At 29.3% G+C, this 144,179-nt stretch overlaps 1 protein-coding gene across 1 annotated transcript; it reads right to left on the reverse strand.

Moving 5' to 3' along the window:
* Positions 1-13,313: 13,313 nt before the first annotated feature.
* skd (mediator complex subunit skuld) lies at positions 13,314-118,849 on the reverse strand. The gene is made up of 26 exons (XM_075365145.1): positions 118,779-118,849; positions 117,238-117,318; positions 114,081-114,235; positions 110,036-110,194; positions 105,096-105,242; positions 97,295-97,685; positions 76,872-77,169; positions 75,765-76,012; positions 72,437-72,590; positions 70,924-71,064; positions 69,162-69,320; positions 64,451-64,747; positions 62,876-63,057; positions 56,342-57,143; positions 50,709-50,967; positions 39,842-40,065; positions 38,554-38,718; positions 37,798-37,969; positions 35,111-35,403; positions 34,141-34,332; positions 32,433-32,680; positions 27,871-28,013; positions 23,611-23,888; positions 22,735-23,004; positions 21,502-21,767; positions 13,314-13,781 (listed from the first exon to the last, which is right to left on the reverse strand). Exons 2-26 carry the CDS (start codon positions 117,249-117,251, stop codon positions 13,649-13,651), a joined length of 5,790 nt encoding a protein of 1,929 aa, XP_075221260.1. The 5' UTR covers positions 117,252-117,318; positions 118,779-118,849; the 3' UTR covers positions 13,314-13,648.
* Positions 118,850-144,179: the final 25,330 nt, after the last annotated feature.

The raw sequence follows: 144,179 nt of genomic DNA on the forward strand, positions 1-144,179 counted from the left end.
TATTGAATTTATAATAATCTCACTACTATGAAGAATAATATTATAAAATAAATACAGTCAAGGTACCATAAACAATTCATTCTCTAATCATCTTCTGAAATAGGATGTCTCTCAACACAGACAAATTTTAGATTTATCTTGATACAACTTTGCACAGTATGACTTTAAAAAAAAACCTTACATAAAACTAACAAAATTCACCTAAATAACAATAATTATACATTTTCAATTCAAGTAAGACTGACAAGAGTTATAAAAATAAATCTAATTCACACACTGCTATTTGTTAACAGCAAGTGCTTTATAATTTAGAGGGGCAACTTTTGCTATTAATCCTTCAACATAGTATTTTTTTCAAACGATTTACTTTCAGGCATTGGTGGTTTTCATTAAAAATATGTTTTTCTCGTACCATCAAATCAACTTACTACCTGATGAGATAATTTTAATAAACAAAAATTATTATTAATAATAAACTGGATAATAAAAAATATGCTTATATAAAAAGGTTCAACTGAAGAAAACAATAATCATATCTAACAACTAAAAAAGCCAAATAATATCATTAAAACATATTCTCAACAACCTATACACAAAATTTTAACATCTAAAGCTCAACTTTAATGATTAAATTTATAGTTACAAAAAGAAAAAAATTAATATAATACACAAGCAAAACAAAAAATGGAGCATGGAAAGAACTATGCAAAATCCATAATAAACAACTAGTTTTTCATGATCAAATTGACACATACTGAAATCTGAAAACAATACTTACAACACAGTTAAATAATTAAGATAGAATAATATTAGGTATATACAAAAAATGGCTTAACTGATGAAAAACAGATCATGAAGAACAGCATTTCTACCAATTTCTACAGAAAACCTGGTGCATTAGACAAACATGACATGACTGTCATTATGTATTTTGTGCTTCAAACCAACCTGAATATGTCTTTCTGCAGAATTAAAATCAATACAATATTCCATCAATCTTGTACATGATAACCTGCACAATAGTTCTCTCCTATTACAAATAACCAGTTCTATCCATTGAATTCAGACTGCTAACACACCATTATAGACAGCGTAAAATGTTATGAATATTGAAATAGATCACTTCTTTCTATTATGTACATCATCTCATAAGTTATCAATCGAAATACAAAGATTTGTGACAATGATGATTAGGTTCATGCTATAATGAAATTGTGCTTAACACTTTGAAGCATTAGTCTGAATATAGCTTGGAACACGCATTTTATTCCAACATTACAATCTACTTGGCTTATTCTCATTATTCAGGTTTTAGATTGCTCTACCTAAAAATAGTTAATACTCTGTTTAGTTTAAATTGTTTCTTAGGCAATGTAATATATTTTATTGAAACAAAACAAAAAAATATAAAGATGTCATTATTCAGTAATTATATTTACATTTCAATATTTTTGGCTTAATGATGATATCACCACATAAGCTTGAAGTTTGTGCATGGGATATGGAAATGGAATTTTGTAGTATGTGAAAACTGGCATGCCTGACTGGGATTCAAACCCGAGACCTCTGGAATTTTGCTTTTCTATAATTATTGTTTCTAACATTAATATTATATATATATATATATATATATAAATTTTATAAAAATGTTTGAAATTCATGGTCCAAAAACCAAACAGTGAGATTATTGAAATGAATTTCTAATTTTCAGTGCAACTTTCTGGTAAATAAAACAGCTATATAAAATTTTAATTAATATAAACTTAATTTTGCTTTTTTCAGGTAAGATATAAATTAATCTCTTTCAATGGAAATGAAATTTATTAAAATATTTCTTACATACCTCAAAATGCACATGTAGGCTTTCTGGATTGTATCTAGCATCAAAGTTTCTAGGTTCCAAAGCACTACTAACAGAGGTAAAATAGTCAATAAATTTTTTTTACAAATCTACGCTACATAAATTATAATCAAGAATTTGAACAAAAATGAAAGTATCAACATAAAATATAGCGTGGAGGGTATAAATCACCATATTACAACAGGCCATATATAATGTCTCTCTTGGTATTTTTTGTTTTAATGGAAAACCAATAGCATGAGTCCAAAAGTACAAAGATGTAGTTACTAATCACTTTTTTCAGATGCTAAGTGTAGAAAAGCTTTTTCTAGTAGAGAGATATAACTGGTATAGTTTTTATTCACAGATACAGTAGGTTAATACCTAAATGTTCTCATCAAATGATTTTTAATAATAAAAAAAGTAATTAGAGATTAAGATTATGAAACATAAACACAGACTGATAGCAAAACTACTTCTATTAATGAATTTTAACAATATTACGAGTGAAACCATTTATTTATAATGTCCCATAAATTTCAATACACAGAAAAATTATATTTTTTTTATGAAAACCATTTTTATTTTTATAATATGCTGTACCTAACTAACACTGTTTCGAAAACACTTTTCAATGCGTGTCCTCTAATGCTGAAGACCATGTAAACCCATAAGTTTCCTATGTATTGAAACTTATGGGACACCTGTATTAGAGTAGGGTTAATAAGCTAATCAAGGGATAGAAATAATATTAGAGAGCAGATATCAAAAGAAAAAAGACTATTTTTTTTCTTATTAAAAAAAAATTATTGTATAATTTATATAATATGTTCATGAAAAACTAAATAAATAATTAACTCATTATCATAACTTTTACAAAGCCAATTTACACACTTTTAAGTCAATCATATTTATGATTTATATTTAAATATAAAAAAAAGAATAAGTACACTTTCCCCTCTGACAGGTAAATTAAAGGTACTATGAATCGACAATAAAAAGAAACAGATTTCTAATATAAAAAAAAAATTATAAGAAATAAACCAAAAATAAAACATGTAGTAATATCGTTGGCCCCCTGCTTATACACATATGTTAATTATTATATAAGTAATAATAATATATTAATATGTAAATATTTACAAACAAATAACATAATTTTTTCTAAAAATTGCAACCGTCCGTGTCCTAAAAAAATAAATAACATAAAAAAACAATAATATATGTTATTAAAAAGAATATAAATTCTACTCATTATTATATTACATTTTCATAATAATATAACCACTGGGGAGAAAAGTATTCACAATGATTGTTTATTTTTAAATATTACAAGAGTATAATTATAATAATAAACTTTAAATAATGTGTACATACAATTAACATTATGTTAACTTTATTTAAAAATGTGTACTAAATATTTTATATATATATATAGAGAAATGTGGAACAAATACCCATCTAAAACCATTTTACTATTAAACTATCTTTATACTAATTGATTCTAATGCAATATAAATATATATATGCATTAAAATATGTTTTTTCCAATATTATTTATTATATAATTACTTAAATAAATATGTAATATGAATTCATATAATCAATTCCATTACTTTTTTATTACTTTATTTTTTATTTATTTAATAATCTTATAATGTCCTTTGGCTGATTGGTGCATAGACAAGTCCCAGAGTAGTTATATATAATATATTTATAATAAGATGTACTATTATTATACACTGATTATTCTTCTTTTTTTTTTTTTTCATTTTTTAGCAACAAATATTCACAGTTTTCTTATTGGTTTTATTTTTTTTTTACAACATATTATACAGTTATTACATAACTATTTAAGCACAAACTTAATCATAACAATTACATTATAAATTGTAGTAAGCAAAAATAATAATAAGCAAATATGAAAATGTTTTTGAATTAAAATGATTAAATCAATCTACAATAATTTTAATTTTGGTGGATATTAATTTCTATTTAAAATTTTATAATTAAAAAAATAATAATCAATTTTATTATTATAATACTAGAAGCCAATGTTTTGGCAGTTTTTTAAAGGGATTAAAAAAAAGTTTTTTCCTTGGACAAAAATTGTTATAAATATATAAAAATCAACAATGTTGTTTTGTTTAAGGTAATAAAGACTACAGAAAATTTTATAAATGGCATTACAACTGGACTAAATATGTAAAGTGGTGAAGCTGTTGTATGGTGACTGTACAATACTAATATGGAAAATGAGAGGAAAAACAACAGAACTCAAGCATATAAAAAGGTGAATAAAAATAAATTGGATAGTGAAAATGGTGAATATAACTGTTATATTTTAATAATTGTTAATAAGACATAACTATTAAAAAAAAAAATTGAGTTTTGAGATGTTGAGAAAATGAAACTATTTCTAATCTATGAAATAATCAGTTCAATGTATATAAGAGAAGATAAAAAAAATGCTTCAATGCAAAAAGGAATACAGTTTAAATTAAACATATAATTTATGACTGGTATCGTGAACCACGAAAAAACATTAAATTAAAAATTCACTGATGTCATTGTATAGTAGAATAGTCTACACCCTTAAAAGTCCAATAATATGAATGCTGTAGGCTGGTATTCAGATTAAAAATGAATACTAAGAAACCAAACATTTTATTAGAAAAAAAAATATTTTAGTGCATTCTTTTAGTGGTTATGCTCCTATTCACTTGGTGTCAATATTTTAAATGAAAAGGCTGAATGCTATGTTGTTAGTTTCCAGCCCTAAGGTTATTGTAATTCTACAGCCAGTACATAGCATTTACTATTTTGTGAATGGAATCAGGAAGTATAATTGAATTTTTCAAAGCGGCTAAATTTTAATGGTCATTTGTAATTATACAGTTGCAAAAAACTGAGGGAATGCACTGAATAAGATATAGCCGGAGAAAATAAAAATGTTAAGGGTAAAAACACGTATTGCAGCTATGTGTTAATTGGTTCCTCAGTTCTAGAACTGTTTATGAAACTGTGATAAATAAGGCACTAACAAGTGGCTACAAAATAAGATAAAAATGAATGAGGTTATCGATTTTATAATGATTAGATCATAAGCATTGTTACTGATATGCCAATAATGATGGATAAATTGAAAATAACAGTGACGATTATGTTGAAGATACAGATTATTCACGTCTAGATGTTTTGCAACACAAGTGCAGTTAATACTGTTTTATTGTTAAAACATTAAAAAAAAACTAAGAAATCTTGCTCATAAAAAAAGGTTTATTAAAATTACTGCAAAAGAATACAGGCAAATACTGTAATTAATTGACTTTGGTTTTTTGTAGGTCATACATAATAATTGTTGGATTTTTTATACATTAAGTAACCCCGGCACAGTAATTTCTTTTCAATTACAGCATTCAAATTTTCTTGTTTATAATAAATAAAATATTATTTGTTTACTATACTATTTTATTTCTTACACTACCACAATTTAATGCAAAATAAATACTGGATATTCAGAACAATTCAGACACCAATTAGTTCAGACAATCTAGGTTGAACTGTACTTCAACATGAATTAAATACAGGTTAAAATAAGTCTTCAGCGATGAAATATACCAAAAAGCAAAAATATTGACAAGTTAATTTGAGATAAAATAGTAAAAAATAACAAACAAGTTTATAATGGAATTTATGCAGTAAAATTACAATAGATAAATAAAGAAAGGAAACTATGAAACACATTAAAAAAAAAAAAAAAAAAAAAAAGAGAGCTTAAATGGTGAAAAGAAGCAAATCAAAAATTCTGATACATATTTGTTTGCATAGTAGTGTTTAATCAATGTTAAATATGAAACAATAGGAAATACAGAAAGACAATAACATTTGAAATATGACGTTACAGAATATAAAAAACCTGAATATGTTAAAAGAGAAGTATGCAGCAAATTTTATAAAAATTATCTAACTAGAAAGGTGATAAGCAAACAAGATTTGGCTGTTTACACTATAAGAAAACATGTGAAAAGCATCAAAATAAATTATAAAGGATGTAAGATGCATAAACAATCTAAATATAGAAACAATAAAGTACAAATTTGTTAAAAGAATTAACAGTAATAATCATGGAAACAATGAAAATGATCTTAAGATAATTAATATAATATGGAAGAACAATAATGACCTAAGCTCAATATCATAATAAAAAGAGAGCATTTCCAGTAACACTTTCAGAAATTTTATACTTTCTAAGATAGGCAGAGGACTGAATGAAATTTTTGCAATAAATAATTAATAATGTATCAGAAAAGAATAAATAAAATTCAAAGATATTAATGCAGCAAGTCCTTTTTTAATACAGCACTATTCAACGTCATGAAAAATCCTGAAGGATAACTTAACACTTGAAAGGCATAACTTTCAGTAAAAGAGAATAATAAATAAGGATACCTACAAGGCCTACCTTTTTGCCTCACTGATGAAGCATGACACTTTTTGGTCAAAGTTGATCTTAATTAAGAATTGAACTACAGCAATAATAGTCAGAGAAAGGCTAATATGAACTTAACAAGGGAAAGTACCAATTAGACAAAACAGGAAACTTACTTAAAATTAGCTTAATAAAAACTTTTCTAGAATAATTTTTGTTAAAACAAATTTTTTGTCCTTTCTTACTGCAAAATGTAACCAATGGTTTTTATAAAGGCAAAAAACTTAAAAAGTTTAAATTTTCATTGTTTTCTGGTACATATTATAACAACAGATAAGGAGTTATTGTACCTGAAAACAGTTATAAATCAACATTTGAATAATTCTTTTTCACAAAATGAAAAAACCATTTTTTTTATAATTATAATATTTTATAAATATGATAAGGACAGACTAAATTTTTTTTTCAATCATAGTTTGGACTGTATGCTCAAAACAAACTACAACTACACCAGGGCCACTGTAGTCCTGGTTTCCGTACATTCCTAAATGAACAAATGCCAGAGATTGCTGGAATAATATATAAAACAGTTTAGATAAAATCAAACATTTTTAAGGCAACTTTTAGTCTTTTAATTTTCACACTGATACTTTAATTGAAAAAAAGAAGGAAGAAACAAATACATAAATACACGTAACCAACAAAGTTAAAAAGCTAAGACTTTTTAAAAAAATAGTAAATATAAAACAAGAATAGGTAATTATGAAAGGTATAAATAAAGTAATTTATATAATGAATTGTATTAAAAGCTTTACAGAATAAAAAAATAATTAAATAAAATGGTAAAACTGAGATTAATTAAAAAAAATTTACAGATATCTTTAACAACTGAAAATATCAATGCTACATTATGTTGATTTTATGAATGATTCTACTTTTGACTACAATTTATTTTTTACTAAATGATTTTAATTCTAAAATTGATATTTAAATTATATTAGCATTATTATATTACAACCCAAGCAGCAGAATTTAAGAGAGAAATAAAAACAAAACTTGAGAAAAACCACAAAAAGATTTATTGTACAATTAATATGTTTTACATACATACAAGCATTTTTTTTTTTTTTTTAATTAAAAGAAAGGAAAAATATTAATGACTATTACATGTAATGAAATACATATATACATAAATTTGTCCCATTAATATGATAAATCTTTTTAAATCAATTCATTTTTTAAACTTAATTTTTTTATTTTTATTTTAAACAATACACAACCATCTTATTTAATAATATCATTAATAAAAAGGACCTAAACTGCTACATGATACTGGAATTTGTTTTATTACTCTAAAAAAAAAAAAAAAAACAACTGGCCTTAATCTTTTTTCATCACTGAATGAACACAATTATTTTTATTTTTTTTAATACAACATATATTAAAAACGTGACAAGCTGTGGTACAATAATAATAATTATTATTTCTATAATTAATCTTTATTATTAAATTTATTTTCTGGAATTATCCATGAACTGAGAGATCATAATGTAAAGAATTGATTAGTTTTTATCTTTCTGGTAAGAATGAATAATTAATTCTAGGACAAGTCTCCTACATAAAAAAAAAAAAAAAAAATAGAAAAGTAAGAACACATATTATATTGGCAGTGTTACCAACAAGGTTTGTTCAGTTTTTTAAAAATTAAAAAAAAAAATTATTATATAGAACATCTTCATTCTTCCATGAAAAGAAACTTCAGGGGATTGTAAAAATATAACATAAAATTCTCTGAATCACCGCAGATGAATAAATTATAATAGTTTGACAATCATCTTATAAAAATATACCACTAATTAAGGAACACACAATTCACAAAAAACCTCTTTATTATTGTTTTAGTAATCAAATACAAAAATTTGTTGAACACAACACAATTACTTCATTGAGATAAAAATTAATAAATATTGCTACTGTTAGTCTTTAATAAATAACAAATGAATTAAAAATTAACATACACACAAATTTTTAATACAAAATCCTGTGCAAATCTTTATCAAAATTAATATAAGAATTTAATAAATGCGACTCACTAAAATTTAATTCTAATGAAATAGAATAAAACATTTAATTATACAAAAAAAAAATTCACACAAAGTAATATACACAGCTACAAAAAGGTTTGCTATCTAAAATCCAGATATGTATTAAAGATTTCCCATATTATGGACTCAAGATAAAAACTAAAATGACAGATCTTTAAGTTGTATGATCAGCCTAACTGTAAAAGAAAATTGTATCAAAAATTACAGAAATATTACCATAATTCTATAATGGAATACCATAATATTGCCATAATTTATAAAATGCCATATTCTCACAAATAAATCAAATATTATTAGATAAAAAAGGTGAATTCTACGATAAGTAAATTATCTATACAAATGCTAGAAGATAATGATTACCAATGAAATCAACTGGCATTGTTTTACATTAATGCAAATACAAATTAGATACATTTGACAATACACATGTAGGACAATATTGAAATAATTAAATAAAAATTCCAAAAATACTAACAATGAAATATTATATTGTCATACACAATTAATTTTGTACTGTTTGTTTGCGACTATAAAACAACTTTGATAATGGCTTTTTTCACCCTTTCGGACATGGGAAAAAATGTTTGGACCATCCCTAAAATTCTTGACACTGAACTAAAAGAGATCAAACATGTTAAGGGCAATCCACAACTGTTCTGAACAGATTTTGGATTCTTTTCTATGTACATTCAGATTCACAATGCAGATGGAATGCTTCCTACAATTATCCCCACCTATGTTTAAACAAAATACCATACAGTAAAAATAAACACCTCAAATAAGAAAAAAACCTTTATGGGGTTCACAAACATATCATTTTTGATAATGGTGAATTACCTTATGAAACTGTTAAGATTACAGAAACAAAGAGAAAACCTGAGAAAATTTCACAAGAAACAAAAAAGTTATAATAAAACCAATAAAATAAGCAATGGTTAAAAGATACAATTAATAACAGATTCATCAATCTGTTAAAATTTAGTTGGGTGGAGTTTTTATAAAAACAATGACTTCTTCCATTTCTTTTTAGAGGACAACTGCAACTCCTTTTAAATAATCTACTCCATTATTATAATCATGACAATTTATTATTTTCTAAACCTATCTTATACCAAACTAAGGCAAATAAATAAGCCTGAATATTTAGTATGGTCGAGAGAAATAAAAATCAATAATTTGCACAATGGGAAAAATTAAAACATATACATGTTTTCATTTTTGGAAAATATTTACAACATTCAGAATTTTTATATTTGCATCTTTATCTTGAGGTTATATTCCCTCCCAGAAGTATTTGAAGAAAAAATGTTTTTCAAATTATAATGAAAGATAAAAATTAAAAATGAAGCTAAAATTTAAAGAAAATAGTACATTTAATGAAAAAATCTTACATACATACAAATAATGAATTCAAACCTTAACCTAGCTGCCAAAACAATTACATAACACAAAAATTAATTAAAAATATAATTATTTTGAAAATATTACATAAACTTAAATTTATACTGAAAAAATCTTTATAATTTGGACCAAAATAAAGTGATAATAAAAAAAAATGCCATAAAATATTGACTGTTAAATAGTATAATTATGAAGTACGAGAAATATAAATGTTTCAAAATACGAGCTTAAAAAGCTTGCAATACTAAGTACATAATGCTTGTTACATAATGCAAACAAACACTTATTACATTTTATGTTATCAGAAGATTGTATACTAAACTATGATACTAATGAAAAGTAGAGGTCATGGTGAAGAAATCTCTCACTAAGTAAACTAAAATGAAGGAGGGATATATGATTTATTATTTTAAACTAAATCACTAGTGACTTGTATCTTTCAAGACTCAGAAAACCGAAAGAATTCTGTATGCTGTGCTGATAAATTATTATTAAAATATACAAGTTACAATACAAAGAAACAGTAGGTTTGTTGAAAAAGATTACTGTTATTTTTCTAATTTTTTATTTTATGGAAAAGCCTAATTAATAATAATCAGAGCACAAACACAAAATATGAAATCAAATTTGAAAGATATGTAATATTTTCATTTTTTATCTTGGCTGCACACATACAACCAACCCTTACACATTTCATACAAGGCACTATAACATTTAATTTCATCAGCTAATCAAGAGGACATGTTGGAGCAGTACAATTGCAAAAAAATTGATGGGCCAATAAGAAAAATATACACAACTCTATTAATTTTTCACTGACTTTGCGAAGTAAAAATATATTGTGATAAGAACAAATTTGTAAAAGATGACTATTTTAAAATAGTTAGTTTATTCATTATTTCACATAATAGCAGATACATTTTAGTCCAACTTTCTTGTATGTTTATAATACATATTTAAACGTTGTAGAAAATAAGTATAGATTTGAAGCTCAATCAAATTTATAATCGGCCTTTAAAATAAATGTTAATTTTATTGGGTAAAAACAATAAAAAAAATTAAAATAACTTATATAAATTGAATATCTATGATTAGTGATGTGAAAGTAAAAAATAACTGAAGAAGCATTTACTCGTAAAATAAATAAATAATTATAACTTTTAGACGAAAAAGACCATGATTAGGTAAGTCTATACTCCACTTTACTAAGTTCATAAAATAAGAAGTTATATTAAAAAAAAAAGGTTTCAGGAATGTCACAGTATATTTAGAATTATAAACTGATTTTTTAAAAAATATTTATGTTTTTTTAAAAAATGAACTATATATGTTCTGTAATATATACAAAAAGGAATAAATGGCTTAACTAAGAATTATTAGTATCAATTATATGATGCATAATTAAAAAATAACTGAACTTATTAAATAGTATAGTATTTTTCTACCTGATCAAACTGACATCTTTCATGAATTATGTTCTAAAACACAATAATTCTACGTGCTTAATCGTGTGGATTTCTTTAGTTAACATAAAGTGCTATCCATAATGTTTAACAGATTTAAATTTTACTAACACCTTACCATAAATATTAAATTTGGTTTTCAACTCAAGAAAAAAAAATTTGTAAGATTCATGAAAGATTCAAATATAAATATGTTTTTAATAACGGTTAGCAATTATAAATGTCTGGGATAGCTCACAAAGTCAACAAGTATTATTCCTATTAATAAAAAGTGTAGTGAACATATCCTATTAACATTACAGTTACGACCAGAGCTATTCATTAGCTGAATGGTCAGCTGCAATGCCCAAATTTACAGCTATTAAATTAATTTCTATTGAATCATAAAAACAGATACAAACACATCTTGACTGCTTTCATCTAAAAAATACATATATGACAGTAATTTTAGTTTTACAAAGAGCTACTAAAATTTGTCATTACAGATGAAACAATGTTTTAAATGATTTTGTATTTGTTCTTTCATATGAAAACTTTTTTTAAAATCCCTCCGTACTTCTAAGAAAGAGAACTATAATTTTTGTCTAGAAAGTTTGCCCAGAAGGAAACACAGAACAGCTGTAGGAAATTTGATTGTAGGGACATAACAGACAAATCTAAGAAAATATTAAGAAATTATTTGAGCAGAAGTGAAATCTGCACCACACAGCTTCACCAAGATGAAAAATGTCATTTACACTGAATGGAATGCATACCGACAATTTTGAAATGAGATTTGAAAAACAAAAATGCAAATTAATTTTTAGATACGGTTATTTAAACTTTATAAAAGTTTAAATAACCATTAAACATTACCAAAACTGAAAAACATCTACAGGCCACCTACCTGAAAGTAATGAACCGTACAATTTATACAGTTAATGGATGTTCAATTATTTTTTAAACATACTTCATATATAATAAATGTCAATTTTTAAATAACATTTTAATAAATTTACAAGTAAAATGTTGTAAAGGAACTAATAATCATTTAACAATATATACGATTAATAACCAATTATCCATCCAATACCATAATTAAATAATTATAACATAAATAATACCTAATTTAATAACTTTTTTTAAAAATTATTGTTACTATTATTAATAATTTAAAAAAAAAGTAATTCTACTCTAATATATACTAAAATTAATCCCAAATTATATTTGAGATAAATTGAATTTACGCATAATTCATCCAACCAGTTGATAATTACAGTTGTTTATACATATAATTAACATAAAACTAAATGTAGCATAGAAGAAATATATATATAAATATATATTTTTAATACATAGAGAGTACGAATACAAAATAATGAATTTTAAAATCCTTTTTTTCCATATTTTTTTTTTAATAATAATAATAACAATAACAAATATAACATGTACTAATAATTAAACATACTTATCATTATCGTCATCGTTACCACATCCCTTTGCTACAAAAGTCTGTCAGTCATTATCCAATAAATATTTATATTTTATTAAATCAAAAATAAAATCATTTGATAAAGTGTTAATTATTAATAATTCATCATATTAAAATTTACAAATGTTTAAAAAAATATTATTTACTTACACTGTTACAAAAAATTTCAACAACTTAGAATAAAACTTATATTTTATTTTTGTTAATAAATCAATCAATTAATCCATTAAAAACAATCAAGTTACTTTTTTTTATAAATATTACACACATTATAAATATTTACATTAAAAAGAAACTATATAGATAATAATAATCAATCATTAAAGTGAAACAACAACAATAACAATAATAATTAATAATAGTAGTAATAATAATAATAATAATAATGTTATCACGTTAAATTATCTTGTATCATTTTAATAATAAATAAATAAACATAAATGATGTATTATTATTTATATAATATATCATTACATGTTAAATTATAACAAACAAATAAGTAAATAAACAAATAAATAAATAAATAAATAAATAAATACTGTCATGTATTCTAAGAAACTTGGGTTAATAAATATATCCTAACAAAACAAAAAAAAAGAAGAAAAACAAAGAAAAACATACTAGTTGGTATATATAAATTAGGGTCTCTTTCTTGTTTAATAGAATATAAAAAAAAGAAAAAAAAAAAAAATAGGAGCGTTATTCTATTAACAATATTAATTATTAGATGGTCTTAACTGATATTTACAACAGTAATTATTTGGTGGTAGTTGTAATAGAAGTAACAATAGTATTAGCAGCAGACATAGTAATTTTACTAGTTGAAGTAACTGTGATCAAATCGCTGTCATTAGGTACCGCAGTTATAACTGTAGCTGTATTATCACCATTATTATTAAGATTACATGACATAGGAGGAACTAAATGGTACGCTGGTCAAACAAAGGCAGATGTCATATGATATAATTGCATAAGAACTTGCATATGAACCGGTAGACATGACAATCGATCGTGCGTGTTTGAGTCTAATGCGAGCCAAGACAGAGCATTGTAGCCTTCAAGTACATACCTTAAAAAAGAAACAGAAAACAATTAAAAAATATTTCATATTACTTTATTTAACAAATAAAATAAACATTTAATTTAGTCTAATAAACATTTTATTAGACTAAACTGTATTAACAAGACTCATCACTGAAGAAGGTAGATTCAAGTAGAGTAATCTCATTGGCCACTCTCTGAAAAGTTGAGGAGAGTTTTAAGAAACTGCAGGTTCAATTACTGTCTGCTGTACTGATAAAGTTCACAAATTTAGGGTCTGTATTCAATTAACTAAACACTTTCAATGTGGAATGATAATTGATCTTGCATAACAAACAGAAATTAGTTTGTTTTCTGAAATTTATAAATGTCTGTATAATTAGTAAATTAAATTGTATTTGTTCAGTTAGATATTAGTTCTTAAACTGTGAAAATTTATTATGTGGTGTGATTTTCTCTTAGCATCCACATGGCTCTAAGAAAAAACTATATTTTTGTAATCTACTACATAAATATTGCACACAGCTTGTTAAAGAGGAAATTGTACAAAAATTATAAAAACCAAATAGAAATAAATGATAACCATTTTTGCATATAAATGATTTATAATGTAACAGTATGGGATTAAACAAAGTTACTGACTTACTTCTGTTACCACATCCATTAGTGGAGTTTGCCTAATAACATCCTCAACAACATATGCAACGTATGTATGTATTTCGATCATGTACCACTCTCTCTTTCTCTCTCTTTTTTTTTTTTTTAGCATCCTCCCTACAGTTCATCAGTAATGTTCGGCTTTGAAGCCTGGTCACAGTTGGCATCTTTCATATCTTACAAAATTAATGTTTTATCCTTCATAAAAAAAATCCTTCTGGCCGTTAGCCAGTTGTAGCTATATAAATAAATATATTGCAGTTATCTCTTTATTTATCTTGTGATAATCCCTGGTATCGATCCAGAGAAGAAAGGTGGGGTGTTGAGGAGATAAAGTACTGATTGTAAATGCTGTTAGCATAATGCAACAAAAGTAAAGATGGTGTGAAGATAGTTTGCTTAACAAACAGTCATAGGACAGGAAAGTTCAGAATTAAACTTTCAACTTGTTCGGCAATATTTTGGTTTATTAACTATCTACCAGAATTTTACTACTATGTCAGGCTGTTGTTGCCACTGTTTTTATCAACATTTTTTTCTTTGTGCATTCCCAAAAGAATCATAAGCAAAATGCTAGCTGAATCTTTCAAACAATCTAAGTTTGGATATTACGGAGCTTTTAGCAAAACTTGATAAAGTGCTTGTTTGGTTTAAAATCAGACACTCAGCGCTGCCTATGAGCAGCTTTAGTACTAAGAACATTCTGTATACTATTCAGTCGGAGTTGGACTGTGATAGAGTAAGCATGCACGCCAGTACGGCCTCTGCATCATAGTACATAGTATTAACAATATTTAACTATCAATCAGTGTGTAATTATTTTATGTATACTACAGTCCATTATTCTGCTACAACGTACAGCCCGTAACATTGGTCCTCCGAGCCCGATATTTATCATTGGTCCTTTCGGACCGGATCTTTTACAATGGGTGTCCGAACCAGATATTTTTTGTGTGTGCAGAACATAGTTTGCGTATAATATAGTTGCGTAATAATATCGATAAGAAGTGCGGTTAATATCCATGTATAATACAGTAATTACAATTCGACTTGGAATGCAGACCTTGGTGCTAAGTAAACAGCCATTTCGTCGTGACCTTCAAGTCAGGCTACCTGCTGCCAGTGGCTTATCTTATTTGTTTCAGATAAGTAATAACAAATTGGGAATTATCAGTTCCTTATTTACGTTCCTATCTATGATATAGACTTACATTTGTATTCCTTCATTTGATTCCTTTATCATTCACATTATTATTTCTTACTGATTAATTCCATCCATATTTCCGATATTTTTAATAATTTCTTATTTTCCTATAAATCTTTAATTTACGTTGATAGTTATATCTATAAGTATTTTATAAAAATTATCATTATGTCTCCTGAAGTAGAAATTACAACTTTGAAAAAACAACTAGGAGTATGTAAGGCTCAATTATCACGCACAAAAACATTTCTCGATAAATGTAATAATGAGACACCAAAAAGTAATATTAAAGTTTGATATGATGCAATGCCAAATATTTTAGATAATTTTAATAAAACACAGAGTTTGCTAGAAGTACAGGACGAGAAAGATTACGATACGCATTTAGAAGATAGGTTAGATTTTGAAGACAATTATTATGAAATTAGGACGCAAATGGAAGAATATTTAAAGGAAACATCAGTTTCAGAAACCCAGCACGTTAACTCACATCAATGTTGCATTAACGAAAATAAAACTTCAGTAAAATTACCAACTATCAATTTACCTCGTTTTAACAGTACGTACGAAAATTGGATGCCTTATGCAGATGCATTCAAGGTATTGGTTCATGACAATAAAGACGTTAGTCCAATTCAGAAATTCTACTATCTGAATTCTACACTGACACATGAAGCAGCTCAATTAATAAAAAACTTAGCTGTTACTGATGCTAATTACCCGGTTGCTTGGAAATTGTTACAAGACCGATATGAAAACAAGAGATTGGTTGCATCGGCTCATGTTAGAGAAATAATTAATATTAAGTTAGTTAGTAAGGAAGACGCCAACGAATTGCGTCAGTTTATCAATACGGTGATTAGTAATTTTAATGCTCTCAATGTTCTAAATATTCAAACACCAGTTCATGAAGTAATTTTAAGTCAACTGTATATAGATAGATTAGATGCCAAAACCGGACGAGAATGGGAATTAAAAAATTCTACACAAGATTTTCCATCTCTCATAGATCTTTTTGAATTTTTGGAAAATAAATGTCAAGCCTTGGAGGCTTTAACCTCTTCAAGCAGTAATAAACAAAAAACAGTGTATGAACGGCAAAAATATAAACCTGTTCGACATTCTAGCTCATATGTTGCTACTAATTCCAAAGTATGTGAATGTTGCAATCAACCTCACACTTTATACAAGTGTTAGAAGTTTAGTAATTTAAGTGTTTCTGATAAATCTAAGTTTGTTAAGGATAAGAAGTTCTGTTACAATTGTCTTAGATTAGGTCATTTAGTAAGGAATTGTTCCTCTGGAGGCTGCCGAATTTGCAAGGGCAAACATCACACCTCATTACATATAAGTTCACAAAATAATTCGTTTAAATCTAATAGCAATAATGATTCAGATTTAAACCAGAGGACTTGAGGACTTGAACATCATAGCTCTTTTAACACATATTGTTCGCTCAAATCAAGAGTGCAATCGAATATTCTTCTTTCTACAGCGATTGTTAAGGTCCAAGATAGTCAAGGAAGATTACAACCATGTAGATTGCTATTAGATTCAGCTAGCCAATCAAACTTCATTACTGAAAACTGTGTTGAATGTTTAGGTTTAAGAAAAATTTGTCAGTCGGTTCCAATTATGGGTATAAATAATACTCCTACTAAAATAAATTATAGTGTGGACGTACAATTATTTTCTACTTATAACGATTTTAGTATAAATATTTCTTGTTTAATGTTACCACAAATATGCAATATGCCATGCAATGTTATCAACTACAAATCATGGAATCTGCCTTCGAATTTAAAATTATCTGATCCAGAATTTTATAAACCAGGAAATATTGACATGTTAATAGGCGCTGAGCTATATTTCGAAATTATGAAATGTGATAAAAGGGTAAGACCAGGTGGGTTTCCAGTTATCTTTGAAACTGAATTAGGATGGATTCTATCAGGAAAATATCCATCAGAAAATACCTCTTCAAGTCCTCAAACCACATGTTTAACATTAACAAATGATCAACTTCAACAACAGCTCAAACAATTTTGGGATTCAGAAGAGTTGGTTGTTCTACCCACGGCTAAGGAACAAGACGAGTGTGAACAGTATTATTGGAACACAACAACCCGAGATTCTTCAGGTCGTCTTATCGTCAGACTTCCTCTAAAGCCAGATCATTTACCTTTAGGAGACTCGTTCGATCAAGCAACTTTGCGATTTCAAGCGTTAGAGAAAAGACTTCAAAGGAATCATTCACTTCGTCTGGAATACTCAAAATTTCTTCAAGAATATAAGGAACTCGGTCACATGAAGCCAGTGCCTCTTCAAGGTAATGATTGTAAACAACAGTTCTTTATTCCTCATCATGCCGTTTTTAAGCAAAATAGTACCACAACTAAACTTCGGGTAGTTTTTGATAGTTCAGCTAAAACATCCACAGGAACTTCTCTTAATGACATCCTAATGGTTGGTCCTACTATACAGCAAGACTTATTTTCGATTATGGTAAGATTTAGAACCCATGCCGTTGCGTTTACAGCAGACATTGAGAAAATGTACCGCCAAATTAAAATTCATCCAGACGATTGCAGCTTACAACGCATTCTTTGGCGGAATTCGCCAACTGATCAAATTCAATGCTATGAGCTTCAAACGGTTACTTATGGCACTGCCTCAGGTCCATTCTTGGCTACAAGGTCCCTACAACATCTAGCAGGAGAAGAAAAACACACGTACCCAAACTGCAGCCAGAATTTTATGTCGTGATTTCTACATGGATGATTTAGTTTCTGGAACTAATGACATCAACCCAGCTCTGGCAATCCAATCAGAGTTAATAGAGTTATTAAGGTCTGGTGGATTTCAACTGAGAAAATGGAGTTCTAATCATAAATCACTTTTAAATTCATTACCTCAAGAACTTGTAAATACAAAAACATCAATTCAGCTTGAGAAAAAAGATAGCATTCAAACTTTAGGCTTTAAGTGGTTTCCTCAACCAGATGTGTTTTCTGTTCCCTTCCAAAATTCCACCATTTAAGGACATAGTAACAAAAAGAGAAGTAGCGTCTACAGTAGCTTCCATTTATGATCCAATTGGTTTAATCAGTCCTATTGTAATCTCTTACAAAATATTTTTGGAATGATTGTGGCTTAGTGGTATTGGTTGGGATGATAACTTACCATCATCATTGCTCCAGAAATGGCATGTTTTGGTGTTACAACTTTCTTTAATTCATGATATTAAAATAAATAGAAGAGTTATTATCAATAATCCTATAGATATTGAAGTTCACGGTTTCTGCGATGCATCACAACATGCATTTGGTGCTTGTCTGTATTTGCGTTCTGTCTGAGGGAGAGATTTTAGTTCAACTACTTTGCTCGAAATCTCGTGTCGCACCAGTTAAAACTGTCAGCATACCACGGTTAGAGTTGTGTGGCGCTTTACTGTTGTCAAAATTGTTACAAAAAACATTACCAATCCTGAATTTGTCTATTGAAAGGGTTCATCTTTGGATGGACTCCAAAATCTGCTTGGCATGGATCTCAGCTCCTGCATCGAAGTGGAAAACGTTCGTTGCGAATCAAGTTTCACAGATTCAAGATCTAACAGACATCAATGACTGGAAACATGTCGCTTCGTCAGACAATCCTGCTGATCTCATTTCCAGAAGTTCCAATCCAGAGAGTTTAGATAAAGGCATCTGGTGGTGTGGACCAATCTGGTTGTATTTACCCTCCAGTTCTTGGCCTAATTCAGACAGTTATGATGTTCAAGATACTCCAGAAGTACGACAAACGGAAACTAGTTTGACATGTGTTTTTCCACCAAATGACGATTTAGTTTGTAAGTTTTCAAGTATTTCTAGATTAACACGAGTAGTTGCCCTATGCAAGAGATTTATTAATAATTGTCATAATAAAAAGAAGAAAACAGGAAATCTTAATACTGTAGACATTCAAGATTCATTACAACATGCATCTGGATGGTACAGCAACAAGTATATTGTCAAGAAATTAATGATCTTTGATCAACTTCTACTGTTCCTAAAAAAAGTGAGCTTCTTAATCTTCATCCTTTTCTCGACGATCGTAACATAATTCGAGTTGGAGGAAGGTTGAATAATGCTGATATTGCGTATGATATTAAACATCAGATTATTTTGCCACCAAAACATCTTACGATGTTGATCATCAAGGCTGAACATTTGAGGTTATTGCACGCTGCACCTCAATTATTGTTAGCTTCACTAAGACTCAAATATTGGATACCACGAGCTCGAAAGGTAATTAGAAGTGTTATTCATAACTGTGTAACATGTTTTCAATTTAAGGCATCTTCGGCTAATCAATTAATGGGTCAGCTGCCCAAACACAGAGTAGAGTTTAGTCGTCCTTTTCTTAACTCAGGAGTAGACTATGCGTGACCATTTCAAATCAAGTATGGAATCCGAGAAGTAAAATAACAACCAAATGTTATGTTGCAATTTTTGTAAGTCTTGCAACTCATGCTATTCACATAGAGCTAGTCAGTAATTTTACATCACAAGCCTTCCTCGCAGCCTTAAGACGTTTCACTGCAAGAAGAGGTCACGTTGCCAACTTGTATAGTGACAACGGCACCAATTTTGTTGGAGCCAACAGCGAGTTAAATTCATTGAGGAAACTCTTTCACGACAAAGAATTTAATACAGACATTGAAAATTACGCTGCCAAGTCACAGCTCAAATGGCACTTCATACCAGCTAATTCACCTCATTTTGGGGGCCTGTGGGAAGCAGCTGTGAAGTCAATGAAATACCACCTCAAAAGAGTCATAGGTAAAACTTATCTAACTTTCGAAATATTTTCTACCCTTTTATCCGATATAGAAGCTATCCTCAATTCTAGACCTATTTCTACTTTATCCGATGACCCTAGCGATCCATCTTACTTGATACCTGGACATTTTCTTATTGGTAACCCTTTAATAGCACTACCTGAACCCAATTTGTTAGATATAAAATATAACAAGCTTCAGAAGATACGACAGAGTCTTTGGTCACGATGGTCTCACGATTATCTCCATGGTTTGCAGCAGCGCAGCAAGTGGAAGTCACCCTCCGAAAATCTTCGACCAGGTCTAGTAGTGCTAGTGAAAGAAGAGAAGACAACTTACTATCTCAATTTTGGTAAATGGCTGTAATAGACAGTGTTTTCCCAGGTAAAGATGGTCTAGTACGCGTAGCTCAGTTGAAGGTAGGCAGCACGATTTCAAGAGACCTATTACTAAACTTGTGCCATTGCGAATAAACTGAGACAATGTAATTAATATTGATCAAAGATCAACGTGCGGGGAGTATGTTTGGTTTAAAATCAGACACTCAGCGCTGCTTATAGGCAGCTTTAGTACTAAGAACATTCTGTATACTATTCAGTCAGAGTTGGACTGTGATAGAGTAAGCATGCACGCCAGTACGGCCTCTGCATCATAGTAACATAGTTAAATATTGTTAATCTTATAAATATAGTATATTTAGTTATCAATCAGTGTGTAATTATGTTATGTAAACTACAGTCCATTATTCTGCTACAACGTACAGCCCATTGTATTGCTGTTCATTGTATTTCAATATTACCCACAAAATATGACAGTCATTTAATATGATTGTACCCAAACAAAGTGTCAAAGTTGCCAGTCGATATAAAACTGATTGTCAATTTGTAAACCCCAATTTTAGTTATATAATTTCAATTTTTGTCTAAATCTTTTTACAGTGTAGTATCATAACAAACTAAACCGTGAATTTATAAGATGCATGCCTCAGGAGAATGAGTAAAGAAAACACACTAAATAAAGATATAGTATTTTAAAAAGATGAAACTCAAAGAAATAATAAAATACCTTAGGACATCAGTAGTATATTGTGAATCTAATGGATGTCCAGCCGAAGCTGACTGTTGTTGAAGAAGTTCATCAGAATTCTGTTGAATGGCAGTGCTATGTAGATGTAATGCATTCTTTAAGAAAGCTGGGCAAACTGTTTCAAGATGTGGACAAGCTGACCAGAACCAACGTGGCATTCTTCCTGTAGGTGCTGTTGATACAAGGTAACCAAGAGCTAATGGCTGTTGTAACAATGTTCCAACTTCCTCTAGAATGTCACCACCCTTAAACAAAAAATAAAATGAAAGCTATACACACATTAGACAAATACTGGATAAAAATGATAACTTCTGTTCTGAAATATAAATTAATTTATGTGCTTCTGCACATCTTAGACCATTTTTACGAGACAGAACCATAAAAATATGCTATATCATAATTTACCAAAATTAAATTTATTCTATGCACATGGAATTCATGAAAGTAAAAATTCATGTAATGTCACAAACATAATGAATGGAGTATGCGGACTTATGTACTTCATTTTGGTCTTGGGGATCTTACATGAACAGAAAGATTCATGAATGATTCTTTTTCAAGAGAAAAACAAATAATTTCCAGAACTGTGTTCACAAGTAGGACATGTTAAAAATAGTTAAATAAAAATTCCGAGAACTCTAACTGATGCCAACTGTGGCCAGGTCTTTGAAACCTGGCCACAGTTGGCATCTTTCACATCCTACAAAGTTAATTTTTTATACTTCATAAAAAAAAATCCTTCTGGCTATTAGCTTTTTGTAGCTATCTAAATAAATATGATGCAGCTATCTCTTTATTTATCCTGTGATAATCCCATAGTATCAATTCACAGAAGAAAGGTGTGATGTTGAGGACGACCTCCCCCCTCCTTCAAGACCAACATATTCTTTGTCTTGGGGAGGGAGTCTTAACTAAACTAAGGCTCAATTTAATTAAAAAAAGATTGAAAACATATCATGAACAAGTAAATATAGCTATTCCATCAAAATATTCAAAGAGATAGACTATTTATAATTACAAAATTAACTTGTTTAATAATGTACAATTACTAATTGTTTTTAATAAATAAAAATTTAACATTACTGAAAAGTAATCAAATTTAAGAATAAAAAAACATTTTACAAAAAAAAAAAAAAGGTTATTTTAAAAAGTTAGTAGCTGTTTTAAGTAATATACGTGATGACAAATTAGTAATAAAAGAAAATGAAATACCCTAGAAGGTCCATTGCAAGGAAATGGGCTATGATGATCATCTTGTCCGGGCATACAAGATGGTGAACCAGGATGCGATGAGTCACCGCCTCTTGCTCGTGGACTACCAGTAGGACTACGAACACCACCAGCTTCTGTGTCTGGCCATGTGAATATGTCATTAAAATCACCCATACCATCTGGCATATCATCATTCAGGGCTTTAAACAACTCTTCATCTCCTAATTCTGGACCATTAATATGCTGTTCTTGAAATGCTGTCTGCGATGACTGTAAAGAAAAGTGTCATTAAAAACCATAGAGGTACAAGCAAAATTAAAAATATATAGACATCATTTTTTATCTCACCTTTAAACTTTTGTCCATTTTTTAAACTCAATCTGGAATTATTTATCTAACAGGAATATGTTTTGCTATATCAACAAAACTGCTTCAATTCAGTAACAGAAATCAATGTTCCATTATCACAAATCATTTATAATCAAAAAGTAAAAAACAAAAATTTGTTTTATATTTAATTTTGAAATTTATAAAATTTCTTAAAACATGAATGTAGCCTACAACAAAAGTATGAATTTATGCATTCTCTGCTTAATGGAAACTAGTGTGTCTTAACTTTAGTGATTTAATAGAAATGATTTTTCACACCTTCTTCAACAAATCTTTACAATAAATCAATAAATTGTATTTTTTCACATTTGTTTAAAAACAATCCTATCAAAATCTGTATGAAGTTCTCTTGAACTTTTTTGAACCGATAAAGCATGCCCCCACATAAAGTAAATGTAGGCACAAGAGTGCCAAAATAACTTAGATGTACTGAATATAAAAAATATAAACAACAAAAACAGGCTCTTGATAAAATAAATATATTACCTGTGTTGTAGCAGATGTAGGGAAGACTAGTATATGCGTACAAGTAACATCTTGAGGTGTTGACAGTTGACTTTTAATAGATGTTTGACTGAACCTCTCATCGGGTGTAAATTGATCTGGCATCATACGAAGAGCAGAATCAGGTTCCATCGAAACAAGACAGGCACTGAGAATGCAGGGCATGTCATGCGGATAAAGGAGTGAGCACTGACCACAAATTTCTTTTAAATGCTTTGATGCTTTTAGTAGTGATTTACGACTTAACAGCCAACTCCATCCTGTGAAAAATCATGCTTTACAAAAATCTGAATAAGATAAACACAACAATCAAACCACTAATCATAATAAAAAGATATTCTTTACAATAATGAATTTTCTACATTTAAGAATAGGAATACAACTTTGAAAAACAATTTCTTTCAATAATTATTTATAGATCAAAATTAAAATAAAATATTTTCATTTAAACTTCCACAGTACAAATTTTTATTTGTAATATGTACTGAAGTAACTCGATCAATAATAATATCCTGGCAAATATAGTTTACAAAAAAAAATCTATTTAAAACAGAATATTACAAAGTGATTTAATAAATTACTAATATTTGATAGCAAGAATATAAGTTTTATAAAACCAGCATCATTTATCTGTACAAGTTTTATCTATTTTATACAGAATTATTTTGTTTAATTATGAGAATTAAGGTACTTTTCTCTGATAACAGAAAAGTACATAAAAGTGCTACTGATTGAACAAATGAAGGTCTCTGAAATTCTTGTACAAATATAATTATTATAAAGTTACATTAACTTACATAGAAGGGGAAGAACAATAAAGTTCATTCTATAAAACATTATCTTCTATTTTCTATGTACATGAAATTAACATGTTATTCCATTTATGAATGGTGGGATCACACAAGAGAATGTTCAATAGGACCTTATAAGAGAAGGTCCAGTAAACATAGGAGTATGTTCATACTTTTTTAATCTTTTTCTTTCAGATCAATTTTTAATTGGCGAAAATTAAAATAAAAACTTCTACTCTAAACTGCGTGAGAATGTTTCCCATTTCTTCTGTGTGACAATGTTTCCCATTTCTTTAAGTATTTAACAACTGGCTTTTGGACTGGTTGGGGGTTCAAGGTTTGATTCTCGGCAATGTTCAATGACCATTTTTTATCTACCAGCTCTTTCTCACTGAAAAATATATATAAAGATATGTACAAGGTAGTAATAATAAGTTACTTAAAACGAATCTTAACATTGGAAATATACTTCTGGAATATCTCAAGAGCTTATAATCTGATCCTTTTCTCAGTGTTATTGAGGATAGTGCTAATGTTAATGATACTGGTCCTAATGTTAAAATGGTTTAGTATGTGACCAAATAAAATGTTTGATCTGTTTTCTGTTTGTTCATTTTTTTTTGTTTTTATAAGTTAGCACTTGCAAATTTTATATATTACTGAAGTAAGTTGAGTTCAAACGATTTACATGCAGAAATTTAACATTGTATTAAGTTCATTTTATTAAAGCACATAAAAACATCAACTCAACATACTTAAAACAATACAAAATTCGCAGAATTTGATAAAAACAACAAATTAAATAATCAAACATGAAAGAGGTTGAGTATGTTATTTAATCAAAACTAATGGGGGTATCCTAATCATTTTAAGACATGCATCATTAATAGCATCATCTCAATACAAATGAGGAAAAAACTGGATTATAGTTCTGAAAAACTGGTAATAAGTAATTTTATTAAATAAAAGTTTTTTATATTTCATAATGAAGAATGTGACGATGTGCACATTATTCATATATATTAAATATCAATATTGATATTGTCAATATTGGCTGATAACCCAACAGTAGGTAATTATTTATTTAAGAACCTGTTTTTGTTGTTTATATTTTTTATATTCAGTAAATCAAAAGCCAATATTGATAATGTCAATAGCGAAATAATGTATTAATCTACATATTGATATATTCATGCTTGGATGTGGTTCATATGTAAATTATTAAATAACAGTATTACAGAAAAGGATATAATAAAGGTTTAAATAATAAATATTAATATGTTTTTTATTCTGCATCTGTATAAACTAATCTCTATTTTGTTTGTTCAGGACATTTACATTCATTAAACAGCACTGTAAGTACCAATAGATATATATTAATTGGACAGAAGGCAACCCTCCTCCACAGCATAGCCCGACCTATCTTCTTACACATATACGTAAAAAAAACCCTGTTAAATCCAGTTCACTTCAATCTTCATTAGCTAATCTATAAAAACAAACATTCTATTTTTTTTTATTGAAACTATTCTATTGCTTATGAACAGACAATTCTCCAGTAATTAAATTCTTGGGCAAAAATCATGGAAAATATGAATGAAGAAAATATTTCAAAATTTCTTGTTTTATTGTATAAGATTAGCAACAAAATGTTCTTAGCCGATTAGACATGAGAAAATAATTTATGTTTTGGTAATACTCTTTTTTTCATTTTTTTCAGGGTGAAAAACACTTTTGTGTTATCATCCCCCAAAAACGATATTTGTTCTTCAAAAACTGAACAGTTAAAGATTAATTAAAAACTAAGACCCCAACATGCAAAAATACATCTTCAAAGTAAAATGCCTGTACCGCATGCTAAAAGAGAAATAACAACATAAAGATATATCTCGAGAAATAAAGTCGCAATCTGCATTACAGCAACTGGCATGAATATTTGGAACGCACTACCGTAATTTATATATTTGAATATAAATGGGCAGCTAATATAAATTGTTTGCACGTTAGCCGCTAGTTAAACTTGTGACGCAATGCCACATAACAGGTACAATCCGTAAGGATGTGGTGCACTGTGAGTCTGAAGTCACAGCAAGCACAAATTGTTGCATCTATTTGAGTCATCAGATATCAATGAGTGAGCCTAGCGTGTCCTATTCGCAAATGGCAGATAATAACCTACTCCTGACAGTTACTTCTGCATGAGGAGCTCCACAGTGAAACACTGTTTTTAACCGGGTGAAGTTTATTTCTCAGAGTAGCATTCACTCACTTTGTCACTAATCATGAACTACCCTCTTCAGGAAACAGACATGATCATTAGAAGCAACACAACTGGTAAAAGGCGGCCGAAAACAGTCCTCTTTTGCCACACTGTCTGCGTGAAATTCCTATATGGCTGGGGATCCTCCAGCCATATAACAGTGAGCAGAAGCTCACTGTTGTATTACGACTAATCATTTTAGAAGTAACACACTGAATCTCACAAACAACAGGGTGTCTGGAGTATATGTCTCTAATTGCCTGTAAGGCACTCATGGAATCTGAGCAAACAAGAACACTTCAAAATTTTGGGCTAACCATATTAAGGCCTAATTAACGACATACAGTTCTGCAATGAAAATACTGGTGTTGCTGGGAAGGCCAAACACGTGTTCTGTTGCCAACCACAACACCACAACCAACCGAATTAACGTTTATAGAACCATCTGTATTAACTCTTTTAACATCAGGATTCACGCTTTCTAATATTTTAAAATTTGTTTTGTACGATAACTGGTTTTGTGTTCTTTTTATTACATTGACAAAGATAAATGCAGTAATTAATGAGAGAAGGCTGCCAAGTGGGGCGATAACATGGACCAACATTAAGGTACTTTAAATACCTTTTCGATTTAATTTAATGAAAATATATTTCATCATAATAAAGTTTCTAACAATTTCAATTTAAAAATTTTACTCATACACAAAATCCATATATTTATATTATTCTCCGGAACCTGGGAGGTTCCAGAGGTCATTCAATCATCAGCCCATAATATAAAGCTTAATGTTTTTTATTATTCCTCAATGTGAAGAAGTTCCTTGCCAGTCAGTCAGTATCAGGTAGGAAACAATGACAATATCATGAGCTTTGCAAAACCAACTTTCTTCATATGTTGCATCACTTTAGGAGAAGCGTATTTGACTCTACAATATGTCAAAATATTGGGGTTATGCTGAAAAATAATTAATGGGTGGTCTTTCTTGTAATAACATCATTTTAAAATACAATGTCATTACTTTTAAGTAGCCCAACTTACTTTCTAAATGAGCCTTGAACGTAAATTATTAATTACAAATGTAGAATTTCTGATAAATAAGCAAATAAAACTATTATCATACGTGAAATGAAAAATACATTTAACTGAATAACGGCATTATATAATTTATGTTTTAAATATAGTAGAATTACCTTTCAATTCTCCATGCCCTATTCGCCCAACACGACCGACAACCAGTCTCCATGGTGTTACACTCTTTGACATCACACCCAAAATGAAATCCATCAGCTTTTGTAGTCCAACACGCCTCGCTGACGCCTTTCTTCTACGGGTTCTTCAAAACACATTGATATACCCACTTTAATTTCACACAATGTTTTCCTAATATTCAAGATAATGCAAAAAAACCAGAAATACGTTGACTAGTTTTATAAAAAAATATTTGAAATTAGGACTTTTCACAATAAAGAAGACTAATAAATTAATTTTGTTAATTTCTTCTTATTTTTTGTAGAATTTACTCAACTCCCTACATGTCAATCTTAAAACCTCCTGTATCATTAACATTAACTATAACTCAACATAGGAAATATGATAAAAGAAAAAAGATTATGAGAGGATAATTGTTTTATTTCACACAAAATATTTATGATTAAGAAAAATTATATTTCATAACAAAATTTTACATTAAAAAAAAATTAAGAGAAATTCTGCATTAAAAAATAAATATTTTAACCCTTTGGTACTAGTTTTGATGCAAACAAGCCAACCAGGAGAGGTCTCCTGGCTATGTTATGTTGCCTTTTAAAACAGTTGAATTTATCTAATAATTAAATTGAATCGGCTTCTGTTAAAGTTAAGTGTAAACTTAACTAAATTACTGTGTGCAATTCTAAAGCATGTACACATACAATCACAAGCACCCAAAATCAAAGTGTTATTCACTTCCATCTTGATAACCGTTAATCATAAATTCTAAGAAATATCTTAGATACTATAAATACAAGTTAGATCAAGCATGACTGTTTAACTAACATAGAGAACAAACAAAAAATTAACAGACGTTCAATGAATGTAGAGAAACACAGAAGAATGCCTGATTTAGAGTTCTATTCTACTGCTTTTATAAAAATATGACATTAAGATGCAGTTAAAAAAATTTTCTAATACACTATATAGAAGCATATGCTTGATGCAAAGCCTAATGTGCCTCTACATCCTGTATTTAGTACAAGTGAATGAAACTACATGAGTACAGTAGTAGATCTTAGTCAACATGACACAACCTTTTACAGATATCGTTACAAAACTAAAAGGTTAATCGACTGTAGAATCTTAAAAAAAAATAAAATATATATATATATATACACTTCTCTTTATACTTTTAAAAAAACTAAATTTTTCATGAATTTCAAACACGTATTAGGATTTATGTAATCCTCGAGAAGATTACTATAGTAATCCTTGTGTAACGAAACTGTACAGCGATAAAATATGAATTCATCATGGATGAGTTATACCTCAGTAGTTTAGGCTGAATTATTCTCTGTCGCTTCGAAGTGCAAGTACAATTACTGTTTTATGCGTATAATATTGTACTGTAAGCTATCACTTGTCTAGCGCCATGGCATGCCAATAAACAATTAAAAATTTTGTTTAGTTTTTGTTATTGATGTTTATAATAACATCATTTGTAATGCTTATTATGAATATTCATTCACTGAAAGAAAGTATTTCAGTCTGTGTTATCGTGTTACTCCTTATTGTAAGATACAGTTTTATAGTTCTTTATTTAAGTTTTATTCAGGGTTATTTTCATTAATTTACCCAGTGTTTTTTTTTTGCCCATCAGGTTTTAACGAGTGGAAATGTAAACCAGTAAAACCAATCTGAAATAAAATAAAATCAGTAACAAATATATATATATAACCTTAAAACAAGATAACCCTGACACTGCAGTCAGACAGATTGCTCGGAAAGCATGAACAGCAGCAGATGTTAATGAAAGAACAATTTTTAATATAATAAAGAAACACAAAATTGATGGTAAACATGTTAGCCCAAAAAAGACTCGGCATATGAAAACAATTGAAAAGTTGGACGATTTTATTAAAACTACTATAAAAAAAAAAGTCTATTCATTTTATTTCAATGATGAGCTTCCTAACTTGAATAGAATATTAAATGCCGTTAATATTGATTCTGAACTGTCAAATTTTTCTATAGGTAAATCATATTTTAAAATCAATGAATTTTCTTTTCATGTCCAGAAAAAATAATTATTGATTGAACATGAAGATATTATTTCATGAATATCTAAGAGGAACATTTAGGAGAAATTAAGTGATTTTATGAAGAAAATAAGACAATGTATTATCTAGATGAAATTTGGGTTAATGTGGGACATGTATGGGTGGATAAACAAATAAAGAGCACAAAAACGCTTTTATGGAAGGTTTGATAGCCAAGGTGAAACTCCAGCCGGAGAAGGTAAATGATTAGTAGTAACAAACATAGCAAGTGAAAATAGATTTTTAAATGGTGGTTTATGGCTATTTGAATCCTAATCTTCTTCAGAGTATCACGATGAAATGAATGGTGACAATTTTATACAGTGGTTTAAAAACATTGTTGAAACTGTGGCTGAAGGATCCATCACAGCAATGGAAATGTGCCGTACCATTGCCTGAAAACTGAAAAGATTCCTAATGTTTTGACCTGAAAATTGGAAATTGCTGAATGGTTAAAATCAAAGAAATTCATGTACACTGAAGACATGTTAAAAATAGAACCTATATTATTAGTAAAATTAGTTACAACAAAAATATATTCATTATAAAAGGGATGAAATCGCAAAATTGAAGAAATTGTGTCGTGCTGCATCTTCTTCTATACCATTGCAATTTTAACTGGATAGAATTGATTATGGGCACAAGTCAAAGGCTACATTGAGGGTAATAACATAACATTTAAGTTAAGCGATGTAAAAAATCTACTGATAGAAGATGTTAATGGAATAGATGCATTGGAAAAATGGAAAAATTGTATTCAACATTTAATTAAAAAATAAAACACGGGAAGTGGACAGTTTATATGAAGATATTGTAATACATTTGGAAAAATATGACAATAGCTAAATAGACAGCAGCTTTTTGGGTATTGAAGAAATACACTGAGGTAACAAATATTTTTTCCAGTTTTACTTGAAAAAACTTCAATATAGCGGTAACATACTTTTAAAATTTTTATTTTTAAAATAAATATGTTTTTTTATCACAGTTTTGGAAATTACTTAATAGAACAAATTATTTTTACATCATTTTATGTTAAAAGTAAAGATAAGTGTTTTTTTCTTGGATGGATTGTGCTAAATTAAAATTAGCATCATCATACTGTTAAGTTTTCATTTTCTGCACGCTTACATGAAACAAATTTTAAATAAAACTGAATTTAAAGAACCTATAATAAAAATCTTATTCTAAGAAAAGAAATATATTTTCATGTTATTTACAATCACTGAATTTCCTTAATTTATGTAATTACACATTTACAACAAATTAGTTAAAAAGATGTTGGTAAAGAAATGAAACTGCATATAAAAAACTCCTTGCAATATGACTTTTTTTTTTCTAACTGATAATACAGAGCGATCTAGCAATAAACAATGCGAGTCCCATGTAACAGGTGGGTACAAACCAGGTGATAACTTCCATTTTTAACAGATTTAAAAAAAGGAGGTTATGTATTCTACCCTTATATATGTTTGCTTCTTCACACATAACATTTTTCCTATAAATCCGATTGAAATAAATCTTCTTGCAATCAACGCTTTTCGCGGTGATACCATAATGTTGAAAAAAATTTTTAGGCATAAAAAAACGGTTTGAAAATTGACAAATTTTTTTGCCATTTGGTGGGTATGTAAAGACAATGGGAATCCTGATAATCTATATGTGTGTCAATTTAATGATGTTTTACGATCTTATGTAGGAGAGGTAATGTGAGTTTCTGCACAAGATATGTATTACCGTTCATCAAATTCTATCTTGTCTTAAACCTGTCAGACCCAATACACATTTTATATAATACATAACATCAGTAGGGACAGTGGGAATTCTATATTTGTGTATCACATTACATACTGACAGAGTCTTGATGTCAGTTCCATTTTTTTAAAAATAGTTATTCAATATGATCTCTTAATACAATAACTTTATGCCAATATAATTTGAGTCTCTCGGGTAGAAGAAAAATGTACTGAAAATTAAATTATCTAAGTTTCTATGGTAAATTTAAAAATTGTCAATATAAGAAAAGAAATCTCTTGTTATGAATTGGAGGATGAGTTCTCATGCTGTTACTGAATCATGCATAGTGATATATGTAACAAACATAGATGATCTTCAATTAGTATTTTTCACTATACTTTATAAAGATCATTTTATTTTAAGGAGCTTTTGTGTCTGGATATTTGTTCAGCTGTAGTATCATATCAGTAGTTAATTAAAATAAATAAATAAAAGTAGTTAATATTATTATTTGCTTGGGGCTTTTATAGTTACAAAATGTATAATATAAAAATAAAAAAAAATCAGTATACAAGTATATTTTTTCATGTTAATTAAAGTTATAGAAAACAAATCTGGTTATATTTTATGAGAAAAAATTAACTCTTGACATTTAGTGATTTTTTTTTAAAAGTTTCTAAACTTAAACTTAAGAAAGAAAAATTTCTAATGTATTAAAAAAATACCTGTTAGGTATGTGTACATTAACAGTAGCCTTCTCTAGAATAACACCTTGTTCATCAGTGGCAGTGGCTAACAGCCAATGTTGATCTTCAGAAAGGCAGTAACTGACATATAAAACTGAGCATGGTGTATCACTACTTGCTGTCAATGTATCGCTGCATTCTCCACCACCACCGCCTCCCATTTTCTCACGTCCCCGAGCAAGTACATATGGTGGTGTATATACTCTGTAAGGTGCTCTATTCTTCTCCTGTTAAAGGAAAATAGAAAATATTAATAATTATAATAGAATCAATCATTTTTACATTTTTAACAAAAGAAACAAATTTTGAATGAACAAATTTTTAATTTTGCTTTAAGTGTTAAGGTTGCGGATATTGGTCACTACAAATTCTCAACAGCACGCGGTGAAGTACAGTTGAACATTTTTGATTTTGGTAAACCAATAGGAACCCGTTCATTGAACAGGCAAATTATCCTGTTTGTTCTTCTGGAAATTATTAGAGCTTTTAATTTTCAAATGATAATCCGAGATACTTCTCTTACCCAGTAAAAATATTTTTTTATGCTCTTTTTTTGTCTTTGAGTACTAATTAGTTTTTAAATTACCATTTAACATTATAAATTTAGCAGAATTTTTAATAATGACAGGGAGAATATGTAAGATTTAAACTCGGTAAAAATAAAATTCCTGACGCTTTATAAACGCAGAGTTAGTTAAGTAAATTTTTGTTTATATTTATAATTTGAAGTTAATTTTGAAGATATCTTTATTTAAAATCGATTCCAACAAAAATTATACCAATTTAAATAATTAACCCTTTCCTTTAACAATTTTTTTTCTTCTGTTTAGCCTCTGGGAATTACCACCAGGTATTACTTCAGAGGATGATATATATGAGTGTAAATGAAGTAGTCTTGTACAGTTTCAGGTGGACCGTTCTTGAGATGTGTGGTTAATTGAAAACTCAACCACCAAAGAACACCAGTATCCACAATCTAGTATTCAAATCCATATTCATATAAAAGTAACTGCCTTTATTAGGATTTGAACATTGGAACTCTCGACTTGGAAATCAGCTGATTTGTGAAGATGCGTTCAGCACTAGACCAACTCGGTGGGTTTTTCTTTAACAAATGAGTTAACATCGTGAAACTCTGCTATGTATTAAGTTAAAATCCCAATTTTCAAATGCAAGGGTATATTATACATAAATAAATTAAATATTATTTACTGCAGTATGACAACAGAGTTAAAAAGAAAACTTATAACCAGCTACCATAATGCTACCCATGTTTAACAGGTATGGAATGTGTGACCTTATTTTACTTACTAGTACCTACGGTTTACCAAATATTCAAAGAGTTTATATGTATAAATATAACAAAATAAGCAGCAGACAAACACCAGAAAAGCATATACTCTTGCATGTAGCAGTAAAACCATTTATAAAATTTTAAAATAATTTGCAATTAAAACAATCAAATTACAAATATTGCATAAAATGTTTGATAACAGCACATACTCAGAAAAAACAAAAATCTAAATAACACACATTGAGAAATTTATATACACACCGCTCATCTTAAATAATACAAGGATAAACAATTTTTAAAAAAATCTAATTTTGGTTTTCTGTCTTAACAGTTTAATTTTAATAATAAACCATTTTTTCTATTATCTGAAAAGACAAATATTTTCACACTTACATCTTTACTTTTAAGGAAGAGATCAGTGCATGCTGCTGTACCAAATCCAGTTAGAGCTTTAACATTAGAATTATGCTGCAGTTGTCTTCTACACTGTGAGAACACAGATAAAGCCAATGCTCTCATATGGTCACTCCTACGTTTACGATCACCAGATCGACCTAACTCCAAAATGCTCTCCAATGAAATTATCTACAATCAAGAAAAAAAAGATACTAACTAAATTAAGCTTTAATAATAATATTTACTTACAATTATAACTACTAACAATAATTACTTTATAGTCGTGAATATTTAAATGTTTTTTGCATTTATTTTTGCAAGTTACATAGTTACTATGCATAACTAAAACACTAACTAACAAAACTTAATTGAATGGTAAATACTATAACCACACGTATTGAATTAATATAGCGATTGATCTGACATGAGAAAAATCATTCTCAAAAAAAAAAGTAATAATAATTTCATGCCAGGTTTAGAGAGAAAAAGCTGCTTACAATCTCTTTCTTCGAGCTGAATATACCACTGCACATTAACAACAAATTCCACTGAAAATGCAGTAGAAGATTACCAAGGAAATGGCAGTATAGTAAATATAATTACTTAAAAGAGAAAAATACTTATACCACTTTACATGTGTCATTCCATAAAAAAGACAAGAACAAATAATACAAAGCAAATTAATATACCCTTGTTTCAAAGCATAGTATTGCATATACTTCCTTAACTCATTATAGTTATTTTCAATTCATAATATTTCTCAAACAACAATAAACAAACACTCTCATCTGAATATTTTATTACAAATGAATGCGATTTACTGTACAACTGGAATTTTACCGACTATTTCAGAAAATAGTAATAAACATTTTACAAAAAATAGTCTAATAGTCTAAAAATCAGTCTAAATAACTACAAAAACAACTCCACTTATTTAGTTTTAAACTATATAAAAAAAAATAATTACCTGTAATGTAATATTAGCTCTAACGTTATCTGGTAAATTGGCCTGAACAGTGTTAAAACACCTTAGTAATCCAAGACATGCCAACCGCTGTAACTCAGGACTATCACTACCAAATGTAAATGGTTCAACAAGGTAAACAACAACTGCCGGTGGTTCTGTATCTTCTTCCTCTCCGTGACCACATTCTCCAACACCACTTCCAGAACCACCGAGACCGATTGGCTCAGTACTATTGCGACCATCTTCTGGTGTATTACTGCTACTGTTGCTACTATTACTAGCCTTATCACTTCCTGTACAAACAAACAAAAAACGATAGTAAAATTCATTAAGTTAAAAAAATCCAAAGAGATTAACCAATACCTAAGGACCATTAATATTACTGAAATAAAATTTATTGATCGTAATTTGATCACTAACATTTTTCAACATCAAATTTGAAGTGTTAAAAACTTTTTATGCTAAATGCCAAATAAGAAGCATTCCCAAAACACATTGGAATATCAGAATAGTGATAGTTTACTGTTCCATGTTTCCTGTATAGTTGTCATTAATTAAAATATTTTGAAAAATACATACACAACTATCTGAAAATTCATTTTCACAAATTTTGTGGTCGTTAGGGTTTATGTTTTTGAAATTTTTATTTCTTTTTTGTTTTTGTTATTTGCTGATGTAATTAAAGAATTACATACTGACTGATGATGTGGGATCCTGCAAAAGTCGACTATTGGTATTAGCTTTTTTTAGGTTTTTCTGTTAATGCATTTGATGGTTAAATTGTTGTATTTTGATATACGGGGGACATTCAATAATTAAAGAGAGAAATTAAAGCAGAAATGAAACAGCTTGTAGGAGGAATTTTGTACTTTCATGACTTTAGGTTGGCATCACTGGGATGAGCTGAGAACAGCTGACGGATAAAAATTGTTTTGTTTATAACCTCAGTATTGCATTTAATGATGACATGTCCACATTAGTTGAACAACATTCAGTGATCAGTTTTTTGCTTTCTAAAGGTGAAAAACTGGCTAAAATCTTTTCTCGAATGATTTTCCAGCACAGTGAAAGTTGTATGAACTGTGGATATTTTGATAAGTGGGTAGAACAGTTCAAAAATGATCGAACATCAGTGACCGACGAGCAACATCCCGGCTGGCCAGTTGAAATGTCAACTCCTTCACTTGAAACCTACATTGACAACATTATTCATGAAGACTGACGTATTACAGTTGAACATTATGAAAAACAGTTGCAGTAAGTGTTGGCACATTTTATAACATCATCAGTAACAAGCTCAAGTACAGCAAAACAAGTGCAAGGTGAGTCCCGAAAGAGTTAACGCAACAACACAAGGAAACAAAACTCAAAATGTGTACAGACTTGAAAGAACGTTATGAAAGGGAAGATGACTCTTTTCTAAACAAGATTTTAATATGTGATGAAACTTGGGTTCACCATTTTGAACCAGAGTCCAAAAGACAAAGCATGGAATGGAAGCACATCAGTTCACCTGTCAGAAAGAAATTCAAAACAGAAGCACATCAGCAAGAAAAGTCATATTGACCGTCTTTTGGGATGCCCAAGGTGTTGTCTTTTGAGATTATTTGGAAAATCAGCGTACAATAAACAGTGTCTACTACTCAGACATGCTGATGAAAAAAGTAAAGCCAGCAATGAGAGAAAAACATTGTGGATCTCAAAGAAAAAAACATGATATTGTTACACAATAATGCTCACATTTACACTGCCCAGCTGATCCAAGAAACCATTGGAAAAATGGGTTGGGAGATACTACCACATCCTCCCTACAGTCCAGATTTGGCTCCCTTGAATTTTCATTTGGTCCACTCAAGGGGGCATTACATGGAAAAATGTTCAGCAATGAGGAGGTCAAAGAATTTATGGGAAAGTGGCTCAAACAACAAGACATAGACTTCTTTGGATTAGATATAAAAAAACTAGTTCATCGTTGGGACAAGTGTACTAATATTGGTGGGGATTACGTTGAGAAGCAGTAAAAGTCTCATTTTGTAAAAATACATAGGTTTTTTTCTACATCAATTTGTTTCTTTAATTACTGAATGTTGCTTATATATATATATATATATACATATACATATATTAGAATGCAATAACTCTATGGTTTTTAAAAATTAATTACAAACAAAATGCATTAAAACTGTACTCAGCAGTTTTCTATAGGAATTGGCTTATTTTACATGGCTTCAGCGTTGACATTTTATTCTCCTTTTAAATCCTTCAATTTCCATGACATTATGTGCACTGAAACTTCAGGAACATCAAGTTATAATATTAATTTCTTTCTCAGGGAAAAATTTATTAACTTACCACTTGTTTATCATCCCAATAATAAAAAAAATCAATAAAAACTATTTATTTTCTTTTTCAAAAACTTATCCTAGTAATACTTTAATAAACTTTACTTAATACTTTACTTTAATACTTTAATAAAGAAGCAATTTTCATAAGATATATGTTAAAAACTGAAACTGAAACTGAAAGAAAAAAATTATAACTTGTTACACGATACAGTGAACTAATTAAATAAAACTTTACTTTTATTTTTTACCCAATACCTTATTAACTAAATAATTTAATACTAACAAAAATATTAGAGAACTCTTATTGCACAAAACTAGTAAAGAAACTAAAAAAAAATTGACCTTGTGAATCTGTACCCTTTGGTGTACTAGGAGCTTTATCCTCTGGAGTTGAAGGAGGTGGAGGCATCGGTGAAGGTGCAGGACGAGCTGGTGTACTACCTTCAGGTGGATCAAGTAATGTCCGGTCCATTGGAACCTGTGATAGGTGAGGCGCCAAATGATGACGACATACCTAAAAAAATTTAAATCATGATAATTAAATTTAATGTTAACTAACATATAGAAACTATTTTACTTTCTTCAAAATTCCAGAAATGAGTCTGGCAAAAATGTTGCTGACTTTATTAGAATTTGCATAAAGCTAAAAAGTTTTAAATGCCAGCCCAGTGCTAAAACTTAAAATTGTTTTATCTTATAACCTTATTTATTGCCTTTTCTAAAAAAAGAAAAAAACCTTTTATGTTGTTATTCATTAATAAGTAAGTCATAAAAAAAAATAATGTTCACAAATTAAATTCTGTTCTACGGTATTCTATTAATGTGCAGAAGATATAAATAAAAATAACTTAAAACCGCAGGTGCAAATCCAGTCAGACATCAACACATGCATTACATACAAAACTTTCTAATCAAAACTTTAATATTTTTGGATCTTGAGGAGTTCAAAAAGTTGAGAAATACAAAAATTTAATGGAAGATTGTTCACTACCAAGTTATCACTTCATCTATGTTGTACATTATAACCACAGGGAAAGTAAAAGGTGATATTACAGTAGAAAAAATATAACAAAAAGTAATAAAAAGAAAAATAATTACTTGAGCGTATAGTTTGAGCATATTGGTAGTGTTATTTTCTCCGAGCATTGTAAACCATTCATCAACAGGTTCCTTAGACAATTTAACAGCAGCAGTTTTACCTACTCGAAGAATACCATCTCTTAGCACTTTGGTGATAGGGCAATGTCTTCCTAATCGACACACCTGAAATCAATTAACAATAGTAATGAATTAAAAATTTCTAAAAGTACAATTTAAAATAAATTTTACACTTTTTAAACTTGAAATTAAAAATAAAAATCTAATAATAAAATGATTCTACTTTTTAAAATGGTGAACTACAACAGTTCGAATTAGACTTACAAAAATTATATTCAGTTAAGTTCCAACAACAATACATTTTACATAATTAAATCATTGTGAACAAGACTTGTCTAGTAAGGGTATGATATAAGCTGTAGATGTATTGTCAAGTAAATATTGAGGATAATTGAAGAGGTAGGAACCAGATGCTTCAGACAGTTTTCTCATACCAATTTAACTAATTGTCTATTCCTAGTTACTCCTCGTTAGGAGTACCAGTTTTTTATTTTATTTAACTTTCTATTTATTTAGTTTTATTCTTTCTTTAAAAAAAAAGAAGAATTACAGAAGTATTAAAAACACAATGAAAACAACAAGGAACAATGAAAGTTATTATTAGTTAATGATTTAAATAATGATAAAATACAAATTGTTCATAAAGCCATTGCACCAAACTTTAAAATTTTATAAATTTACTCATATTTATCAAATAAACTCCACACTAAGGGGGAAAACTAGGAATTTTAAGAAAGAATACAATTTAATAAAATTAATCAAAATATCAACTGCAGGATCCTGAATAAATTTTCATTGTATCGGCTTTTAATATGAAAAGATCTGTAAACAAAGATATTGTAGTTCTGTTACTCTCTACTTTCACTATATTCAATCAGCCCTGCTTAAGCTATTACTTACCTGTTGGCAAAGTGTAGAACTGTGTTATCTAGATGAATGATTATTGTATATGCTCTATTTTTTCAGACAAAAACATGTATTATATATTTTTTTCTCTTTATTTTACATTTTTTTATCTATCTGAAATACTTCTACACAAATTTTTGCTAATATTGCCAATATTAAGACCTTTCATATCTAGATTTTTTATAAAAATAGTTATATTATTTACATGAAGAACTAATGCAAGAATTTATTATTGTATTTATAAAAATATTCAGATTAAGTGAATTAAAAACAATAAAATAAAACCTTTTCATTTTGAATCAAATGTTAAAATATAATATACCTCATATGTTGAGCTGAGTTCTTTAAAAAAAGTTCGCACCCTTTGTAACACATAATCATTATCAGGTGCAACAACAACATAAGCGATGTCACGTGCATATGAGTAAGGTTCCAATAAAAGCTTCTCCCAATATTGAAGACCATATGGTGATAATGACAACCAATCCTTTTCATGACCAACAACAAGAGCTGGTATAGGCTGAGGCTCACAGCGATCATCAGTCCCTGAAATCGGAAGAACAAAAATAAATTTGATAAATAAAATAATTTCTTAATTTTTTTCATACAATGTAAACACACACGTGCACACCATGTACATGTTGGAAAACCTTTCTTGCATCATTGGGATTTGTATTTATTGAAATTCCAATGTTACTTCTGGCTGGTGTCATTTAACTGATAACATTAAGAAAATGTGACAAAACAAATCAACTAAAGTTCAGATTTAAAGAAGAAAACAAAATAAATTTTTAAGTTAAAATTAACAGCCCCCTGTTAATAGATACCTAATGTTTTAAGAACTTTTTCCTTAAAAAAAAATATGCTAGGAAAATAAAAAAATTCAAAAGCCCGGCAATAGAAACAAAAATTATCTAGATATTGGGGAGGAAATCTCCGGAATGTAATCCATGAAACTCGCAATGTTGAGAGGGAAGATTATGAAGCTACATTATAAAATGACAGAGAGAGTGCTCTAGAATGTTAAAATAAAATTATGTAATTTCTAAATGGTTCTTGGTTTACTACATACGAGTAAAAAGAAGATAACTTTGATAAACAAATCTTCCAGTAGAAAAGATAGTACTAATATTGATTCTGGGTTAGGTTCCAAGTTAGAACAAGAAATTTTTAAATTGACTGTTATAGTTGTAGACTAACAAAATAAAAAAATAATTTCTCACAATTAACATTATAAAATAAATTAATATACTTCAATACGACTGCTACAAAAAAAATATCACTGGCATATTGGATGATAAAAAAGGAAAACATTTCTTGCAGGATCCAAGAGAAAGATAGCAAGTTTAAAACAAATTTATTTTCTAAAGCATCAATTTAGTATTTATATAATTATGGTAAATTGAATATTACATTGAATATACTTCCAACAATAAAAATGTAAGTAGCAGTTAATGATGTTAAAGAACAATTTAGATTCGGAATAACAGTACAAGGTGAAAAGATAAAGATGCTACGATTTGCTGATGATATAGTAATTCTAGCCGAGAGTAAAAAGGATTTAGAAGAAACAATGAACGGCATAGATGAAGTCCTACGCAAGAACTATCGCATGAAAATAAACAAGAACAAAACAAAAGTAATGAAATGTAGTAGAAATAACAAAGATGGACCACTGAATGTGAAAATAGGAGGTAGAAGAATTTTGTTATTTGGGAAGTAGAATTACTAAAGATGGACGAAGCAGGAGCGATATAAAATGCCGAATAGCACAAGCTAAACGAGCCTTCAGTAAGAAATATAATTTGTTAACATCAAAAATTAATTTAAATGTCAGGAAAAGATTTTTGAAAGTGTATGTTTGGAGTGTCGCTTTATATGGAAGTGAAACTTGGACAATCGGAGTATCTGAGAAGAAAAGATTAGAAGCTTTTGAAATGTGGTGCTACAGGAGAATGTTAAAAATCAGATGGGTGGATAAAGTGACATATGAAGAGGTACTGCGGCAAATAGATGAAGAAAGAAGAGCATTTGGAAAAATATAGTTAAAAGAAGAGACAGACTTATAGGCCACATACTAAGGCATCCTGTAATAGTCGCTTTAATATTGGAAGGACAGGTAGAAGGAAAAAATTGTGTAGACAGGCCATGTTTGGAATATGTAAAACAAATTGTTAGGGATGTAGGATGTAGAGGGTATACTGAAGTGAAACGACTAGCACTAGATAGGGAATCTTGGAGAGTTGCATCAAACCAGTCAAATGACTGAAGAGACACTATATATATATATATATATATATATATATATATATATATATATATATATATATACACACACTATTTTACTGGTATTAATCTTTAAGATTATAAAATAGTGTGTATATATATATATATATATATACACACTATTTTACTGGTATTAATCTTTAAGATTCATATTATTTCTCTGCAATGTTAAATTATATTTAAGTTCTATTAAATAAACCACCTAATACAGAAAAGCGAGATAAGCCATCTTACCTTAATTTTTCATTAAAGTATTTTTGCAGGATCCTGCATCCTGCCATGACTGACATAATTCCGTTATTACATAATAAAAATTTAAAAATAAAAATAATACAATAATGATAATTGTATATTAATCTACATGAGTGCTGCTATCTGTTGCAGATTTTATAAGACCCTCAAATACTATTTGATGGTTTATCAAATTAAAATTTTGTTTGTATTTATATATGTAATATTTTTCTAATATATTTAATTTTGTCATCTTTATTAATTTCTAAATTTGTGTTAATATCAGAATTAGAATATTTATTGTTTATGGTCTGCCATATTAGAAAACCTAATTTATTATTTTTATAATTTCTATAATGATTAAGAAATCTAGTTTTAAATTATTTATTTTCCCTATATAAATAGCACCATAATCATTATATTTAATTTTCTAAATTCCACACAGAATGTTTATTTTATTATTATTTTTAAATATTTTATAATATGGTTATTAGGTTTATATGTCGGTTTAAATAATATTATTATAAATAATTTAACAATATTATTAGTATATAATACTTTATATTTTACTTTAGTATAAAATACCTTATATTTTTTCACACTACGTCTTATGTATTGTTTACATGGTAGTTATTTTGTTATTGTGTTTGATAGTTGTATTATATAAATATTATTAATTAAAGTAGTATCATATCCATTTTTAACCGCTGTGTTTTATGATGTTTATTTCAATTATTTAACTTTTCTTTATTATTTTGTGTATATTTGATGGCTCTATTAATCATTTAATTAATTCTATTACTTTTATGAGACCGAGGGTGATCTGACTTTTTATAAATTGTTATACTTATACTTATAATTGTTATACTTATAGATATAAGTTTTCTATATACTGATGTTTCAATTTGGTTGTCCTTGTTTATTTTGATATAGATGTCTAAATAATTTAACATTCAATTATTATCTATTTCAAATGTGAATTCTAAATTTTCATTATAAAAATTTAATTTGTTTAAAATTATTAATTTACATTGTTTATTACCAGGTTATATATAATGAGAATATAATATATAATAAGAATATAATAATAAATAGTGCCCATATTAAAACTTTATTTGTATGAGTGATCAAGAAATTCATTAGACTATGCCAGTAAGAGTCTGCAGAACAGCACGGCAAAGTCAATAAACTATGTTTACAGTTGTAAACATGACCTAACCTAAAAGTGAAATGAAAATTGAGAAAAAATTAAAAAATAAGCATGAAAACAGTTAAATTAGATTTTTAATGAAGAATACTTTCAAAAAATACCTCAAATTTTGTTAGACAATGTTTTTTATTCTTCAATTTGATGAACCACAGGACTTGAATGTGTCACTTTTCCTCAAAAAGGTGGGTTTACGAATCGCACTGATAGGTAGCAGTACTTGATAGTATTATTAGTTTACTAGAGATTATAGCTGCTAATAAAACACAAACAGTAGGAAAGTGTTGTAAATATGGCAAAAAAGGTTTGTTACATAAAACAGAAATAGATTCGATTGGTAAAATTTTTATTCTACTGTTAGAAGTATTTGATGGACAAATAAAAAAAGGTTCATTCAATAATAATATAAAAAGTGTGTCCACGAATATGCAAAAATTGAGTTACATTTACAAAATAATAAGTGGAATATTACATCATGGATCTTCGATTCGTGAAGATCATTATATTAGTTTTATTAAAAAAGGAAAAACATGGTATGAAGTGAATATGATTATAAACAAAAAAAAAAAAAAAAAATTGGCTGAGAAATTCAAAAAATCTATATTTGTTTGTTCTAGAAAGGCAATAAATTATAATAATAAATCCATAAGATACGAGGGTCGTTCAATAAGTCCTTAGAAAAAGATAGTATTAAAAACAAATTATTTTGTGTAATTTTTTTTATTTTTCAACATAATCTCCTTTTAACTCTATATACATTTCCAAGCATTTCTCCAACTTTTTTAAGCCGTCCAAAAAGTAGAATTTCAGAAAGTCCTCAAAATAAGTATCTGTTTGGGCGATGACCTCCTCGTTTGATATGAACTATTGCCTGCCAAGCCATTTTTTCAAGTTTGGAAATAAAAATAAAAAAATCACTGGGGGCCAAATCCAGTGGATGTTTGTAAAATCTGAACTTTAATTTCATAATTTTGGCCATCGAAACTGCGTAGGTGTGCACCTGTGCATTGTCTTGATGGAAGAGGATCTTTTCTTTTTCAAATGAGGATGTTTTTTCTTGATTTCTTCACTTAACCAGTGCAATAACAATGCATAATACTCTCCAGTTATTGTTAGTCCTTTTTCCAAGTAATCAATGTAGATGATACCGCATGCATCCCAAAAAACCATCGCCATCATCTTGCTGGCTGATTTCACCATCTTCGCCTGCCCGTTTGCCTTCTAAAACCCACTGTTTTGACTGTTCCTTTGTCTCTTGAGTGTAGTAGTATATCCATGTATTGTCCACAGTAATGTATCGACATACAAACTCATCAAGATTGCGATGGAAAAGCGCCGAAACAGCCTTGGAGTCAACCACACAATTGCATTTATTCTCCACTGATAGCAAACGTGGCACTCATCTTGCCAAAATTTTTTCACACCCAATTTTTCGTGCAAAATTGAAAACACTGTATCTTGCAATATGCCCGTGGCCTCAACTATTTTGTGGACTTTAATTCGTTGATCACTCAAAACCATATATCATGAATTCTGTCAATCATTTTGGGGGTGGTTACTTCCACTGGATGTCCAAAACAATGTTAATCTTTTGTGGATGTATGGCCACATTTAAACTCATTTACCCAATTATAAACACTTGCAAAGATAGGAGCAGATGTACCATGAACTTCATCCAACTCAACTTTGATCTATTTTGGTGTTAAGCCCTTTAAATATAAGTGTTTAATCACCACTCGAAACTCACGTTTTTCCATTTTTTTTTTTTAAAAACAATAGCTTGTTGCTTCAATCAACAATGACAATGAAACTATGTAATGGATACAGATGAAACTTTAACTGCACTCTAGCGACAAATGACGCTTACTAAAAATAAACCATTTTCGATACTATGAGCATCATCTCTTGGATTTTCTAAGGACTTATTGAACGACCCTCGTAACATTCAGTAATTCATAAATAAAATAAAAGAATAGTCTAATAAAACACAGTGAAATCCAAAAAAAATTGCAATGAAATTGTAAACTGTACGGTAAGAGTCTTGCAGATACCATTTCTTCCGCTCAAAAAACAAAAATTTCTGTAATATAAATAAAACTGTTTTTAACAAAATGATAGTGATATCAAAATAGGTAAGACATTAGATTTCTATTATCAAAATCTGTTATTAATTTAGAATTTTATTTAAAAGAAAATATATGTTAAATATATATAATAGACAATAGATATACAATAAACAATGTTTAAGTGTTCCATATAATAAGCAAAAAATAGAAAAATTTGTTACAAAACTCTTACCGGCTCAATTTCATTTACACGTAAAACATATCACACTTACAGAACTAATATTCTTATGATTCCTTGTCTAATAAATGAAATCAGGCCGGTAATTTTTGTAACAAATTTTTCTATTTTTTACTTATTATATGGAACATTTACAACTTTATTGTAATTTTACTGGATACTATGTACTAATTCACTCTAAAAATTCTGTAAATATATTTCTGACATAATAGCTGATAGTGGAATTCCTGTAGGTTAAGGTATTGTTTGTGTAAAATATTCGTTATTAAACACAAAATAGTTTTGTTTACATATATTTCTTATAATAGTGAAGATATCTTTAATAAATTTTGGATCTTCTTGGTTACATTTTAATTTATTTTTTATTATTTTTATGGTACGGTCTACAGGTGGTAAGCTAGGATATATGTTAGTAATGTCATAACTAGCCATTCTAGTGTCATAAAAACTGCTACAGATAGCAGCACTCATGTTAATTAATAAGCAATTATCATTATTTTAATATTCTTATTTTTATTTTGCAATAACAGAATTATTTAAGTCATGAATGAGGAAGCAGGATCCTGAGACAGTACTTTCAAGAAAAATTAAAGTAAGATATGTCTTTCTCAACATTCTGTATTAGGTGGATTATTTAATAGAATTTAAATATATAAAATAATCATATTCTATGTGTACATATAAAAAAAAAACTTTTGCAAAATTTAATAATTAGTAAGCATAGATATTTATGTACTACATAATAAAATTTGTAGTAGTAGTGTGTATATTATGTGAAGGAATATTTCATCAAAGTGATTTTGTGAAAATAAGTGGAACCAAATATGTGATACATTAGTAATGTGTCTGGAGCATAATCTAACCTCAAAGTATGGACAAGTCACTAAGTGACTTTGCAAAGAACAATAATAACTGAAATTAAAAGCCAAATACAAGAAGATAGCAGGGCACAAATGCTTAAAGAACTGCAAGAATCTGAAGACACGCGTAATACTATAATAATAAATGAAGATGCAGAATATGAAATCATGAAAAAAGAAAACATATTACTAAAACAACTAAACAAGGAATTAATAAAAAAAAATGCACTGTTAATGGAATTCAATAGGATACAAGAAAGTGAACAAGTAAGTAAACCAACTTTTGCATAAATAACTAACCCAAATTAAACCTCAAACAAAAAGAGTACCAAAAATAATAATAAAGAGAATGAACAAGGATGATCGATCATACATAAAAGATAAATAAAAGATAAAAGATAAAACATGATAAAAGATAAATAAATCTATTCAAACTAAATGAATCTACATGAAGAATGATAATGAAATGGTTATCAGTTGTATGAATGAAAATAGTGCATTTACAACTGAAAAGTTCTACAAAATAAATTACCTGGTGCTTTTAAAATTTGAGTGGAACAATTACTAAAACACAAAACAAAAATAGTTGGAAAAGATAATTATGAAAAAATGGACAATAAAAAAAATTGAACATATTAAGATATAAATAACAGGAATTTTAGCAATTTTAGCACCAAAGGCCAAGTTTTACACATGTACACCAATAAAAATTCTGGAATGGATACAGTTATGGAGTTTCACCTGAAATTTATATACATCTAAGAGAAAGCAACGATCAAATTTTTGTAGGATATCACAATTGTAGAATTTATGATATGATAAATGTTAGACCAAGCTTCAAGTGTGGTAGTTTTGGACATAGTGGAAAGAAATGTAGAAATGAAGTAATATGCCTAAAGTGTTCTGATAAACATGAAACTAACATGTCCTCAAGTCAAGAAGTAAGGTGGTCCAAATTGTATTTATAACAATAAATACAAATCTAATTATAACACTAATCATTCTACCATGGCCTTGAATATGTGCCAAAAATATAAGAACAGAGCAAAAAAGTTAATTGAGATGACTGATTATTCTGTGATACCTGAATTACAGATATGGAACAATACAAATATACAGGCACATTGACCAAGGGTAACTCAATGGATGACACCTGCTACATCAATAACTAGACTACACAAAAGTCCCTTATGCACTTTATACAAGCAACAGAATTGTCCAACTGCATAAATATGCAGTGTTCAGTGGAAAAGGGGAAAGGAACTGATTCAAGTGAGAGAATAAGAAGAAACAACATATTGTAATCTTGAAACTCTCAACAGAAATACCCATGGTGATGATAGATTAATACTATACCTAAACATAAGAAGCTTAAATGCCAATCATGAAAAACTTGAAATTTTTGTTGAGAGTTTATCAACTATCCCTTATATCATTATTTGTACTGAAACTTGAAAACTTGAAAGTTTTCAAGTTTCTGTTTCTGTTCAAACATGTTTTTGTTTGACAGAGTGTAGAATATATTACAATAACAGGATGATCAACAAATCGGATGGTATTGTTATATACGTGAAGGAAAATTTAATGGATAGTACTGAAATTATAAAAATAGACAGACAAAGTTCTAAATACAAGTGTGAAAATCGATGAGTTGAGCAACTTTGAGGTATCAGCAATATATAGATCACATTATATGCCTAAACTTGAATTTATCAATCATATAAAGAAATTATTAAATCAGAAGAAAAATCTCAAAAATAATATAATCATTGGAGACTATAATATTGATTTGCTAGAATATGATGATATAAGTCAAGAACTTTTAAATAATTTTCTTGGGAATGGATATATACCCGGTTTTCACACGGTAACAAGACCATCCGATAATGAAAACGATGGACAGTGCATTGACAATATGTTCATCAAAACCACATCATTAATCTTCAGGACATTAAAACTTGAAAGCTCAATGACAGACAATTACCCGTTATTAGCATCTTTGAATAAATTGGAAATAAAAACAACTGGTATAAGATAAAATTTAAATTATGGCAAACTCAAAAATTATACTGAAACAGTTATTTGGAAGAGCATAAACTCTATGAAAGATCCAAATGAAGCAACTGATAGTCTCATAATGGTAATAAGGAAATATATTGATGGTACCAAATATATTAGTCAAGTTAGAAAAGATAGAAATAAAATACCTAGAAAGGATTAGATTACTACAGGAATAATAAACTCCTGTATTAGAAAAAAGTTACTATATAAAACATGGAAATAGAGCCCACAAATGAAAAATTGAAAACTGAACAAAAAAACTATGATAAAACCTTAAGTTATAAAAATGGCTAAAATGAATTTCGACAGTAAATTAGAAAAAAATTGTGGTATCAGGAATTTATGGAAATTTATAAACTCAAAACTTGGAAATAAGGTAAATAAAAATAATGGAATAAATTATATTTATTATGATAGCAAGAATAAGATTGAAAAGCTTGAAGAAATTGCGAATATTATGAAGACATATTTTTGTGAAATAGGAGATAATTTAAGCAAAAAGATTTTACAACCGTTGAATAAGAATATAAAACTACCGCCTATGAATGATAAAACTATATTTGTTAAATGTACTGATGAGATAGAAATACAACAAATCATTAAAGATCTGAAGTTAGAAAATGGCATAGATAATTTTTAATACAAAATCAATTAAGACATTAGCTTGTTATACAGCCTGACGGTCTAAAGAGAACTGAAGTTATACCAAAGGTCCTAAATGTAATATGAGTAACTATAAACCTATATCTCTAATATGAATCTGGAAAAAATCTTTGAGAAAATAATTCATAAAAGGATTTACGACTCTGTATCTGAATGTAGAATACTAGCAAATAATCAATATGGTTTTATAAAGAATAAAGGAACTAATGATGCTCTCAGCTACATAACTAATAAACTATAAAATGAATTGGATAAAAATAATCAAATGGCTTTTACATTTTTGGACCTAGCAAAAGCATTTGACATTGTAGACCACTGAATTTTATTGGATAAGCTTTATAGATATGGTATCAGGAAGAAAACTTTGAAACTTATGGAACGTTATCTAAATAACAGGCAACAGAATGTTAGAGTTGAAGTAGCCAAATATTATAGGAAGATATCAATAGGAGTTCTGCACGGTACAATCTTAGGACTCCTATTTCTTATATTGTATATCAATGATGTTCTTGTGGATATACCTGAAGGTTGTAGCTGCAACTGGCAAAAATTGGATTGAAGTTGAAAGAAAAATGAATGAATACTTAAAACAATATTTCAAATTGGCTAGCCCTGAATAAGTTATCTCTGAATGTAGACAAGACAGTATTTATGATCTTCGGAACCTACAGTGACAGTATACCATGAAAATGAATGTGCAAATCAAAGGTGTTAAGCTGAAAAGAGTTAAATATAGTAAATATTTAGGAATGATTATTGATCTTAACCTGAAATGGGATAAACAAGTTGAGTTCGTAATCAAAATGACTAAATACCTAGTATTTATATTTTATAAGCTATCAAAAATCATGAAACAAAAACATTAAGAATGATATATTACACCTTTTTCCACAGCTTAATTAATTATGGAATTATTGCATGGGGTGGTGCATACAAAATGTGGACAAACTTAATGCAGTCCCTCCAGGAAAGAATGTTGAGAATAATAAGTAAAAATACTTTTAGTGAGAAATTACCTATGAACATTGAACAGGTGTTTTCTTACCCATCATTAAATTACAAAATAAATTCATCATAGTACAACAACAAATAAATATATTCCAATGCCGAGAATGAATAAGACTAATAAGCATTCATGAATAAGATTCAAAAGCAGTTATATCAAAGCTATAAAAATATTTAATCTACTGCCACATGATCTCAGATTAATAGGAAATAAGCGTACCATAAGCAGAAAACTTAAGGAATGGATGGATTAAATTGAATATATAAATTTTATATTTTGTTAAAATACTCAACAGAGCACTTTAACAAGTTAAAGCGCCCTAGTTGAATTTTTTGAATTCTATGCTTAAAAGGATCATACGTGGTGTGATCATTACTTTTGGAGATATATATAAGATGTATATCTGGTGTGTTTTAGTTAAGTTCAGTTTTTTTAGTATGTATGTTCCAGTCCTGCGAACAGGTAATCACTATTACCTCAGCAGGTGTACTGATGTGTATTAACTGATGTATATTGACTGGTTAAATAAATAAATGGCAACAAAGAAAAAAACAGAATATTGCAAAATTACCTCTTCCAGCAAGCCTATGGAACTGTCTCCATGTTAATGGTCCAGAGACAGTATATGGTGCATCCCATAGACGTGTCGTACATTTTTTCTGTATTGCATCCTGTAACAACGGTTGTAATGTTTTCATAATTCGGACAATATCTTGATTGCAACGTGGCCCTCTCGCCCTTAAGAAACCCCACCTGTGTATCGCAGGTGCTTTAACGCCCACAGGACCACATCCAGCTCCAGCTTGCTGTCTTGCAGCCATCTCTTCAACCTTTATTAAACAATAAAAATAAATAGAATGCAAATAAAGAGCTATAACAAAACACTTAATAAAAATCAACATTTCACTCAAAAACTGTTATGAACATTTTTAGTAAGATTGTGTCATTTTACAGAGATCAAAGTACATATAAAAAAATATATTAAAAAAAAAATTAATTAAAAAAAAATTCAAAGTATTAACTGACAAATAAATATTACTTATACAATGTTATAAAATGAGAACAGCTTTAACAGTGTTTTTAGAATAAAATCAAGAAATACAAAAAATATCATTAGTTATTATAATTTTATTATGTACTCAGCTTGGATTTTAGTAAGTATCCACCAAAATACATATTTTAGTTTTTTACATTGAAAGCAATTACATAAATCACTGAAAAGAAATATTGGTACATGGATACAGACATAAGATTTGGGTGATTTTATCTGTCATAGTTAAAAAATTTATAAATTAACAATTAATATAATCCACCTTACCAGCATGTAGATATGTTCTCTAGATCTTTCAGCTGACTTGGAAGCCATCTCAGGAGTTAAAATTAATGCATTAAAGTCAAAGTTTAAAAATCATAGTTAAAATTTAAAAAATGTCATGACTGTCCCGGTCCTACTAGTATACTCAAATGAGTATACTAGTATAATTTTAACTCGATGGCTTCCAAGTAAGCCGAAAGATTTAGAGAATGCATCAACGTGCTGGTAAGGTGGATTATATTAATTGTTAATTTTATTTATTTAACATATCAGCGGTACCATGTTTGGGAAATTAAAAAAAATTGTTCTCAAATGAAAAAGACGAGTGATTTTTTTTGAGAATTCAATTTGTAAGATTTCTAATAAAGCTGTCACACATGTGTAGACAATTCTTCAAAAGATATTCCATACCAGTTACAGCTGCTGTTAGTCAATGTCTTATATTATTATTATTATTATATAGTTCTGTTTATTTTATACTACTACACATTTCATTTTTACGGGAGTAATAAAAAAATTTATTTGTAGTGTGTACTTTATTCTTGATATTACTGTTTTGTTTTTTCAGTGTTATTTATTAATAGGTTGAGTCATCAATGCCTGTGGAGAATAACTAGTCCAGATTATTTTAAATAGAAATCTAAAATTTAACTCGTGCAAAGATTTAATTGGTGATAGCAGGCAATGTTTTCCTGATACTGACAAAGCTTTCGTACAGCAAACAATTCAAAACCTACAACCTTACACAAAGAATTAAAAAAAAATGGAAGACTCAAAAATAAGTGGTCAGGGTACAGGAGATATATATGTATCCAAGTTCTTACTTTGATTGGCTAATGTTTACTACTGATAACATTACACCCCAGCCCTGACTGGAGATCAGAAAAAGAGTAAAAAAGAACAAACTGTTAAAAATTTACACGGTGGCCTGCAGTCAACAATAATGATAATTTAAAATATTGACTGATTTGGATTTAGCCTATGGCAACTCGTTTTAGCAAAAGCTAGGGACAATAGAGCCTGGAACCCACAACTTCACTAAGTAAAACCTCTAACATGACGGTTCCAGTTATCTCTGATACACAAATGATTAATATCAAGATAAAACAATTAAATCTTTTGAAATTTTGAAAGATTAATTTTCGCAGATAAATTGGTCAAATCTTTCCAACAATGAAAGATAAATCGCAGAAAACTAAACTGGTGACTAATCAGTTGGAAATATTTATCTTTATACAATTCTATCAGTATGTTATGAACAATTTATTTCACAAATTTTTTACCCATAATTTAGAAAAATTTATCTTTTCCATATTATTGCTCTGTGTGGATGCGTCTTAAATATGTAAAGATAAATTGGCCGGATAAATCGCTTATAAATATTTATCTTTCCAAATTTATAACTCCTGTGTTTACCTAGCTATTTTAATAACAAAAGTTTTTTTCAGAATATTTTCTTGTTTGTTATATATCTTCAATTTTTCAAGTTCTAACCAATTGTAAAATTCAGAAGTATCAAAACAGTTGTAACATTTGTTATAGTAAGACAATTATCAGAATTAGGAAATCTATCTTTGTGTTAAAATTTATTAATTGGTTTTTTAATCAATTTACAGAGTATTAAAACTATATCAATCATATACACATACCTGTTAATTAAGAATAGAATTTAGTTTCATGTCCATGTTCATTTACATTTAAGGCTTTAAACTAAGTTTTTATTATATAACTTGAGAATGCAATTTAATTTACAATTTAAATTATATCTCAATTGACAGTTGTAATATATTAAGTGAATTTATATGTTGCACTGTGTTTTAAATGAGCTAAAACATATTTGAAAAAATTTGCTTAAAAGGTACAAATGGTTCAAAGTAAAAATAGATTATTGGTTTAGTAAGTGGTAATATTCAATCAACATACATTAAACTGATATGAGACACAAGTAATAGCTATAGCAATAATTTAAATATCGTTCTATAGTTTACTATAACAAACAATATTAAATACAATTTTAGGAATTTTTTTCATAAACTTCACTAATAACCAATTAGAATTTAAGAAGCAATCTTTCCTTATGGGGAAAATGATAAAATGATAGTAATGTCGCTGTTATTTCTTACATGCCATCTGCTTGATTTTAAAATATATAGAGATCGTTTATTGATTCCTAACTCGTCTAACTAACATGCTTTATTCAATTCATGTAATGAAGATGAAGAGACATTAAAAGAAGACCTAGATTAAAAATAAGGACAAGGAGGATAAAGAGATGAAAACTGATAAAAAAAAATCACATGCTCTGCAAGTTAACAAACAAATATTGAAATGATAAATGGTTAACAATTATATCTTAAGGCTTAAGATTTTGAAGATTAAAACAAATGCAATAAATTTAATATTAATAACAAAAAATCTGAAAAACATTTGTTTTTTTCTGATATCAGTAATGTATTATTTTCTAACTTATTATGTACAAACACCACAAAAATATAATTTTGTACAACATTATTTATTACTAAGTATTAAAAATTGATATTACTATGGATATTAAGTGTTAAAAATTTTTTATATTTATTCTTATTAAAAATTTAAGATACCTTAAACTTTATATGTAAGTGGTAATATTATATAGGAGTAGAAGTAAAATAAATAATCCTTCCCACCCTCTATGATAATTATACCTTTTTAAAACATATTGATACTTTTTGGCACATGTTATATATATAAAGCAAACTAAGCTATCACTCAAAGTTTTTAATAGATAAAAATATACAGCTCAAATCACATGAACTACTTCAGTATAAATCAACTTCCCCTTATCTTATTCATAATAATCCATGTAACTTTTTGTGGCATGATCATAGTAACTGAAAATTCTATTCTACTTTTGTTACAAATCCCTGGATTTAACCATTGAAAAGTTTTATTTTTATATTTTATGAAAAAATTTAGATTTCTGCAACACAAATTTTACATTAATGTAAGACTTACTGTAAAATGGAAAAAAAACAGACTGCATAACTTGTAGTTGGGGCTAAACTTTGAAAAAAAAAAGGCAAAACACTCTGCATTGACTTTGACACACTAAATAAACCTTCTTAAGGCGATACACTAAATATAACCTTCTTTTGTTCTCAAAAATTTTGTTAGACTGACCGCATTAAAACAGTACTCTGCAAACTTTCATTCACTTATTTTCTACGGTTTAATTTCTAGCGGGTAACAAATCACAGTGAAAGCACATTTTTATCTGGATTTTGATATAATGATTCTTGCCAAAAGACCTTTATATATGTGATTTTCCATCCTGTTTATTTTATCATTCTCTCCTTTTCATATAAAAAAAATACATCCAGATTTTTCCTGAATAAAAATTTTCATAGCTATTTTACTAGCAAATTAGATAATATATACATGGATCATCAAGAAAAATATTTCAGTATTTAGAGTGTTTTTCATACATCATTAATTTTAATAATAGTTATCTTCCATAAAATCATTATAAAATTTTTCCAAGTTCAAAATGTAAATAAAAAAAAAGTTTAATGCTCAAATTTTTCACATCATGTGAATCTAAAAATCTAATTAGCAATTAGATTTATTTTTTGAATAATTAAACTATTATTAATACTTCTTAATTAATTTTTAAAGTTACTACAATCATTTTACATTAATTAATTTTGTAATAAAAATGAATCTAGCTTAAATAACCGTACTTCAAATATTTTTTTTTATTGTTGTATATACAACAAACAAGAATACACCTTGTATTACTTATAAGGGCAGAAACACTGTTCCTTGTATTATACATAATAATAAAAGCGAATAATATTTATTTATATTAGTAATAACAATATAATTTAATAATTCTTTTTTATATCTATTTTATTTTGGTACTTGTCAGTTAGCATCCCACCTAACACGATATCAACTAACCTAATCCTCACTTTGCTTGCTAACTTTATTTTTATTAATCATATTATTACCTTAAAAATTATTATTTCATTAAAAATAAATGTTTTAAATTTTATTTTATGTTTTCTGTAGTATTCCAATAACATGATTTTGAATTATTACCTGAAAACTTGTATATTCTTGCTTTCAGTGTTATTTGGTTTTGCTCTGTGTTAGTCTTCTGGCATTTAATATTTAAGGTTAATTAGACAAGGTTAACAGGTGAAGTAAGCATTAGGTTATGTTGATATCCTGTTAAGTGGGATGCTAACCAGTATATACACATAAGTACCTTTCTTTTAGTTTATGTATTTTATTTAAAATATCTACTGTAGTATTCTTATTCATTAATTTTTTTTTAATTTTTCATTTCATAGTAATTATATATTAAATATGTCATCAATCAATAAGTTATTGACATACTAATAAGTATGTTGATATACTCCATTTTGCAATTAAAGAAGCTTAATGGTTTACAAGACCATCCCCATTTGGCTTTTAAACTAAAAATAACTCCATTTTCTTAGAAAAAAAAGTACTGGGCACAGACATAGTGGATAATCTTTTTAACTTAATCATAAGGAAATTATACATGTGCTCAAAATTTAAAATTATATAAATATCTATTTAAAATAAGTGCAATGCCTTGGTGTAAAATTATAACAAATATATTTGTGCAGGAGAAAAATGCTTGCCTCAGCCTCTATCATCCAATGTGTCATTAAACTACCCAAACTACTATTAGTAATTTATGATAGATTACATATATATAAATGGTTAAATAAGAGAATTAATATCAATGCTACTATAGTAAAAATAAGTTATGAATCCAATATTATGACAAATATTTTAAAACTACACTGAAAATTAAATTAATCTTATATTGATGCAAAATAAAGTAATAAAATATAAAAAAAAAATCATTAACAAACCTTGCACATGGAGACATGAGTTGCTTGTGCTTGTAAATGAGCTTGTCTGCCCTGTTCAAGGGCAGAGAATGTTACTTGGTTACCATCTGTAAACTCTAAGATGTTAAGAGTTGCTGGTGCAGACATCGGCCTGTAATGCCGAGCAGCACGATACAATGAATTGCTTAAACTGTGTACTACAACACACTGCTGCCTTACTAAATCCATCACACCTAACGCGGCACCCGCACTATTAGAATGTTCTGAAGTGTCCTCGTTTAATCCGGTAATTTCTAGTTCGTCCTCAAAAAATAAACCCGACCGATGGGATAACCTTCTATTAACGACAGCACTAAAACCACAGTTACAACGTATAGAGTCTTCCTCTGGTGGATGATGATTTGGAGAAAACGGAGGATAAGGTGAGAGAGGCATCCCAGGCTGAGGTAAATAAACTGCAGCATCGGCACCTCTAATGTTCCCCACGCACTTTGGTGTCGCATTACACACGCACAATGTGCAACTATCAAAGTTATGATCACGAAAGATATTTAGGGCTGTATCTCCGAGAAGGATGTTAACGATGAGAGAGTTTGCTTCTGGTGGCCGACCAACTGGCGGTTTACTGACTGGAGGCGGACTGTATGGTGGACACTGCTGTCGCCAACTCATCGTCATTGGACTCTGAGGATACGGAGATATGGGACTAAGTCCAGCTCTAGGATGCATCTGCATCATCGGATGAGGATGCATTCCAGAATGTGGATGTGCAGGCGGATGAGATGGCCGGACTCCAACTCCACCTATCATATTACTCATGTGCCTGTAAAAAATAATACTCATTAAAAATCACAGTAAAGTAGCAAAACACTTAAAACCAATATTTGTTTTCATAAAACTTACAACTAACTTCAAAAGCATGGCTGACTCCATGCTGAAATCAATTATCTATGACATTTAAAAACAATAAAGAAAGAGTCAACATAAGCGAATCAATACTTTAAATGTATTTCTCTTGAAAGAACTACATTTTGATAATTACATAGAATAAAAATGATCTTGGAAAAATGATAAGAAAATTATGAATTGTACCAGAAAGGGGAAGAACCGTCATATAAACTTGCACTTAAAATTTACATCAATCTTTTAAAAACATGCTTAAACATTCTGAACATCAAAACATGGTATGGTCGCTATTGCTTGATCGTGTATATTCATACGTGTTCATAGTACACAACAATCAATTTTTCTCAGAAAATAATTTTTATGAAACTGGTTGTAAGAATCTTTTAAATGAGGTCTGTTAAAAAAAATAACTCAACGTTTTTAATTACACACCAATGGAGATATTTAGTGAGGTGCAGTTAGCAGCATTGTGTTCTGCATAACCTCCTCTGTAACCACTTGTTGGATTGTTGATATCTTGTTTAGTTTTTGTGTTGCTATTATTTGAGTGCAATGTGTTTTAAGTATTAGTAGTGATTTTTGGGAGTAACGATAGATACGACGTAAAATTTTGCGAGAAACTGAGGAAAACTTTCATAGAAACGTTTCAACTTTTAAAACACGTTTACAGAGAGATGATGCTCTGGGTTGTACACAATGTTATGAAAGGTTTTCGTGATTTAAAAGTGGTCGTCAGTTAATTGAAGATGACCCTCGACCAGGAAAACTTCGCCCACGTTCAGAAAATCAACGATCTGGTGTCTGCAAATCGCCGATTGACGGTCAAGGGAACTTGCAGAAGAGATTAGCATATCAACTGTATTATGGCATGACATATGACTGAAAAATTGAACATCAATGAAGTTTCAGCAAAGTTTGTTCCTCGTTTGATGACCAAACAGCAAAGAAAACATAGAGTGGATGTTTGTTGGCAATTTCTTGAACAAGCCAATGCCAATGATGATGAAACATACATGCAAAGGATCATAATGAGAGACGAACATTGAGTTTATGGCTACAGCATAAAGGCAAAAGTTCAATCATTACAACGGATCGGGAAAGGATTTCCATGTCTCAAGAAAGCATGTCAGTCTCGATACAATGTGAAAGTGATACTCTCTATTTTTTTAGACTTTAATGGAATTTTGCATGTTTGAATTTTTGCCTCAAGGTGAAACAGTGAACTGTGCGTACTATCAAGGTATTTTACAACGGTAACGTGAAAAAATCTGCAAAAAGAGACCAGAGTTGTGGTGAGACAGTTCATGGTTCCTTCACTACAACCATGTGCCTGCACACTCAGCTTTGTGCCAAAATCAAATGGACTGTCCTCCCTCAGTCTCCCTACTCGTCAGACCTGGCTCCTTGAAATTTTTTTCTTATTTCCGATATTAAATCAGAGATGAAAGAATGTCGTGTTGAGACTATTGAAGACATAAACAAATTTGTCATGAACCTTAAAGGCCACTTCAAATGAAGCTATCCAGAACTGCTTCGTGAAGTGGGAACACTGCTGGGAAAAGTGTGTGAATAGGGGAGAGGAGTACTTTGAAGAAGAGGATAAGGACCAAAAATCTGTAAAATTAATAATAAAGATTAAAAAATAAAGTTCAGTTATATACTGAACAGACCTCGTATCTTGCTAAGAGCATTCTGAGTTTTTAAAAATCATATAGAATAACTAAACTGGTGAAAGAAGAGTGGATTAAAGAAAAGTGTTCAGAAGTGGAAAGAGAAATGAACATTGGTAAAATAGACGGAGCATACAGGAAAGTTAAGGAAAATTTTGGGGTACATAAATTAAAATCTAATAATGTGTTAAACAAAGACGGTACACCAATATATAATACGAAAGGTAAAGTCGATAGATGGGTGGAATATATTGAAGAGTTATACGGAGGAAATGAATTAGAAAATGGTGTTATAGAGGAAGAAGAGGAAGTTGAGGAGGAAGAAATGGGAGAAACAATACTGAGATCTGAATTTAAGAGAGCATTAAAAGATTTAAATGGCAGAAAGGCTCCTGGAATAGACGGAATACCTGTAGAATTACTGCGCAGTGCAGGTGAGGAAGCGATTGATAGATTATACAAACCGGTGTGTAATATTTATGAAAATGGGGAATTTTCATCAGACTTCAAAAAAAGTGTTATAGTTATGATACCAAAGAAAGCAGGGGCAGATAAATGTGAAGAATACAGAACAATTAGTTTAACTAGTCATGCATCAAAAATCTTAACTAGAATTTTATACAGAAGAATTGAGAGGAGAGTGGAAGAAGTGTTAGGAGAAGACCAATTTGGTTTCAGGAAAAGTATAGGGACAAGGGAAGCAATTTTAGGCCTCAGATTAATAGTAGAAGGAAGATTAAAGAAAAACAAACCAACATACTTGGCGTTTATAGACCTAGAAAAGGCTTTCGATAACGTAGACTGGAATAAAATGTTCAGCATTTTTAAAAAATTAGGGTTCAAATACAGAGATAGAAGAACAATTGCTAACATGTACAGGAGCCAAACAGCAACAATAACAATTGAAAAACATAAGAAAGAAGCCCTAATAAGAAAGGGAGTCCGACAAGGATGTTCCCTATCTCCGTTACTTTTTAATCTTTACATGGAACTAGCAGTTAATGATGTTAAAGAACAATTTAGATTCGGAGTAACAGTACAAGGTGAAAAGATAAAGATGCTACGATTTGCTGATGATATAGTAATTCTAGCCGAGAGTAAAAAGGATTTAGAAGAAACAATGAACGGCATAGATGAAGTCCTACGCAAGAACTATCGCATGAAAATAAACAAGAACAAAACAAAAGTAATGAAATGTAGTAGAAATAACAAAGATGGACCACTGAATGTGAAAATAGGAGGAGAAAAGATTATGGAGGTAGAAGAATTTTGTTATTTGGGAAGTAGAATTACTAAAGATGGACGAAGCACGAGCGATATAAAATGCCGAATAGCACAAGCTAAACGAGCCTTCAGTAAGAAATATAAGTTGTTTACATCAAAAATTAATTTAAATGTCAGGAAAAGATTTTTGAAAGTGTATGTTTGGAGTGTCGCTTTATATGGGTGAAACTTGGGACAATCGGAGTATCTGAGAAGAAAAGATTAGAAGCTTTTGAAATGTGGTGCTATAGGAGAATGTTAAAAATCAGATGGGTGGATAAAGTGACAAATGAAGAGGTATTGCAGCAAATAGATGAAGAAAGAAGCATTTGGAAAAATATAGTTAAAAGAAGAGACAGACTTATAGGCCACATACTAAGGCATCCTGGAATAGTCGCTTTAATATTGGAAGGACAGGTAGAAGGGAAAAATTGTGTAGGCAGGCCACGTTTGGAGTATGTAAAACAAATTGTTGGGGATGTAGGATGTAGAGGGTATACTGAAATGAAACGACTAGCACTAGATAGGGAATCATGGAGAGCTGCATCAAACCAGTCAAATGACTGAAGACAAAAAAAAAAAAAAAAAAATAGAATAACTAACAGCAATGAATACTAAAATCACAAGCTTTTATTTTTTTCTATCAACTGCTATTGTTATCTTTAGTGCAGTAAGAAATACTAAATAGTGAGCTATGTTTATGATCAATTAGCTGTAAAATAAAACATGAACCAAAATACTCCAATATTTTACTATAAAAAAGAAAATCATAAATATAAAATTGGTCACCTAAAACCAAACGCTTAAGTAAAATAATAAATAACAGAAAAAAAAATTTACTACACATTTGCGACTACATGTAAAAAGAATACAATAATTAATAAATCTTTTTTTAGGATGCTGAATTGATAATTATGGTTGATATATGGTATGAAACAATACATCATTTGAGTTTAGTTTTTGATATTGGAATTTATTTACAATTTAGTAGATGAATTTAAAAAATAAATTACATAAGTTAATATTTTTTTTTTAATTTTATTTAAATTACATATGGAAAAAATTACATGCCAAACAAAGAATTTTTTATTATTATTTGTTTAATGAAATATTACAATTTAACTGTTTTTAACATGATAAAACTGTGATCTATAACCATGCACAACTGAAAAGTTAACTGTAATTACGAGAGGTTATCTCTAAAGTAAAGACCATTTCATAGTACAATTTATTCTGAAAACCTAATAAATACTTTTGATTTCTCTTAAACTACATACCTTATACTACTTCCCTACATAACTGCCACATGAATTAAGACATTTATCATAGTGATACATCAGCTTCAATATACCCTCGTTGTATTCTTCTGCCGCCAATCCATTTAGCTACTGATTAACAGCAACCTTAAGTTCATCGTCACCTGTGAATTGCTTACCACTAGATTGCTACCACATAGATTCTTTTAATTTCCTAAACAAATGATAATCAGAAGGAGTAAGTCCAGACTATATGGACTATATATTTACGATCACCTGGTGGGCGATTCTAAATTTCCAATCCAAATGATCTCAGTAAATCATGTGTTGGACCCGCAACATGTGGCATGCATTAACGTGCAGCAGGACGATGCTGTTGGTCAGCTGCCCATGTCGCCGATTTTGAATGGTGCACTGTTACTTACATAGAGTTTTGCAGTAGGCTTCTGCATTTATAGTCATTCCACATGGCATGAAATCAATCAGCAGTATGCTAAACCGATCCCAAAAGACTGTGGCCATCAGTTTGTGTCCAAATGGCAATGGGTTGACCTTTGTTGATCTGGTTGATTGAGGATGACACCATTCACTTGACTGCTGTTTTCCCTTTGACGCTTAATACGAAATCCCTGTTTCATTGCCGGTAACAATAGAATTACATAACTCATCACCTTTTTCTGTGTAACGCATCAAAAATTCCAAAGCAGATCCCATTCGGATATTTTTGTGATGTTCCATTGAGACATATGAAACTTGTGATCATATAAAACACAAGTTTTCATTTCTTTCTATTTCCAGATACTTTTGAGTTTCTGGCAGCTAATGTTACCCTTTAAATCACTCATAACTGTTACTTTTTTTTTTTGGGCTTTGTTCTTTAAAACTTCTACTGATTCATGTAGAACTGTGTAAATTTTCTCTTCTTTCTCATGACATTTCTCAGCTGGTTGTCTTTCCTATTCTAAATTAATCCAATTAAGTTTTTATTCTTAATAACTCTCTTCACTACTTTCTTTAAGGGCCTTCCTGAACGTTATCATGCACATTAAATCTGTTATTTCTAAACCTTTCACACCATTTTTGGACATTTCTTTAATTCATTACATTATCATCGTACACAGCAACTAACTGCCTATGAATTTCAGCCGGCTGAACGTTTGGATGGTTTAAAAACCATACGACTCCACGTATTTTACAGTCGGCGGCAACATCCATTTTCCTATTTATTTTATAATGTAATAACTCAAAACGTAATCAAAGATAATACAACGCGATAACTTACAGACAACAATGCAGTGTGTACATTACTAGCATGGCCATGAATGACACAGGTTCGCCAATCTTAAGGAGAGAAATTTCCTAGCAGTCTTTACTTTTAGAGATATCCCTCGTACATAGAACTGAAAATAACAAAGGATTTATATTTTTCAATTTACAACTAAAATGAAACATTATATTACCCTTGTGGAGGTTTCTCCTGGTGATGCTGATGCGAAGAGAACATCCATGATGGCTTGTAAACACAATGGGATGGTAGTGTTACTGGAGGGTGATTCTGACTCGGCAAATTAGTAAGCGGTGCATATTTCGTTGAACCGACAAACTTCCACATTTGTGGTGGCCGAAAAACAAATGACCAGTCCTATAATCAAATTTTAAAAAGTTAAATCTACAACAAAAATTCATCAATCAATTTAAAAATTTAATAAGCAATCACACATTTACCTCAATCACAATATGATGGGTTAACTGTAAACAAGGAATCCATGAAGAATAAACCATTAACAAATACTTAACAGTAAATAATGAAACTTCATCATCTTGTCTTTTTGAGTAAGAACAAACAATATTCAACAGTTCAAACCATGGTAGAATTCACTTATACTTTATCACCCAGGTATATAAATCGATACTATTTAATAATCTTCTTGTCAACATCATACAGTTACCTACTCCGACGAAGGCTCCTCAGATCACAAGTTTTCATTTCTTTCTATTTCCAGATACTTTTGTGTTTCTGGCAGCTAATGTTACCTTTTAAATCACTCATAACTGTTACCTTTTTTTTTGGGGGGCTTTGTTCTTTAAAACTTCTACTGATTCATCTAAAACTGCTTTTACAATTAAGCTTTAACTCTCCTCACTACTTTCTTTATTTTTTTTATTATCTATCCACTTAACCTTCCCTACTTTCTTCCATGCTCATATTTTAAATTCTCCACCATCCTTAATCACTTTCCCATAATATTCTTGTGAAATATCTATAAATCATGTCGACGTTTTGTTTTGAATTTTTCATATTGAAAAAAAAAAAAATTAATCTGAAATCCCTTCATCAATAATATTCATATTGCGTTATCAGCAATATGTCTACTCTTTTTAGGGAGGGAGATAAATACCCCCTCCAACAAATGGTTATTACTAATTGTCCAATGGTTTCCTCTATTGATTACGAATATAAAATACAGAACCTATACAGGGCGGGATCTCATTTATAAAATGAATTTCATTCAACAATAAAAAACAGGTTTAGAATAACACCATAGGTTTCTAGGTAAAACATTACAATGTACCTTCTACAACTTGATGATTCCACAACACCTGGAACATATCATGGAGTAAAAACCTGGAAAACTCACAGTGAAGTATCTGGTTCTAATAGAATGCGAAATTTAAAGAATGCTGCTTGCAAATTCTTCGTATGCTGTTGACATTTATTACTGGCAGCTGACCACAACAGCTGAAAATACTGCTTCCTTTATTTTATTACAAATTTCTAAACACTTCAGCTGTATCTATATCTTTCTGTGGCATTTGTACAGTATATCGACCTGTTCTTTAATTCCTCTCACACTATCAATGAACACTGCAATCATTGTCCTCATTTTCCTTTAATCTTTCTTTACATGAAGATCCTTGTTACACAGTTCCTTTTTGTGAAATGTCCAATTCATACAATAAACATGTTTTTCCTTTGCTACATAGATAGAATTAAAAGCATTAATTTACAAATTAAAAAAAAAAAAAACTTTTACCTCAATAGGTTCTTCTTGAGGGCTACCCATATTTGGATAAATATCCTGACGAATACGAGGTGCAACAAGTGGTAAATAATCAGATGTCTCAGTTAAAGGCGTATCAGAAAGCTGTCCACCGCAAGGTGATGCTATAGGGTTATGCTCTAATGAGGGTGGCGTAGGGAACATTTTACTAAGTTCTTCGGGCCTTAATATACTTCCTCCACCACTACCTCTTGGTGGTCGTACCAATAATGTACTTCCACCGCATTCATCGCTCGCTTTGTTAGAACCTGGTGGCGTTTGTACCTGCAACTGATCGGGTAGATTCATTAAATTAAGATGTAATGTAAAACCTAACATATACTAAATCCATTATACACTTAGCTATGATATACAATAATGGCAGAAAGCCAATTGGGAATCAGTAAATCATTTATATAACATATTTTCATATCAGCATTATGGTCATTAAATAGCAGGAAGAAATGTAGATTTTGTTTTATATTTATTGTTAAAAAGTAAATCTTACCTAATCTTTTTCAGTAAGAAGTTTTAGACATAACAGATAAGAATACTAATTTATTACTTCTATTCCTATTTGTCACATGTGATCTCATGTTAAAATGTTAAAACTTGAAAAATTATCTATGCTTTAAATATTAGTTCAAATAAAAAAAAACTTGATTCTCTTCATTTGACCAAGCTCTTCAGGTCTTATTACACTTTCTCCACTGCTACCTATTGGTGATCATAACAATAATGTAAGCAACATAACATTCAGTGCACACAAATGTTGATTTTGTTTTAAATGTTCCAAATTATATCCTGAAATTCATTTTTTTATAAACTGTACATGAATTTACAAAATTTTTCAGTTTTCCACTCAATTGTCTGATATATTTATGACAAAAGAACACAGTACATATCAACTGCTACAGAATCCAAAAGTTTAACAATTTTTTTAACACTTAAAGAGGATTTAATCCTCAACAGAAACCCCATCTTTTTCTAACTTAATCCTTATTAATTATCTCATTTGTGCTTATAAAGAAACATTCCCAATAAAGAATAAATCTATGACTTGCAACAGTGCCATTTTGAATCATTAATGATATTATTTTAACTTTTCATTAATAGTTTCCAAATCTTTATTTTAAGTAAGATTTTTGTCTTAAATTAACAATATAAGTAGAGTTTCAAATAATGATTTAATGATAAAATCAGAATGATACTGAAATAAGAAATTTATATTTAAAAAATGATTACATGGGTTATTGTTGTTTCATTGGAACAAAAATTAAATTTAATTCTACGCATACTTGTTAAAAATTGAGTTACAATAAGATAGTGACAGAAGACAAGCCAGACTAACCAACTACAGTGAACTTGTTTAATCAAATGATTCTTAATATGTATTTCTTTAAAAAAAAAAATCAATTAGAAATCCTTCTTATGAAGAGAAAGTATAGAAAATGATCTGCAGAAATGAGTTACTTTGGTATATGATAAAGAAAATGAAAGAAGCAAAATCAGGGATGAGATTATTGGAAATGTTAGCATTAAGAAAAGTTTAGGGAAGAAAGATCTAGGTTAAGATGATATAGGCGAGTGAAAATTATAAGAAAGAAGAAAAAAGGAGAATTTTAGAAGGGAAGTGAATGAAAGAAGACAAATTGGTAGCCCTAAAAAAATTATAGGGTAAAAAGGATGTGGTAATAGAAGAAAAAGAAGGATGGTGAAAGGATAACAGAAATTTATATAAAGCTATTAAACACAAATAAATTTTATTCATCAGTAAATTATATGCGAGATATAAATAACAGGAAGAACTACAAGGAAAATTTGAAATCAGTTGAACCTACTAATAAAACAAGCTAATAACTAAGTGAAGTAAAAACATTCAAGTGAAACTAATTGAGTATTGTACCTGTGAATTAAAGTATAATGGACTGATGAATAATAATTTAATTTAACTACATAGATTGGCTGAATTTCTAAGTGCTGATTTGAGCATTAACACTTTTTACTGAACACCTACATCCCTTTATGACCCACAATTCTCAGAATATTCCATACAGCAAAAGAATATAAATACTAGCTTGTACTGTAGAATAAAAACTTAATATATTTTATTGCTTAGTTTTAACATCCAGCCATTAAAATAACATTTGACATGTAAGAATTTTTACCTCATCTACACAAGTTTGGAAATTATTTCTCAATAATTTATTTATTCTTTGACAATACTGATTTTTATTATAGTGCATAAATAAAATTACTCAGTTACTGTGGATAAAAGTTGATCAGTGATCAATTGATAACATTAAATAATCTGATGTGGGCACCGCATGACTTCCTTGTACACCTATTAAATTATATATACATATTTCTTTATAAAATGAAGAGTACATCAAATTTTATTTCATTAATAACTTTTCATATTTTTTCATATACTTTTTTATTGTTTTATTGAATCATTATTTATTGTAATTTTTTTTTACAATCATAGGCTAATAATTATTAATAAATAAACATATATAGATAAAAAAAAAAGGAAAAAAAGAGATGAAATCTGATTTGAACCAATGTGCCTTCCCCCCTTATAAGATCCAAATATTTCATTAATTAAAATTTAGTTTGGCTGTAACTCTGGAACCAATGAAAATAAGTACCACTACATCGTTGAAAAACTTTCAATGAGGGCTTATTACTGCAGTTAAATAAAAGTCCAAAATTCAATTTTTTTTTTTATTTTGGGCCTTTTTGGACACTTTTGGTTTAGTTGATGACAATCAAAAAGGGAGGTAAATAACTAGATGTTACAACAACAGTCCTAAATCCAAAATTTCAACATCCTTTGACTAATCGTTTTTTGAGTTATGCAAGATACATACATATGTACAGTCGTCATGCTGAAACTAGTCAAAATGAATTCAGGGGTGGTCAAAATGGGTATTTCCGTTGAAATCTAGAAACCAAAATTTTCTGTGATCACAATATTTTCTTTACTTTGTACAAGGGTGTAAAAATGCTTAAAATCAATTAAATCACAAGATTACATAATGAATCAATCATATTTTCTAGTCGTAGGTGGATTGCCTTGATGATGATCATTTACTGTACTTTAGTCTGAAAGATTTCTACACAACTGTGACAGACTAACTAAAAAGCTAATGCTGACTAATAAAAAGCTTTTTCCATAGAAATAGCCTTAAAAAAATTTCCTGTAAAACCGTATTACTATTTTTAAATAAAAGAGTTACAAACCACTGAAAAGTGTATATTTCATTTGTAATCACCCTGTATTTAAATTATTTGGGTTAGGTATGTAACAAATTTATTTTATAATTAGTTAAATTAATTATAAACATTAATTTTAATTTAAACCATAAAATAATCATAATATAAAAATTATAAATATGGAAGGCTAGTTTTTTACTTGATAAATAAAGTAAAAAATCTAATAAAATATAAAATAGGTTTTCTAGTTAAAAGAAATACTCTAGTAGTTATAAGACTATTCTTGATTAATCTGTCTCGTAGATGAGCATCCTCCACTTGGTAGCTGAGCTGTAAGTTTTTCTTAAATTTTATTATTGGTAGTAATAACAATGTTACTTGATGGAATAAAAAATTATACATTAGACAAAGACCGATAATCATAATTCAGTAATATTATTTATTTTCAGATGCAGTACATCTGAAAAACCCGCGTACCATTTGAAGTCTGGTTAAACACAACCGCAAGGAGTAATGATCATAAACATTCAGGTGTAGAATTCCAAATTTTTCTCAACACTTCACTTATAATTAACTAAAAATGTAAAAATTTACCATCGAACAGCATAATTAAATGGATTTAAAAAAATAATAACTTTTACAGTTATATTATTTTTGCTATTTCATATTATATACTTTATTATTTATTAATACAAGTGATATACTTTTAGGCATACTTCATATGAATAACTCAATTCAAAATTCCAACAGCACTTTTAACAGTTCTCCGACAACTTAAGTAAATATAGTATAATATTTTATTTTAACAACCAGGTAAAATACAACTATTATTATAATTGTATTTTTCCTTGTAATATATACAGAACATAGCATGTCCTGAAGAAAGGAAACTATATAAGGGAAGGATAAAAAAAAAAAATTATAAAAGCACTACTTATGTTATCAAATACAACCTTAAAAAAAAAAAATCATACTTAATATCAATCATAAAAATCACACAATAACGGTGTTACACCCCTCGACTCTATTCTAGCAAACTGTTGATTACAGAAGATTTTTTAGTACTGTAACAGATACACTGATTGTGTTCTAGTTCAATATAATAACACGATAAACAGATAAGATATATAATCTTGCCGAAAAATAAAAATATGTACAACACTATCAAAAGTTGTTCATATCTGAAGGTTTCATAGTATAACAATCTTTTGTGCATAACATTTTAAAAAGAGCAAATCGATTGATTACTGCTGTAAAAAAGACTGTGAAAATCAATCGATGATAAATGTTGATATTCGTATTACAGAAGGCTTGAAATGTTTGAATTATTAACCGAAGCGAAGGTAATATAAGAAAAATCGTTTGTGTCCGAGAAATAAAAGCGATAAACGATGATATATAACTGAAGTCGCTGAAACGAAACGTGACAGATAATACATTTTATAAATCAAGCTGATGGTAGAGAAAACAATCAACTTTAGCTTACAGTTTCATCACTAGAAGTATCATCAGAATTTTCAAAAGCAGGCTCATCTTTAAAAGTCTGTGGTACTCCCAATGCATCATTGGTAAATATGTTGGTTGAAGTAGGGCACTTTGGTCCGTTCATAGATGCCGTCTCAAATCCAAGTTTCTTTTCTTCTTCCTGTATTACCAAAAAGCGATTAAAAAATTATATTACAAACACTGACTAATGTATTTTTCATGCTCCTACTTTTCATTTAAATTTAGAGCTTCAGGCAGAATGTTATCTATATTTTTACCGAGGTGCAGGTGATGAGGATGAAAACTTACATTAAAAGTTCTTACCCATAAATACAAACTGAATTTTTTATACACATTCACAGCTGTGGTAAAATTAACTTGATAAATACACACATACAAAATTAAAAGTAAAATATATAAATTTTTCATACAAAATAATAATTCCTAAAGATTATAATTCATACACTTCCAGTACTAATAACCTGGGATTTATCAGCAAACCTTGCTTCATTACACTGCAATCTAAAGCATACACAGACTTAATAAATATTATGTATTAGTAACCTTACTGTTCCAGTAAATTTCTGTTTAATGAAAGGCATCAATGAAGTATGTTTTAATAGAAATAACACCACTACAATTAATTGTTAATGTAATCTATTCAATAAACTTTTATTTATTTAGAATAAACATAAACAAAAATTCACCACAACTTAAAACAAAAGAAAAAGCAATTATGTCACATCCAACTTGATTGTTGATAACCTTTGACTAATACACTGTTGCTGTACTTATGCCTATCTTACTATTGATATTTATTCACCTTAAAAAATCTCTTGAACGAACTTAAAAGCAAATTATTTTCTCATAGACGTTGACTGAACATTGAAATTTAGTTATCAATTATTTCTAGAATGTTTGATTAATGTACGGGCTATTTTAAAATTGAATTCCAGTTAAATATACACAGGTGTTAAGCTACCAACATTGTTTCTCTAGATATTTTCCACATTTAGGAATTCACCGTACTATGAGAACTTCTGTGAATTCTTGCCAAAGAATTCTGCCCCTTGAGTGTTTAGCCCAACCTTACCTCTTCATTATTTCTTAAGCATCAGATAGCAATCCAGATCTTCTTGATTAATTATGCAGTGTTAAATCCAGGCTGAAGGGAGATGGTCAAAAGTTTTCAAAGTAAACTGCTCATGTAAAGCTTTTGTGGAATCTAAGGATCAGGACCTCTTATTATTATTTGGAAGAAAAACACTTTTCATCAGCATTGTGTACTTGTTTGCTTCAAATTAACCAAGAAACTTTAATCATCTATGCAGCTAGCCATAATATGATCTTCCACTGGCAAAAACTGAATGCACTCTGCACCTCTCAATTTGAGAGCAACAACATTTGGACAAGTTCCAAATGTTTGTTTCACCAACAGCTGCTTTATCAGTTGTAATCAGACATATAGATATGTAATAGGCTTATACTGTCAGTAGCTTTCACGCATGTTCCTTCGGGACCTAGCACACTTTTAAAAATGCATTTGAAGGTAAATTTTGCAATAGTACTTGCATTTTCAGATTGTTGTAAATCACAGATGCTAGGATGTAAAAATGTTAATTGTTATTTGCACACAAACCTTTCTAACAAAAATTTTTTATAAAAACAAACTCCCGATTCACAAACTTTTGTCAAATAAACACAACCGATTCCTTTTACGCATTACTCATATTCACCATAAAAAATACTTTTTTTAAATTTACCTTAACTGGAGGAGGGTTTCTTTTGAAACTCTCCATTGCAACTGGTGGTACCATGCCATCTTCATCAAATTCATATGGATCAGACCGTTTACAGCTAATATTAGGCATCAATGATGGCACTGAATTTCCATCCAGATCCATCTGAAACATCATATATCTACAATTTTTAACCGAAACTTCAAAAAGCTTTCAGAAAAAACATTTTGCTACAAAGGTAATATAAATAATAAACAAAAATTAAACAACGTAAGCACTAATTTTTTTACATTTAATTTAAATCGATTGTCAATTTAACAAATAACTGAAACTTGAGCTGAAGGTTCTAATATGACTAGTAATATTAGTACATTAATTGTAAATGTTTCGGGCTACTAAGTAAGATGATAAACTATATTCACTACCAAGCTGATGGCTCCACCAGAAATGTTTATGACAGTGGTTTTCTAGAAATTGTATGAAGTAAGGGGTAAAAACCAAACAAACATTTACTAGCAGGTTACTGAAGTTATAAATGATGCTGGATGCAGTTTTACAGCATGCTGCTATTATTTATTAGCAGCTAGTTACCATTAATAATGAATACTGCTGCTTGTAATAATTGAAATCCTTTTCTTTTAATAATTTGGAACCCAATAGGTGAATGCATTACCTAGTCAATTTACTCATATTGTACAACGTACAGCCCTAAATGTAATTTCCACTATACCAACATTCTACACCGAATCAAACTTCTTCAGCAATTGCAATCAATCATTTGTTAGTATGTAGAAAAGTGGGACAAGCCTATTGTTAAGGATTCAATTTTTTTTTAAATTAAACTAATAACAAATGTAATTCAGTATGCAAATTTTCATTTGGGACCATAAGGAAAAAATTACTGAATTTAAAAAAAAAACAAACAATTGTTTAGTTCAATTAACAGTAGAGCTCGCTCATTTTTTTAACTGTATTTAACTAAACTGTGGAGCTAAAGATTTAGCAAAACGATTAAATTAAAAAAGTGACAATTCAAACAAATTATAAAACAGATTTATCAATCGTAATTGACTATGTAAAATTAGTCAGCCATTTCTGAAAATAATCTCATTGTTTTATTAATGTTGTAAGTGTTGCTTCGGATGACACTGGACATGATATATTCAAATGTTTTTCAGTGGTGATTTGCTGACAGAAATTCCTCTTATTGGCACCTCTGTTTAAGAAAGACAGCAAATACCACTTTAAAGTGTAATTTTATGAAAAATTGTAATACGTAGTAACAAGGAACCTTTCTGCAAATTTCAGAAAACAGATTTGTCAATAACCATGTTATAAACATTGAAATGCATGAAGTGTCAAAACATTCAAGTTAAAGCAAGACTTATTTCTCTCCGTCAAAAATAGAGGCTATTTCTTATCAGAGCAAATATCCTTCCATCTTACTCTATCTTGTAGTAAACTACTTTGGTATAAAGTAAAAACTTATTTACTTCTTAACATCTTAAATATTGTTATCAGTAAATTATAAACTTACCATATGCATATTTAGCCCAGGTTCTTGTTTAATATACACTTGTGGTGGTGATGGAACTGACTGTGATGATGTATTATAAGAACTATAAGGCGGCAGTCTATTTGTATCTGGTTTTGCCTCACTTGGTTTAAACCTTTTAACTGGATGATTTAACCTGCAACATGAACAGATTATAGTAAAACTAAAAAAAGTGATAAATTGCAAAAACAATAAAAATATCCAGACGATCTGTAAACTAACCTATCACATAAAAAAAAAAAAAAATTAAACATATCACTGATCTGTGAATATAAAAACAAAGATAACTGATAAATACATATTTAATAATATAACTAATTAAATATTAACATATTAAACTTTATTCTTTTACAATACTAGTTTTATTTAGAAATGCATCCCATGAAATAAAAAAGTTATATTTATATCAACAGATGTTTTTGAGAGATTTGAATCTAGATCATTCAATATTAAAATTTCAATTAAGTATACTTTCCACAGCAAATAAATATACACACACCTTTACTTGAATTATTTACTGCCCATTCAAACTGTAGTAAAATATTTTTAATGTAATTCAAAGTTTATGAAATTTAAGTAGATTTTCAGGAAGAATTTTTGATGATGGAAGTAGCTCATCACTTAGGCTATATATTGTAATCTTTAAAGAAATTTCTCACAATATGAAAATATGCTAGGCTAAAGATAAAAAAAACTGATAACAGCTGCTTAAAAAAAACATCCAATAATGTTTCTTGATTAATTAATAAAAAAACCCATGTATTGGAAACTGAGATTTTGATCTTAAAATTAATAGTCTTTTGATTGAAAACTGATTTAACTAAAGTTGTATTAATAGCATTTTTTTAATATATTTTTGATGATAAAATTTAAAAGATTAATTAATTTTTTATATTATGATTTTTACAAGTAACTGTTGGTATAAATTTAAAAAAGGATTAGAGCTTTTTAACTTTTTGTATTTAATACATTTTTACAAAATACTATTCACCTTACATATGTATATATAATATATTTATTATTGGCTTGGAATATTATAATTATAAATTATTTTAATTATTTCTTTTCATATCTTTTCATTAAAGCATAAAATCAATTTTATATATTTTTTACATGTTAGTTTTTAATTGAACTTTTATATGAATATTGTCTTAGATCAACAAATACCTTTTATAAAAGTAATCCGAAATAAAGATTTAAAAAAAGTGCAATAATAGGTATTCTTCTAAGTAAGAGATTACTTAAATCGAGACGTATTCATATATGACATAATGTGTTAAAAAGGATTACTTATGATACATCTCTTGGTGGGGTAGATGACTCACAAAGTTTCACAGGAAATAAATGCATTAAAATAGATATTATTAACTGAAGATAAAGTAAAAAGTGACAATCCAGTGAAAAAACTGAGCAAGAAAAAAATTAATTCACCTTAGTCAAATTTTTACAACTTGTATATGGAAAATATCTAAGTGCTAAAATTCCTTGAATGTTTTATTTTTATAATACAAACAGTTGAAGAATCAAAAAAATTTGTTAAAGGTTTTATTAAATATGTATAAAATAATTCAAATTTAAACATTCCTTAAAACTAGTATCTAAATAATAAAGTATTATTTAATTATATTTTACCATAACAAGGATTAAGTTGGCTAAACAAGACACATTTTTTTTACATATTTTATTTAAAATGTCACAATTAATAAAGACCATTACAGGGATTTTAATACATGACATTAAAATAAGGCATCAATAAAAAAATTGTTGTGAATTTTATACAAAATAATTTTTAGGGAAAATTTGTAATATACTGACATCTTATTTAAAAATATATCGATTAAATTTACAGAATGTTTACATAAAACTGTTCTGGAATACAATGTTAGTAAAACATCTAATACAGCTCAACCTTTGCTATAAATAAAATTATATATATATATATATATATATTATTTTACTGAAATTAATCTTTTCAAGATTCTAAGATAATTTTTTAAGATTTAATAGAATTTTAAAGAGAATTTACAGAGAAGTCCAAAAAATTTACTCACTGTTTGCTACTCCATATGTCGTGATAAATTTGACTCGTAGTGACAATTTTTGGCACTCAGAGACTGTTATGGTATGTGTTCAAAATGTTCACCAGCAGCTTCTATACAACACCCATGGTGCTGAACTGCACACTAAACTACAGCTGTTAGTGTATCTGGCATAATGGCAGCACATGACTACGATTTTTCACGTAGCTCGTCAATTTTTGCATGTTTTTGTCGATAAGTCATTCTTGACAGTCACCCAGAGGTAGAAGTCCAGAGTTGGGTGCTCAACAGCACCTCTTCGATCCACCCACCATCCAGGTAGAGTTTTATTGAGATACAACCTGGCATCTCGATGATAGTGAGGCGGGGCTCCGTCTTGTTTTATGTAAAAAAGTTCATCACCATACAGGTTTTGGATGGCAGGCAAATCCTTGTCTGAAGCATATCAAGATATGCCTCACCCTCGAATAAGAAGGGACCAATCAAACCACGCACTGATAAACCACACCACACAGCAACCCTTGGTAGATTCACTGCCCTGTCCATATCAGGGTGAGGATTTTCAGGAGTCCAGTAAACACAATTGTGGTGGTTCACAGTAGTGTTAAGTTTGAACTGTTCCTCAAACTTCCCTGTAAATTCCTCATCCTCGCCAACCATGTGCTGAAACCATTCAAGTACTCCATCCCTCGATCTGCATCGTCCTCATTCATCACATGTAGCAGTCTTGGAATGTATACTTTCCACTTTGCACTCTTCAGAATGCATCTTACACTTGACCGGCTCACCCCACTTTTGCGCTCTCCTTGGTTCACTGATTTTTGCGGTGATCGGGTGAAATGTTGCAACACCGTGGCACTTGATGCTGGACTTATAGCTTGACTTGTGGTCAGTTGGTTCTTTCCTTGTTCCAAACTCTCTCTGCCACTGCTGTTATACCTCATGAATGTTCTTGTACTTGCAGTATCACTTCAGTACATCCTTACGTTCAACAAACTATAACCAAACCTCAACCATTGCTACTACTTGACTGTCTTCTGCTGCACTGGCTAAGATGACTGGCTTGTTCCACCACCAACCACCCGCGCATGCGCAGCATAAGTTGCCAGCTCCACCTACCACAACAAATTTAATACCTTATACTACAAATTAAATTAGTGAGTGTAAGTCTTTTTGCTTAGATATTATTTAATTACAAACAATCATTACATTTTTTTGGACCCCTCTGTATACATACAAATTGATGGTAATAAAAGTATAATAAAATTTACCAAGCATTTAGAGTAGAATAATCATAAAGAAGTTCGGAAGGTTGGTCCTCTTCTAACAAAGCAGTTTCATAATCCCTCGAGCTGAGCACAGGCCTTTTCAATGTCGGTGGGGGTGGCTCATGAGATGGTGGTGGAGGAGCAGGAGGAGCACCTGAAGAAGAAGGCGGTGCTACACTCCCTGGGCCACCTACACTATCAACTGGTTTACTGGCTTCTACACTTAGGGCCGATGGGTATGGCGAGAACACCTAGAAAAAAGAAATACATAAATACAATACAATGTAAAAAAAAAAGAAATATGATTTAAAAGCAATCTACTATGAAACAAAATAAATAATGCTATGCTTAGGAATTATAAAGAAATAATAAAGAAAGAAAACAATACCGCATACTCAGATTGGTAATGACTTTAACTGAACATTCTACTTTGTAACTGAAAGAAAAATATGTAAAACCTTTATACAACAAAGAAGAAAAGGTTTAGCAACAAATGATCAATGGTGGAGTATTTTAATCACTGATCTTCACCATTACTATATTAAAGCAACCACCAATTTGTTACACATGAAGCAAGTAATCTATCTATACATTATTTTCAAAAAATGCTAATTAAAGAATCAAAAAACTAAATGCATTGCATAAATATTTTGAAGAGTCGCAACTGTGAATAAATGTGATGAGCTTATCCAATATTATTTCAGAGAATATCATTTATGGAATATAAACATAACATATAACACAGAACTTTAAACACAGTCAATTGTTCTACATACTGAGCAAATGAGAGAAGATGAAAAAAAAATCTTTTTCTCATTACTGTAAGTTTATTTTAGGGAAGGTATTATTCCACTTTATTAGTTGGATATTTAAGTTACCAGATACTGGACTAAAAAACCCCAATAAAACCATATAGTAATAATAGTTTTTAAGTATTAACTAAAATGTAATGTAAATGCAAGAGAAACAAATAGAAACAACAAAATTATAGATGATTGTAATATTATATGCAAACAAAATTTCACATTTTACAGTTTCTTTTATTGATGACACACTCATGATTAAATTTCAACAAATTATTAATTTTATTTAATAAGCATGCCAGTTTACCTGATTTGATACAGAAGACACAGATTTTGGTTGATGGAAGTCAGATGGTGTACAAATGATTTTATCTTCTAAAGGACTACGATTAGGAGGATGGTGATGATGAGGCGGCGGAGGTTGCGGTGATAAAGTAGGCATAACAGGATCTGGAGGTGGAACAGATGCAGGCTGAGGTACAGAATGCGGATTCGGTAAAGGAGATGGAGCAACAGAAGGCGGCGAGCCGACAGAAGGGACAGGCAGTGAATCATTCTGGTGATGATGAGGTGTCGACTGCATACCGTATGATGTAGTAGTTAATCTGAAAAAGAAGCCAGAACGTTGATTATAAAAAATATTGCTATTTCTTGTCAGACTATACTATACTATACTATAACAAAAGAAAATTTAGTTATAAGTAGATCTATAGAAAAAAATTTTACATTAAACATATCTACTTTTAATTAAAACTTTAAAAGCCCAGTTCATAAAATTAAGCCCTTAAACAAACTAAACTACTAACAGAATACTTTTCTACTTAATATTAGATTATCGAGTTTTTTTTTCTGAAACATTGAAGAGTGAATCTCTTTTATTAATTATTATAATAAAAATAACAGCAAAACCATTGAATGCAAATTTGGCTTATGTTCTAAAATAAACAGTTTTCTCTTTCTGGATTTAAAGCATCTAACTAATGCAATAAAACATTAATATTTACTTACATAAATTAAATTCTAGAATATGATTTTCTTTTATTTAACAATAATTTCCAACAGTAAGAATAAATCATAAATAACAGAACATACACACATAATCCTTCAAAGGAGATGGGGAGTGACATTTATCCATATGAGAATCAAGACTATTAATTTTTACTTAAATTAAGATAGGAAAGAATACAGAAATTAAAAAAAGAAACTTCTTTTCTGAAAAATAATTATCATCTGTTTACCAGGGTTTTTTAAAAATTTAATAAATAATATTTGGTAAGTAAGAAATTACAATACAAATTATTAACAGAGAATCATATAAATAGTTTTATGATGTCTGATCATATACATAGTTATGGCAATTTGGAAAAATGTTTATTTGATTACAGCGGCTATGAATGTTCTCTAAATTATGTTATTTTTTCCTTTCCCAAAATACATTTTATAAAAAAACCCAACAGAAAAATTACTAACAGTATAATCCCTCTTACGACAACTCTTATTCAATGTTAACTTTCTGAATGCCATGCTTTTGTCAGCAATTTTTTTTTTTATATTTCTGCATAAAATGATCCAATTAAATATAAATAACAAACTCCTAAATAACATACATCTACAAAATGTTTTTTTATAGAGGAATCAAACTTTCCAGATAATTTTTTTTCTATCACAAGATGGTTGAAACTTATCTTTAAACAATTATTTAAGTTTGTTAATTATTTCATTACTTTAATTTTTTATGTTTTTATTTTTTTCTTATAAATAATTTTGGAATTTTCATTGTCATAATGAAAATAAAAAAAGCCATGAATTGTTTCTTACTGTTGATATTAAATCATTACTGCCAAAAAAGAAAGGAGTAAAAAATAAAAAATAAATTTTTTATATCATATTAGTGAAATTAATGAAATTCATATTATTCAATCAATATAAACAATATTATGTATAAACTGTTGTAATATTTTTTAATTTGATTTGTTATTAAATTTTGTTTATCATTTTATTAATCAATATATTACTTAAAAACTTTAACTAGATATCACAACTATTTTATGCTGTACTGAAGTTTAGAACCCTTGTTAAGTAACAAAACCTTTTTATGTATAGTGTCCCAGTGCTAGTAAAGGTTTTGCTTAAGAGGTATTTCATTATACAACCACATTTAAGCTGATATTAATATTTGAAGTAGTTTATGTCACATAATCACAGATTTTTAATTTAATAACATAATCAACTCTTTTATCAAGTTACCTACACTATTTTAATTTTTTAATTATTATTGAGAAACCGCTAAATAAAAACTTTATCACCAACAGATATAAGAGAGCATTGAAATATTTCTCTATCAAAAAGTGAGATTTCACAGCATGATATAAAATATATATATTATTCTTATACATACTAATGAATAAAAAAGCCAATTTTATAATAATAAAAAGAAATAAATTCACGAATGAGGAAAAAATTAATGTACAACCAACTATCAATTATTTGTTTATCCTGTGGCACATGAAACCTTACACAGTTTGGATAAACAAAATAAAAAATTTGAAGCCTTCTTCGCATATGCTGTCTCCATTACTGAGGATTGGCAACAACCTAACAATCTCTTATCTTGTACTTCTTTGCGTATAGTAAGTACATCTGTACATGTCTAATCTTTTATGACCTTTAACCAGTAGCATTTTCTGTAATGAGCCTAATTAGTTGACAATTATTCCTTCTATATAAATACAAACACAGATTGAGAAAAAAATAGATATCCAATGTATATGGGAGGAACATGTACCATATATATTAAAAAACTAAGTGACTAAGTGTCTGCTCACCAGAAATGTATTATTTCACTGAATTTAAAAAATTGATGAATATACTAGGATATATTTTATAACTTTTAGCAAAGGTTGTCGAAATCATACGAAGTCCACTTATACACACATGCATTTTTAAACATACTTAATCTTCTTTTTTTCTATATAGATACAGCTCTTCTCTCTTCCCAAATTCTATAATACTAGTAATTTTTTCTCTTGCTGCTTATACTTTCTTTCTAACATATTTATAACATCTTTTCTCTTACAAAATATACACATATACAGATTTGCAGGACACAGTACTCTCTCTGTACTCAATTTATCTCATGACGACAACTTTGGAGCAGTTTTATAGTTGTTAACTTTTGGCTTAGTTGATACTTCATAATAAAGAATTTAAATAAATGATTATCCATTCATACCTCTGACAGCTTCTAAATTATAATAGATTCTTTCAAAACAAATCATACATTACTTTTATCTATATTTGGTTCATTGTACTTTTGCTGATGAGTATGAATCTTAATAATTTGTTTCACAATAACAAAAAAATTTGAAGGTATCCCAAGATTTCTTTTCCATTTTCAGTTATTTAATTTCATTTCATAACTGAAATTCTTTTTTGTTAATGCTGCAGTTGATAATTTTCAGTATTTTATTAAAGTCTTTCCAAAATAATAAATACAGTAACTATGGAATTTAATCTAGTGCAGCTTTCTGTTTATGAAATCTATATTAAAGTAAAAAACTCCAAATTAAAACCAAATTCAAATTATATGTTTAGATAATAGTTATTACTATTTATTATTTTTTCTTATAATCACCAAGCTGAGAATTAGTTTCAGAACAAGTTAAAAAAATAAGATCGATCGAAAAGCATACATTGATCATTATCAAAATGAGAATCATTATCTTATGATTATTCTTATTATTAGATATATTTAATAATGTGCAATTTAAAACTTTGTAAATTTAACCTAGTTCTTACAATTATTTCATATATTTTCCTAGTGTTATTCAAAAGTAAGTTTCATACAGTGGGGAAATTTTTTCATGTTTAAGATTATTTTAACTTATTAAAATGTAATTCTCAGCTTTTTTTTTGTTATCAGGCATATTTTGTTTAGTAAGATAATTATAATTCTGGATATAAACATGAAAAATTATTGATTTATTTTTATTATATTTATTTTCATAGTCATACATAGAAGAAGGATTATACTACAAATTGTTAAATATAAAATTAATACAAAATTTCTCATAAGAATTGGAAAGAATCTCAGAAAATGTTCTAAAAGTGAAAATAAAGAAAAAATTATATAATATGGATTTGGAAATGTTTTTCAAGTTCTAACTAGTGAAATATTTCATTCACATTTTTTCCATCCTGAAATTCTTGTAACTTAAAATATGAAGTAAATTTTACAGTTTCACATGTTTTTCGGCCTGAAAAAATTGAATAAAACAGGATGTCAACTATAAAACTAATGTGATAACCCAAAAATGTGTCAAGAAATTTTTTAGATTTGACATACAATAACTTTGTTAAATTGCAAATAAATAAAATTTTGCAACAAAATTTGATTTTGAAAAAAATGATGTAAGTAATATCAACTGAACATGAAGAAAAGTTCAGTTTTGAACTGAAAATCTGACTCATTAAAAACAAAATATCAAACAAAAACATGACAGAAAAATAGTACAAAAATTTTAAACCAAGAGATATGAATTACTTCAATATCAAAAGATAAACATGTTATTTAACTTTATTTGTAACATTATTTTATGAATTTATTTATGTTTGTTAATTTTCTTTGCTAAATTACAAATTAATAAATGCAGTAAGATTTATTAATGTACTATTATTTTTAACTGATTTGAAATAATAAATTAAGTAAATAAAATTAATGTTGTAAACCCCCCAAATTATTTAAATTGTTAGAGAAGTAAATAAGTTACTTTGTTTTAAAGGTATCTGTTGTAAAAATGTAACTGAACTGAAAAATGATTATTTTATACAATAAATTCTTTTTTCGTGTTCTGGGTTAGAATCTGGCTTGGCAATTTTTTAAACATTACAAAATTCATCTTATATCAAGAAAACTATATTTGGTCATCACCTGTTGTTTTTGGAGTAAATAAATAAATCATTATGATTAAATAACTTTAACATAAGTAAGGTGTAAGTTTCTGAAACAGATAATTTATACTTTATAAAATCTTACTGAGTATTTTATCTAATAGTGATGAATTTTCTTATAAAATAAACAAAAATTTATTAAATAAACTTTTAATCATATAAAATTTAAGAGTATAGCTGAGAGGAATTAACTTATTAAAAACTTTTATTTTAATTACTATATGAGGTTTGATAAAAAATATTTGAAATTTTTAAATTTTCCAGGCTGTTTAAGTTCAATTGTTATAATATTTTTTGTTGTGTCTGTACACTTGTCCTTAACGTATATTTACATTAACAGCCATACTGGATGCTTAGTTTACTGTTTGCTGTCGATAAGGTTACACACGTTTTGGTAAGGTAGGTGATTTTTAACTACTGGAAAAATGGAACGAAGAATCTGCATTAAATTTTGCTATATGAATGCAATGAAGTGTAGCACTGCAATAGAAATATTGAATGTTGTTCTTGGTGATTCTTCTATGAATAAAACATACAAGTAGTACAAACATTTCCAAGAGGGTCGAAGACATTGAAGATTATGAACATCCTGAAAGTTCCAGAACATCAACAACCGGTAACAACATAAAAAAAAAGAAGAAAATGATTATGGACAATCACTATCAAAGGTTGCTGATGATGTTGGCATATCATCTGGCTCATGCCAAGCAATTTTTTCATATGTTTTGGATATGAAATGTGCGGCAGCAAACTCTGTTCTAAAACTGTTGAATTTCAACCAATAGCAGTGCCAAATGAACATTGCTCAGGAGTTGCTGAATGAAGTGAACAACAATCCAGAAATACTAAAATGAGTCATAACTGGTGATGAAACATGAGTGTGTGGGTATGATATTGAAACTAAGGCCCAGTCGTCCCAATGGAAGCTTCCTGAAGAGCCAAGACCGAAAAAAGCTCATCAAGTTCAACTGTCAAATGTGAAGGGTTCTGTCTTTATCTCTTCAATGTTTAGCCAACATTGAAGAGATAAAGACAGAAGAAGGTGACAAAATCAATATTGATGAGCAAATGAGGATTCTATGAGAAAAACTAAAATTCCACTATTCTTTTAATCAGATCTGTTATTACTGAAAATTATTTTCACTTTTGAAAATAAGTAAAATTATTCTAAATTAATATTTAGATAATTATGTTACCTATGATTGATAAACACTTTGAAAGTAGGTGCAACAGGCCATTGTAATATACACAAAAAGAAATATTTATTGTAATACTTATGTATTCATTACTCATTTTCTTTTTAATCTTGTATATTACTTTTGTGAAGTAATAATTGATTTAATCTGTCATCAAAAATCAAATTATTTGATCATAAAGTTGGACATATGCTAGTCAATCATTCTTAATTTCAACCTGAGCTTTTAGTTAACTTTTATTCCTTTTTCAATGCCTTACGTTATTTACTGAATTATTGTAACAGATTATATACTTAATATTGTAATCTAAAAGAAATTTGAAAGCTATTGCAGTAATAATGAATTACACTAACAGAATTTGTCTGCTTGATGGGGTAATGTGGAATATTACTTCAATTTTCAGAAAAAACTGCCCCTCCCAAAATTAACTGATGCAGAGCAAAATTTTTTTTATGAAAATGAAATGAAAGAAAGTGGTATGTTCTTAATGGATGTATCATCAGAACTGTAAGAAAATTTATTACTTAAATTTTCAAAAATATCTTGAAGGTAATTTTATATAAAACATCAAATAAAACAAATTTGTTTTCAAAATGTTCTTTATCTTTTGATTATGTATTTACATATTATTACATCTACTTTAATAGTAAATGTGAAAACCTCGTAACATGTTCTAACAAAGTGTATTTTGATTAACTCAAATATTTTGCATATGTCAGAAAACAGTAAGTACAGCACTAAAAACAGCAGAATTTTCAGTTAAAATTTTATATTAAATGAAGTTTACAACATAAAATTAAATTCTGAATGAACTTTTTAAAAGAATTACAGCATCAGAGAAAAATTTTATTCAACATTTTAGTGGAATATCTCCACTGCCAGAAGAGTTGCAATTTATTTATAAATAGGAATCTCCAAAATAAATTTGTTGAAAATTGAAAAATCAAACCTTTTACAATTGCAATATCTGTTCATTTACCCGATTCATGAAAGTTAAAGCATATGATGCGATGAATATGTAATGCAGCGCGTTTGATTCCGCAGTGTATTAAATATTGGGTATAAAAGTGACAAGAATGTTAATAATATTGTTTAACATATTTTGAAAACTTTTAAGACTAATTGTATGTCACCAAGCTCAGATTCTAAGCAGAATGATACCTAAATCATAATCAAGCTGAAGTAATACACACTGTTACTATTCAATATTTACATACACAAAGGCCAATCAACAGTTCTATCAGTAGTATAACTGTCTGAATGCACAGTTGAATTTTTTTATCTTCATCTAATGATTAATTCACAATGGTCATTTTCTTGAGCCACTTGTGAATCAAACCTTTAATAAAAAGGTGTGAAAAAATCAGTTAAATTGTCAATTAATAAAAACAAATTACATCGGCCAAAATAAAAGGGCATCCAGTATTAATCAAGTACTTCTTACTGCACGACTACAAATTCATTAATTTCCATAAATCTCTAGTTTCCATTTATGTACAAATTAATTAACATATATTCAACCTATATAAATTCTTATATACATAATTTTATGGTAATAATCTGATAATTAAATAAAATAATGTGACATTATCTATTCAGTGATAAGAACAAACTTAGGCGAAGCTGCAAACCATTTTATAATATGATCCAACAAAGAACGACAACTTAGTTTATTATTAGGCTTCCTCAACATAAATGTAGCTAATTGAGAGTTGGCTGTGCATAATCACTGTCACAAAAATAATGATCTGGTGATATTTACAACAATTTTTTCTACCCACATCAAAAACATTATAAAAATTTGATTTTACATATGTATGCGAACAAAAAAAGTATAACAAAACATGATTACAAAACAAACTACAAATAAACAAAACCAGCAAAATAAAATATAAATAATATAAAAATGCAGCAAACAAAACTTTAATAAAAATTACCATAACCTGCAAGTGGCAAGCGTGGCAAACAACCACTACCTGTAAAACATAACAGTTAGTAAAGCTGAAAGGCTATTTAAGTTAGACATTTAACTTGAACATTTTTGTTTTTAGTAGCGATAACAAGAAGAAAAAATAATCAATCTGTTCTCACATAAAAATACATATATTAGTGCGAGGAAAAGGACCCATATTCTCTCCCATACCATATCCAAATGCAACAATTATTACTTGAAATCCCAAAAGAAATATAAGCACATATACACACCTTAAAAGGAAGAAATAGATTCAATATACTTAAAAAATAAACAAAAAACTAACTTTCACGATTAATAACCACAAAAAATCTATAACAGGTCACAGTTTTTTTAACATCATACAGAATCTCTTTTTGGGTGACAAATGAATCAGATATAAATTTTATACTGCAAATTACTTCTTACAAATCTACCTGTTTTACGACCTCTTGAAATAATCTAATAAACGAGACACAAAATATTTCACTTACTTTAGTAGAGTACTTTATTAAAAACAATTTAGTTTGAAAATGTATTACTATTCACTTTGTAAACAACTGTATATTCTGTCCTTCATGTTTACACTAATTCAATATAATCCTGATAATATATAAAATGCTTAAATTAGTGTAATGATCGGGTCAACCATTATAATTTCCTGGCACATACAGCCATACTAATATGTAATTTTGTTTATATTCTTACTCCTATATTTTATTTCCTTTCAGTTGAATTACCCCTCTCAAAGCAGAAAAATTTAGTACTTTGGTAATCTTGCATCATGATTTTTATTCTTCTTTTATTTTTCAGTTTGTTTAACTGTAAAATGCGTTGAAATTTTTTCATATCTGTTGCAAATAAATAGTCTACAACAATAACAGCAAGGAACATTAACGTGTAGTGATTTTACTAGACAAAGAGTAAGTACTTGAATACATAAAAAAAACTGGATACAGATAAATTGATTAAAAAAGTTGCAATTAACTTTGGTGAGCAACGATGAAGAGGTGAAAAAGAGGATGAAACTAAGTAGCTAATATTATTCAAATAATGTTTGAAGTTTCTTTAATTTTGTATTATATAATTGCCCTATAATAACATTAATCTGGTAATTTTTGGATTAAGTATATACAGTATTTAAAATACCTTTGAAAAATTAATGTGATACTGATGTTAATCTCCAATAAGTCTATTTAATCACTAAATAAAGAATAAAGAAAAAAGAATATATCCCGGTTTAACGATTAACTTATTCAATCCCTGTTGATTTTGATAATGTCAATTAAGGGAGGGATTAATGTAACTACACAAAATCTACAGTATTATTTTCCAAATAATGCATATTATTTAAATCCATCAGAAAAAAAATCCTACAAAAAATTTTCTTCTTTTTATTTTATGAGTAACTGCCAGCAAACTCTTTCAATATTTGTAAGGATCTATATTGAAAAAGTCAATCTGGATCTGAAAGTTTAAATTTGTAAGAAATTTGCTCTTCACTCAAATAAACATATAAAAAATAAAATCTTTGAAAACTTTAATATATGGCTTAAAAAAACTGGTATTTACAGATTAAACATTTTTTTTTTTTAATTATGCTTATCTTGAGTTTCAAAAGATATAAATTTTGCATGCAAATGTATTTTTATTTTACTTATTCAATAAAAATAAAATTAATGTAAATATAAACTAACACAGTCTGGAAAATAACAATATAGGCAAAAATTTAACCCTTCAACAATCAATCATCAATTTTGTGAGCGATATACTAGTTCAACTGGGACTATCATTGAGTTGCTATAAAAGTTTAGAAAAATAGTCATTTAATAACATTTCTGCCACAAAGAATGTGTTAATAATTACTACAATGGTTTTAAATAGTATCATAATCACTTTTACATATATACAGTAAATTTTATCTTTCATCTATCTTTTCCTTCTTCATCCTTTTTGGAAAAAGTGTAAGAATATTTCTTTGTTGTGTTACTTCACTTTCATATAATTTGTACTACTTTCTAAACTACAGGGGCAAACAACTTCTTTTGTGTGTCAAGTGTTATATGAAATTAAAAAAAAAAATAAGAATTTACTCCTTGTGTAGTAACTTCTATAAATTAATTTCTAGTTTATATAAGTTCTGGGGAAAAAAGTTCCAACCTTCCTATTCTTAAATTTGTTTTCCAGTTGGTTGCTTAAGACACTCCAAACCTTAAGAAAGTTAAATGTAACCGTTTTATTTTTTTATTAAACATTCACTCACTCAAATAGAAGCAAGCTCTAATAATTATAAAATCTTTTTACATAATTCACTGAACCATCATTTTACTAATTTAAAAATACTTTTTCCAAATCATGATTTAAAAAACTAAATTAAGTCGGTAATTTAAATTTCTTTCACAGACAACATATAACCACGTCTAACAGAACCGATACCTAGATACAGAGCGTTATGTGAAGAAAGTACAGTTTAAACTTCCCTTCCCTCTCTAACAGAACATCACAAACAGTATCTTGCATTTCTTGTTTGCAAATATAAATGTGATGAATTTTTTCGTTATTTCCTGCATAAAATGATTTTTATCATGAAATGAATCATAAAAATTTCACTTAAACAGGGTTAGCTGAATTAACTATAATAACATCACTGAGAAAAAACTTCAGAATGAAATTTTTTACTGTTTCTGCTCTTGAAAACAGATTTATCATTAAAACCAGTAAGTATTATTAAAATAATTTTGACAGATTAATTCATTTTAAATAAATCAGGTAAATCAAAGATGTCATTAATGTATAAACACGTGCACTTAGTAATGCTATAAGGAAGGAATTAAAAAACAATTCTGCTATTTTTCACACATCCTGACAATATAAGGTTTAAAATTATACGTCAATTACTAATACGATTTAGCTAATTTCTAAATTTCTTTCACTGAAACTCTGTTTATAAAATCATACATGTAGATACAAGGTCTGTCCAGAAAGTAATGTCATACATTTTATTGTGAAACGACTACGTTGCAGTGCGCTCTACCATCTGCAGGGATCAACGGTGATGTAAGTCAACTACAAAGTGAGTGATTGCTCAGTTGCCTCTGAACTCTCAGAAGTGAAGGAAAGGCGATTTTGTAAACATCTGTTTTGTCTCTTGTACAAGTCGCGATGCAGTGCTCATTGGAACAAAGATATGTGATCAAGTTGTGTGTTAAACTCGACAAGTCAGCAGGCCTTTGGGAATCAGTGTTTATCACAAAGGCAAGTCTACGGATAGCACAAGATGTTTTTGGAAGGCCGTGAAGAGGTCGACGATGAAGCCCACGCTGGATTTGACGACGTGAAAGTAACTTGTGAAATGGCTTTAAATGTACTTCCTGAACAGGCCTTCCAGGATACCTTCAGATTGGAAATCCTGCTGGCAAAGACGCTATGTGATCAAGTTGTGTGTTAAACTCGACAAGTCTGCAGGCCTTTGGGAATGAGTGTTTATCACAAAGGCAAGTCTACGGATAGCACAAGATGTTTTTGGAAGGGCGTGAAGAGGTCGACGATGAAGCCCACGCTGGATTTGACGACGTGAAAGTAACTTGTGAAATGACTTTAAATGTACTTCCTGAACAGGCCTTCCAGGATACCTTCAGATTGGAAATCCTGCTGGCAAAGACGCTATTTTTTACGCAGGAGGACACTATTTTGAAGAATTTTAATGTGCAGGTGTTATTATTCTAATTATTATGCAAAAAATGTTTTTTTTTTCATACTTGTAGACTTGGTGATATTACTTTCTGGACAGACCTTGTAGATAACTACTGGTCACTAAAAATTTTTTTTATATACTTAAAAGCCAATTATCTTTTTTCTTCTTTGTATTATTATCATTATTTAACAACTGAAATAAAATCCTTTCTGAAATTAATATTACCATGTAATAGAGTTGAGAATGACATCAAAGGTGTAAAAATGACTTAAAAACTAATTAAAAATCCATCGAAAATATTAATTTTTTTCTGATTTTCTTTTTTTTCATATACACTACCATAAAATTTAATGCTTTTGCACAGCTAATATTAATTAATGTCTTTCAAAGCATATTATATTAAATAAATGGGTTCAATCGATTGTACAATTTTAATCCATCTGCCTGCTTGAAATAATTTTCAAAATAAATTTAATTCAAACTAAATTAAACAAAAATGTTATATCTTATCTTAGAATTTCTTTTCAGATTCCAACCCTTTTGTTAAAAACTTTTAAAGGAATATTTTCACTCATTTTCTACTATCATAATTTCAATCAATATTCCTGTAAGGTGAGCTGAACCCACATAAAAAATAATAATTATGTTACAATAACTAAATATTAATGACATTAAGGGCTTTAATTAATTTAAAAGATAATTTAATGTAAAAAAGCAGAGAACATAACAGAGGATTATTGTCCCATCAACCAGACATTATTCACAAATCCCAAAAAAAAAATTATTTTGAAGAAGCAACATGCAGTAAACATTCCAGTCAATAAACCAACTAAACCTGAATGTTTATCTAAAAAATAAAGACAATATTAACAATCAGAAGTCAAAATAAAGAAAACGTTCAAGTGGATCATGTTAATTAAAAACTGTACTTATTGACACTTAAAAATATAACAAAAAGAAACCATTAAACGATAACTTAACAATGTTAAATTGTTCATTTTTTTTAATAACAGTAATACTGTCAGAATAACAAGAGAATTTAGTACTAATGTAAAAAAAAAAAATCGTACTAAAAATTAATAAGTAATACATCCTAACAACATAACATAAATGTGATAGTTTAAACAACCATGATCAGATATAGAAGTTGTAACTGAAATATCTCAAAACATATCTCTAGCATTTGATACCTCCTCTATGAATCATGAGACCTTGCCGTTGGTGAGGGGGCTTGAGTGCTCAGGGATACAGAGTAGCTGGACCGAAAGTGCAACCATATCGGAGAGGTATCTGTTGAGAGCCAGACTAAGGAATGATTCCTGAAAGAGGGCAGCAGCTCTTTCAGTAGTTGTTAGGGGCGTGAGTCACAATGACTTAAACGGCCATATCAACATCACTCAGTCCTCTGAGTACTGTGCAGCTGAAAGCAATGGAAAACTACAGCTGTTTTTTTTTTCCAAGAAAATGTAGCTCTCTGCATTTTCACATAACAATAATGGAAGCGCCTTCCTTGGTAAAATATTCCGGAGGTAAATAGTCCCCCGTTCAGGGGATAAGTAAAGAGGTAAATAGTCTCCGGGTGGGGACTACTACGGAAGGGGTCACCAGAAAAGTAAAAAATAACATTCTACGAGTCGGAGCGTGGAATGTTTAGAAGCTTAAAAAAGGTTGGTAGGGTAGAAAATTTAAAAAGGGAAATGGATAGGGTAAATGTGGATATAGTAGGAATTAGTGAGGTTCGGTGGGAAGAGGAAGGCGACTTTTGGTCAGATGAGTTTAGAGTAATTAACTCAGCGTCAAATAATGGACAGGCAGGAGTAGGTTACGTGATGAAAAAGAAGATAGGGAGGAGAGTGGAGTATTTCAAGACGCATAGCGATAGAATCATTGTAATAAGGATAAAATCAAAACCTAAACCGACAACGATTGTTAACGTCTATATGCCTACAAGCGCCCATGATGATGATGAGGTAGAGTGTGTATACGAAGAGATTGATGAAGCAATTAAACACGTAAAAGGAGATGAAAATGTAATAATAGTTGGAGATTGGAATGCAAGCATTGGAAAAGGTAAGGAAGGAAATATAGTGGGTGAATACGGGCTGGGCAAAAGGAATGAAAGACCGACTTATAGAGTTTTGCACGAAGTATAATTTAGTAATTGCCAACACCCAATTTAAAAATCATAATAGAAGAATATACACTTGGAAAAAGCCAGGCGATACTGCAAGGTATCAGATAGATTATATCATGGTTAAGAAAAGATTTAGAAATCAACTCGTTGACTGCAAAACTTACCCTGGAGCAGACATTGATAGCGACCATAATTTGGTGATAATGAAATGTAGATTGGGGTTTAAAAACCTGAAGAAAACGTGTCAGATGAATCAATGGAATTTAGAGAAGCTTGAGGAAGAGGAGGTAAAGAAGATTTTTGAGGAGGACATCGCAAGAGGTCTGAGTAAAAAAGATAAGGTAGAAAATGTAGAAGAAGAATGGGAGAATGTTAAAAAGGAAATTCTTAAATCAGCAGAAGCGAACTTAGGCGGAATAAAGAGAACTGGTAGAAAACCTTGGGTTTCAGACGATATATTGCAGCTGATGGATGAACGTAGAAAATATAAGAATGTTAGTGATGAAGAAAGTAAAAGGAACTATCGGCAATTAAGAAATGCTATAAACAGGAAGTGCAAACTGGTGAAAGAAGAGTGGATTAAAGAAAAGTGTTCAGAAGTGGAAAGAGAAATGAACATTGGTAAAATAGACGGAGCATACAGGAAAGTTAAGGAAAACTTTGGGGTACATAAATTAAAATCTAATAATGTGTTAAACAAAGATTGTAAACCAATATATAATACGAAAGGTAAAGTCGATAGATGGGTGGAATATATCGAAGAGTTATACGGAGGAAATGAATTAGAAAATGGTGTTATAGAGGAAGAAGAGGAAGTTGAGGAGGATGAAATGAGAGAAATAATACTGAGATCTGAATTTAAGAGAGCATTAAAAGATTTAAATGGCAGAAGAGCACCTGGAATAGACGGAATACCTGTAGAATTACTGCGCAGTGCATGTGAGGAAGCGATTGATTGCAACAGTAACAATTGAAGAACATAAGAAAGAAGCCGTAATAAGAAAGGGAGTCCGACAAGGATGTTCCCTATCTCCGTTACTTTTTAATCTTTACATGGAACTAGCAGTTAATGATGTTAAAGAACAATTTAAATTCGGAGTAACAGTACAAGGTGAAAAGATAAAGATGCTATGATTTGCTGATGATATAGTAATTCTAGCTGAGAGTAAAAAGGATTTAGAAGAAGCAATGAACGGCATAGATGAAGTCCCACGCAAGAACTATCACATGAAAATAAACAAGAACAAAACAAAAGTAATGAAATGTAGTATAAATAACAAAGATGGACCACTGAATGTGAAAATAGGAGGAGAAAAGATTATGGAGGTAGAAGAATTTTGTTATTTGGGAAGTAGAATTACTAAAGATGGACGAAGCAGGAGCGATATAAAATGCCGAATAGCACAAGCGAAACGAGCCTTCAGTAAGAAATATAATTTGTTTACATCAAAAATTAATTTAAATGTCAGGAAAAGATTTTTGAAAGTATATGTTTGGAATGTCGCTTTATATGGAAGTGAAACTTGGACAATCGGAGTATCTGAGAAGAAAAGATTAGAAGCTTTTGAAATGTGGTGCTATAGGAGAATGTTAAAAATCAGATGGGTGGATAAAGTGACAAATGAAGAGGTATTGCAGCAAATAGATGAAGAAAGAAGCATTTGGAAAAATATAGTTAAAAGAAGAGACAGACTTATAGGCCACATACTAAGGCATCCTGGAATAGTTGTTTTAATATTGGAAGGACAGGTAGAAGGAAAAAATTGTGTAGGCAGGCCACGTTTGGAATATGTAAAACAAATTGTTAGGGATGTAGGATGTAGAGGTATACTGAAATGAAACGACTAGCACTAGATAGGGAATCTTGGAGAGCTGAATCAAACCAGTCAAATGACTGAAGACAAAAAAAAAATGTATTATTTTTCATAAAATTCAATATTTATAAACAATGGTGACTGAATTCCAATTATTTTTAACTTGAAGGAACCAGTAAACTCTACTCCAATGGGGCACAGCGGAACAATTTATTGTTCAGTTAAGTTGCATCCTTTAAGACACTAAACAATTTTTAGAACCAGTGAGGGTTCTGTGCTCCTCCCTTGCGTAAAGATATTCCTCCTGACTTTTGAGGTACTGTATACAAGATGGATGTTCACTGCCTGAAGGAAACCTAGAGGATTTTTTTTTTTTTGGGTGGAGCTGTTTGTTTCTTACGCAGACCTTTTGTGAGTAGATCATTCATCTTTTTACTAACTGTGATAATGACCTGTTTGGTGTGGGTGAATCTGTCTACTGAGCTATCTGTAGAGTTTTCTTAATAAATATAAATTACAGTAGTCCTAAACAATAATTTGATTCATAAAATACAGAATAAAAGCTTAAGTGAAAGTTTCATAAAATAAAATCCATATAAAACTATGATTAATGTTTTACAGTATTCTGAAATACGTTAAAGTTGACTATCACAAAATTAACAATATTAAATTTTTAAAAATTCATCAAATTTGGCCTTATCTGTGGCAGAATGTTACCACATCTTGGCCTTTTATCTGAGGGTCCTGGGTTTGAATCCCAGTCAGGCATGGCATCTCTCACTGACTACAAAAAAAATCCAATTGCTTATTTCCACATATAAACATCAAAGCTTCTGTGGTGAATTAATTCAGCAAGCAAAAACAATTCAGATATGCAAAAGGGCATTATAATGCTGAATTTAGTTTCTATCAGATAAAATTACAATTTTTAAAGACAAGTATTTGTTTTTCAATCTGATCTAATAATTAACAACTTTCACAAAAAAAAAGTCAATAAAATAAAAATCAAGAGTTTCGTGACATCTGTGTTAACGAAAAATGAATAATCTGTTTTCACTTAATGATTCCTCTAATTTATATAGATCTATTTTGAACAGAGTTCATCAAAAACCTCTTTTTGCAGTTTACATTATTTTAATGCTATCTCCTTCACAAGAAATGTTTTTTAAGTATACAGTACTTAATATTTTTTTCCATCAGTAACTTTATAAAAAAAATAACATTACCTACATTAATTTTTTGTTCTGTTGGAAAAATTAAAGCCTTTAAAATGTTAATAGATATCTATATTACAACACAGAGAAAATTTCTTATTTAACAGACTGTAAAATCAAAGAATCACCTAGTTTAATCATTTTCCTCCATAGTTGATAAATAATTCATTAACTTCATCATGAACTCACTATGTAAAACCAGAAAATGCAATTTTATATAAATGACTTCTGATTGGATATTAATAAAATAAACCAAAAGAAATATTAAAAAAAAAAGAAAAAATAGGCAAGGTTAGATATTGTTGCATTTGGAACAATGGTTTTTATAATAGAACCAGGTCAACGAACCTGTTTAGGGGTGAGGAGGCCCTCACCTCATCGTTGGGCTGACCGGGGGTCAGAGCAGCAGGGCGCTTATGGAAGGGGACACGGCTCTGAGGCCCCTTCCACCCCCCACCCCTGGACCCTTTTCTACACCTGAAAAGCAACATTTATTGTTGTTTCCAAAATAACAAAATAAAAAGTTGAAACAACTAATAAATAATTATCTATAAAGGTAACTGGCTAGCAGCTCCTTTTAAAGCATAAGCTAAATAAAAAATAATAAATAAAATACTGTGGTTTATCCAAATAAGTGTAAATATGTCACTGAGACACAGCGATCACACAACTCAGAATTTTTTACATGCTTTATATAGAAAAAAATTTCTCTACACTGACATTACCACTTAACAAATTACACTGTTACTAAAGTTTTACTTACATTTGCTGGAAATATTGGGTAGAAAGTTTTAATTTTAAACTTAACCGACATACAGTGACACTTGAAAGTCCTGAATGGTAGACAAGGCTGACAATATATAAGTATTTTATCAAATACTGGTTCCAAAATAAAAAATAATTCAAAACCTAACATATGACCACAAAAAAAAAGATAACATAAAGAAAGATGCACCATGAGGATTAGTGTAAAATAGCTCTTGATAGAGAATGATTGGGATTAAGTATCATGGAAAGCTAACTTCCATCATGTTAGAACTATTTGAAAAGGTAATGTGAACAAAAAAATATAACAGAAATTAGTAAACTCCCATATCCATGATTTACCACAATATATTATTTTATTTACAGACCTCATATGTAATGTGAACCTGATGTACAACAATTATAAATATAAATATGGGAATTTATTAATTTTATATAGTCATCATTACTGGAAAAAAAAATTGTTGACCAGTAAAACAATTAAAAGATAGAATTTTCTTTTGACCATACAAAAGTATGATTACTGTTATTATTTGAAATAATTATTAATCATTCAATTCCACGCATAGATTATTGAAATATTTTTTCTGCAGCTGTTTTTCAGTGACATAATATCCCTTATAATGCGATAACCATATATACATTAAAAAGACCATAAAACAAAGATGCATGCAAAGCTTCATCATTTATAATGCCAACAACAGAGTACCTGAATATTGGCGTAAGTACTTTTTAAAGAACACAATTCAATTTGAAAAAACCTACACAATATTTTCACTCAAAATAAAGAATTAAACTTTAGTAAAGTGATAAGGAATTATAAAGTAAAGTTTAGTAAAGTGATAAGGTCCATAATTGTTAGATTTTTCTAACAATTATGGACTATGTAAAAAATAAATTCCAGTAAAACAGTAAGAAAGAATGTATACTAAAATGGCAAGGTAAGTAATGAATTATAATAGTCTATAAGATTTCAAATGAAATGATAATCATCAGAGAATTTAAATATTAAACAGTATATGCACAATTAAAGTAAATGATTTAATTCCTATTTAAAAATGGGTCAAAAGTGATTACACAAAAACACAATACCAAGATGTGAAGAAAAAATTTGTAATGACAAATAATTAAAATATGCATTTTTCTGATTAATTTTATAAACAAATTATGAGAAAGATAATAAAGAAAAAAGTGTAAGTTATGAAATTAATAGAAAAAAACAAAAAAGGGTAGGTTATGAAACAAATAAAAAAAAACAAAACAGAATTTTATGTAGGAGAAAAATCTGTTTGTTTTGATATTCTATATGAAAAATCTATACATTGACAGTAATGCTGCTACCACAAAAAAATTAATAATACCATATAACAATCATGATAAAGTTTCTTTGTATGGCAAACTTATGCATAGCTATAAACACGTATCTACCTAATTGATAAGTATTAACAAAATATCTCATTCAAATTGTACCACAAAATATTACTTAAATTATACATCTTTTTTTACAAAATAAAATATAAATTAAATTAAAAATGAGTAAATAAGAATGTACAACAAATTTTGAGTAAAATTAAAAACATCTCTAGTTAGTACTTGAGGTTTGATAAAAAAAAATGTATATATATATATATTTTTAATTTCCCAGGCTGTATAAGTCTAATTGTCACAATTTTTGTTTGTTGTGTTTTTAAACTTGCCCCTAACATATAATTACATTGCTAACCATGCTGGACGCTTAATTTATTGTTTGCTATTAAAAAGGTTACACGTGTTTCATTATCGTCAGCGATTTTTAACTTGTGAAGAAAATGGAACAAAGAACTAGCATTAAATTTTGCTTTAAGAATAGAATAAAGTAAAGTACCACATTGGAAATGTTGAATGTTGCTTTTGGCAACTCTTCTATGAATGTTTTCAAGAGAACGAGATGTTGTTGATGACGAGCGCCCAGGACATACCAGCATACAACCGATGACAACATCGAAAAAGTGAAGACATGACACCAGGTCGTACAGTCAATAAGGAGTACTACCTGGTAGCTCCACGCTGTTTGCATGAAGAATGTGAAGATGGATTTGTGGTAAAACATGGCAATGATTAAACAGTATGTACACAAAATGTATATTAGTAGTATAAGAGTACATGATTTAATTACTATTTAAAAATTGGGTCAAAAGTGATTACATAAAAACACAATACCAAGAGATGAAAAGAAAAGGTATTAAAACTTTCTATACAGAGGTTACGAGAAAATCAGTGATTTTTTGGCCAAAAACAAGACTATTATCATGCCTCAGCCTGCGTATTTTCCAGACATGGTCCCTGTGACTTCTTCCTATTCCCCAATCTGAAAAGAATCATGAGAGATGATGTTTTGCCAACATTGAAGAGATAAAAACAGAACTGCTGAAGGAGCTAAATACCATACTGGAAATTGCATTTCAGAAGCACTGGCATAAATGTATTATATCTGAAAAGAAGTACTTTGAAAGTGACAAAATAGAATTTTTGAGACAAACTAACCTTCTACATATTTTTTTTATCAAACCTCGTACATTAAATTTACATGAAAACAGACCTGCATTTGAATAATAAAACTGATAAGAGCTCAACATAAACACATCGGATTAAAGAATGAACCAAGTGTTTTACAAATAGAATCTAAAAAAATTTCATCAATTTATTGAAACACAAAGACAATGGAAATTTTAGATTATTTTTACAAGCTTCACAATATACTCATACTATTCTTAGGATGAACAGGACTTCCAAAACTCAACATTTTTAATGAATACATGTAACACAAAAACGTTCAACATCAGGGCCCCACTGATTAAGCAAATTAATTACCTGAACCAGTAGGATCATTTTACTGCCAATTTACCAGCTCATGTTTGTAATTCATTAAATACATTTAAAAATTTATATAACAAGTTATTAAAATACAATTTAAATTGCTTTCAAAGTGTATTTTAATTACCTTTATAAAATAAAAAGACCAGTAACACTTACTTCGCACAAGAACAGTTTAGTTTCTTTGTGGGATCTTGAAAATCCCATTGGCCAAGGACAGATGAAGATGTATTCGGTTCAGAGTTTGTTTGCTGTCCTTGTTGAGATGACTGCTGTGGCTGCTGTTGATTTTGTTGCTGAGATTGTTGGGATTGCGACTGCTGTTGTGTCGTTTGCTGCTGAGAAGATGACGACACTGATGACTGTTGCGATTGTTGTTGAGACTGCTGTTGGTTGTCCTGTTGCTGCTGTTGAGACTGCTGTTGTTCAGATATTCCGACTGTTGAATCTTGCCAAACACGTTCCGGTAGAACACTAGCTGGAGTTGGCATATGTGCCATACAGTCAGGGTGATGCTGATGTTGTGCTACAACTGATACTGTTATGTTACCTACAAAACAATTCGATCAACACTCTCAGTAATACATTGATAAACATTAAAAAGAAATAAAACAAAAAAAAAGTGTAACAATAATGCACCTATTCAATAATTTCTACAAATTATATAAACCAATTTGGATACTGAAATCGCTAAAAAAAATCATTAATAAAAATTATATGGCATTTGCAAGATATTTTGTAAATCTAAATTTAGGGATTGATTATCCAGTCTATTATGTCTGAAGGATAAAATCCTTAATCATATCCATATGATTTTTTTATCCTTCTTATGATTTAATGATGACATGATATTATACAAATTTGAATTCACATCAGAGTACGTCAAATGTGGCTTGGCAAATAAAAGTAAAAAATGGTTAAAAACATATTTCATAAACAACACGTGTCTAAGAAAAGTAAATTAATAGTTCAAAATTCAGAGTAAATTAACTAAAAAATTACTGTTAAGTATAGCATTACTTTTGATTTAAAATATATCTATATTCAAGTTTGAGGAGATCCCTGAAAAAATAATACTTTTAGGACAATAACACACTCAATGCATGTTTTCCCCTTCTTTCTACTTCAGACCAAGTAATACACATATAGATTATTTCGAATAAATTTATTTTGATAGAGAAAATACTTGCACCTCATGAAAAAAATAATTATTTGAAGTTGACTTTGCATCATATATGTTATACTGTTGCAGAGGTTACACCTCCTTTTGTAATGATACATACAGTAGTAATATAACTGCAATTTTCAATGGTTGGTATATTGTTTTCTGTAAAGTACAAAGTATACAACTAATCATTTCCTAAATTGCTCATACATTTATATATGAGAAATATTTAAAATAAATAACTGTTATCTTCTAATAATAGTCGGCCACAATTATGGTAATTACATGTAAAACATAATTTACATTATGTTACGACTACTTCTTTGAATTTTCTATTACCTAACTGTATGAAATTGTTGTAAATAAATTAAATAATAAATATTAATTAATTAAATAAACATTTGAATTTACTTTTTAGACAAAAGTTAATAAAAAAAAAATAACTATCTTGATAGAAAAAAAATGTACAAGGGTTCTTTACCAGAATACTACAAAAATCATCTGATCATTGCAGCAATGAAGAATTCCAAACTTGCTGGTCCCAACCAAAGTAAAAAAAAACAAAAAAAACAGAAGTTTGTATCCAAATGTGTGCACTGGAATTGCAGTAAATGTATTATGCCAAAATTTAGCTTAGTTTAACTGCATTGAATAACAAACAATTTTTTGACTGTGCAGGTATATGCTTCTGGGTGTTGGGCTAATAATTGCATATTCTTCATGTCTCAAGAGAAAACTAAGTTCAGCGCCTAGTAAAATCATAACCAATCACCTGATTCATATAAAATATAGAATATAGAGACAGAACAATTCTGAATACTCATGCAAAATTTCAAACATTACCTTACTTTAAATAGTTATTTTTTATCACACTAACATTCTCCAATACCTCACGTCCAAAAAATACACATATACATCAACACCCTGCTGTCACTCAATAGTTTTTTAATTGTAATTGGCTCATTAAATACAATTTTTTTAGTTAAATTTATGTTTTTGATGCTTGGAATGGAATGAAAGCTTGTCAGATAATGTCTTGTCACCTACTTATTTCAGAACCTGGACATTTGTTATTTGCTACTACCCCTTTCTAATTACATGGCAGGTATTTATTTTTATTGAGGGGTAGAGATTAAATAAAATTTGTTTTCTGAAGGATGGAGGTTGGGATTGCATTCTGATGCTTTATAGATTGTAAATCTTTTACCACCCACAATGAGCAGAGAGAGAATGAGTGTCACTTCACAATGCCACAAATGTGGTTATGAATATTGCAATTTAATAAAAATCATTGCCGACTATTACTTATAACAAATAACATGAAAAATTGGATAAAAAACTGAACACTAAACAATTTTTATAGTCTATTCCCCAAAACAGATAATTACAAATAAATTAAAATGTAATGAATGTTATTGTGACAACATCCTTTTTGGGTATACCAGATGATCATTTGAATAGTTACCACATTTATTATTCAACAGCTATCAGTCCTGTCGTATTTTTGTTTGCAGGCATGTATACCATTCTTGAGGGAACTTTTTTAAAATTATTTTCAAAAGGGTATAGGAACCCTCCCTCTCTGCTACATTTACCCCAGCTCAAAAATCTTAAATGGCAATGGCAACATTTAATTGCATTAATTGACAACCTTGGATTTTGGTGAAAAGAATAATTTAAAATCCGTCCACCCTTTAGCTCAGTAGGTGTGAAAAACCATTTGGAATAGTACTTTTTTTTAAATTTCAGTCTAACAAAAATAACTATAAAATTATATGATATTACTTCTTAAACTATTTGAAATAATCATAATCTGTGGATTAAAACTCTGAAAATTATTTTTAAATTACAAACACAAAATTTTACCCTAAAATGTTTTCTAAATTTTCAAGGGTTGAAAACCTATTTTTTTAAAATGAGATGGTGTAGCTTGTGGCACTTCATTGGAAGGCCCTTTGAATGAAAAATAATTTGGTGCAAATAAAATAAAAATTGGTTCATTGGTATAAGTTACAAATAAAAATGTGGTTTTTTTAGGTACCGACCCAAAGCATTAGGTCTGAAATCGTTCATTCTTGTTAAAAATATGGGTTTTAGGTTTCTCAAGCACTGAAAAAACGTACCAATAAAGCAACATTATAACATCAGTTAAACATAAGAAAAACCAATATGGTAGCAACTTCTTTGCTGGTAACATGTTGAAAAATGTATTACCAGATAAACTTAATGATTAAATAATTAAATAAAAACTAATTCATAAATGAATAATTATTAATCAAAAAATAAAGCTTAAATCATTCATTAGTTAATTTTCTTATGAAGGTTTTTTAACAATAGCAGTCCTTAAGAAATAATAAATGAAACATTTTTTTACCTCAATAAAATAAAAGTATCAATTTTTAAATAATTTGTTCAAAATGATTCTCAATTTCCTGCAAAGTATTTGTTGAAATTCACATCTTACTTTTATTAAAGTTTTTTTAGTTAAATCACTACATGCTCTTACAATTTTATTTTTCAACTCTTATATGCTAGAATGAATTTCTTTATAAATTATTGATTTTAAATGACCCCACAAAAAAAAAAAAGACCATTGGTGTAAGATCAGCAGATTTTGCAGGCCACTCAACTGTTTCTCTTCTACCTGTTCAATGCCCAGGAAACATTCGGTCTAACCGTTGTCAAAAAGTAAACAGTGAGCAGGTGCTCCATCTTGCTGAAAGTCAAGTATGTCTTTCTTAAGTATAACATATTTCCATTGTCATCTAACTGATTTTCAGTTAGGCATGGACTATTAGTGGTTGAATAATTTCATCCAGAAACTGCAAATACTTTTCACCTGTCAAATTTTCATTGATAAATACTGGACCGATTATGTTATCACCGTAAATCCTGGCCCACAAACTTATTTTTTCAGGATACTGCGTGTTTCAAACATTGAAAACATGAGTATTTACATCGCTCCAGTATTGGCAGTTATGTTTATTAACAAAGCCATTTAGAAAGAAGGTGAATTCCTCAGAAAAACAAATATTTTTAGTAAACATTGGATTGGCATCTATTAATTGAATAATTTTTTCACAGAATTCAATCCTTCTGACAGCATCATCCTCATTCAGTTCTTGATGCAGTTGAATTTTATAAGGAAAAAATTAATTCAATTTTAATGTAGAGAAAACAGAACCATAAGAAACCCCCAGTTTCATGAGATATTTTACAAATTGAGCTCTGAGGATTTGCTACTACATTTCCCAAGATTTCAACCAAGTTAATTCATCTAAAACCAAATGGCAAGTTAATTTTAATCTTTTTCAACATGTTGCCAGCAAAGAAGTAGGTACCTTCCTTATTACTGGTTTTTCTTATGTTTAACTGATGATATGCTGTTTACTATTATGTTTTTTCAATGCTGGAGAAACCTAAAACCCATATTTTTAACAAGAACAGACAATTTCAAACCTAATTGTTTGGGTCAGTAACATTTTATTTATTCTAACGTAACCTAAAATAAACCACATTTTAAACCACACATTAAATGTTACCATTGCTATTTAAGATTCTTGAGCTGGGGTAGGTGTGGAAAGGATGGGTTGCACCCCTTTGAAAAAGTTTTAAAAAGGTTCACTCCCAAGAATGATATATATGCCTGCAAACAGAAATATAATGGGACTGATAGCTGTTGAATAATAAATGTGGTAACTTTTCAAATGATCACCTTGTTTAAATTTATCCTTTGGGTGAAAGATGATTAATATATACATATATAAATCAGAAAGTGTAGCCAGAAAATCCAGACACTGCTTATACATTCAAACAGTGTGTACATCAGCATACAAATAAAACATTAATGAATAATTTAGCCACACAATGTATATAAAAAAATTATTAATAGTAAATTAAATTAAATATATATATATCATAGCTTAATTTTTAAGCATGCAATAAACATAATACTTTAAAATTTTCAAGAACTTATTGTTTATAACTACACATCAGATATAATACAAGCAAAAAAAAGATAGAAAAGTATTTAATTTTATTTATACTAAGAATTCAATCTTTCAATCATGATTCAGTCACTAAATTTTGGGTATATCTTTACCGTGTAGAGACCTGTTTTACAATTCTGTTTAACTACACTTCTTAAATAAATAATCAATTAACTGACTGCACCCTGCTTTCATAGTATAATAATTTTCTTAAAATTTATTAAACAATAGTTTCTCTTAATGACTTCTGTCGAGATCTTTCGCAGATCTCTACTTCTTCAGACAGATATTTTAATTTAAACTTCAAAAATTGTGGAGGTAGACAGTTTTTAAAACTGTGACGTTAACTATCTGTCATTGAAATAAAAGATATAATAAAAAGATAAAGCAGCAACTGGAAAAATTTTTAATTATTTTTACCAGGTTCTACACATAAAAATACAACTTCTTGATATTATACTCGACAGTAAAATTGTTTTATGATTGTTATCTATATTAGCAATATAGCAAAGATTATATATATATATATATATAATAATAATAATTATAATTATTTATTAAGGATATAAATTCTCTAAAACTAGATTACTATTTATTATAAGGCAATTATCTTATTTTAACATCATAAAAACAGAAATAAAAAAATCCCAAATTTATGTTATCAAACTACCCCAGCATTTAAATAATGGCTCAAAAACTTTCTTCTCCCCATGATAAGCCCTCTCGCTTTAGAATCCTATTAATAATTTTTTTTTTTTTTTAAGAAAATAATACAATATATTCAGTTGTAAATGCACTTAGTAAAAGAGTGATCATCATAAACAAGTATTGTCAGGTTAACAGGTTAGAATAGATTTATAAAATCCTTACGTTATTACAAAACATAAATACATAGTGTAAATTAACAAATCACAAGAAAAAATCAATGCATAATGCAGGTTAATAAGAGATTTCAACATAGTATATGATGACCAACACTGTGTGTGTGTGTGTGCAGGCGCATGCAAGAGGAAAATTTTCATTTGAATATACTAAAAACTGAAATTCTATTTTTACAGTAATTTTCTGAATAAAGCTTTATCTAAAAATAGTGAAACTGAAGAATTATAGTGCACTTCACTTTATAAAAACTGTTTTGAAATTTATATGATGTAATATTATATAAGTTATAATAAAATTTTAAACTGTGAAAAATTATTATAAAGAAACTGGCCGCTGATATAATGATGAGAAACTAACAAATAGTGCCTTACAATAATAGCGAAATATATGCTTTGCCAGTGTTGTGCATTAGTTTACTAATATTGTCCACAATCTTGGACACCTAGAGAGGGAGGGCTAACTCAAACATTATTACCCTTACAACTTACTTATGATCCGATAAAAATAATAACATTAATAAAAATTATAACAAATAACCCGAAATAGTTCTTTAAATAGCAAAATGTAAAAATTAGTACAAATCAAACTTCATACTAATATACCCTTTCTTAAATTATAAAAACAATGTTGAAAGAACTGAAATGATAAACTCCTAGATTAATGGGGAAAAAATTAACAGATGACCCTCTACTTAAAATCTTTTAATGATAAAATTTATAAATATTTCTAACCTGAGAACACTTCAGTTTGAAAAGGCTAACAAAAAGCTAATTTAAAAACTTTTCAAATTAATCATTATGCACAAATGTAAAATCTATTATCTTAACAGTTGTACGTTAACTGGCATGTGTCACAAGTTATTTCTGAAAATGGCATAGCCTATTCATTCTCAAAAATAATAAATTCTCATGCCAGACTTATGGAAACCGAAGAATGAACTAGTTTCACATTGCCTTTACCGAGCTGAATACAGTGTTGTATATCTCAAACTAATAAAAGGTTTAAAATTAAAATTTATACAGGGAAGTACCTCTTTAATTCTTTAACATTTGAAAACTGTGTTCTTCCTCTGATAATACGTAATTTATTGAGATTAACAAAAAATGTATAAAACACTAATTTTTAGCATTTACGGCTTATTGCAAACTAAACTATAAACCCTAAAAATACTCCAGAAAAGGGTTGAAAAATGGCTTGATCTTGACAAAGTCTTACGTTTAGAGAAAATAGTACTAAAACTTTTAATTTGGTAAAAGATTAAAAACGATTAAAAATAATTTTTTCTCTAAAAAATCTGTATCACAGTTTCTTAATTGCAATATATTTTTGATATTTAAAAAAAATATTAAGTGTAAATTTTTCATCAAAGTCTAGCCAATTTAAATTAGAAATCCCCCAATATCTTACTGATCTTTGATTTAGAAAATCAAACAGAATCAATGTCCCCTAATGCAGACGTTACCAAACCAAATTTCAACGACGGTAAATCATTCCTAAAATCATGAAATTACATTATTCCTTATTAAATCATTCCTAAGTTGTACAGTAAAAAATAGACTCCAATACACAAAATCGGATACATTAATTCATAACTATGATTTTAATAATCTTGTACTCACAAAGTACATATTTTTTTTATCAATAGCAATACTTTTTAATTTTTTTTGTTCAACAGTAATCAAAAAAAAAAGAATGAACAATCTCTTTAAAATTTGAACAAAATTGAAATCAAAAACAATTTACTCTTTTCTAATTATTTATATTAACAATCCAACTCATACATTTATCGACAGACTGTCTCCAGCCATATCTTACTTGAATTTAGTTAACAACTTTATCACTTCTATAAACCACACAAAATAAGACATTAAATAAAAAAAAGGACAAAAATAAGTAAATAAAAAACAAAGAAAAGAAACGGTACCATTTATTAATTTCTGATTCAGACCTGTGGTAGGTATAGAACCAGATTTCATTCCGGATGGTGGTGTACTCTGCATCAATGATGCAGTGGTTTCATCTAAATCTGTTACAAGAACATAACAAGAAGGATATCTCATCTTCACTCCCCCTAAAAATTAAAAAGAAAAGCATATACAATTTATTATACAAAAGTTAATAATTCAATATACAAACATACATATATATACACACACACACACACACACACACACACACACACACACACACACACACACACACACACAGATATAAATTTTACTTTCCTTTCTTCTTGAACTTCATTAAATTACATCTACTTGTGAGGTAAGATTAGCAATTCATTTTCATAGTCTATATAATATTCAATAAGTTGCAATCATAAACATGCAGCAGTTTACTTAAGAGGCTTACTGTCATGAATTTTGATGCATGATCTAGAACATACACCAGAATGACTATCCAACACGACCTGCACAATACTTATCCACTATATTTTGCTACTTTATGCGTAATTTTGTTGCAATATGGTGTATTTTTCTAGTATTCCCGAAGTTTCCAGGTACTTAAAGCAACTTTCTTGGCTTGGGGATAAGCACGTTTCTTACTTGTGCTCTGAGTATATTTTAAGCTTGTTACATCCACCATCACCAGGTCAGTAGAATTTTTGCTAATTAGAATCTGATAGCTAAATGACAGCTAGGGAGAGAATCAAGGAGGTGTTACAAATTAGAACAAATTTGGTTACAAAAAGATCTCAAACTACTACTAATTTTCCTGCATGGGAAAGATAGCACAAACCATTTCTTGATATAGCTAGAAAACTTCAGCAGCAAGTTTTGTCTTATGATCTAGTACATACTACTTGAACGACAATGAAACTGGAATTACATAAAAAATTATAATGAATTACAAAGAAATGCTATAGGCCTCAACTATAGCTATCCTCTCCTGGATTGAATAAGACATTTTACAGAAACACAACTTTCTTTTTTTTTCCTGTTTAGCCTCCGGTAACTACCGTCTAGATAATTCTTCAGAGGATGAATGAAGATGATATGTATAAGTGTAAATGAAGTGTAGTTTTGTACAGTCTCAGTCCTGAGATGTGTGGTTAATTGAAACCCAACCACCAAAGAACATCGGTATCCACGATCTAGTATTCAAATCTGTGTAAAAATAACTGGCTTTACTAGGACTTGAACGCTGTAACTCTCGACTTCCAAATCAGCTGATTTGGGAAGACGCGTTAACCACTAGACCAACGCGGTGGGTTACACAAACACAACTGCATTCAAAATACTGCACTGCAAAGGTAATTAAAACAGATTAGAATCAAATATATGTATGCGAATCTTAAAACTATTTGATATTATGTTGTCTTAAGTAACTACAGAAAAGAGCAGATGACAATTAAACCCCTCAATTATAATTACTAAATTTATATAAATTTTAACTAAATAATCAAAAGTGTACATCATCTTTCAGATAATCAAATTACAACTAGTCATCGATAAGTTTAATAAAAGAATTTTAATTTCTTCTGAAAACAAACAGATGCAAAAATAAATGTAAAACAGTTATAAAAACCTAGCATAAAATTTCTAACCTCATTCTATCTTTTGTAAACTTTACAATTATAATTTACAATCTTATCTACAAAATCTATGACATTAAATAAGAAAACCAAAAAGATTATTCATTTATTTAAAATAGATAAATCTTGATAAGAACAAACAATTTGGTTACTGTTCAAAATTTTCTCTAATTTACCTCAATGTTAAATCTATTAAACAAATAATAATAATAATACAATTTAAAATATAATTTAACAGTACAGAGGAATAATATGAATCTTAAAAAGATTAAGTTCAATAAAATAATATATATATATATAGAATTTCAAAAAACTAAATAGCCACCAAACACAGTAACAGAACCTAAGAAAACTAATACCAAAAGTTGAATTTCGCAGGATCCCACATCAGCAGTCAGTAAAAGATTCTAAAATTACATCACACAAAAACAAAAAATAAATAAAAGTTAAAAATTTAGAAAACATAAACCCTAATAACCACAAAACCTGAACATAACTCAATGCCAATTGGAATGATAATAAATTTAAAGCATCACGGAACTATGTACATAAACACTATTGCCAACTGCGACAATCAACTATTGTCTTTAATTAAATCATCATCTTCAAAAACGATCTGTGATTAATCACTCCATACTTTTGTTTAAATTTATAAATATATCATTTTTCAAGTATACACATTCTTCTACAGTTTCCAAAATTACAAATTTCCAAAATTTCTAAATTAATTTTTTAATCAGTAATACTATGCCTACACAACAACAAATGGTCAACCATATTAGACACACCTCTCTTTCCTGTAAGCATTGTAATGTTCCATAATAAATATCTTTTTAAAAGATCTGCTAGTTTCAGATAAAATAAAATATATAAATAAAAATAAAAATGTGTAATATAATATAAAAATAAAATAATGTGTAAAATAAATTTTATTATACTAATTACATTTAATTTTATACATTCCTCTAAATGCTCACTTTTATGATTTTATTATTATTCCTTAAATATTTTATAGTATTGTTATTTGGTTTGTAAGCTTTTTTACATTTATTTTTATCACAAACATTAGTAATTTTTTCTATTATTAATTTATGTGTACAACTATATTCTAAGAAAAAACTATTAATAATCTCTAAGTTATTTTCTTGTTGCAATTATGTAAAACTATCATGGTACTTAATTCTCTGTATATCTTTTCTATCAAAACACCAACATCAAAACCATTAAATACTGCTATTTGTTTTATTACATCTAGTTCCTTCTTAAGTTTGTAACCACAATTCCTTGTACAGAATGAGTAACATAAAACTGAACCCATAATGTAACCGCTGTAGAATCAGTAAATAAACTCTCTTCTCTAAGTAGTCCCAAAGGAAAAAAAATTGCAAGTAGACAACTCTGGGGAACGTGGAGACCGCCGTCCTCTGCTGACAGCTCATTCATTTGTGAAAACTGCATGAACGCAATTCCGTGAAACATTTGATGTGTCACGCGTTGCTCCCCGGAATTATTTTAGTATTTTTTTTTAATTATCAGTTAATTATTATGTATATAATTCTTCAAAAATGGTATCTTCTGGACTGGCAGTAATTCTCTTTTCAATATCAGCAATGGCCTGTGGAGTTCTAACGGAAGGTTGCCTATTTCATTTTGCATTTGAAACCGAACATGTTGTACTCCATTTTTTAATTAAATCATGCTTGCTACTCTTTGCTAGGATACAGGTATTCGGAATTTTCAATGAATAATTAATGTGATTGCTCAAACAATCCAGAACGAATATAAGCCTCAACTATAGCATCCTCTCCTGGATTGAATACAACATTTTACAGAAACACAACTTACTTTCTTTCTTTTTCCTGTTTAGCCTCCAGTTAACTACCGTTTAGATAATTCTTCAGAGGATGAATGAGGATGTTATGTATGAGTGTAAATGAAGTGTAGTCTTGTACATTCTCAGATCGACCATTCCTGAGATGTGTGGTTAATTGAAACCCAACCACCAAAGAACACCGGTATCCACGATCTAGTATTCAAATCCGTGTAAAAATAACTGGCTTTACTGGAACTTGAACTTCTCGGCTTCCAAATCAGCTGATTTGGGAAGACGCGTTCACCACTAGACCAACCTGGTGGGTTTACAGAAACACAACTGCATTCACAATACTGCACTGCAAAAAAACTTATACTGCACTGACAAGTAACCACCTGACAAACAGCAGCAACAGTCGGTAGTAACATATACATCCACTAGTCCACTAGTCATGCTAGTTGTGCGAGTCTTTTTCATAAATAGTGTTGGGTAGAGGTTTCATTACGGGTCGGTTTTATGTTGCTCATCCTGTATAATGTAAAGCTCTAAAAATCAGGTTTTTATATGTACCAATTTTTTTTGACCATGGGTGATTAGAATTTACATGTATTGTATGCCACTCACTGTGGGTTTTCTATAAACTGATGTTTTTATAATACTGCTTTCATTTATTTCAATTTCAATATAAAAAAAATGTATTTTTCTGTTCTTTTCCATTTTGCATGTAAATTTTTAATTTCATTATAATTATTAAGTTTTACATTACAATTATTACCATGTGTTTAAATATACAAAAAATTTTTTTAAAAATTCAAAAACTCAATATTTTTTTTTGCTCCCCACCTCAAAAATCACCTTACAAGAAAATCTTTTGATTTTTCTATGTACTACGTTAAATGAAATAAACTAAAAAAAAATCCACTGAATAATGTTTAACCAATAAGATACCTAAGATTTCTTTTTAGTGATGGGTGGAAAATTTTGATGAAATTTTATAGTAATATTATTAATGTTAAAATAAACTAAAAAAAGTTTTAAAAAATTGATATCTTTAAACTCTGATCAGCTCCCCCACCCCAAAGTATTTTTTTGGGGGTCACTTGCACTACTATTATGCCAAGAAGACAAAAAAAATTTGATTAAAAATATGCGATAAATAAAACCATAGCTTTTTTCGATTTCTGAAGAAGAGGAAATTTTGGGGCAAATTTTTTTTAAAATGGTGAAATAAGAATGAGCACATGTACTCAGCTTAATATACAGTGGGGTTGTTAGTAAAATTTTGAAAAAAACAATGCCAAAAGCTATCTATTCCATCCCCTGGAAATATTGGTCACAAAAATTTACCAACAAGCTGCCCCATATGCATGAGTCTCTGTGCCAAATTTCATCAAAATCGGTTTTATTTCAGCCAAACATTTTTTTCTGGTATACCAAACCATTAATCTGTATATAAAAAAAAAAAATTAGTACAAATAAGATTAATAAACTGATCAAAAATGTGTTAATTACTGACCAACAATAACTTCAACAGCTGGAGGAAGATCATTTTGAGGAGAAGTATCGATTGGATAAAAATGACGCCAATCCTCAAGTAGACGATTGGTAGCAGGATCCACACCTTTAAAACTTTGGCCAGTTAATGTACCAGCCAAACCATAAGGAGCAAGGATTACTAAAAAAAGAAATAATAAAGAAAAAAATTACTTATAATAAAAACAACAAAAATACTAATTTTACTCATCGATATAGGACGTGACATCTAAAAGTACTGCTCACCACACTTTTGTTCTGAATGTTTTTATTCTTAGCAGTTCAATATTAGGTAAAATTAAAAAAGATTTCATTGGCTAACCTCTTTTTTTATTAATTTTCATTGGAATAATGAACTAAGTTATTGTTTTTCCCATGGAAACAACTGATCAATTAAAAACGATTCAAGTTTCAATTATTTTGAAAAATTTTCAATATTGTAAAAATTATATAAAACAGTTCACTTTCTAAATATGTGGAAATTTGCTCCTGGATTATATTTCAGATTATTTATCAGGTTTATTATTGCAAGTTTGAAGAGGTTAAGCAACCATCAGCAGAGGCACATATTATACAGAACCTACTCAACCATTAAAGACAAAAACGTAATGGAAATGTTCATAAAAATATTTACACAAAAAATTCTCTGCAACTATCTCAAAGTGGATACCAAATACCATTAACAACAAATCCATTAATTACATCCTTAACAAAATGGTGATTCTATAACATATGAAACATTTCAGGACAGTAGCAATGGGAACTGAAGTGAGAAATGATTGCAAAGTGCAAAAACTTAAATAAAAGAATTTAATAAACAGGCTCCTGTAGATTACAGAAGTTGAGTGTAATTAGGCATAATATAATTAGTGGCTAATGACCACAGAAAAAATAACCAATAATTAAAACACAACTAAAGAAACAATAAAAGAGCTCTAAACAGAACAAAAATTTAGTTTTGAAATCCAATCCATCTTTACTGTTTCACTTTCATTAATTCCCCCTCGCCCACCCACAATGCAAAATATTTATTTTTTTGGCTTGATGATATAATTCACCACAGAAGCTTTGAAGCTTGTACTTAGGAATAAAGAAATGAGATTTTATAGCGTAAGCAGAATGCCATGGCTGACTGGGATTTGAAACTCAACCCCCAGATGAAAGCAGATGCTACCACTCTAATGCAGAGGTCAGCATTTATGATTTTAAAAATACTTAAGTTTCTTATTCTTCCTAACTTGTTTAAGCCATTCAGATATAATTTTCCAGAAAAAATTGCCCCTGAGACAAATTTTTTTTAAAAATTATCACATGTCATTAAACAATATTTTTATTGTTTAAAATATTCCTTGTCCAATAAACCCACAACTGATGACAGTTTTATTAATTATATTAATTTATGTTTCTTGAATAGGTATGGAACATTGTAAAAAGTACAAAAGCCAAATTGTACGATAGAAAAATTAAGCAAGTTTGCAGTTTATTTATACAACAATAAAGAAATCTAAAAAAGTTATTTAGTTCAATTATCAACAAAAACGTATAAACAGTAGTGCAAAAAGAATTAAGCATTTATGCAGTTGTAATTTAATAAAGTAAGAAATAACTGAGAATACAAAATTTCTTATATCCTGACACAACCTTTAACATGAGGCTAACAGTACCAATTTTAAATTAAGTACACTTTCAAACCTAGATTGAATACTGTACCGATGTTTCTAGCTAACAATTTTAAGGAAAGATTCAATTCTTAAAGTTACTGAATTATTTTAATTTTTACCATGACACTACAAAGGAGATTTTATTAAAGCATTTCGAGTATCATAATACAATGTATAATACTTTACACCTTTGTTATTTTATATTCTTTGTAAGCATGAGGTTTAAGAAAACTTTGATACTTACGTATTAACGCCACCGCAGCTACAGCTTTATTTAAAAACAAAGTAGTCAATCGGATTTCGGTGAAAAATGTGCTGATGTAGAGTTTAACATAGATTCAAAACAGTCTCTTTATTAATTTTAATAAATGGTTATGTATATTTATTTATTTTATAAATATAATTTAACCAAACTTAACCTACGCTCACTAACCTTGACTAATTAACAGGAGTGTTTTGATTATTTGAATAATAAATAATTGCAATAATTACTGAATTTATTAAATAAATACACAAAAACTTACAGTGTTAATAAGTCAAGGTTAGCGAGCGTAGGTTAAGTTTGGTTAAATTATATTTATAAAATAAATAAATATAAACAACCATTTATTAAAATTAATAAAGAGACTGTTCATTTTCCACTGAAATCCAATGGACTACTTTGTTTTTAAATAAAGCTGTAGCTGCGGTGGCGTTAATACATAAGTACCATTACTTTAATACAAAATAAAAAATAATGAATGCTAAAACTACAAGAATCAGGTATGAAAGAAAAATAAATAACTATAAAATGTAAATTACATTCAACAGTATATATAATAAGTATAAGTTATAACATAACTTAATAATAAGTATAATAAGTCAACAGTATAAAATATAAGTACATATATCTGAATGAATTAAGGATCTAATCAATGCTATTGAAAAAAAAAAATACCAAGTCACTGAAGTCACAAGTATAAAAAAACTGAATAGATTAAACTACCAAATGTGATCAGGTCATTTGCCTGCCTCTTAATCGCACTACTTCTACTAGTCCAAAGGCAATTAATTATTAATACTTCAGATGTTCAACAGAATAAGACTGCAAAAAGAAGCAAAATATTTCAAAATTTTTCAGGTCTTAATACCATAACACCAGTCATCCTCCTCATGTGTAGCCCTTCTTAAAAAATTTCAGGGATTAGTATCTTGAAAACAATATATGTAAATAATAGTTTATTACTAAAATAAACTTAAGATTATATTTCTGTAAATCAAGTGTAAATATAATTAACTATATTTAGGATCCTATATTATTGACAAAATTACATAATATATTAAAAAGTAATACAGCACTACAGTCATATAGAATAAACTGTACTACCATGTAACAAACTGAAAGTTGTTTACATTACTGACAAATCCCCCTCTACCTCTTTTTTAACCATAGCCTTCATGAACAGTTATTTTATACAAAGTACCAAATGAGGTCACGCAGAAACAATAAACTGCCTATGTAACCTTATAAACAGATAAATAATAAAAAAATCAGTTATATAATTTTGATTACTAATTGATAAGTCACTTTACCTGAACATAATTAGTTTATAAGATAAAATTAATTTTCATATAACTCCAGACGCATCACAATTTAGTAATAGTGAACCTTTGTATGAAACAACTACTTTTTAATAGGTTAATTCATCAATTTTTAATAATACAACATATAATTCTATGATGAGAGTAAATTATAATGCTTAAAACACTGTTACTATAATAAACCTCATACATTTCTCATATGTGTATAAATAGTTTTACATGTAACCTCAATTTTTATTAAACATGTAATCTGTGAAAAGATTATTTTAACTTTTAAGAGAGCATAACTGATAAATATTTTTTAAATCGATAAATGTTATATGTCCACTGAAATTTTGCTTATAACTTATACATAAGAGTTATATTTACTTAAAATATGTAAAAAATAGGAAAAATTATGTAAAAAAAAATTGTTTAATTTTTATAAACACATGATATTGAAGTACTAATAAACATCTGATAAAAACATACTTTATAGAAAATAATATTTCAAGAACTAGAAAGAAAAAAATATAAATTTTATATATATAACTAGAAAACAACTCTGCAAACCAAAATTCAAAATTCATCAGGCAAATGTAGCACTTCAAAGAACAATGAAAGTTCGTTTTTAGCATATCAAAGAATATAATTGAACTACGTAGTAAAAGCAAATGGTTTTCTTGTAGTTTAGTAAAGTTGATTAAACACACTTGAGAAATTTGAAATTATTTGGCAAAAAGGGAACCTTTTTTCTTAATTAAGGATAAATACCATTAAAATACATCTAGATACACTAATCCTCACCTTGAACACCAGTTCCTGTATGCATACACGCTTGTGCCTGTTGCAAGTGAGGTCGCAACAGACATCTCACCGGGGGATGTTGCCTTACATCAACACTAGCACAAACAGTACTTTCACCATGAACAAAAAATGCAAATGAAAATGACAAGTGGCCACTGGAAAAAAAAAATAAAAAGTTAATAATTAATGAAATAATAGGGAATTACGTAATAATGAAAATAATTATTGATATGATGGAACCAGATGCCTATACTCATAAGACTTTTTCATGCATAATGGTTTTACATACCTCCAATTTTACTTTTTTAGCTTGTATCTAGAAGCCACAAGTGTAAAGAAGAAGTAATAGCTGATGTGTACAATTGTATACATTGTATATTCTGGTTAACTTCACAAGTGGTGTTCGACAATGTTATCACCAAAAAATGATATTGAAGTATAATATGTAATAACTAATACCATTTATTTCACCGTGGTAGAGCAATAGAATCTCAGTTTTTATCCAGAAACTCCTGAGTTCAAATCTGGTCTGGCAAAACATTTTTCATCAGCTAAAAAATTTCTATTGTCAATATGCATGCTTCAAGCTTACTAAAAAATCAAAATTCTTTAAAAATCTTCAATAATGATGATTAATTTTTTAAGGAAAACAACAATCCTTAGTTTAAAAAAACTTGTGTCCTGAAAAAATAAAAATATGAGTAAAATGGTAAAAAATCCTAGTTGAAAAAGAAAATTAAGATGGATAAAAGTGAAAACTTTAACAGGATTGGGAACATTTTAAGAGTTAAAAAGAATGATGAATTTTTATTTACAATGTTACTGATAACAGTTACTACATTTTAAATTTTAACTATTGTTTTACTGTTTTTGAAATGCCTTAATTAAATTTAAATTGTCATTATTGTAATTTTCTTTTCTTTTTATGATGAATAAATCATTATTTTTCAATTACTGATATTATTTAGTAAAAAAATAATCTTCCTGGGGTTTTAAATGGTTATAGTGTCAGAACAAAGTATACATTAAGTGAAAGAGAAATACTCCAAGTTTCTTACCTGTTCAGTAGATTTCTATGTGTGCTCTCTTAATTGCCCTGCAAACGTCAAAGTGATATTCAGTCTCTTGCTATACATGGCAGAGAACATCTGGCGTGATAGAACAAACAGCTTCAGTGAACTTTTCTTTTAAGTGGACCTGATTTCAAATTTCAACAGAATGCAATTGTGTTTTTTTAAATAGCCCCAAAAATAGAAATCCATGGGTAAGATTTGGAGATTGTGGGAGCCAAGCAATCCACCCTTTTCATCTGATCCATCACTGAGGAAATGTTTTGTTAAGAAAATCCTACATGATTGCGGCAAGATGGAATTCTCCAATCTTAGGAATGCTGCATACCCTTTTAACATTTCCAGAAAGATGTTTCCTGTTATTGCTTTTTCAGAAAAAAAGAAGGGGCCAATAACTCTCTCATCCAATAGTGCACCACACATTCACTTTTTCACTGTCATGCTGATGTACTCATCCAAAAACATGAAAGACTGCTTCATCACTGAAAATGAACTTGTTTAAAAAGTCATCATCCAGCTCTATCCTATCCAGAATGTCTACATCAAATCGCTTCACTTTGTCCTTTAGATAAAGTTGTAACACCTGAATTTTGTACGCAGTGAAATGTAAGGATCTTTTTAACACATTTGTTTTAGGAGTGTCCAACTGTCGAACACTTCTGTGCAAATTTCTTTGGGTAATGCAAGAAACTTATTCGCACTGCTTCAATCATTTCATCAGACACTGATGGCCATTTGTTGTAGGCTGCCTGATTCTTTGAGCTGTTTGTCCCATCACCAAACATTATTTTCATGTGAGGGGGGTCTTCATTGTACACTTGACAGTATTCACGCCAAATATATGCAACTGACTCAAGACACAGCAAGCCACAACACACATTGAACCTTCCTCTGCATTGCAAACATGAAGACTAATAATGCATGTATGTGCTGCTGCTTTGGTGTACTGGAAACACAATGCGCATGTGCTAGCTTTCACACACATAAACTTGCAAGTGTTTCTCTTTCAAGTATAGCTAATTTCGCTACAATGTTTTGTTCTGATGCAATAACCAATTAAAACCCACCATTATTTTATGGACACAAAGTATAAAATAATAAATATAATTTATTTAACTAAATTATATACTTATATAACTAATTTATTTCATAAAGATATTCTTCATTTTAAATACATACAGCTAATGTCAGTTGCATAAAAAAGTAATTGAAACTGCTTTGAAGAATCTTTTGCAGCTTAATAATAATTTTTTGAAAATTTAATAATTTTTAGAAAAACACCAAAATGTTCGTAATTTTTATTTTTTTAAACCTCTTTTTTATTCATTTTTTTCTGATATGGATAAATTTTGTATTTGTTTTCATTTACATGTCATTCAAACATTGATGAAAATTGTTCTGCTTAAAATCATATCATTTTCCCGATCCAGTTTGTGAGTTTTGTTTCTAATTAAAGATGAATTTCTAAAATGTTTTTTCTTCTTACAAGAGCAAACTGAAAAAGAGAGAGGAGTTGACAATCCATATAAAAATTGCTTGCTGGCATATTTACAGATTTCTAGGTGTATAGGTGTATTTATAAGAGAAAATTGTGTAGGTTGAACAATTCAAAGAGAGCTTTCACAAAGTTGGAGTGTACCACTTTTGCAATATAGATAATGTAAACTTTTTATATTCAGTTTTGGATTATGTTCTGTCTTGTAACAAGACATGTTACCACATGTGAATTATTTTCTAGTTAAACCTAGGAAGTCTGAAGACTACTACTTCAACATTAATTTGTAATTATTTCCTAAGCGTTATTTTCAAGCTACTTTAATAAGATAAATAAATAACAATGCAAAATTCAGTTTTAAAAATTACCTATGTTAATAAAGATTGTTTTTTATCCTTTTATTAAATCTTGTTATTTAAACCAACACAGTTTTTATATACAATTATGCATTATTATGTGCCCGGATCCTTTCCTGAATAATTTCACTTAAATTATTCCTGTTGTTTATCATTATTGCATGGCATTTAAATTTCTGTGTACCATATCAAAAAACACACACACATTAAAAAAAATACTTGTATTTAAAAATTACCTCTTTTCCATCATTTCTGATCCATCATAAGGTTGAACAAACCATTTTCCAAGGCGCACAAAATCCCTTGAAAGTAAACATCTGAAAAAATAGAAAAGGCAAATTAAAACAGAAAAATAATTATAAAAGATCCCTTTTCTGTGGAGAGATGTATTTTCCCTAGAACTTTCAAAACTATCAGTTGTACAACTATTACAGACATACAAACACTTTGAACACCCTTAATCTTGAAAGTTCAACAGATTTTGTTTTAATCTTAACAACATTCACTATTTCATAATCTTACTATCAATTGATAATTACTTACGCTACTCTACATATTATAAACTTTGTTCCCTATAGATTTTTACATCTACTTCCATTAAAAAAATAATTCTGCAAACCTGAAATACCAAAAGCCTCAACCTTTTTTCTTGAGTTTTTGCTATTGCCCACATTTCGATGTCATTCACCATAAATGCTATACAGTAGAGCATAATGCATAATCTGTACAGCTCTCTTTCCCACTATAACAAGTAAAAAGGATTGCAACATTCAACATATACTTAATGAAAACGGCATGACTTTACTTCCAGGAGGGAAAATGTTTGTAAATTAAGTAAAACTAAAATAAAGTAATAAAATATGATAGAAAGGATAGGATAATGATGAATATGAATTAAAAATTACGTTAATCAATACTCCAGAAATTGAAAATTTCATTTTTTTGGTAGTAATATCAGAAGGATGAATGCAATAATAAAGCAGATATCAAAAGATGACTGCATAAACAAGGACAGCTTTCATGCAAAAAAAAATCTGCTGTATTAAATAAATATCTAACAAAGAATTTCTTCAAAGCTGGTTGGTTTGAATGTAATACTTTATGATAATAAAACACAGAAATATTAAAAAACCTGAATAGAGGACTTGGGAATTTCATATTATTAGGGGAAAGGATTTTATGTAAGTAGGATGCGATTGATAAAATTTGAAAAGAGTTCTTATGAAAAATAGGAGAGGAGAGAAATTAGTGAAAGAATCTTGTAAATATGTAATGAAGATTGATTATGGCCATATATAATAACATCTGAATTGTTAATTAGGTAATGGAAGAATTTGGAGTGTATAAAACAAATAATTGAGAATGAAAGATCTAGTAAATATGTTAAGGTGAAAAGATTGGCAAGGAATAGAAAGGGATGTAGAGTAACCTCAGAAGCCTAACATAATTTTTAAACGGTTTCTAAGCTAACAGCACGTGTAAGCTACAAGTTAATTCCCCTTCTACTTATTGGACCAACAGAATTTTACAGTCAAATACATATCTTTAAAAATGTACTCTTAAAATTACACATCTACATCATAATCAACATAGAAATTGTTAATACATAATGAAGACAAGTACATATTACAAATTTAAAATTTATACTATGTCTGGTATTATAAAAACCATTTCAGAAAATAAAATTAGCATAATAAGTCTAGTAAGTAATACAAAAATATGATTACAAAAGAGAAAATAATATATAATACCAAAATAATGATTTAAATTAAATTACCTTTCAATAAGGTTATGCAACGCCTTGAAAAGTAGCGACCTGCATTCATAAGACAGACCATTCTCCCACGAACCCTGATCACCCTCTGAAACAAACAATCATGACAATAAAATTAAACAAATATACTCTATAATAAAACTAATTATAAATTTTAGCACATTAGAAAAGGAAAATCTGGTGAAAATATTTGTTAAGTCCTGATATTTAAAAAATAATACCAAAAATAGGGAAAAGTTGTATGGGATGTTAACTTCCTAGATGGTGAATATGAGCTTGTTTTACATCTAACCAGAGAATTGGTGAGGAACTTAAAAACCATAATGCTGGCAGAAATACTTATCGCAGAAAGCTAAATCTTATTTATACATTAGTTAAAGAATTATAATCATTATTGGTAAAAAAAAAGAAGAAAAAATCACTTCAGTAATACAATTTCTATCATCTTTACTTTTCATCTAACAGGTTTTTAGTACAAATTTGAGTTAGAACGGCACTTTTTTCTTCAAATTTTTCAGAATTCATATCTCATTAAATAATTAATTCAGCTTCTATTTATAATTACTTAAGAAAATAGTTCTTCAACAAACTAGACTAATGTATTTAGTGCAGAATCCTGAATCCCAAACTTTTCTGTCCACTGCCCACATTGAGAATCAAAAATTTTCTAGTGCCCCCAAAATTTTTAACTTACCATCTGTTAAAAATAATAATTGCAACTGCTGTTTTAAGGACGTGCTCTTAAAAGCAGTAATTGCAATTATTGTTTTTGAATGTTGCATAACCCATTTCTGAGTTGAAACTTACATTTTAAATGAGAGCAATTAAAATGCATATTTTTTAAAAATTTATTCGTCTTTCTAATATCAGGAAAACATCATTTTTGCCTTTTTTTTTAATCAGCCATCACCTTCCTATTCCACTTGAATGCCCCCAATTTTCTGTGGGCCTTCTACCAACCCCCCCCCCCCTGAAGGTCACCAGTGCCCACAAGGGGGCATTATCACCAACTTTGAGAACGGATGCACTACATTAATTTCTTCCCTACGCTTTGTCTTGATTATTTCTAGCATCCAATTTTATTTAGGCTTTAAAAACAGTGGGTTAAGTCTAAATTGAGTATCAACATGTTTTTACCAGTTACATCAGGGGAAAAAATTAGTTTTTTAATGAATGAATGAATGGGCTCTCCTTGCTCTCTAGATTCTTATTCCTGTAATCCGATGCGATTTTACTCTACTGCGGGTAGTGTAACAAGTTAGGTCTTATTAATCAAGACAGACTATGAAACATTTCTACATAATCTACTTTAAATTAATTTAAATACTACATTTAATAGTATGATACTGTTATTGAACAATATTGTTAACACTATACATGAGAGAATGTAAATTTATCAATGATTAAATGTTAGAGAAATTTTTTTGTTACTGTAGAGAGATAAGAGATTTTGTATAAAACTAAAATATAATTCCAGTAGACAAAAATTTTTTACTCTTCATAGATTTTTTAACACAGAATTAAGGTAGACATTTTTCATTAAAAAGGTTATATTTCTATTATAAACAATTTGATATTACATTATGTTTATTATGAACAATACATTTTTAACAGATTCCAAAAATACTTTAAAATGTTGTACAATTTCTTGCCAGTAACAGTGTCAATATGAAATGCATGTTTTTCATAAGCTAAGATTAGAAATAATAATATAAAAACAAAAATCAAACATTTAATTCATACATATCACCACAAATGAATAGCAACCAATAACTTCCTATTAAACAGTTTAAACTAGTAACAGCAAACATACAAGGTTATATAACACATTACATTAATACATATGTAATAGTAAACACAGTAACAAAGTGTACACAATAGGGATGTAAATGTACTAGTAACACTGTTGGTTATGGAGATGGGTGCCTGATTATGTTACATGTGAACGTTGATAATAATCCATTGTACAGTCTCCCAGTTATTACAAATTTGATGACCTCTAGAGGTCTGCCCTCACTAATACTATATTCTGTAACTGTTATCTAACTGTGTAGATCGCATTCCACCCTTTTATGCGATACAAACATACCTTTGCTTCATAATTTGTACTAATAAACGTGCACAAACGACTCCTGTAATACCAAGCGCACAACACGTACAAGATAATCTTGTCGATGTTTACAATGTAATGTCAACCACTAAATAATGCGACAAAAGAAGACTGAATTAGCATCATTAACATCATAAGACTTCCACTGAATAATCATTAAATAAAAAATGAGCACGTTCACTAATCCCTCAAATTTCTTTCAATGAACATACTTTCTTTAGATAAAAACAAAATTTTATAAATAACTTTCATGAGAATAGTAAATCAATGAAAAAGTACATAAAATCTATTCAGACATATCTCTATATAAAAAATATTTTCATCAGAGTGTTCAATAAGATTTCTACCACATATATTATACCATTCAATCTTCTTAAGTACACAGTATTTCTCATTTTTCAATGAATATATTCTATTTTTATAAATTATATGATTATTTGAAGATTTATATTTCCCTAAAATTGATACAATGGACCAAATATTACTGTTAAATTTCACGGCATGAGATCCGACACTAAAGAGTGGGAAAACAAATCTGTAATAAATAGGATTAATTCGGTAAAACCACAATATTTATGAATAATAAATATTTCAGAAATGAATTTATTAGTATTAATATTTTAATAGTTAAAAGTTGTCAAATGTGACAAAAATATGTTTTATAAATTTATTTTACAAAAATGCATGACGTATTTGTATTTTTATTTTTAAAGATTTATAAAAATTATTTTGTATTAGACCAGCTTTTTAACCTCCAGTAATATTACACAAATACTGTTCCTTCTAAAACAGTCTGTAACTGAGTTTTTTTTAGTTTACTTTGGCAAATATGAATGATTAAATTATTCATAACACTTTCACTAAACTGACAGTTTTCTGTTTTGAATTACTATTTTTATTTCTTCAAACCACTTCTCTGACTGCAAAAAACAACAACTGTGTTTTACCTCTGCAATCACAAACATTTTAATTTTCTTTTTCTTGAATCAAATACTCTATTACAAAAAAAGGCAACATTTTTGTTTTTGTTAGATAATTTGATTAATTCAATACACAAGTGAATAAGTATTAATTCACCTTGCGGCTTGTAAATGTGAGTATAAAACAAAATATTTGTGCCATATGAAAAATGCCATAAACCTGACTGTGATTCAAACTGAGAACATTTTGGTACATTATTATTTTACCAATCACTTTGCCATAAAAATTTGTATTAAATTTTCTGTGTCTGTTTTCAATAATTAAAAATTATTCATTTGTGTGCTAGCAGAACAGAAACTGATAATCCTTCACAATTTTCTATACCTATATTTTCTTCACTACCAGGTTAAATTTCTCAATGCTACTTGGCAATTCTTAATTTCATATTTTATTTTTCCATGCGGTTCCAGAAAATTAAATTTTGTAGTAAGAAAAAATTTTCTCTTAGAAGAAATAACTTTTCATGAAACAGAAAGGACTAATTTACTAACAAATGTCTGAACTCATGATATGACATGTATCATGTTTTATGTACTCGTACAACTGAAAAGCACTGTATTTTCTGATAGAAGATTTGAAAATAGGAGCTAATTTAAATGGCAGCAACTTTTATTCTGCAATTGTAAAATTTCTTTTATTCCCTCTAAACTAACCTAAAAATGTTATTTCATATTTTTTCATCCTATTTGATAAATTTTACATGGGGGAGGAGAAATTAGACCAAAAGTTAGCTTTAACAAACTTTTTTTGTTGTAATTTACATCTTGGAGATGCATTCGAGTAAATAATTCCAAAACGGATGAAAAAGCTTAGTATATTTTACAAAATTATTTTATCAAAAGTTATTTTTTTAAACAACTATAATCAAAATCTTTTTTTGGAATTTCAAACAGTAATACCCTTCAATTTTGTACAATTTTTTTCAAAGGAGAAATTTTAGTAGATGATTCATGGGACAAAAATTGGAACAAATTAAGAAAAAACCTTTTCAAAAAATGTCCAAAATTTGTCCTTACATGAAACAGAAATGACTAATAACACAGATAATTTACAGACAAACACATTACGCTGCATACCTGGAAAAACAATTAATTTCACTAAAGAAACAAACATAATCATTCCCTCGGAGAGACTAATAACTGGCACTTAATTCAAAACTAATATCCCAAATTCTCCGCTAATTTCTCATATTAACTCTTTAAATTGTAAGTTAGTCCCTTGCGGGACTAATTAAGATGAAGGTTGTAATAGTACATAGGAGACTTCTGGCAGTAAATTCTATCAGTAGTACATACATCTTATCTACTTAAATCACTGGGCACATACAATTATTTTTTGTGATATAAAGAACCTAACAAGAAAGCTCTTTAGGCTACAAACATAGTACACTATCTAGATCATTGATTCTCAAACTTTTTCACCCACATTGAGAATCCAAAATTTTCTAGTGCCCCATAAAATTAAAAAAATAATAATCGCAATTTTTATTTTTAAGATGTGCTCTTAAAAATAACAATTGCATTTATTTTTTTTAAACATGGCTTATCCTATTCCTGAGTTAAAACTTAGGAATGAGAGCAATTAAAACGCATATATAATCATATTTGGAAGTACTTTTATTAAAATTGCTTTCAAATAATTACAATTGTATCTATATAGTTTTATATATATATATATGTTATATAACAACAATAGTAATAGCATATTCAATATAGCAGTATAATAATTAAAACAAAGCTTTCAATTGAAAAATTACTAAATTATTAAATGATTAAGACTGTAACGTGATCTTGGGTTAAGGTAACAGCCGGTGATACATGTTGGAGCCACAATGTTTAAAGATTTCGATACCTCAGCACAAAATGAACAAGAGCCAAAAACTGCAATGCTACATTAAAGACCTCACAATTTGTCATTAAAGCTAGATCAAAACCCTTTAATTTCCATATTTATTTGTATCAATATGTTGCTTAGATCGGGAGATATGCAGCATTAAAGACAAAAGGGGCCTTTCCTCTTTAAAGTGGAGTATTTCAGTTCAGAAAAATCATAGACATACAAAAAAGAAATTAAAGCTAAAGTCTTAAACTTTTAAATGATTTTAATGCAGTTTAATGAAAAAAATTCATTTTCCCCATGTAATCAATCAATCAAACATGAAGAAAACCTTACAAATTTTTAAAACTTTTCTTCTCACTGATTTTTTTGTTGTTTAATTTTATGATTTTTGAAATCTAAAGTATACTGTCAAAAAGTAGAGTATTCAAGCTTTAATATTTTGAAGTATTGTGATTGCAAAAAATTTCAGTTTTCAGATTTCAATAGAAATATCCATTTTGACTAGTTTTGGCGTGAAGTCAGTACGTACATATACATGTATGTATCTCGCATAACTAAAATACGATTAGCATTAGGATGTTGAAATTTTTTATTTAGGACTGTTGTAACAGCTAGCTGTGCACCTCCCCTTTTGATTGCAATCGACTGAACCAAAAGTGTCCAAAAAAAGCCAAAAATTCAAAAAGAATTTTGATTTTGGACTTTTTTTTTAACTGCAGTAATAAGCCCTCTCATTGAGAGATTTTCAACATTGTATCATAAGTGGTACTTATTTTCATTGGTTCCAGAGTTATAGGCAAATAAAAATTTAATTAATGAAATATTTGGATCTTATAAGGGGAGGCACATCGGTTTGAGTGACTTAATCTCCTTTTTTTAATTTTTTTAAAATTAGATATATTGATTTATTAATAATTCAATAACAAAAAAAAATATATATGAAATTTTTAATGAAATAAAATTTTATTAACTTTAAAATTTACACATTCGATTAAAAATGTGTAAATTAATTTAATAGGCGTACAAGCAAATCATGTGTTGTCCACATTAGATTTTTTTTTATTCATCTCTCTAAGCCTCTTGGTTGCAAAGATAAAGTAGTTTGAATACAATCATTTTTTATCATAAAATACAGGTGTCCCTTTAATTTTTTCTACAGTGTAGTAGGTAATTTTAGTTTGAAATATCAAGAAAACATAATTTTTGCCCTTTTTAATTAGCAGCCATCCACCTTCCTAGACCGCCTGAATGCCTCCAATTTTCTGTAAGCCTTTTACCACTCTCCCTGAAGGCCTCCAATGCCCACAAGGGGGCGTTATTGCCCACTTTGAGAACACATGATCTAGATGAATGGGCAACCTTTTTTACCACCCACCCTTTTTCCTTATTACTGATCCATTCTGTCAGACTAATGTTTCTGAGGGTGTCGAATATGTGACCCCATTACGATCTCTATATTAAGAATGACAGGACCGATTCCTTTTTCTGGAAGGGAAGCTGCCTATGTGACCTGACTTACTGATTTTATTTCCTGTCCAATCGCTGCACAACAACCCAAATGGCTTGCTGCATCTACCAGGTTAAACCCAAGCCCCCATAATTACCTAAAATGATAGCTAAGTGGAAAATTAATATCATAAGATGAAAATCTAATTTCTTAAAAATTTTACAGTTTATTTTGTAGATTTGAAAACAATTAAAAAGGTTCTATACTTTTATGAAAAAAAAAATTAATTAAAAAAATAAAAACTTAAATATAAGAACATATACTCAACCTTTGTGATCCAATTAAAAAAATAAATAAATCTTATATATAAATGTGAAAGCTTGTTTGTTCATTTGCAACAGCATCACGCACAAACCAACCAACCAAATGCCTTCAAATTTTCAGGATATATTTGTGTAATCCCAGGTAAAGTTTTAAACTACAGATCAAGGTCCTAGCCCCCTAGGGGTTGAAGTTATAAATCAAAGATATTTAAAAAAAAAACAAAAATGAATCCTTTTACATCATTATATTTCTGCGCCATGGTGACAGAAATATAATGAATTAAAATGATTAATTCTTTTTTCTTTAGTGAATATCTGTAAAATATTTAATATTCACATTACTACAGTTACTATTCTGTCTTTTTTAATTCAGTTTTTTTCCCAAGTATTTGTAAAGTGTGTATACTTCCACCCTTTTCTTATCGCTATCGTTTGCTTATCGCTTCTTTGTCGTTTCCCCTTCTCTTTTCTCTCTTGTACATAAAGTCCCTTTTCATTATACATTTTCTTCTTCTTTTTCCTTTCAGTAGGTTTTTCTATTGATTGCATTATATCCTCTGAGATCGAATCTATGACAAAAACAAAAGAGAACAGGATCTGGAGGTTGAATGAGCATATAAATGAAAAATTTCTAACAACCATAAGGATAACGAACATGTAGGTGTCCTAGGTGGAGCCTCCTGACCAGCTTATATAATATATATATATATTTTTACTTTTTTGACAGACTTAAAACTTTTTCATAGAATATTTTTTGTAGTAGTATAAGATTCATTATTAATACCCAATGAATGATATAAATTAATATATTATTATACTTTATTTTAGTATTACATTACACATTTTTTCAAGTATGTCTTACGCATTTTAAATGCAATTTATAAATTGTTTTGCTAGTCATTTTAATTTCGATATTTTTTTTAATTACGAGAGATGAATTCCTGTGTGCGGATTTTCGGTTTACATTTTATCCTTTGCAATTCATTTATTAATACCCAATGAATGATATAAATTAATATTATTATACTTTATTTTAGTATTACATTATACATTTTTTCAAGTATGTTTTACGCATTTTAAATGCAATTTATAAATTGTTTTGCTAGTCATTTTAATTTCGATAATTTTTTTAATTACGAGAGATGAATTCCTGTGTGCGGATTTTCGGTTTACATTTTATCCTTTGCACATAGTTAATTTTTTTCTTCTTGATACAAGTGAAATATTTAGATTGTATTTATAGTTCACATTCAGAATCTTGTAATTTGGTTGTATCGGAAGAAAATGAAGGATTTATTATTATTATATCCCACAGCGATAGCAAAAGCAGCCGGCGGACGGTAAACCTCCATCCTTCCGGTTAGCGTTCACAGAAGGTTTAGTTCGATCAATGCTAAGTGTAAAAGGGCGGTCAAACAGAGCCACCCACAGTACGCCACCACAACCCCCGTTTCACCAGCCGATGGAAGCACCCTCCTCTAACCGACCCATCTATCCATAGTGTTTGCGTCACACATACAATAGCGTCGCGGTGCAAGTAATCCGCTGTTCCACCGCCGCCAAGCGACGCGCGTGAAATTGAATATGCATTCAAACATGACTCCCACAATACGCGAAGTAAAATTCTAAGAATATGTAACGTTTGGATGAATAAAACAATTCGAAATATCATTAACCAGATATGAATATAAAAAACAGCGATTCACTAATAATAAACAATAACAGTACAAGTAACATTTAAAAAATAACAAAAAAAAAGAGAAATTATCCAATATTGTGCAATGTTGACCTTATTTTTAATGGGTCACTGCCCTACGGCCTAATTATGATGATTATAAACAGTCACATATAAATTAGTTATATTAACTTATCCGACTATTACTCACAAACGCCTTAATTCCTCGATTATCCAACGTTCACTTACTGTACGTCAGAAATATTGCTTGTAACAAATAGAGCTGTTTTTTCCTAAAAATCTGAAGCGTAATATCTCTTTCATAATAACAATAAAATGTTATAGAGGGTCTTATTTTACTCCTCAATCATTTTTTTATTAATGCAACTTATTTTACTTAATTACAGAGATTTGTATTAAAAACGAAAAAACTGCATAAAAGTATCCTTTATGAGCTAACATTTGCGTGTTGCAGATCGTAAAAACTTTTAACAGTTTTTACAATAAACAGACACCGGTTCCAGTAAAACCAATATACATAAAATTTATTCTTTGGAAAAAACCGCAAATATTTATTAAAAAAACTGTAACCTGAATTTTGTCTTGGCAACAGCGCAAATGTAAAATGCTTTTCCTGAATATACAGACTGTACATTCCATTTACTGAACAGGAACTTGCTTTGTAAAGTAGTGATAACTGAACCGGTTCCAGGAGCGATATAAAAGTCGATAGGTGACGGTTTATTTCTAAAAGAGGATTCTTTCATAAGAATGATCGATCTGGGAATAGACTATTTCCTGAACACAAGACAATTTTATACATCACGCACTTGAGATGGAAATAAGACTGTACTTTACAAGTACATCAAAAATCTTTATACTTTCCCAGTGGAAATTAATAAATAATTTCTGCAGGACTATAATTCTGCCTAAGCCGATCCAAGTCCGTACTGTAAAAAGAGAAGGATAAACGGGTGGTTATTGATCCCCGATGGAAACGCTGATATCTAGTAAGTCTAAATATCGAATACCAGGAAACTTTCTAATCGACAAATTCTTACATAGAGCAATCCTGATCCTAAAGGGGACGGGTTAGGGTGAGTATTCTATCCCTAAAACGGTATCTTTTCGGGTAAGGAAAGGAAATTCCACGCAGAAAAACCCTGGTCTCCGAGAGACCAGCGGTCGGTCGTAGAGACAATAGCTCTACACCGTAAAAAGGAACCAAAACAACATCCTCGGGAGAATAGCATTTTCGAGACGCACTGGTAACTTCTAAAGAAGAAAAAATAACGACATGGATGTCGGGAGTACAGGAAAAAATACGATACGATTCGAAGATAGGAACGTGGTACATGGATCGATAAATCTGGATTGTAGGAGGTCGCCGTGCTACACTAAAGATAATTCCGTAAGAAAGTAATACAATTTTTTACTTTTTCTTAACTGCAGTAATAAGCTGTGATCGAGAGCTTTTCAACGATGTACCATAAGCGGTACTTATTTTCATCGGTTCCAGGCTTACAGCCAAATTTCATTTGGCTGTAAAGGAAAGGCTCTTCGGTTCGAATCAGACTTCACCTCCTTTTGTTTTTAACTTTTTTTTTTAATTTAAATATATTAATTTATTAATAATTATTAATCTCCGATTGTAAAAAAGTACAATAAATAATAATTCATTAATAACAATAAAAAAAAATATGAAAAAATATCAGTTCTTAATGAAATAAAATTTTATGTAATTTTCATTTAAAAAAAATGTGTATATGGAATTTAATAGGCGTACAAGTACGTTATGTGGTGTCTACATTACATTTGGTGAAACATCTGATTAAAATTCCATTCGAATGGCAACAAAAAATAGCCAGGCTAAATAGATGAGAGGATGCAATAGACGAGGATGTGATGTAGATGGGGTACAAAGAATTCTGAAGGCAGAGTAACTTAAACTGTTGTGAAGGAAGGCGAATCTCACAGCGGACTGTAGTCAAATAAAAAGGACAAAATAAATAAAAATTAATTCGAAAGTGGCAACTCCACCCAAAAATAAAAATCTGATGTAGACACAGCATGACTTCCTTGTACGCCTATTAAGTTACATATACACATTTTTTGCTGCGCTTCATTTAAAAGCGAGATACGATTCTCCAATTCTTTAATAAAGCGGACAGTTAACAATAACCAAAATATTAGTTATTAACATCAAATATTTATACGATTATTAATTCAACAATCTTACCTGAAATATTAAGATAGAGTAAAAGTCGCTTTATTACTCTTTAAATAAATTTACGTCTTATATCTATCTAATACTATGTTTTTAAAATACTATGATATAACCATCAACAAAATGAAAACAAAAACGAATAATCAGATGTTTCACCAAATCTGCACATGACTTACTTGTACAGCTATTAAATTACATATACGCATTTTTTAAAATGAAAAGTAAATAAAATTTTATTTCATTAAGAATTGATATTTTATCATTTTTTTAATTTTTATTGTTATTAGCGAATTATTATTTATCGTAAATATTTTTTACAATGAGAGGTTAATAATTATTAATAAATCAATACATTTAAATTATAAAAAAAAAAGTTAAAAAAGGGAAATGAAGTCTGATTCGAACCGATGTGCTTTCCCCATATAGACCCAAATATTACATTAATTAAAATTTAATTTGACTATAACCTTGGAACCGATGAAAATAAGTACCGCTTATGATACATCGTTGAAAAGCTCTCAGAGTTTATTACTGTAGTTAAGAAAAAGTAAAAAATCCGCTTTTTTTTAATTTTGGGCTTACGGACACTTTTGGTTCAGTCGATTGCAATCACAAGGAGAGGTGCACAACTAGATGTTACAACAGTTTTAAATCCAAAATTTCAATATCCTACAGCTAACAGTTTTTGAGTTAAGCGAGATACGTACGTACATGCATATGTACGACAGACGTCACGCCGAAACTAGAAGGTATGGATTCAGTATGGAGGTATGGTTTTAGCGATGGTCAAAATGGATATTTCGGTTGAAATCAGAAAACCGAAATTTTTCACGATCACAATACTTCCCTTACTTCGTATAAGAAAGTAAAAAGGTCGGGCGATTATTTTTTTAATTAAAATATATACATTTTTATGGAGAGGCGATTCAAAAAATAATTAAAATTTGTATGTACAGACAGACGTAAAAATTATTCCTTTCGAGGTAGGAAGCAGGACGTTTCATTTTATTTTACAAAGTTTATAAATACCCGAACGAAAATCATTAATTCATGCTACATCGACGGAAGAAAAAAAAAAGAGTAATTTATGTATTATTTTATAATAGATTCGATTCCTAGAAACTCTGGGGCATTTCATAACATCTTTTTATTCAAAACTCAAAAAAAATAGACAATATTTTCTATATTTCAAGAGCGCCAGCGATGTCGGAGCCTTCAATATAGAAAATATTGTTTATAACCTTATTTACCTTAATAACCTCATTAGGTTATTCAAAAATTTTTTCTCGAGCCACATCGATGCGATTTATTATTATATTCAAATCGGCAGCATCGGTGCTCATTTTATTGCATCAGGACCAAGGAACAAGGTACTTGATTTACACGGTTAAGATAAAACTAGCTTTTGGGGCTCGATCGTTACCGTTTTGTGTTTTTAGATAAAAAAAAATAACCGAACCCTGATGATAATAATAATTAAAAAAATATCAATAATTACACAAATATGTTATTTTGAATTCGTCAGTTATATTTTAATACGACTAAGTATCGGCGAATAAACGCGGAGGTAAATACATTTTAACTTCAGGTAATGAATCCATTACGCGGTAGAGTTAAATTACGACGATAAAATAACCGGTCTTTATTCCGTAACACTCCGCAAGTAAACCACGCTGCGCCGTACTCGACGAACAAATGCCGATACGCGAATTAACATTTATTTCAATCGGGGCATTTTCTTTTACCCTTCATTTGTTGTACCTACGATATAAAAACGGCGAAGGGAGATAATCTAGTAAGAAGTTATCACGCGGAGACGTGCAGTACGACGGCGGCAGCCGTGTACCATCGGTTGCCGCTACCAGCCTGTTGCTATGACAACAGCGCCGCCGCCTACAGAGTACAGTACGAACGGACATAGGTTCTCACACGTGTATAGTCTAGTCCTACACCATATCGCTCCCACTACACCTACCACCACACACCACTTTCACTAGCGTGTGACGTCACCGTGACGCGCGCCGATGCTCAATCGCTACTACTTCGCGACGGCGGCCACGGTAAACTGTTGTATACAATCTCCTCCGCCTCCTCTACGTTTTCCGCTTTACTTATAAACACTACAGCGGTCGCCCGCTCCCGTCACCTTTACGACGCAACAAATGCATCTACTAAAATTCCATTAACAACTGCATTATGTAATTGAATGCGATAAAGGCATCCTAATAATCTTGTATATAACAAAAAGAAAAATAATTCATCGTTCGCGTATCCGATATGAATTCTACTTAATAGCTTTCAATCCCGCTAAATTATCGAACGGTAATAAATAAATTTAAATAACTAAGCGAGATTACTTCGTATGATTATTCTTTTCGTTTTCACAAACAGGGTATTTCTACTTCCTCTTTTAAAGAATTAATTCTACGAACAAACAATAATTATAAATTCTTTCGTAAATTCATTTAAAATGCGTAAAAAAAATCGGTCCTGCGATTTAGTTTAGAATAATCAAAATAAATACCACGTACAAACATTATTATCGATTATAAATAACGATTCTCTTACGTAAATAAATTTTAAACATTAAATCTCCGATTATGAACTTGTTACTGTACGGATGCCATTCGTAAATTTCTTTCTATTCGTTAATATTTTTTTCCACAACATATTTTCTAGCGATTTGTTTTAAACAAAATACTAATTTTTGTTTAGCAATACAACTTTTATACTCTACAAAACCTCTTTTACCGTCTTAACAAAACAATCGATTCTTAATATACGATCCGCCGATCTGGTAGGTAATGCCGTCCTTCAAGAGATCTTATTCGTCATTAGATATGTTAATTTTGAACTTCATTAATACACTAATTTTCATCATCGATATATAAAATAAAATCTCCAAAGGTCTCTGCATTATTTTTCTTTCCGGCTTTTCTACTATTCGTATTTAGACACCGTAAAGCCTACAATCATAGTCCATATCTACATTTAAAAGATTTTTCTCTTTAATCCTTTTACTTTTTACTTTCTCCACCCTTTTGAGATTTTACTTTTTTTTCTAACGCGTTCTATTCCTTATTATCTTTTTGCTGTCCTTTATCTCATTACCTTTGTCTTTCTTAATATTTTTTTTCTTTATCGTCAACTCGTAAACTTAATCTTGCTCTTTTCAACGTTCAGCTACGTCTGTCATTCATTCAACGTATTCCCTGCCACTCGTCATATTTTGTTACAGGTCGTCAATGTAACGCTTATTTATTTACATCCAGCGTATTTATTTACTTATTATTATTAAGTTGACACTTAATAATAAATCGAATTTCTTTCATACTGATCGTGTCGTACAGTAACTAATTTTTAATTCATCTAAAACAACAATTTCCACGAATCTTAATATTATTTTTTTCTCAGATTGTTATTCCACTCACAAAATATTACTTAAAATTTTAACCGATATCCTTAATTAACCCGATAGTTAATAAGGTTTTATATAAATAAAAGAAAATAATTAAAAAATAAATAAATAATATTGTAAATAAATATTATAATAAATATAATAACATTTTATAATATAAAATAATATTAAAAAAATAATAATTTTAAAATAATTGTTAAATAATATTATAATAAAAAGAATAGTCTTACAGGGCTTTTCAAGACAGTTAAACAAAACATTATTTTCACGTACATAACAGACTGCAGTCGACTATTAAACGCTAGGAAAAAAAATTGTTATTACTAATTAATGGATCGTTAAGACGACTTATAAAAACACAACGCTTAATTACTAAGTATGTTAAGTATCAAAACCGTAACAATTATAGGACCTGGTCAGAGTAACAAAACACTTCAAAAAAAAAACAAAAAAAATGGCACATTCATTCTTAAGAATAAGAAGCATTCCGTGCCAGGATTACTCGATGTATATTTGAATTTATCAATCCATAAATGTACGGTCGCATATAATATGTTAGCCCACCGAAATTCCGATTATATTCTACCCTACGAACAACAAACTTTATTATATTCACCGCAGGGACTCGCTACGATGAACATTATTAATATAAGAGAAATCAAATCTAGACCGGTGCCTCTTTTATCTCGGGTGTAGACGTTTCGACTCGGCAGGGGAGACAAAGCTACTACCTATGTAACTTAAGTTTGATAATTTAAATATTAAATACGACAAATCAATATTATAGGATCGCAGCAGCGTTTAAAACCTGGTATAACCGGGATAAATTCGGAGTTTAGAAGAAATTACATTGTGAGCATCGATAAAAATTTACGAACGAAGTGAATAGAATAAAATAATAAATACGGGGGGGGGGATCAATAGCGAGTGTTAATTTAATGTATTTGAAACAGATTCGAATAGGTAAAACCACGTTTCACTTTTTAAAATTCGTAATCGTAGCCGACGATGACGGCCGCTAAAACCTTTTTTTCTTTTCCCTTCTAAAAAGGTAAAAGAAAAAAAGAGATCATCCTTCATATACACTATACGTACGTACACCTATAATATTAACTACAACTAATCGTGAACCGGTCGCAGGTAACATATTAATACAATATTATATGATGAAACCGATGAATACAAAAAAAAACAATTTAAAAAACCTACCGAATACATCCATCAGCACCGTTTATAAGTCTGAGAACAACTAAACAGAATTATTTTCATGTATTGTTTGGACTCATTATTACAGCTCCACGAAAAATACATATCGACATACATTCTCTATTCAATGACGTCAACAAATGCTGTTAACTATTTATTACCGTTATCGATAAAGAAAACTCGTGTTGTAAAGTAGTACATCAGTTCTAGAAAGTGGTTAGATCGTACATGAATTCATACCAAAACTCTGCATAAATTCACCCAAAAACCTTTTTCTCGAATAAAAAGACAAGTAAAATGCGGTATATTGTTATTAACAAATGGAAGAAAAAACATATACTCAGAATTTGAAACCGGACCGAGTACCGTAGATAAAATAAGATGTATTTGCTCGTCGCATTTGATTTAAAGTCTCGAATAAAAATACTGTCCTTGCCTTTGTCGAGTAGACTAATCGATCTCGACAGGCAAATTAATTTTTCAAAATCTTTTACGATCGCTACGAAAACATTTACAGATACACTGCAGTACTAGTAGTACTAATATCTTTGAGAACAGATTAATTTGGTTTGATGATAATTTACGTACGTAATTGTATCGCTTCGTCGGAAGGAATATAACACGGGTAATAAAACTAACTGATTTCTGAAGAGTAATTCGTACCGACCGCACAATTCATAGGTCCGTTTTTATCAACCGAATACGTATAGAACGTAATTATGTTGCTCTTAAGAAATGGAGCTGCAACTTCTCACCGAAGGAAAATTAAATTTTAACAATCCACAACGTGAAAAATATAATATAAAAAGATCGAACGGAGATAATAACATTTTCACTATATTTTACAACGATTTTAGGACAAAACTTTTATCCTTAAATATTCTTAATTGCATTACTGTCGTCGAAACGGAATTTAGTTTTCTTTTTCTTTGTAATTACAATATTAGCGACAAAACAAAAACAAACCGAAATAAAGATTCGAAATAAAATTAATTTAAAAAATAATTGAATTTCGCTAGGTAACAAAACTAGCGAAATTTCAACGGTTTGTGTTAATACACATCCGCTTCGCAGAAAAAATTACAGACCTCTAAAATCTTAAAATGATTTCGACTACTGTACGAGTAAAAAGCAAATTAAAATGCTACAAGCTTATTAACTTCGATGTTTTTAAACACCCTTTAAGACTTATTAGAAATGTATCGGTACGACTGCATAAATTACCAAATAACCTTTTCAAAATGTTGTATCAGCATTAAATTATTTCTTCCAGATTCATTTTTTTTTTTTTTAATAGTGCAGAAAATATATAACACCAAAAATACTTTTGTTTGTTTGGTTATTATTTTTTTTAAATAATAGTATTAACTATTCTTAAAAGTTGTGTAACGCTATTCGTATCGAGCTAAATCATAAAAAACGGTTCATCATGTACGGACACTATCGTAAAGCAGACATACTTTGGTCTACTGATAGGAGAAAGATAATTACGTCTTGTGTAAGAAGGAAAAACAAGAGGAAAAGACACGTGAAAGTAAGAGAGTGCAAAAACTGAATTGTCAATATAAACGACGGTGTGTGTATACAAAGCGACGAGTGTAAATGTACCGGTGAAAACGCTAGATCTGATGGTCGTAATAGCGTTACACTTAACGTCTTCAAAAACAACAGAAAAAGAGGGTAGCATCTAAAACTACCATTCGGTGTGTTGTTAGATAAAGCGTGCTGCTTTGTAGAGGTCAATTACCTCCTCCCCTACGGTCGAGTCGGTCGGCAGGACCTGCGTTGTGCGGAGTGTACACGCTGTGCCACAGCATTATAACAAGACAAGAGTGCTGTTAGAGTTATAAAGCTACAAAAAAACATAGCGACAGCGATAGAACACGACGAGCCGAGCGGAGCGACCGGCACGAACGTATTTCCTTCTGCAACAGTACTGCATGTCGTTCGCCTCGCTGCCTACAACTCTAAACCGAGATCTATCCCCGCTATCTTACCTAACTCTCTCAAGTTACAAGAATGCTATCTGTCGACGACGGCATATAATTCTTACGATTCAATTTAAAACCCGACAAAAGATTCTTTTATAATAATAATTCCCCTAAGGGCAGAGAGAGTTCGGTCATTTGATTATTTCTTCGGGCACGAACCATTTTTTAAAGAAAAAAAAAGAAACGAAGGAAATTTTTAGTTTTTTTTAATAATAAATGTTTATCTAAAAAGGAAACAAAAATCGTGTCCTAAATGTAATAAGCATTTATTTACTATTACTAGGACAAGAAAATCTTATCTTTATGCGAAAATGAAATAAATGTACGTATTTAATTCATTCAAAACGATAGGTAGACACATATCTAACGCGTATTTTAACCCGCAGTGAGGATCTAACTGTACTCCGACTAGCTGACGTACCGCATAGTTTAATAATTCTATACGCCAAATTCTAGGAGCGACTGAGAATTTTTCTTAGGGAAATTTGTCTGTTCGCGGGGTTTACATAAAACAATACAACTGTTAATAGCTTCATATAAATGTAAAAAGTAAAATTTAATGACAAAAAACTGAAAAAAAAACAACGGGTCCTAATCTACTTTCAAAAGTAACGTACAAGCTTCCACTACCAACAATGTTGCCAATAACAGAAAATAAAAAAAAGAATCACAATATTTGAATAATGACAAAAATTCGCAATTTAACATTTCAAAACACTAATAACGTGTAAAATACATAAGTACATAGAAAAAATAATTTTAATAAACTACCCATAACCGTTAAGAAAATTAGTCATGAAAATTCATAGAACTAGTTAATTTATCAACCTTATTTCTATTTCTCTCTCTCTCTCTCTATATATATATATATATATATATAAACCGAGTATTAGCTATCGGATTTAGAAAAAGTATCAAGACATCAATTCCAATGAGAAAAAACTATCCGATTTTGAAATTATCATTAATCAAAGACTTACGTATAATAAAAATAATAATTAAACCGTTCGTATTTTTATAATCGGTTAGAAATAAATACTTTCTAGAATTTCATTAATACAGTTTATAGTATACAACACTATTTAAAACCTTTTACCGATCGATAACAAATTATCGAGATTTGTAGTTATCAGTTTTATTTATTAATCTTTGAAAAATACCTTTTTAAAAGATTTTCTTTTATCACCGCATTAAATAAATTCAAATGATCTTAATTACATCAATATCTGAACCGTATGGAACGAAAAGTACGCTTAAAACCCTTTAAGACTAAATCAAAAAGTCTTCTTTAAAAGTGATTTAAGTGAAAATGACTGCAATATGGATCGCACCGTTTGAATGATTATTTTTAAAATTTTGTTTATAAATCTCAGTCGATCGACAATGTTTGATCTAATTAATAAACTAGAATGCCGTTCGAAATCACCCTTCATACATCCGGACGACGTATTTATTAAAGAAAAGAAAAAAATGAATATTATATTTGATATATGGAAAAATTCAAACGGCAATAAAAAAAACCTGAAAATACGGTATCGCAAAATAAATTTAAAAATTTTACTTAAAACTTTATTTCGGCAATCTCTTTATTCGACTGGAAAGTCAGAATTTTGTTAAGTCTATCCTATTCCAGTCGACGAAGTCGAGGACGACCGATCGACCGAATTAATAGCTTTCTAAGACAACAGGAAGCATCCTTCCTCATAGCTGCAGTCAAAGGGCAAAGGGGGAAAGTTTTAACCGAAGCGGCAACATCTCAATAACCCACCGGTAACATCGGGGGAAAAACACGATTATAGGTTTCGCTATAAACAAGATAGAAAATTAAAATCGATTTCAAGGAAAGAACTTTTCTGTCGATGAATTATTTTATAAGTTAGACATCGGACAAATCAAATAAGTTAAGACATTTCGATTTTATTAATCGATTTTATTTATCAATCGATTTTATTAATCGACGATTACCGTACTTAACGGATATACATTAAACATACTGCGAATTTCATCGAAATCAGAAGAGGATGTACAAAACAAAATCTGAAAGGCTATCTGGGCCATAACATGTTAGCGAATATCAATTCCATTTATTATTCTATTTCAACTTATATAGTATTTATTCTATACTTAAATAATATGTATTTAAAGTAAGACCGAAATCGGAGGGTAGATCAGCCGGTATAATCCGTAATCTTAATGCCAAATTAAGATTAGGAGTTTTGTGAAAACGATTCATCGTCCAAAAATTTTATTACAAATTTACATTTTATATAAAACGTAGAATCAGAAGCATATTATCGACGAGAATGATCTGTTAAACCACCGGCTGACTATATAAGTTTATAACTTCTCATCACCGCGGTAACCGTATTAAATGATAGCAATATAATAATAAATACATACAAATTATGCAGAACTCTTTTGTTAAAACATTTATCGATCGATATAAATTTTTTTCGATTTTTATTTAATTACATGCCGCATACGTAATAACACCAGGGCGTAATGAAAATATTTCAACATTATTATCGGCGATCGATTAGGCGGGATAAATTTTCCTTATGGTAATAACATCGGCCGATTAAAACGTAATTGAGCGGTCGTCGTTCCCTCTTCATAATTTTGTCGGTATACGATGCACAGTAGTTCAAAATGTAGAACCGCTTTATTTAAGCGTTGATGAAAGCGAGAAATATTAGAAGGTACGGTAAATAAGTAGGAATGATCTCGGCTCTCTCCGTTATATCGGTTAACGGTACAACATTCCAGCCGTTACAACACAACCGACATAAGACGCTCGTCGTAACAGTGTACGGCGCAGCGCGTAGAAGCTGTTTCGAACGATTTTCTGCACTTGATAAACAGGAAAATAAATCTCGATTGTTTTTAAAAACTTTCTTTTACAAGTAAGAAAAAAGCGGCAACCGAGTCCCATAACTTTCTCGATTATGCGAAAGGAAAAATCTCCATATATACGATCGAAAAATTACGTTTAAATTAAGAATTTATTAGCGACACAGTTCGTGTAAATCACGTTACCGAGGTTTGCAAATATGCGGAATAACTTAACCTCTATACTTATTTTGAAATATTCATCAAATTAAGACTTTAACATCCATAAATAATCGCTTTTACATCGAAAAATAAGAATTACTGATAATGAACTATATCTGGAAGGTCGAAAACCTTTTTAAGAAATATTACTTATGTCGAAGAAGTTACTTATGAATCACATAAAAAGACCTCTTGACATTTTTATAGAGGCGAAAGCCCAAGCTTCTTACATCAAATTAATCGTACAAGTTATTCGACCGTTTACTACAAAATATGCACGTATCAAAGGTGTATTAAACAAATTAAAAAGCGTTCGTATGACAATCGGACAGATGACAAACTACCTCGTTACATACGCTAAATTATATTATCTGGTATTTAATCGTCCTGATTTAAAAGATGAACAAATACAAATTAAACAGAACAAATCTTATTTTAATCTACATAACGTCTATTTATGTAAAAAATAATATATATGCAATTTATAATTTTTCAGCGATGTTAATTTTTTCAACATCAGATTTATACTAAAAAAAAATCTACCTTCCTAAACTTTTCACGATATTTTTGAATCGTTCTCTAAATAATACAAAGAAGACACCGATACCCCTATATACACACAAGATTTAAACCAAGATTTTAGTGCCGTTATACCAAAATTAAAAAAAATATATAAATATCTGAGGTGTCATTTTTTTGAACGACAGTAATATATCTTTCCTCTGTTACATGCTGTAAAACAACCGAAAAGTAAATATACTGAACTACAAAACGAAAAATCATACTTTTCCCTGTACAAAGGGAGGGGGAAAATAGACCTATAATACATAGTAATTTTGCATCGTCAACCATTTCGTTACACGAAAATATACAGTTAGAAAAAAAACATAGTTTCTTTTTTTTATACGATCACTAACTTTCACGGTAAATCAATTACTAGGGAGAAAGTACAAAATTACTCCCTTCATTTTTACTTAACGGTATCTTTAGATTCCAGTAAATGGGCCGACTTCAATCCGTCAAATGAACAATCCATATTAAAATATCACTTTGCTTCCGATGAAATAATATATAAAAATTGTAATCGGTATTATTTAAACGAAATATAAATTTATCGTTTAATGAACGTTCAATTCCCATCTGTTATTTTTTAAAATGATCTTGAAAATTACAATCAAAAGCCATTATAACAAAAATCAACGTGGAAATTATTTTTAAAAAAATTCTAACAAATAAGCTCTATTTTAAATAGAGATCAAATAGCAATAGGAGGGGAACTAATTCTTATAAAACATTAATTAAAAGAACCACGAACTAAACGGTAAAAAAAGTAAAGCGCTATTTCTGTAACAAAAACCGACTGTGAATACTTTTTGTACTTGTAAAATTAAATTAGGCTATTTTATGTTTAAGTCTGCTTTCGACTACTATTTCTTTGTACCGGGAGTATTTATCAAACTTAACTTGACCGAACGGGGAATCTTATCTAACTTAACTTTCATATGATAATAATTTACGCGCTCCAATGAAAGCCGTTGATATGTGCGACTAATTAGCCGATTTACGAGTGGTGCAGATGGTTTAAGGATACATTCAAAATGTCTGTACTGGGAATTTTTCTAACCCCCTTCTAATGAATAGAGTTTCACTACCTATACGGTATGATGCCCGGGAAATTCACCAACAGATTTGACCCGCGTTTTAACATTTTTCAAATTGCCGTAAAACGTTACGAATTTACAATTCACCTCTTGTATAGAGTTAACATGAAAAGTATTAATTTATTATAAAAATCTTGATTTTATAGCATTTCTATGTGTAATTCCATTCTGATTAACTGATCCGTTAACCATCACTTTTAGGCGATTCCTGAAGATGGTTTTACGATATTTTCATTTTAAAACCGTTTATTTTTATTCGTCTTATCCAGATCTCGTAAAATTTTATCCCATAGACAGATAAGAAGACAGGCGAGAACGCGCCACAATCGCCCCTTACTCTATAAATCGGTTACAGGAGAGATTCACGGACGCTTCGCCTTCATCGGAGGAGTTAGTACGTATTATGTGTTTCAGCATTTTTCATTAATTCAAGGTTCATATTTTACAATAATAAAGATTGACGTAATTTAATTTAGATTAATCGACTACTGATATGATGCGATTTTTTAAACACGTCATCTCTATACAAAAAAAATATATATATATATATATATATATATATATTCAAGGAGAAAACAGCGAACATCTCTTTAGCCAGAAATATGTTTATTACTTTTATTATTATTATTATTATTATAGCCAAGGAAAAATTTTATTTCGTAATTAAAAATTTAAAGATATTTCTTTTCTTGAACAGTTTCCTATTACAGAATTCCACTAAAGTTATAAGTATGTTATTTATTTTTTATATACAAATGAACTGTTAAATTTTTATTTATTTATTATTTTATTTTTTTTTTGTAAATTATGAAATTCCACACATCCTCAACTGAATGATAAAAAATTACATAAAAATCTATGCCTCTTATTATATGCCACTCCATGTTAGTATTTTTAATAGCGACCATCAATTCGTAAAAAAAATCTTCAAACATTGTTCAGTTAGTATTAAATAACCTCTTTTTTCATTTTTATTCGATACGAAATATAAATTACAAAAATCTTTGTTTAAAACAACTTTATTTCTTTCAAGACCCGATAAACATTAACTGATATTTCCTCTTGTTAAAAAAACTCGCCGAGCGATTCGATTTACAGCTTAATAATACGAACCTCCTAACATTTTCTGATGAGATCCTATCGGCGCGATAGCATCCTACCAGCTATTACTTCCTTCTTTTTCCTGTTTAGCCTCCGGAAATTACCGTTCAGGTATTACTTCAGAGGATGAATGAGGATAATATGTAGCGTAAATGAAAAGCAGTCTTTTACAGTCTCAGTTCGACCGTTCCTGAGATGTGTGGTTAATTGAAACCCAACCGCCAAAGAACACCGGTATTCACGAACCGGTATTCAAATCCGTGTAAAAGTAACGGCCTTTACTAGGAGTTGAACGCTGGAACTCTCGACTTCCAAATGAGCTATTTGGGAATACGCGTTCACTACTAGACTAACCCGGTGGGTTTACCCGCTATTACTGTTACACTTTTAACCCCCCGAGAAGATAAACTAAACGATATCCTTAATGTTTATTAAAAACCTTCTTTTCAATCCGATTTACAATAAAATTAATCTAAATAATAATTATTAATTCTTTTTTAGAACGTTCAAAGAATTTTCTTCGTACGACAAATAATTAAAAAGATACCTCAAAGAAAATACAAAAATTAACTTTTTTATTTACTGCAAGTATTCAGCGAGTGAAATGATACTCCCGGAGCGATGTTTAAAAGCACCCGATCGCTTGTCTGTAGGGACGGGACCGGTACGTGATTTTAAGAGAAGTAAACGAAATTTGTCAAATTTTCATTTCAACATTTTTTTATTTTCTAAACAAAGCACCTGATTACATTAAACTAAAACTATAAATACTTTAATGTGCGATTAAAATATCTGCCGTAAACGTAAGAGATTTTTCCATTATCTCTTCATTAATTAAATACGATAACTATTTATTATAAAACTCGATAAACGATAAGGGTTTGTAATCTGATTTGCAAAGTTTCGAAAATAGTCTACTAATACGTTAATCTCTCTGTTCGTTATAGGAGGAATTCATACAGTGTAGTTTACCTATAAAAGTATTTTAAATTCTTTCGATCCAATAAATCGAGATTTTCAAAAATAAGCTATTTCCAGTGAAATTTCAAAATATTCGTTTTAAAAATTATACTATGTTCATTCGATCGTAGTTTTGTTCCTTTTACGCACGTTACATTTAACGTTTAACCTTTTTAATAAATATAGTCAGGGGGAGCGGTGAACGTTTCCCCTTTTGTTTATTCCCGGATCGGCGCCTGACTTTTGAAAAGATCACCAATGAAGGATTTTGTAACAAATAGGCTATCGTTATAGTTTTACTGTAATTAATTAAATTCGATTCGTTCATCTCATACGGTGTTAAGCGCTTAACATCAAAACGTTAAGTATACTACGCGTATCCATATAAACGGGCCACAAAATAGTTTGTTACTAAAGTAAATCGTACGCAAAAATCCAGTGAAAACAAACATACGAGTAAACACACCGAATAAAATATTTAAAATATATAACGCATATAACTCTGTATAACACAACATGAAAGAAAGACTGTATTAAAAGGATAATTTTTCCCCCGAAATCAGACTAAACCGATATACATAGCGTATATTGAGGGGGGGGGGGCAACGAGAGGTTACAGGGGGCCAGAATGGTCGGGTATAGGAAGAGAAGGTAAATTGCGGAGGAAAAGTGACGAGAAAGGAAGGGGGAGTGGAAGACGCAAAAGTGAGGGTTGCAAACGGCTCACAGAGGTGTTGTGGCCGTGGCGAGTGCGGATCAATACATAAACATGGAACGGTCGGAGAGAATTCGTCGTCGGTATCACCCACCGCTCCGACTTATTCGAACCGTCCTGCCGCGTCCTACAGTTCCACCGACCGAACCTTATTTCCTCTTTGTCTAACGCTCGCGTTGCCTTCGGCGCGGCTATATCGTTCTTTCTCCCTCGCTCGTTCTCGTATACTTGACCGCATCGACCCGATGTCGCTTGCTGCTGCCGAGTGCCGCCGGCCGACAGAACTGAAACCACTTCAACCTGTATCGTCGTCGTCTGTCTATCTATCTGCCTCGCCACTAACGTATTCCTCAGTTACCGCCACACGTCGTATCGTTCTTAACAAATTTTAACATCTGCACCGATATTAACTCGCCTAATAGAAAGAAAGAAACTATACGACCCGCTTCGGCTTTTGATTGGCGGCTATTAGCTCGGTTAACTCGCGACAGTACAAAATACTATTCAACGCTATTCTTTACTCACTCTATTTATTCCTATGTAATAATAAACAGCAAAGTAAAAATAAAAATATAAATCGTTAACAATATAAATCCAATTATAGCAGCTTTCTACGATGGTTTTTTATTCAAGAACAAAAAAAAACTTAACAAAAATAAATACGCAGAGATATTCCTATTTTTTTAAAATATGTTTCCT

The sequence above is a fragment of the Lycorma delicatula genome, chromosome 4, assembly GCF_047948215.1.
Source record: "Lycorma delicatula isolate Av1 chromosome 4, ASM4794821v1, whole genome shotgun sequence".
In the NCBI taxonomy this organism is placed as follows: domain Eukaryota; kingdom Metazoa; phylum Arthropoda; class Insecta; order Hemiptera; family Fulgoridae; genus Lycorma; species Lycorma delicatula.

Bases quoted from the DNA above. Each gene is read 5' to 3' on its own strand.
- skd (XM_075365145.1), bottom strand. The intron at 97,686-105,095 runs GTACCGTTTCTT...ATTGTTTTGTAG, and splicing joins GAATCAGAAATTAATAAATG to GTAACATAACAGTATCAGTT. The intron at 23,005-23,610 runs GTAATATATTTA...TTTTCTTTACAG, and splicing joins CTACATCTGCTACAACACAG to TCATCGCAGACAGCATTTCA.